Source organism: Gopherus evgoodei, chromosome 1 (genome assembly GCF_007399415.2).
Source record: "Gopherus evgoodei ecotype Sinaloan lineage chromosome 1, rGopEvg1_v1.p, whole genome shotgun sequence".
Classification (NCBI taxonomy): Eukaryota; Metazoa; Chordata; order Testudines; family Testudinidae; genus Gopherus; species Gopherus evgoodei.
Window position 1 is genome coordinate 179,705,518 of NC_044322.1, and position 144,179 is coordinate 179,849,696.

A 144,179-nucleotide genomic window follows, 5' to 3' on the forward strand; every position below is an offset into this window, starting at 1 on the left:
GTTGGGATGAATTTTTTTGTAACATGCTGGCTTCTCTGTTAACAAATGCGGCCCTCCAAAAGGGGTGCTCTTTAGCATCTACAGTCTGTCTGTACTTGTGAAACTTGATTTTTTTTCTCACACGCACTGAGGGCTAGCCCGGAACACCACACCTGCCTGCAAGGGGGAGCACTGGGTCAGCTTGGAATGACAATCCCCCCACACTGTGACAGGATTAATTATACAGGGGAGTCGCATTTCACGCAGGGTTAGGTTCTGAAGTCAACATGTAAGGCGAAAATTGCAGATAGTCAAAGCTCATGTTGTGGCATGATGAGCAGAATCGCCTGCAGTACAGGTACAGTATTTAAATTGCCATTTTTCTCTCTTTTGTTTTGTTTTGCCAAGCGCATATAGTTAAAATCACATAAATTAAATGCGACTCCACTGTACCCATTGCATCCCTGACAGGTGTTAGTCTAACCTGTTCATAAAGACCTCCAGTGGCAGGGATTCCCACAATCTCCCTCAATAATCTGTTTCAGTACTTAACTATACTTACAGTTAGAAACTTTCTCCTAATATCTAACGTAAATCTCCTTCACTGCAGATTAAGCTGATTTCCACTTGTTCTGGCTTCAGGGGACATGGAGAACAATTGATCACCAGACTCTTTAAATGACCCTTAACATATTTGAAGACTTTTATGGTCTCCTCCAGCCTCTGTCTTCTTTTCTCAAGACTAAACATATCCTGTCTTTTTAACCTCTCCTCTAGGTCTGGTTTAACCCGTTTGTCACTTCTGTTGCTCTTCTCTGAACTCTCTCCAATTTGTTCATATCTTTCTTAAAGTGTGGCACCCAAAACTGTTCACAGTACTCCAGCTGAGGTCTCACCAGTGCCAAATAGGGTATTACCTCCTCTGTCTTACATATGTGACTCATGTTAATACACCCCAGAACATTATCCTTTTTTGAAACTGTATTAAATTATTGATTCATATTCAATTTGTGATCCACTATACTCCTGGATCGTCTTCTGCAGTACGACTGCCTTGCCAGTTATTCCTCATTTTGCAGTTGTGCATTTGATTTTTCCTTCCTAAATGGTAGTACTTTGCACTTATCTTTATTGAATTTCATATTGTTGATTTCAGACAAATTCTTCAATTTATCAAGGTCATTTTAAATTCTAGTCCTGTCTTCCAAAGTGCTTGCAACTCCTACCAGCTTGGTGTCATCTACAGATTTTATAAACATACTCTCCATTCCATTATCCAAGTCATTAGTGGGAAATATTGAATAGTACCAGACCCAGGACTGACCCCTGTCAGACCCCACTAGATCCACCCTCCTAATATGACAGCAAACCATTGATAAGTGCTCTTTAAGGGCTGGTCTACACTACTACTTAAGTCAATGTAATTTCTGTCGCTCAAGGGTGTGAAAATACACCCTTCGAGTAACGTAAGTAACATTGACTTAAAGCGCTGTCCACCCCACACTGTCAGCAGGAGACGCTCTCCCGCCAATATAGCTTCCAGCTCTCATGGAAGTGGAGTAGTTATGCCGATGAGCATAACATATCACCCATTAGCATAACACATCTTCACCAGATGTGCTGCAGTGGCGCAGCTGTGCCAATGTAGCTCGGTAGTGTAGATATGCCCGAGTGTGTTTTTTCTATCAGCTGCTCATCCACCTGCTCAGCAGTTACAGCTAAACCATCCTTCCCTAGTTTGCTTTATGAGAATATCATGTGGGACTATGTCAAAAATCTTTCTAAAATTAAGATATGTTCCCTTTACTGCTTTCCCACATCCAGTAGGTTAATAACTATATGAAAGAAGGACATTAGGTTAGTCTGGTGTGAGTTATCCTTGACAAATCCATGTTGGCTTCTACTTATCACCCTCTTATCCTATAGGTGCTTACAAATTGATAGTTTAAAAATTTCTTTCAGTATCTTTCCAGATATTGAAATTAGGATGACTGGTCTATAATTTCTTGAGTCTCTTTGGTCCTCTTTTTAAAGATAGGAACTATTGTATGTTTGGCCTTCTCCAGTCTGCTGGGACCTCACTTATCCTCTACGAGTTCTCAAAGATAATCACTAATGGTTCAGAGATTGCTTCAGTTAGTTCTTTGTATATCAAGAATGAATTTCATCAGGTGCTACCATCCTGAATACATCTAACTTATCTAAATACTTTTTAACCTCCGTGTTCCTTCGCCTTTTTACTAATGTTAATTGAGTTAAGCATTTGGTTACAATTAACCTTTTTAGTGAAGACTGAAGCAAAATAGGCATTAAACATCTCAGCCTTCGTGGTGTCATCTGTTGTTATTAGATCTTTTTTCCCTGCTAAGTAATGGACCTACACTTTCCTTTGTCTTTCTCTTGTTAGAAATATATTTATAGAACCTCTTATTGCATTTTATATCCCATGCCAGGTGCAATTCGTTTTATGCTGTAGCCTTTCTGGTCTTTTCCTTACATGTTTGTGCTATTCTTTTATACTCATCCTTAGTAATTTTACCATATTTCCACCTTTTGTAGGATTCCTTTTGATTTTCATGTTTTTAAAGAGTTCCTAAGTTAGTTCTAATGATCCCTTCCTATTCTTCTTTTCTTTCCTTTGGATTGGGATAGGTTGCAGCTTACATCTACTCACAGAACCCCCTCAAAAATCCAAATTAATGCAGAAAACAAATGAAGATTTTAAAGAATCTTGCCTTTGGACAGAGTGAGACAGAGATGCAGAATGTTTAGTATTTGTTTTATCCTTTTAAATGAAGAATAGAAACCCCACTGATCTAGTCAAATTAATCTCCTCCCCTTTCTCTTTGTTAAAAATAAATAGTTTTTGCTTGGCTGCTGTGGGTCATGATTAAAGTTGCTACTGAAGGAATTTATTTTTTGCAAAATTTCCGGAGTTGTTACTTATTGTTCTTAAATGACATTATCTATCTGATCAGCTGTCTATTTTGTCAGCTAAACTTTTTAAACAATAATGTGATTATTTTCTAAAGGTATTCATTTTGTGAAGGTTACAATTGCTGATTTTCAGTGGGAAGTCTTTGAAAATTTGTAGTTATGTATTCAGGATTTTTTTTATATCCTGACTGAAATAGGGATGCACAATTGCTTAACAGTGTCATAAATAATCCCCATTTCAAAAAATTCTACAGACTCCCATACTTAATGTCCTTTTTAGGACATATATGCTCATAGTGGACTTGGTTCTGCAGCCTCACGTAAGGAAAGCTTTCCTAAAAGGCAACATTGTTTGGACTACAGGATTCAGCTCCAAATTTATAACAAATTCCTTTCATTTTTATGGAACCAATTAATACCTTCATAATGAAAGTTCTATGAAAATAGCAGAGTGAGGCCCAGTATATTGTAACAATTGTACTGTGGCCATCTAGGAGCATCATGCCTATCAATATTCTACACACCATGGCCACTTGGAAGCTTACCATGGGGAGAGAAGTGTGATCTTGTTTCAAAAGCATTGGTCCTTCCCATTTGAGCTAAAGTGGCATCTGTGTTAGGCGTATAGTGCCCAAGACACACATTTGGGCAGTTCCTGATGCCATCCAGAAGGGAATAATGGTGCTCATACACACTAACTAGTTCATTACATTATAAATCTAAATGATATTTATATAGATCCTAGACCAGAAAAAATATATCTGGAAAGCCACAGAATGCTAATGTCAAAGCCTTGAGATCGGAGGTTATAGTATTAAAACTAATTTAAATAATGTTTAAACAGTGTTAGATGAGGCTGCAGGCAATGTCAATAGAAGATGCAATTGTACTCTGCCACACTAAAATCCATCCATCAGATACCTACTTTGGCAAAGCCATTTATTCGTGTCCATGTTCTGAGCAGATGCTACAGTATACTGTTGGGCTTCTTTAATTTGCATTCTGATATTATTGTATAGACTTTCCTGTTATTTCACAGATATGGTATGAATGCAAGTGAATGTTTTCCATGCTTTTACTTTAGACAGGAAAAATGTGAATGGCGCACTTTGGCAGAATTCCAAGAAGCCTGAGAATGATTCGTACATCAAAAGGCACTGTCAGCTTGAAGGTAATTGCTAAACGTATTTCAGCTGATTTTGCATTTTCCACAAAGTATTTTAAAGGGCACCTAGAAAATTTTCTCATTTGTCACCAATAATCTGTCTAAATAATTTGTCAAGCTGTCTTGGAATTTACCTCCTCTGTGAGGGGGGGAAAATGTAGCTTAAATAAAACAAAGTACACACTCTAGGTGATATTCACCCTGTAGTCTAAGGGTCACAGCATGCCCCCTCCCCACCTCCCCCCGAATGCAGTGAATAGGGCCCAGTTATGCAAACAGCTGAGTATGTGAGTGTAACATCTTGCTCAGGCCATCTGGTTGCGTTACTCACTGCCACAGCAAGAGAGAGCTTTGCTACTGCTAAACTATGTTTCTCCTTCCTGAAACTCCAGCTTATCTGCCTGGCTAGCAAAATCTTCAGGAGTCTGCCAGTCCATAGCTTGTGTTGCAAATAACAATCAGTGAACCCCAATTCTCAAGTTTCTAGAGAAGTCTTTCCGCGGCATCCAGTCCTTCTCGCTGGACCTCACAGAGGTAAAGCTCACAGCCTACAAAGAGACAGAACATACGCCAGCCTGATAGGTTAACTGAAGACCCACATCTCCTACAGCATGGAGGTAGTTTTATAATAAAACAGGTTTTTTAACAAAGAACAGAGGATTAAGCAGGGCCACCCAGGGGGCGGCAAGTGGGTCAATTTGCCCCAGGCCCTTAGCCCCACAGAGGCCCGCACGAGAGTTTTTCGGGGCCCCTGGAGTGGGGTCCTTCCCTCGCTCTGGGGGCCCTGGAAAACTCTCACGAAGCCAGAGCCCCTGGAGCTTCTTCTGCTCCTGGTCTTATTACCGCCGAAGTGGGACCTGCCGCCAAAGTGCAGCCTTGTCTTTGGCGGTAATTCAGCAGCGGGGGGCGGGCCCTTCCTTTCTGGGACCCTCTCCCGAAGTGCTCCGAAGACTCGGCTGCACTTCAGTAGTGGGTCCCGCTTTGGCGGTAATTCGGCTGTGGGGGGGCCCCCACCGCGGGTCTTCGGGGCACTTCGGTGGCGCGTCCCGGCGTGGAAGGACCCTCTGCCGCCGAATTACCACCGAAGCGGGGGTCCCCCGCCGCTGAAGACCCCAGACCCCCGGAATTCTCTGGGCGGCCCTGGGATTAAGTTATTATAAGTAAGAATAGAAGACAGAGATATGGTTACAAGTAAAACAAAACACAACACACTTTCTCGTGCCTAAAACTTAATTTCAGCAGGTTACAATCTTTGTCTAAATAGATTTCTTCCCCATAGTCAGTGTGCAGAGACTTCAACCCCCCCTTGGCTGAAGGATCCACCTTTCTCAGATTACAAGAGCTCTGGACTCTTGTGTCCCCCAGATGTGGGAAGCCAAAATGGCTTTCTGCTTCCACTTAAATTTCCCAAAGTCTATTGTCTCTGTTTCAAGAGCCAGGAAGGCTTCCTCGGGGTACAGGCTACATCCGCTGTTCTGATTGTTAAGCCGTCTTCCCATCCCTCCTGTTTAGCTTGATGGTTTTGTTTACCTTGTAAGCAGATGTACTTTTCATGGTCTTCTGTGATATCACCTGGCTCAATGTACACTGAAGATACAGGGAAACAGGCAAAACAACATTCCTTTGTCTAAGACAGCCTGGGCTTATGCACAGCTTGCAAAACGCCTTTTAAGAACATATTTCCCGTGCATGTGTATAGTTCTTTATACATCACACAATAATATGAATAGCCAGTGTGTCACAGTTTGTGAATGGTACCTTGCATGACAGCTTGTAGATTATGATAACGGTGAGTTGGGGCAATGAGTATGTCAGGACTAATGTGAGATATGGTATGGTTTGCCTTCTTTCAGTTAGCGCTGGGGGCTCCCTGGGTCACAATGAGTAACTTTATTTATGTGAGTAGCGCCAGTGAAGTCAATGGGATACTTCAACCTATAAAGTCTATGGGCCACAGTTTTGTGGCATGGGGATAGACAGTTGTGAGGTGTGCATGCAGTGGGACTTCACATTCTCTATACCCAGCAGAACTGGGCTCTGTATAAGCCTGGAAAATCGTTACTGGTAGACCCAGTGTCAGCGAAACTCAGGGCTTGTCTACATCGCAAAGTTGCAGCGCTGGTGAGGGGGTTACAGCGGTGCAACTTAGGAGGTGTACACATCTGCAGGGCATCACCAGCGCTGAAACTCCCTGTTTGCAGCGCTGGCCGTACTCCCGTTTTGTCTCGGGTGTAGAGGATCCAGCGCTGGTGATCCAGCGCTGGTAATCAAATGTAGACACTTACCAGCGCTTTTCTTGACCTCTGTGGAATAAGCAGGTATCGCAGCATACCTGAGGAAGCCTCTCTGGTAATCAAGCAGGTCTCCTTCCCCGGTTTGCTCTCGCGTTCCCCGAACCCCCGAGCAAGCAGGTCTCCTTCCCTGCGGTTTGCAGAGGGGTTCGGGGAACGCGAGAGCAAACCGCGGGGAAGCAGGTCTCCTTCCCCGGTTTGCTCTCGCGTTCCCCGAACCCCCGTGCAAGCAGGTCTCCTTCCCCAGTTTGCTCTCGCATTCCCCGAACCCCCATGCAAGCAGGTCTCCTTCCCCGGTTTGCTCTCGCATTCCCCGAACCCCCGTGCAAGCAGGTCTCCTTCCCTGCGGTTTGCAGGGGGGTTCGGGGAACGCGAGAGCAAACTGCGGGGAAGCAGGTCTCCTTCCCTGCAGTTTGCTCTCGCGTTCCCCGAGCCCCCCTTGAAGCCGCCCAACAGCGCTGCAGTGTGGCCACATCTAACACCACTTGCAGCTCTGGTTGCTGTAAGTGTGGCCACTCTGCAGCGCTGGCCCTATACAGCTGTACTAATACAGCTGTAACAACCAGCGCTGCAAAATTGTAGATGTAGACATACCCTCACACACAGAGCGATGCACAAGGCTAGCAGCCCCTACTCTAGCGCCTATTCATGGATTCGAGCCAGTAGCTAAGGAACATCTGTGTGGCTGCTCCTTGCTCTGCTCATGGCCTGGAGGTTGAATTTTATTTCCCCTTTCCCAACCCCTGCATAGTTCCCTCTCACAAAACCTGTTTGGTCAGTATGGGATTTAGAGATGGTAAATTACCACTCCTTCCCCTTCCATCCTCTTTGCAAAAGGATGAGGTCTACAGATTAACTGATTGAGGTAGAATAACAAGGTTTAGGATTTTAAATGAAAACCTGTTTTACCCATTTCTGCATTTTTGCAGGCAGTTCTGAGCACTGTTAGAATATTACAAACGCATGCAGCTACAGAGTCCTCGTTCAGGAAAAATTCCCATTAACTTTGGCTGGATTATTGCTTGAGGAAGGGATTGCAGGACAATGATCTTGTCATATTTCCTAACTGCAAGAATCCAGAGAAGGGTGACAAAGGTGGCTAGAGATACAGTGGGACTTAAAGTGGTCATTGTACATTACTTAGCAAGCAGACTTCTGCAGCTCTACTCTGCTCTCTGTACTTTTGTTCCACAGAATATCCACTCAGCCATACCTGATATGCCCTGCTAGCTTCTTGATTCTCACTTATCTAGCTCCTTGGTGGAGGAGTTAGTGTAGAATAACTTGCCACTTAAAAAAGCTCTAATTCCGTCTGTCTGCCAGCTGGTTCTGCTCTAAGGACTTCTGCCTTGTATGCCATTAGAGAAGCACCCACAATCCCTATCTCCTTATCAAATGAAGTAGACACAGGGAAAGGAGGTGGAAAAAAAATCCAATTTCAAATTTAATAGGTAAACATATGTGTTTTTTTAAATCCCTGCTGGAGGTTTAATATAGGTTGGAAAATATACTGTGAAATGATTCACTGGGAATGAAAACAGCCCTTTACAAACATGATTAAATATTATAGCATAAAGCAACCAAGCTATTTAGGATAAGTTCTGGAGGCTTTTCTACTTGTTCATCTAAAGGGTACTTTCATTTTCCAGTATGAAATACCTGTATTTCAATTTAAGGCCCAGATCCTACAAACACTTAGACACCTGCTTAACTTTAAGCATGTGAGTAGCCCATTGACTTTAGAGAGATTACTCACATGTGTAAAGATAAGCATGTGTTTTTAGGACCAGGGCTATAAAGCCCAATTTAAAACCAAACAAAAACCTACATTTAGTCTGAGCAAAATCCCCATGCTTTTGATGGAATTTTGCATGGTAAGTAGTAAAATCAGTAGTGGAAAAGCTATAGGGCTCTCCCAAAGAAGCTTAGGAAGGAATCAGGGAGTATATGATACAAGCCACTGTGTAGGAAGCAATGAAACCTGATGGAGTTCTCTAAGAGAGAAAATTGTGCTGGGATTTTTAATTGATTTTTTTTAAAGTCTTTATTTTTTTTTAATTAAAGAAAAAGTAAACCAAAAATAGTACATGGAGCAAGACATTTACAGTTAATAATATGAATCATATTACCAGCATCAGAACAGAGGAATGCTCAGGTACACATCTGTTCCTTCATGGCTCAGGCTTTGTATTATGGTTCCATTTATAAATAGTTTCTTAATATATGGTTAATAGAAGTTTTACTAAATGGTTAGTCAGCTGTCATACTCCAAAAGATTGCTGATTACCATGGTTTATAATATCTATGATACCTTCTACTGATGTGCTTTTGGCAGTCTGTAACACACACTGTTCATGTCTGTAAATTATGACAGCTGATGATTTATTAACTCTTTAAAAGCCCTATATAAATGAAACCTTACTAGAAAGTGTGACTGTTTCATGTATTTAGCTTATTTCTTGTCTTTCTTCATTTCAGAAAAAATGACTGAGTGAGTGTAGATTCTTGGTTGGGGAACAAACCTAAAAAAGTTGGGAAAGAATTGTCAAAACCTTGTGTTCTGTGCTATGAGGCTGTGCCATTGTGCTCCCTTTGAAAATAGATGTCTTGCTGCTAGGTAGAAACCATGGTTATGAGTAGAGCTGGGGAAAAAAATGTCAGTACATAGATTAGCTGCAGAAGAATGTAGTTTTGGATCAGCCTAAAATGTTCTCCAATTCCATGAACAATTTTGGCAAAATTAAAAAGGGGGGGGGGATAGTCTGAAAAAGTCAAAACATTTTATTTCAACATTTTTAAAGTTTAAACTTTTCAACTGTTTGTTTTTAAATTAATCTAGATTTAACAAAAAGGGGGGGGAAGAAGGATGGTGCGGCTGGTAAAAAAAACAACAACAAAAAACTCCAAAAAAAAATATTTTGTTTCACTTGAAACTTTTTGTTTCTTGTTTGGCCACTGAACCAAAAAATCATTTGTTTGTCCAGATCTAGTTATGAGCAGTCTTTCTCCATCATTTGTCAGCTTGTTGGAGAGATTGGTTGGACTGCATAACAAAGGCCTCTTTAAGTGTGTGCATAATTGTTTGGGGGATCAGAGCCTAAAGCTATTAGTAATAAAGGTAAGGATTATTTCTAAAGAGGTGAGTTCTGCACTCAGAGTAAACCAAGCAAAGCAAAGACATTTAGAAGAGGAGAGACTGACATTGTCTCTACCTTTGTCAGAGGCTGTTGTCCAAGGGATGGCTGCACATATGGTATGAAGATCATCTACTGTTCTGAAATCCTCTTACCTAGACACAACAGGGTAAGGTGAGGACAGCGTGCCAGCTTTAGCTCTGAATTTCCTTGGTTTCACTGATTTAAGCTAAACTCTTAAGTACTTGGAAAATAGAGCTGTATGGGCCTGATCTAGAGAAATCAGAGGGAGTCTTTGTGTTGGCTTCAGTGGACTTTGGACCAGTCTCTATGTTCTCACACTTCCTGACCACTTTATGGGTGAAATACTTGCAATCTGCATGGAAAGTTTTTTAAAGCACCATAACAGAGACTCAACTTAAATGTAAACCCAAAATTTAAAAAAAAATAGTAAGAGGGAAAAAAATGCCACCATGGTTAAAAACAGAGTAAAAGAGGCAATTAGAAGCAAAAAGACTTCCTTTAAAAATTGTAAACCAAATCCTACTGGGAAAAATAGAAAGGAGTATAAACTCTGGCAAGTCAAGTGCAAAAGTTTAATTTGGCAGGCCAAAAAAGACTGAAGAACAGCTAGCGAAAGACACACAAACTAACAGCAACAATTTTTTTAAATGCATCAGAAATGGGAAACCTGCCAAATCATCAGTGAAGCCACTGGATGATTGAAGTGCTACAGGAGCACCCAAGGAAGACAAGGCCACTGCGGAGGAGCTAAATGAATTATTTGTATCAGTCTTCACTGCAGAGGATGGGAGATTCCCACACCTGATCCATTCTTTTTAGGTGACCAATCTGAGGATCTGTTCCAGATTGAGATGTTAGTAGAGGTGGTTTTGGAACAAATTGATAAATTAAACAGTAACAAGTCACCAAAACCAGATATTTACCCCAGAGTTCTGAAGGAACTCAAATATGAAATTGCAGAACTACTAACTATGGTATGTAAATATCCCTTAAATCAGCCTCGTTATTAGATGACTGAAGGATAGCTAATGTAACGCCAATTTTAGAAAAAGGTTCCAGAAGTTAACCTAGCAATTACAGGCCAGTAAGCCTAACTTCAGTACCATGCAAATTGGTTGAAGCTGTAGTAAAGAACAGAAATATCACACTCATAGATGAACACAATTTGTTGGGAAAGAGTCAACATGGCTTTTGTAAAGGGAAATCATGCCTCACCAATCTATTAGAATTCTCGAGGATGTCACCAAACATGTGGACAAGTGTGATCCAGTGGATATAGAGTACTTGAACTTGCAGAAAGCCTTTGACAAAGTCCCTCACCAAAGACTCTTAAGCAAAATAAGCAGTCTTGGGATAAGGGGGAAGGTCATCTCATAGATCAATAACTGGTTAGAAGATAAGAAACAAAAGACAGGGACAAATGGCCAGTTTTCACATTGGAGAGAAATAGCAGGGTCCCCCAGGGATTTGTACTGGGACCAGTGCTGTTCAACATATTCATAAATTATCTGCAAAAAGGGGGTAAACAGTGAGGTGGCAAAGTTTGCAAATGATACAAAATTCCTTAAGATAGTTAAGTTCAAAGATGACTGTGAAGGACTACCAAGGGATCTCTCAAAACTGGATGACTAGGCAACAAAATGGCCGATGCAAGTCAGTGTCATAAATGCAAAGTAATGCACGTAAGAAAACATGATCTCAACTACATATACAAAAACGTGGGTTCTAAATTAGTTGTTACCACTCAAGAAAGAGATCTTGGAGTCATTGGATAGTTCTCTAAAATCATCTGCTCATGGCTCAGCAGTAGTCAAAAAGCTAACAATGTTAGGAACCATTAGGGAAGGGATAGATGGTAAATATAATGCCACTATATAAATCCCTGGTATCCCTGGAATATGGCATGCAGTTCTGGTCACCTCAACTCAAAAAAGATATATTAGAAATAGAAAAATGTATAGAGAAAGGTAACAAAAATGATTAAGGGATATGGAACAGCTTCCACATGAGAGAGAAAAGACTGGGACTGTTCAGCTTGGAAAAGAGATGACTAAGGGGGTGGGTGATATAATAGAGGTCTATATAATCATGATTGGTGTGGATAAAGTGAATAAGGAAGTATTATTTACCCGTACACATAATACAAGAACCAGAGGTCAACCAAGGAAATTAATAGGCAGCATGTTTAAAACAAACAAAAGGAAGTACTTTGTCACACAATGCCAGAAATATAACTGCATTCAAAAAAGGATTAGATCAGGGTTTCTGAAACAGAGGTCGCTGCTTGTGTAGGGAAAGCTACTGGTGGGCCAGGCCGGCGTGTTTACCTGCCCCGTCCGCAGGTCCGGCCAATCACAGCTCCCACTGGCCGCGGATCACTGCTCTGGGCCAATGGGAGCTACTGGAACCCCATCCTCTGTCTCTAAGCCTTTGACTGCCAGATGCTGCCGCTGGAGAACAGGAAATGGATCACTCAATAATTGTCTTGTTCCGTTCATTCCCTCTGAAGTATCTGGCTTTGGCTGCTGTTGGAAGACAGGATACTGAGAAAGATGGACAACTGGTCTGATCCAGTATGGCCATTCTTATGTTCTTATGATATTGTTGCTCAATGCTTATGCAGTGTTTGTTTCTCCTTTCTACAAAATGGGCAGACAGGCTTTATAAGAATCCTAAATGAGAGTCTTTAAAGGAGGCTCTTGGCAAGAGATGCGACTTAAGCGAACTTTGCTTTTGTAATGGAAGGGAGAATGGGCCTATTGATGGATAGCCTAGCTAAGCTACTGATCTGTGGTATGGGAAGAGAACAGTGGCTGATACAGTAGGGAAAACAATAAGAAAAATATTTGTGGAGGAAATAATTAAATCATTTTGCTTCGGCCAGAGCTGGTTTTTAAACAAACCAAAAGAGTTTCAATATTTTTGTAATATTTCAGAAGGTGTTGGCCATCTGGGAAAAATAAGGCGATTAGAAATGCAGTGTTACATTGAAAGGTAGAGTTTTTCTGATCTTCTCCACTGTCTGATGTACTATAGATTTTTTTTAAGCCCTTGTTAAATTCCCAAAGCATGCAAAAGGAACAGTGCCCATTTTTGAAGTTGATAGGTATTACAATGGAAGGGCTGCGGCCCAGAGGGATCAGGAAGTAAGGCTGGCAAACAAACAAAAATCTCCCTTTCTGTCTCTGCAGTACAATTATTGCAAGGGAAGTCCCCTTCACCTGGTGGTGAAAATCATTACAAGAAGATTTACAGTGCATCACTATTGATCAAACTTTCTTACTAAGAGATGATTGTTCAAAGTCTGCAAGTCTACTGCATAGTAGGAACTTGTGCTAGATGTAACAAGTCATACATAATGCACAGCAGAGTCCTCCACCCGTTTTGTGATCCATGTTCAAGAACATGACTTCAGCGTACTCTGGATCAGGCCCTGAATGTGGCTGTTTGTTTAGTCTCCATAAAAATGAATTATATAGACTATTGATGCAACAAGTACATGAATATTAGAGGTCAGATAGCAGGATTATTCTCTACTCAGGCTGTTCACAATGCCAGGCTCACTGGCTGCTTCTCCTAAAACGATCATCATTGTAACAGTTAATAATGTTGCCATTCAAAATGTCATTGCTAGCATCAGAGAAAAAACACTGAGAAAATGGAAAAAGTCCCACCTCTCAGAGCTAATGGTCCTGATCCTCCTTTGTCCTGAGTCTAACATACTAACAAACCAGAGCAGTAGGTACATTGTGGCTAGCATTTACACAAATTGCTGTGAGGCGTATGTATGTTACTTGCCCAAACAAGTGTGCATTTGGTGTGTTCAGTGGACTGAACAGGTCCATCTGTGTGTACAGGTCAGATCTGGTGATGCTTTGATTACAGATTTTACAACAGTGAAACGGGGTACTGTCTGGGGACTATCTAACACTCGTTACTACTGATGGCTCTTTTTGTTGTTGATGATGTGAAGTGATGTTAAATTTTTTTTGGCTAAATTGAATTCACTGTACACACCCAATAGTTCTTTGTTTAATGTGTGATTCAACTTCCCAAAGAAACTATGTAAAATAGCAGTTTCTCACTTGGCAGATCTCCTTCCTCTGTGTATTTAACCTTTCTGCTTACTCATAATAATGATAGTAGTAATAACAAAGTAAGATTTTTCCCTTATTTATCATTGTGGCCTCCACAGAACACACACATCTTTTGAAGTGCAGCTGGATTTTTTTTTCTGGTTTGTGTAGCCACACATTGATTTACTTAGTTCCAGTTGCAGAGCCACCTGTTATCTTTATGTCTGTGCAGCCACATCAAAGTGACTTGGCCTGAGGAATCTTTATTAATGGGAGTGGTACCTGAGCTACAGAGAACCCAGCCTGATTTTCAGATCTTAGCCACAATTTGCAGGGCTACCAATTAGGAAAAAAAATATTCTAAATGAAGGAAAATCTGATGTGGAAATGATTGGGACAGAAGTATGGAACCCTAGAATGCCATTTTTATCAAGTCACTTCAGAGTAGAAGCAGCAAAGAGTCTTGTGGCACCTTATAGACTAACAGACATTTTGGAACATGAGCTTTCGTAGGTGAATACCCACTTCTTTGGATGCAGAGTAGAACTACACTTTAATTGGAGCTGGCAAAAGTATTGGCACTTGAATTGGCAATTTCTTTAACTTCTGGAGTTATATGGGTAAAAGAGTTCACAGCAGACATTGCAACATCGTATGAGCCATTTAAGTCCCTGATCCTGAAAACATTTAGATAGAGTTTATTATAAAAGATTACAGAAAAACACTCCCAGCTTGTATGAGTCTTGGGATCTCTCTTTCCAGTGATGAACAAATTCTTGGAAGAAAAGCTAGTTATGCTATTGACTATATATGTGTGACCATATATAGCCATACAGAGAGAGTAACCATTGCCCTGAAGCTTAATCTAAAAGTGAACTTTTAAAATGTCATGGCCTAAAAGGGAATGCTGAAAAATTCTACACTAAATCTTTAAGGAGAAAAAAAAATTGCTAGTGCAGTCAGAGTGGGTTTGTTTGAAGAAAGTGGGTCAGGTTTCAGGAAGGCTCTAGTTTGATGTGACACCTTGAGCTCAGGAATGCAAGCTGGTGGTCAAACTTCTACTGGACAAACACCGAACTCTGAAGCACTACAGCTGTGCCTGCCTGTTGCATCACTCATTGCTAACAAAGCAGCCACTTTTGCAGAGCTCTAGCAAGAAGTTATCCACTATATGCAACCAACACAGATGTTTAACGAGAGCCATCTTGATGTCCAGGGAGGGGCTGCTGACAGGATTTCTCTGTGTGAAATAGTTAATGTCATACCTGTCTATTTCCCCAAGGTCTTAGAGGACATGGAGGTGGGTATTTCCAAGAAGTACTGGTTATTTTTAAATTCTGATCTTTGGGTTGATTAATCTCGGCTTTATGTGCATGGACATACTGCTGGATGTGTAATTGGTTTGCATGAAACTTTTTATTGTTTATCAAAAGAACCTAGATCTTGAGCTAGATGCTTTTTATATGTAGGTGAGTTAAAATAAGTATGACAAAACATAACCCATTCTGTTAAACCTTTTGTTTTGGGGGGAAATCAGTTACATAGGCAATGATACATGGGGAAAAATACTTGACTCTTCTTAAGCGTAAAACAAAATATCAAGGGCCGTGATATAAAAAATGTATCCCTAAAGCAAGGCTCACAAAATCCACAGTAATATGCTTGAGTAAGTGGCTTGATTGTCAGAAGTGCAGTCCCTAAGGACTTCTCACTATAAAAAAAATCTCTACTCATGTGAGTGTTCACATTATTTTCTTAGGCTCTCATCTTGTCCTCACTTGCACATATGAGTAACTTAATACATAGAATTGACTCCATTCAGCTCAATCACAAACTTAAGTGTTTGCAGGATCTAGCTTTTATTTGGCTCACAGGAAAATGCAATTAGATTCTAAGCACACATGGCCAGATTCTGACGCCCTTACTCTGAGTTCTTCCATTGCAGTCAATGAGAGCACTTGTCTTGTAAGGTGCTACTCTGCAGGAATAAATGTGCCAAATTCTGGCCCACAATGAACAGAGTTTATCATAAGAAAAGACAAAAAAAAAATCATTCTCTCCAGCATTTACAAACTTTGGGGTCTTTCTTCCCCATGATAAAGAATTTTTTTAAAGCCTAGTCCCACTGTCGATGAAAATGGAATCAACCATCTATGCACTAGTAAAGTCAGTGGGAGCTTTTCCATTGACTTCAGTGAGAGTAGACTCAAGCCATAGTGGTTCAAACCAATCACCTGCTCACCTGTTGGCTATCACTAAACTCAAATAGCCTTCCCATGTAAATGTCACGGCTCCTTGAAAAGAACAAAGTAGAAAGTTCAGCCTTTTGAAAACGCTTCTTACAGTCCAAAGCGAAAAAAAAAGATCCTGGATTGCAAAAACCATTTTTGCTGAGGGCCATAATTTCAGTCTAAATATTTCATACTCTGAAGCTGCAAAATAGCAATGCACAAGATGCTGGTTGGTAGGGATTCTGAATTAGTAAACTGAGGAGTTAAGTACACATGAAACAACAGACATAAATGGATTTTATTTATGTAAGCTATTTTGCCAGTTTCCTCTTTAGTCTTACTTCAATTCATCTTTAAGATGAGATAAAGTGTGCGTCTAAGTGATGTGAAATTAACTTTGGAGGGTCAAAAAATAGCTAAATACATTTAGCGAGTTTCAAACCTTATATTGCCTGGAAACAAGGAACACTTTGGACTTTCTTATAATTATGTAAGTAAATGCCTAATCTTTTTCCAGAGCGCAATGAAGATTTTCCTATCGCTGATAGGATACACTTACTGCAAGGAAAAAAGATAGAAGAAACCACATGTCAGGTAAAAGAAATATGTTGTCTATTAAGCATCTAATGCTCTATCCATAGAAATAGCGTATTTCTTGTATCTGTTTGATTTTATAATTGATGTGCATCTGTATTTGGGAAGTGGAGTTTCAAGGAAGAATCAGATGATGATTTGTGTTACACATCACTTTCATTATGCAAACTATATGAGCTTTAATGCTTTGCAGACTTGCTTTTCAAAGTGACTAGGTATCTGTTAAATTAGTACACTGAAATTTTATCTGACAAGACCTGTGCTAAGTGCTTAGAACATTCTGGCACACTCCACATTGGTATATGTGTCCTAATGCTTTCTGAATTTCTGTAAACATGTACTGTCTCTCCTGACACTTCTCTTCATAAGACTACATTAATTAGCCCACTAGTATGAGCAATTAAGGAAGTCTGACCCTTGGGCCTGCATAATAATAACATAAAAGTAGTTAACAACCTGTCATCAGCTGGTGCAAGCTGAGAAGCAAAGTGGCACAGAAGGAATAGGTGTAGCTAGTGATGGCTCAGGAGTCACAAGAACTTTTTTTTCCCCACTTTTATTTCACTTCCAACCAAGAATTTTCCTTCCACTGTTTTCACTTAAAGGGCCAGATCCTTATTAGATATACATTGGCTTAGCTCCCTTGACTTCAGTGGAATTACACCAGCTTGCATAAGCTTGAGGATCTGGCCCAAAATATTCCAAAGCACATAAAGTATGCAGGAACTTAAAAACCTGTGATTTTGGTAGATTTTTTTTTCCATACTGTAGCGTATCTGGATGCCAACAATAAACACTATGGAAGGCTCCTACGTGCACTTTCTCCACTGGGAGTAAACCCTACAAGAAACAGTCCCGTTGGTTCTGGAATGCTACTCTTAAAAGGAAAGAGCATCCTAGTTGCAATCTCCTATCCTGAGGGCAGCGGAGATGGTACACAGAGCAGGTCAGATCCATCCTATAGCTGTGCTCTGCTCAGCTCCATGTAGAGCATGACACATTACAGTGAGTAGAAGTCAAGGTATCCCTGGAAAGAAGAGGGAGATTGGTGACTGGAAAACTGTTTTGGTCCTGCCTCCTTCTGCTTCTCCTCAGAGCCCCTTCTGTGGCAATATTGTTGGCAGAGGGAGTGGGTCTTATTCCAGTGTCTCCCACAAAAAGCAGGTATGCGGGGGGTTGGCACCCTTCCCCCCATTGTTTCTCTCTGGGCTTTCTGTTCTCTTCCTCCATCTCTTGCTGCTAAGTATTAGGAAGCTTCCCTGGTCCCTGCCATTCCTCATCAGTGCAACAGGATTTGGGGTGTGCTCCACAATTCTTCCTCTCCTCTCATTCCCATCAGTTTGGAGGATCTATGGTACTGTTCCCCTACCCAGAGGAGCAGCAACTGGGGTGTCTCTTGTTGCTTCCTGGATGGATTCCTAGGGGCTCCTTCTCAGGCATCAGAACAAGAGACAAGGTTTATTTTTGCTTTGAACCTAGGAGTCTCCTATAGGCCTTTGAAACATCACAAAAAATTCTAGCCTCTAATTTGGGCTGCCTCTATTTTTGTTTTGATCTCTCAAGGAAAGCTGGAGAGACTGAGCTCTAAGTTTTGATGCCAGTTTGAGACCTGCAAGATGTGATTTTTTTTCCTAGTGCCTCATTTTGAAAATATTGGCCTTTTTATGGATTTATTTTAGAATAACAACTTTACTGGATGGTTATTACCCCTGCCATCCGTGAGAGTGAGTGAGGCTCAGGGTAAAATTGATACAGTTGCTTTTTTAAAATCTTCGAAATGTTCTCATCATTTTTCACTTCCACTTTCCATCCAGGACCTGAACTGGAAGAGCCCAACATTGTGGGTATGGTGAATAGAATAAGCAAACCTTTTATTATCTCTCTCTCAACTTTAAAAATAATCTAGTAAACTTCACTGAATGCTTTTAAAACTTAACCCTCTCTTCAGCCTACAGCTTGATGCCTGATTTTATTCCAGGACTACATGAAAAGCCCTGAAAAAAAAGGGGCTTGCAAGGGAAATACAGTTTGAGGTTGAGCAGCACGAATGGCCCTCCAATAATTATAGCTTACGATAAAGAGTATCTCAGGGAAGCTTTACTCTCCCCTTTTATTTTCATATCCTTGTTCTTGGTTGTTCTTCTCTGGCAGCACTGACTTGATGGCTCAAACCTGTTGTAGCATATTGGGAAGAATATAAAATATGAAGTAATAGTCTTTGGGCTAATACATTTTCAAAAATGCTTCATGCCTCATCTCTCATGTAAATTCTTAGGTTGCATTCAGCATTGAAAATGTCATTCATATTCATGAAGGAAAGAGGGCTAACGTTCATTACTTTCACTGATAAGCTACAAGCACTGTCAGGCATGCCCACTAGGGACTGCATCAGTGTTTTCTCCATGATGTTCCTATCATGGGGACATTATGACCAGAGGAGTGGTTTATGGACACATGATAAAAGCATGTTGTCTGTTCTTTTCTTACTTCGTAGACCTCTGAGAATCCTTCCACTCCTTCTGCATTTTTAACCCTATTCAAACTCACACCCTCAAGGTTCTTCATTCTCACCCACTAGCCTTCCAGCTAAAGAGGTCTTACTTAGACAGTCTTTGGAAATCTATCAGTGCCATTCTTACATCAGCTGGAGGAGTCATTGTTGAGAATAATCTGGTATTCTGTAGCATTCCCAACCTCTAACAGTCTGGAGGGTGGAGAATCGAGACCCGAGCATCCCAGCTGGCAATGTACAGCTCTGTCACTAGGTCAGTGGGCTGACCCCTGATCTGCTCATATATGCAATGACGAACCCAATTTACGATCAGCGGAAAGGGAAAATAATCTTAGTTCTGAGACAATTGATGAAATAAACAGAACGCCAAACTGCCTTCTGACAGATCCAAAATGCTGAAGTGTCAGATACAGTTTTTATACACGAGCAGCACAACTCAGAGAGCTTGTATAGCTCTCACAGTGCTGTTTTATAACACTTGCTGTTACATTCATGTTTTTTTCATATACTAACTATTGGGGTTTTTTTCCTTATGGTCAAGGTGATGACTTATGAACAGTGGATCCCACCTCGAGTTCACAGTCTGACTGAGCCCAGTATCAGTGAAATGGTGAGTTGTGATGAGAACTTTTGTATTTTTCCTCAGATGAGAATGTTCTGCAAGTGTGGATAGTTTGACAATGATTTCATTCACTGGATTTCAGATCTCAAAATTTTGAAAGCCCTCTTTCCAGATCTACAGTATTAGTGACAGTCATTATATCCTTTATGGAAACAGAATTTCTAATTCCTGTTAGGTGTTCTTTCTTCGTGGAACCACACATCTGTTGCCCTCATCATCAGCCCTGCTTAGCTGGGCCAAATGGAAGGTTGAGGCCCAGGCTTAAAATAGCAAGGTTATTGAAAGGTCAGAGTTGAGTTTCATGAGCAGGGATATGTGAAAGAATTTTTCACAGTACTGCCTACATCATTCCTAACCATTGCTCTAGTAACTTCCCTGAGCACTACATTAACCCAATTTTCTTTATTTACAAAATCAGCATGTTTTGCAAATCAGTTTTGCCATGCAAATGTTTTATCATAGCATAGAATTCACATATTTATAGCCCATCTGGGAACAACATTGGAAACTACCAATACTTTCCAAAGAAATGTTATAAAAATATTTCTCATAGTTAGATCATAATAATACTACAGACAGGAAGACAGGTTTATTTACTCTTGTTGTGCTTAGTTTGCATTTTTGCAAGGCTAATAATTGCTATGTAGTTGCATAATTATTTGGGACTTGCAAACTGAGGGTATGTCTACATCTACAATTTTGCAGCGCTGGTTGTTACAGCTGTATTAGTACAGCTGTATAGGGCCAGCGCTGCAGAGTGGCCACACTTACAGCAACCAGCGCTGCAAGTGGTGTTAGATGTGGCCACACTGCAGCGCTGTTGGGCGGCTTCAAGGGGGGTTCGGGGAACGCGAGAGCAAACCGGGGAAGGAGACCAGCTTCGCCGCGGTTTGCTCTTGCGTTCCCCGAACCCCCCTGCAAACCGCAGGGAAGGAGACCTGCTTGCTCGGGGATTCGGGGAACGCGAGAGCAAACCGGGGAAGGAGACCAGCTTCGCCACGGTTTGCTCTCGCGTTCCCCGAACCCCCCTGCAAACCGCAGGGAAGGAGACCTGCTTGCACGGGGGTTTGGGGAACGCGAGAGCAAACCGCAGGGAAGGAGACCTGCTTGCTCGGGGATTCGGGGAACGCGAGAGCAAACCGCAGGGAAGGAGACCTGCTTGCACGGAGGTTCGGGGAACGCGAGAGCAAACCAGGGAAGGAGACCTGCTTCCCCGCGGTTTGCTCTCACGTTCCCCGAACCCCCCTGCAAACCGCAGGGAAGGAGACCTGCTTGCACGGGGGTTCGGGGAACGCGAGAGCAAACCGGGGAAGGAGACCAGCTTCGCCGCGGTTTGCTCTCGCGTTCCCCGAACCCCCCTGCAAACCGCAGGGAAGGAGACCTGCTTGCACGGGGGTTCGGGGAACGTGAGAGCAAACCGGGGAAGGAGATCAGCTTCGCCGCGGTTTGCTCTCGCGTTCCCCGAACCCCCCTGCAAACCGGGGAAGGAGACCTGCTTGCACGGGGGTTCGAGGAACGCGAGAGCAAACCAGGGAAGGAGACCTGCTTGATTACCAGACGCTTCCTCAGGTATGCTGGGATACCTGCTTATTCCACGGAGGTCAAGAAAAGCGCTGGTAAGTGTCTACACTTGATTACCAGCGCTGGATCACCAGCGCTGTATCCTCTACACCCGAGACAAAACGGGAATACGGCCAGCGCTGCAAACAGGGAGTTGCAGCGCTGGTGATGCCCTGTAGATGTGTACACCTCCTAAGTTGCAGCGCTGTAACCCCCTCACCAGCGCTGCAACTTTGTGATGTAGACAAGCCCTAAGTTAGAAAATAATCACAGAGGCCAGATTCTGTCATGCTTATTCATGCTGAGAAATACCATGCTTCATAAGTAATCTGACTGAAACCAATGTAGCTTCTCCCCAAAATAGGTATTATTAAAAGTGAGTAAGGGTGTTAGGATCTGGCTGATAGTGCTGTTCACTTTTATTTCAAAATGCTGTTTTATCACTCGATTAATCCACCCAACAGCTCTGGGAGTAGAGCTGTCCGATGTATTTGTTGGGAATAATTTATCAGGCCAAATGTAGCCCTTTTCTGTTCATACATTTTTCATGAATAGACTTTTTAATGTTTATAAATGTGTTATTCATTAGTGTTCAAACTGTGTATGCAAGTAAAATTCAGCTAATGGGTGGGTTGTTTACTTAGACTACTCATAACTAGTTATTTGTGGTATGTGATTGGTCACTGTAGCGGGGTGACCGCTCCAGCCCGGAAGGCATTGGAAAAGCCCTGCAGAGGGCTGGGGCTGGGCAAGGGAGTAACACCCCGGCTGATTGGGGGAAGTGGCTGAAGCTGGGGCCATGCCCCAAAATGAGCAACTAGACCTTATAAGAAGGCCAGGGAAGCCAGAAGCAGCAGTCTCTCTCTGACTTGAGAGGGAGACAGGCCTGGCTGCTGGGGAACTCACCCAGGGGACCTAGAGGGAGGCAGGGCTGGGGAAAGGCCTTAGGGGCTGGAAAGCCCTAGGCCAGCAAATCCCCAGGCTGTAGGGCCTAGCTCTAGGCCTCCTAGCTATTGGGCTTGCAGAGGGGCAGCTGGAGGGTAGGTAATGGCAGCCAGTCCAAACCCCTTGTTGCCTGTGATGATTGGCTGATAGACTGCAGTCTGCCCCTGGGCATGGGGGCTAAACAGAGATTGGCAGTAGTCATGACTGAGGCGATGCGGGGATAGGAGGTGGGGAAACCCAGTAAGACTGCTGGGTTCTGCAGGAGGCAGAACCCTGAGGTAAGAGTACTAGGGTCCTGGGAGGGACACAGGAGCCAACAGCAAGCGGATCACCGGCCTGTAGAGGGCACTCCTGGGTCAAAGAGCTAATTTCTGAGGATGACCAGCAGGAAGCACCTCAGGAAAAGCCATTCCCCAATGTTTGTGCAAACAAATACTCATCCAGAGTATGGGAACAGAGACTAAAAGGAGTCCCAAATGTGATTGAAGTGAACAGCTGTTTGAAATTCAAACATCTGATTATGAACACTGTTTTTCAGTATTCACCCAGTGCTCTCTGTTAACTATTATCCTAGTTTTAGGGAGAGGAAATGCAGAAAAGATTCTTCCTCAAGATCAGGTTGCATTATCATCAGAGCCAGTAGAACAGGTAGTTCTTGTTTCAGCAATCCCAAGACTACCTGGGATGCTGATTCTTACTTAAAATAAGTACCCAGTAGAATCTTTGCCTGATACTAGAATAAAAACTTTTAACATTTTTTTCACACCTTCACTTGGTGGTGGTGGCTGAGTGTTACAATGAAATTATAAAAAACAGCCATGAGATGGCTGTTCTTGTGACACTTGCCCACTCATCTGGAACAAGTAAGCATTAGAAATCTTACAGAATAGCCAACTCTCATGAGATTCAGGGCTTTGGCAGCATAGTTAACTCCCGGTATAATTTAAGTTACTCCTCACCCAACACCTGAGCATGCACAATAATCTCTAGCTTGATCAAGCTATCTGGGCCATCAGGGTGATGGGTTGGAGCTTGAATGCTACCAAGATTCAATCTAGTAGTAGGGTAGGGACTCCACTTCAGTGTAATTTCTAGACTGAAGCAATTCAGCTATGTTAGGATAAGCAGTCAAACATTTGGATTTGGATTTGGAGGCTTAGTCAAAGCAAAACTCCAGATCTTCTAAAAGCTCCCCTGCCACTAATAGATATTACAAGGTTATCTGTGTCCATACAAGATAGCTATTTTGTTTATTATTACATTTCACTAACATTAGACACTCCCCAATAAGTGCTTTTTAAAAACACAAAACAAAAGAGGATTGCACTTTATCCATTAGTAAAATTATCTGAGTAGATTATGTGCCATTTGATCTTGATGTTTCCTAAACATAAATCCCAGATCAGAACCCCAGATCAAAAATTCATGGGCCTGATTCTGCACTGCCCTTGTGTAGTCATTGACACCTGTGCAAAGTGGGTGCTTAACAGAGTTCTTCACTTGCACACCAGTGTTAACATTTTGCCGTCCCTTTGGCACATGCTTTGCAAAGTAGCTTCATGAGGTCCCAGACAGTGAGAGAATTAAATCCCATATTTCTGCTCTGTTGTGAACCAGAACCTGAATCTGAACATACTTGAGCTGTGGGGGCTTTGAAATCTGACTCAGAACCTGCCAGGTGCTTGGATTCAGCCAAAGACTTGCACTGAGAACTCAGGTCCAAAGTTTTGGACTTCTCGCTGTATTTCTCACAGGAGGCTCTAGGGCTGGGTTCTCAGCTGGAGTACGCCAACATAGTTCCACTGAAGTCAAGGGAGCTACTCTAGTGCTAGGGAGCTGTCTTCTAATGCCTAAATTATATAGAATGCGCAAATATTGAAACTTGTTTAATCTTTCAAGAGTGTTCTGATGAAATATTTATCTGAGTTATGCTTGGTTCACCACAATTCAACTATTCTATGACATCTCAAGAGCCTATTTATTTTATAATTTTTCTCCATTATTTTTTTCAGTCTTTTAGCCCTGTCCATTTCTTATAAATTCCATGCAACTTGTGCACTGCAAGGGCTATAGTTTAGGTTGGAAATCAACTTTGATGAGAACTTGCTTAGGATTTAGTACTTTGTGGGTTTGCAAATGGCCACTATTGTTCCAGCAAGACAGTGAAACAAAGTCACAATGCAGTGCCTTCCTTAAAAACAGCATTTGCCTTTCCGCTGCACATTTAGTGAGTGTTTATTTCTGCTTGCAGCAGTTTCAGGGCTCAATACACCAATATCTGAACTGCTGGCATCCGAAGTGTGGAAATCTCTATTGACAAGCATTGTGAGGTTGATCCATTGAGCAGTATTTTTGAAATCTGAAATGAGTGTATGTTGTGCCTACTTTATGATGGCTGTTGTTGGATGCTACTCTGTACTGTGTGAATGCTTGTGCTCCGGAAGTGCCTCATCCTACATTTCCTTCACCAAAGTGAGAGCTGAAGGCATGCCGAATCTCTCAAGCTTAATGCTTACGTAACCTACCAGTGTGCATTAATTAGACTGTGCTGGCAGAAATAATGCAGACCCGACCTCCTCTTCTGTCTTTGTCTTGGCGTCGAGGATTATGCATATGAGGAAGCAGGAAGGAACTTCGATGTGTGACTTAATTGGTGAGGAGAGTGCAACAAGGTCTGTGAATTATTTGCTGATAACATCAGCATTGGCAATTAATCATTTGTAATCAGGGCTGCCCAGAGGATTCAGGGGACCTGGGGCAAAGCAATTTCAGGGACCCCTTCCATAAAAAAAGTTGCAATACTATAGAATACTATATTCTCGTGGGGGGTCTTGTGGGGCCTGAGGCAAATTGCCCCACTTCCCCTTTGCCCTCTCACCCCCGCCCGGGCAGCCCTTGGAAAAATAGACATTTAAAAACTTCCGCATCTCAGCACAAACCCAGTTTTGAGAACTTCTTTTCAAGTCACTTTTACAAGGTATCACTGGTTCTCAGCATCGCCTAGTGCAAAAAGGCACTAAAGCTCATTAAAAGGTTTGGACAAATATATGCTGTCAAAACTTTTTTTGGGATCGAAAACTAGGGGTTTTTAAAAAGCAGAAAAAAATCACGGACAATGTCTACTTTCCTTCAAAATTTTTTGTAGTTTTTTTTAATTGAAAAGCTGAAATTAGTCTGCCAAAACTTGAACATGGTTTGGGGTTTCAGAAGCGTGTGGCCAAATATTTGCTGCTTGCTGTGTTTGTTTAAAGAACCAATAAAATTTCTGCTTAAAGATAATCCAAAACTTTTGAAACACCTCAGCTTGTGACCAAACGCCTGAGCCCATCCAGTCAGAGATTTTTCCAGGTTTCTGATACTCTGCTGGTTTCCTTGACTCATATCTGTCTCCATAACTTTGGGTTCATTTAGCTTAGAACATAAGAACATAAGAACGGCCATACTGGGTCAGACCAAAGGTCCATCCAGCCCATCTTATCTACCGACAATGGCCAATGCCAAGTGCCCCAGAGGGAGTGAACCTAACAGGTAATAATCAAGTGATCTCTCTTCTGCCATCCATCTCTGCCCTTTGACAAACAGAGGCTAGGGACACCATTCCTTACCTATCCTGGCTAATAGCCATTAATGGACTTAACCTCTATGAATATATCTGTTTCCTAGAGACTGGTTCCACAGTGTCCCTCACAAACTGGAGACAGTTACTGTGGGTTTGTCTTTAGTATAGCTTATGTACATACTCCACAAACTGAGCATTTGAGCTTGTTCCAGAATCTGGGATGAGCCTATGTTGTGAAAACCGAAATGCTCAAATTAGCACATGCATGTGAATGGACACAGGGTGCTAAAATTAAATTAATCCAGGGGTTCTCAAACTGCGGGTCGGGACCCCTCAGGGAGTCACAAGGTTATTACTGAGGGTCGTGAGCTGTCAACCTCCACCTCAAACCCCATTTTGCCTCCAGCATTTATAATAGTGTTAAATATATTTAAAAGTGTTTATAAGGGGGGGTCACACTCATAGGTTTGCTATGTGAAAGGGATCACCAGTATAAAAGTTTGAGAATGACTGAATTACCTGAAGAACCTCTGGAGCAGGGGAATGCAGGGGATGCGGGGGGTCTCCCTTGGTAGGGTTGGGAAGGAGGTAGATGGTGTAGGCTATTGGTCTTCTCATGTGATCCCTCCCCCATGGAAAAGATAACAGCTTGATTCTTTGTGTTAAATAGCTGTCTGAAAGCCTTAAACTGCTGAATGAGCTTTAGGGTAGGGAAGGCTGTGCCTCCCCAAACTGCCTGGTCCTGCCCCTTATCTGACCTCCATCCACTTCCTGCCCCTCGACTGCCCCCCTCAGAATCCCTGACCCATCCTGCTCCTTGTCTCCTCACCGACCACCCGAGACTCCTTCCCCAACCACCACCCCAGGACCCCACCCCCCATCAACCCCTCCTGTTCCCTGACTGCCCCGACCCCTATCCACCTCCACCCTCGCAGAGTCCTGACAGACCCCCGGAATGCCCACAATCCAACCCCCCGTTCCCTGCCCCCTGACCACTGCCATGCTGCTTACCCCTGCTTCCCCCCACTCCCAGGGGCTCAGCATGCCATGTCCAGGAGCGGCCTTGGACAGCACTGCAGCAGCATGGCTCTAGCAGGGCCTGAGCTCCTGCCTGTCAGCCACGAGCTCGCAGCCCTGCCCCCTTACCACGCGGCTCCAAGCAGGGAGGAGCTCAGGCCCCACAGGAGCCACGCTTCTTAACCTCTGTCCAGGACTGCTCCTGGGTTACCCCCAGCTCTCCCCCCCTCTCTGAGCCTCAGCACGCCGCCTTCAGGAGCTGCTCTGGCCCCTGGACAGTGCAGCAGCGGCCTGGCTTCAGCGGGACCGCAGCACGCAGCCCCACCCCTTTACCATGCGGCTCTGAGCGGGGAAGAGCTCATGCCCTGCCAGAGCCATGCTGCTTTAACTCTGTCCAGGGCCACTCCTGGACGCGGTGCACTGAGGCACTGGGGGATTGGGGAAGGCGGAGGTGGGTCCAGGGCCAGAGCATTCTCATGGGGTCCCCTGTGGGGCCTGGGGCAAATTGCCCCACTTGTCCCCCCTTCCCCCAGCGGCCCTGTTTGTAATATTACAGAAGAGATGTTGACATATTAGACTAAATTCTCAGCTGGTGTAAATGGGAGGCACTCCACTGAAGTCAATGGAGCTAGATCCATTTACATCAGCAGTGAATATGCATTTAATTAGAAGATCATAGTTAGCATTGTGCCAAAATCCACCATTGTAAAACACAACCTTTCAGTTTTATTCCTTTTATTTATTTATGTTTGCTGGTTTCCACTGAAAGGCAGTTACCACAGGTGACATTTGACCATGGGAAACAGCTTGCTTGCTACTGAAACAGAGAATTTCTGCATCCAACTCCAAGGAGAAAGTTGCAGCTGGGAATAGAACTCAAGAGTTCCTGGCTCTCGAAATGCACTACGTTCAAGCCACTCTATGGCTACATTATATAATAATATAGCCATTTATATTAATAAATACTGTTTAAATCCAAACTCTCTAATAGTTTTACACACATAGAGGTGTTACTTAATACTAGAAGCCTTTGGAACCTAAACTCCAAACTTCTGGAGGATTGTTTGTACCTAATAGAGTGTTGTGATAGTTTTGTGATGTTGGAAAATGCCCACTAAACATCTTATTGTCTGGATGATTTGAATTTAAGCTAGGAAGAGAAGAAAAGCCTCAGTTTAGGGAAACATCCCTATTCAGGACAGCACTTAAGCACAAGTCCAGTGGCTCAACAGAGTTGAGATATAAGCATATGTTAAAAGTTGAGCACATGCTTAAGTGCTGTCCTGAATAGGGAAAGATTTTAAGCTCATCCTTAAATTCTTACTTGAATTGTGGTTTCAAAAGCAAATGCTTTTGCCTGGTGATATTCATTAGTTTTGTGGACATTTCCACACCATTCAGAATCATCACATGTAATTTGAGGGCTGTGATATTTGGGAACCATGAAGGTGAGCAGCATGCACACAGATCTAGGACTGATGGGTCTCCTGATTTTCCTGTGAAGTTTTTTCTCAGGTTGCCCTCTTGTCATGATATACGTGACCTCAAACGTGCCGCTTGAGACTCGCCTTCCAAAGCCATTGCAGAGATGATTAATCCTCATCTTGTTCACTGATCCAAAGTCCTTGACTATGATGCTGAACTTCCTTGCATCTCAAAATAAACAATAGAACACCTGTGTAGTACATTATAATGTTTATTATTTATTCTCATTTTTATTTTGTTTTTCAATTAGGTTCCAGAATCAGACAATAATAAAGCTGAATCAATGGGAACATTAAAACGATTGCAGAAATTGGTCCGAACCAAGAAAACCAGTATACATAGTTTGGATGATGTCAAACATGTTTTGATACCTCTCAGTAAGTAAAGAGCCATTTTAGTGTACTCGCACACATTTGGAAAATGTCACTTTACTGAACAAAGGTATAAATGATCTTGCTTTGATCTAGGCTGGGCTTCATTCAAAGTCACTCTAGATGCCCCTTTCAACAACTTAGATGCCATACCAAATGTGACTGCACTGCCATGATAGCATAACAAAGGTGATATGTGGAAAATTATTTCCCATTACATCAGTTTATATTTAGTAATAAATACTGTTTCTTGCAACTGAGGGGGAGTTGTCCTAAATAGCGGAATAGAACACTCAGGCTTTCATCTTGGGGCCATTGTGTTTTTTGTCAAGTTTCTCAGCTTTATCTCTGTCATGGTATAATTCCCCACTTTGAACCTTAGCGTCCAAAAGATGGGGTACCAGCATGCATTCCTCTAAGCTCAATTACCAGCTTTGTACTTGTAGCGCTGCCACCAACCAGGAATTCCAGTGCCTGGTACACTCTGGTCCCCCCAGCACCTTGTACGGGGACCCCCAAGACCCAGACCCTCTGGATCTTAATACAAGGAAAGTAAACCCTCTTCCTCACCATTGCCTCTCCCAGGCTTCCCCTCCCTGGGTTATCCTGGAAGATTACTGTGATTCAAACTCCTTGAATCTTAAAACAGAGAGGAAAATTCACCTTCTCCCCTCCTTCTCTCTCTCCCTCCCAGACTCTCCCTGAGAGAGAAAGTAATCCTAACACAGAGAGAAAATAACCTTTCTCTCCCCCTTCCCTCCTTTCTCCCCATCAATTCCCTGGTAGATCCAGACCCAGTCCTCTGGGGTCTCACCAGAATAAAAAAAACAATCAGGTTCTTAAACAAGAAAAGCTTTTAATTAAAGAAAGAAAAAACAGTAAAAATTATCTTTGTAAATTTAAGATGGAATATGTTACAGGTCTTTCAGCTATAGACACTGGGAATACCCTCCCAGCCTAAGTATACTAGTACATATTAAAATCCTTTTAGCAAAATACAAATTTGAACTCCTTCCAGCCAAATACACATTTGCAAATAAAGAAAACAAACATAAGCCTAACTCGCTTTATCTACCTAGTACTCACTAGTCTGAACTTATAAGAGCCTGTATCGGAGAGACTGGAGAGAAACCTGGTTGCACGTCTGGTTCCTCTGAGCCCCCAGAGTGAACAACAACCAAAATCTAACAGCACACACAAAAACTTCCCTCCCTCGAGATTTGAAAGTACCCTGTCCCCTGATTGGTCCTCTGGTCAGGTGGCAGCCAGGCTAACTGATCTTCTTAACCCTTTCCAGGCAAAAGAGATATGAAGTACTTCTGTTCTATTAACTCTTACTATCTGTTCATGACAATCTCACACTTTACATGAAGAAGGCAAAATGCACAGAAGAAAAGATGATGTTTATCAGTCCTTGAGTCAATGACAGTAGGAGGCGCTAGAGAACACAACAATCTGTGGCACAAAAAGTAGGTTATTGTTGCAACACACCTGATTGCTTGGAGTATCCCAAAGTTGATGCCAAGCAGGTATTCTAAAGCTGATGCTGAACTCGGGTTATTTCCAAGTGCTTTCACCAGATCACCGATCAGATTGTGTAGCCGTTCTTTGTCTAAAGTGCAAGCATTAGCACAGACATATGGTGCATTTATGCATAGGGTTATTTTTAAACTAATCCCAGCAAAATAAGTTGAGACCATTTAATGAACTGCTGCCCCAGCCGGATCAGTGATGCAGTGAAACCACATGAGGAGATTCAGGGTTCAGCAGCTACTTTGAGATTTCCATGCATAGACTATGAGTAGGTGAATTATTCAGGAAAATATTCTGGGCTCTTGTCAATTAGTCCCCTAAACCAAACTCATGCATTGTGTGAGTATTGTATCATAATGATGTTTGTTTAATGAAGTCATCATATTAAATGCAGAAATTACCATTATAATGCCCTGGGGAACCAGTAAAATTCTCCAGGCTTCTGAGGGAGCAGCAAGACATTTTATCAAATGGAAAATAAATCCTGCTTTGGTTCTAGAGGATAGAGTCGTTGACCTATTAATTGGTCTTTTCCATCTCTCTAATTGCCATTATTCTTTGAGTTTATAGAGTTTTTGATTGCTTTCAGTATATACAACTCATTAGGCAAGATTTCAAATGGTAGCAAACATTCTGACTGCAAATGCAACATGTTGTAAAAAGAAAATCTTTTCAATTTTTAAAGATCCACCTCAAGACTCCTGTCTCTCTGAAGAGGAGGAGGAAGCACTGATTTCCTGCATGAAACTAACCAAGTCCCAGGAAAAAAAGGTCTGGAAAGACAATGCTAGGCGAAAGGAAGAAACTGAGACTAGAGCAGATTTTATTTCTGCTTCGTTGGGAAGATCTTATACTTCCAGACTGAGCAATATAGGAAATATTTCCATCCATTCGGAAACTGAATTTCAGCTATGGAGTGACTGGAAGCCTTTTCCCAATAATCAGCTCTGCCCATGTGATTTTGTGATCTCAAAAATAGAAAAATGGGAAAATTGTACTTGTTGTTCTCATCATCCGCATCTTACTTGCTCTGTCACTGATGTGGATCTTCCATATTCATGGGTAAGTGGTTTCCTTTGCCGTTAAATATGTCAGCAGTGGAAACTTATTGAACATCAGCGTAAGGGTCACTAGAATTTAGCACCTGATTATCAAAAGTGAAATAATGAGAGGGGAAATTCAAAAGCTCAGATCCAGATCTGGTGTGAACAGGTGAACTCCATTTGAGTTATGCCCACTTACACCAAGTTTGGATTTGGTCCAGGATATACAACTTGCAACTACATAAATACCAATGGTATAGCATTTTAATATTTTACACCACTGTGTGATCTACCAGGGTGTTTAAACTTAGGATCTTTTTATATGTCTGTACAACAGTATATTGGGTTCTTTAGACATTCTCGTAAGGCATAATCCAAAGCCCACTGAAGTCAATGGGTGCCTTTCTATTGACTTAATGGGCTTTGGGTCAGGCCCTTAGCAGTCACTGTGATACTGGTAATGAGCTCCAAAATTCTATCCAGAGGAATATCAGCAAGCGGTGCATTTACCAGTGATAATGATTGTGCCCTTTGTATCAGGAGGGACTTGATTTTGAGGAAATTTTGTGGCTCTCAGGGATTCATGCAGCCAGTGCTAGAGACACAGAGTTTGATCTCCATTTGGAATAAGCTTTTTAAAAATTGTTTTAAGGGTCGTTTAAGACTTCAAAGGCCCAGAATGTGCCTGGATTGCATGGGAATGGGATGGTGCAGGGAGCCTTCCCTTCCCTTCCCTTCACTGCTCAAATTTCAGCTCCTGCATTTTCCACAGAGTAGAGATTGTTCCCTGCTAGCATCTACTGAGCTACTATTTTCCAAAAGAGGTGCTGGGAAGAGCCAAACAGTGGCCTCTAACCCTCACTGTGCCATGCAAATTTACTTTTATTGTACTCGTGGTAGAGTCTGGTTCTCAGTGTGCAGTGAGTGCAACTCTGAGGGAGCAGAGGCTGCTGTTCCATCAGCTGGTGCAGTGGCCAGAGGGATACCCAGGTAACTGAAAAGTTAGAGCAAAGACTTCAGCCTTGTTTTGGATAATATTGAAGACAATGTGAGGTTTTCCCATTTTGCCTTCAATACATTTTTTTGTGGGGAATGCTGTGGACAAGCCTCACTTAATATGAACATACGGTGGAAACATCAATGTCCTTTCAAAAAATTCTCTTTAGCTTTTCACACAAACACTGTGGTGGTGTTATTCTTTACCCTGGTGAGATTTGTCCAGCCAGCGTCAAGATCAAGTGCCAACAAGAGTTGTTTTTTATTTCTTTTTTTTGTTGCGGGAGGTGGTTGTTGAGCCATCTGTTTTCTTAATTAATAGTTTTCTCCCTGATTTTAATTTATCTTTGTGGGTTTAGACTCTTTTGATTCAGATTATAGAACAGAGCAAGACATCTCATTCTATCCGTCTGCATTCTACCAACCGGCTCAGCAAAAGATTACAAGGATTAGATTTTCAGTTTTGCTTTTCAAGAATCAGTAGACGCCAGAAGTGGCTGTTTTGCATGTGAAGGGATCAGATTTAGGGGATGAAGTGGATGACAATTTTGATGATTCATCTATAACAGTAAAAATAGTCTATTTGAAAATATTGTCATCAACTCAATTTATAGTTAAGGAATTTTAGTTTTATTGGCTTGGCTTGGCTAATATTCTCCTGCCTTTGGTCAAGTGTGAGGTGGAACAGACAGACTGAAGTAACTGTAGTACTAAAATTGATGTGTTTGTGCCCTGCTTTAATGGGGCAAGAGGAGGGGAAGAGGAACACTCTACATGCAAGAATAAGTTTTCAGGAGTCATTTCAGATAGACATGCTGTCTCTGATCTAGTTTGGGGATGGGAGAGCACCTACATTTTAGATTGGATGCAGTGTCATCCGACCACGCCTTGGTTATGTACACAAACTTAGGGACTTCCGCTTTACTTAAATCATGAATGGTTGGTGCCTAATTAAACAGTGGTCTCATTAGTCAGCATGAAAGAAAGACATGAATCTCAATCTGATGCCTTCCTGAGAGATAAGGAACAAAAAAGCCTAATGGAACCAAGACTAACTCACTCCAGGTTTTCTCTTCTGACTACTTCTCCTGCATTGTCTCTTCCTACCCACTACCTCAAGTTTCAAAATCAAGTGCCTCTTTTCCCAATTCTTCTCATCTTCAATACATGGCAGCATTGTTATATCTTCTCAGCCATTTTAAGATGGCCTTCAAAGTGCTACGACTGGGTGCCAGAATAAGCAACTCTAGGACTGACAACAAAGGGTACTCATCTTCTGTCACGGCAAATCTGCACCTCACTGACTCATTCTATCCATCGAGATCTCTCACAACCACTAAATCATAGAGAAACCCCAACCACGTGGAACCCCTCAAACTCCTCTAGCTAAACTTTCCCACGTCCTTCCTAATTCAGTCCATAGTAGAAGCATGCCTTGCTCCGATTCTTTCCTCTGTGGGTGTCAGAGGGAGAGAGAGAGAGAACTGGGATCTCATGTAGAGTCTCCAACTTTATTATTATATGAAGGGTCATTATGTAGCATCAGAGCACTTTCAGATTTCAGTTCTGTAACAACGTAATATACAACCCCATGGATGAATAGCTTCATTATCAGTCTATAGCTAAAGCATCATCTGTGCCTCTTCCACATGAGTTAACGTAGACACAGAGTGTTTTTCTGCATTGTTTTTCCATTGAAACTATAATGGGAAATAGAGCTAAATTTTGCTGGGGACAACAGACCACTTTTGTAGCTTTTTGGAATCTCAAATGGTTTTTGTGTGCAATTATTGATATCAGCGTGCGTCCCAGAAAGATGTTATTCATAGGATCTATTATTCTTCCTCCTTAAGAGAAAGTTTAATATACTTAGAAGATGTACTGAATGATTCTGCAAAAATTAAAAGGTACCTATAGACACAGAAACTACTTTGCTGCACGCAACACTACTTCAAAGTGTGTCAAGTAGAGAAATGAGTGGTACAGCCCAGTGTAAAACATTGTAATGTTAAGTGTCAGCAGAAAAACAGGGGGAAATAATGATCAGATGCCAGCTTAATAATCACTTAACCTTTATGAGGGTGGTAGTTCCTTTTTTTTGATCTCTCACTCTTTCTCAAGCTATTTCACCAGTAAAAGACTACGTCAGTTGTTTGTGGCTTAGACTTTTCTTAACACTTTGTGGATTACTAGAAACTCTTCTTGTGCTATCTATAATTTAGAAATCTTGCTATCCAGACAGGGCAATAGTCTACTTAGAAGTGCCACATCCGGAAAGCAATGATCATAGCACTATGGCTAATCTCCAGTTTTTTAAAAAAAACAAAAGTTTTATTGTTTGGTATTTTTTTAACATAGTCCCATACACTGTATTCAATACAGGATAAAATAATTGCTTTACAAAATATGTTATACTATTTATTTATTTATAGAAGCATTTTGATCTTGGACTTGGACAAAACAATATCCCAGGTATTTCTTTGAAGTATATCCTTCTAATGTCACACTTGCGATACTAATATATTCTTAGTAACCTTTATAAGACATGGTAATGGATCATCATGTGGGGTGCTATCATGAGTATTATGGTAGACCAGAAGTTTTCAGACAGCTGTATGGCTGTGACCGGGTCCCCGGGGTTAAACCTGGACTGTGGGACTGCTGACTCTGCTTTCCCACCAACATGGACTGGCCCTCACACTGTGATGCTGATGTCAAGTTACAAGCCTCTGACAGGCACTACACTTAGGGTATGTCTACACTACGGGATTATTCCGATTTTACATAAACCGTTTTTTAAAAACAGATTGTATAAAGTTGAGTACACGCAGCCACACTAAGCACATTATTTCGGCAGTGTGCATCCATGTACCGAGGCTAGCGTCGATTTCTGGAGTGTTGCACTGTGGGTAGCCATCCCGTAGCTATCCCATAGTTCCCGCAGTCTCCCCCGCCCATTGGAATTCTGGGTTGAGATCCCCATGCAAAAACAGTGTTGCAGGTGATTCTGGGTAAATGTTGTCACTCAATCCTTCCTCCATGACAGCAACAGCAGACAATCTTTTCATGCCCTTTTGCCCTGGATTGCCCTGGCAGTTGCCATAGCATGGCAATCATGCAGCCCATTTAGCCTTTTGTCACTGTCACCTTATGTGTACTGGATGCTACTAACAGACACGGTACTGCAGTGCTAACAGCAGCATTCATTTGCCTTTGCAAGATAGCGGAGACAGTTAGCAGCTATAGCACCGTCTGCAATTGGAAATTGGTGATGATGGTTATCAGTCCTTTTGTACCATCTGCTGCTGTCATGGTTGCCCCTGGCTGGTCTCGCTGAGGTTGGCCGGGGGCACATGGACAAAAATGGGAATGACTCCCCAAGTCATTCCCTTCTTTATGTTTTGTCTAAAAATAGAGTCAGTCCTGCCTAGAATACGAGGCAAGTGTACTAGAGAACCAGAGAGCACAGCTGGTCCGGGTCAGAGCCCCAGAGATCCCCCAGAAATGATGATGCCATTCTAGAGGGCGCCCCTGCAACAACCCCACCGGTTGCTTCCCTCTTTCCCCAACCCTCCTGGGCTACCATGGCAGTGTCCCCCCCCCATTTGTGTGATGAAGTAATAAAGAATGCAGGAATAAGAAACAGTGACTTTTTAGTGAGATAAAATGAGGAGGCAGCAGCCTCCCGCTGCTATGATAGTCCAGGCAGAACAGGTTCTTCATTAGACATGAAAGGTGGGGGCTGATGGAGCTCAGCCCCCAGTTGCTATGATGAGGATGGTTTTCAATCCTTTTGCACCATCTTTTGGGAATGACCAGGAGTCATTCCCATTGTTGTCCAGGTGCCCCTGGCCAACCTCACCGAGGCCAGCCAGGAGCACTCAAGGGATGATGAGGACGGTTTTCCACCATTTTGTACTGTCTACCATCAGGAAAGTAAGGGGAAGGGATGCTGCTGTTCAGCGCCGCAGCACCGCGTCTACCAGCAGCATGCAGTAGACATAGAGTGACATTGAAAAAAGGTGAGAAAAGATTTATTTTTCCTTTTTCTTTCATGGGGGAGAGGGGAGTAAATTGACGAGATATACCCTGAACCAGCTGGGACAATGTTTTTGACCCTTCAGGCATTGGGAGCTCAGCCAAGAATGCAAATGCTTTTCGGAGACTACGGGGACTGTGGGATAGCTGGAGTCCTCAGTCCCCCCTCCCTCCCTCCATGAGTGTCCATTTGATTCTTTGGCTTTCCGTTACGCTTGTCACGCAGCACTGTGTTGAGTCCCTGCTGTGGCCTCTGTCTGGAGATTTTTTCAAATGCTTTGGCATTTCGTCTTCTGTAACGGAGCTCTGATAGAACAGATTTGTCTCCCCATAAAGCGATCAGATCCAGTATCTCCCGTACAGTTCGTGCTGATCAGCGCTCCACGCTGGGCAAACAGGAAATGAAATTCAAAAGTTTGCGGGGCTTTTCCTGTCTACCTGGCCAGTGCATCTGAGTTCAGATGGCTTTCCAGAGCAGTCACAATAGTGCACTGTGGGATACCACCCAGAGGCCAATACCGTCGAATTGTGGCCACACTAACCCTAACCCAACATGACAATACCGATTTCAGCGCTACTCCCCTCATCAGGGAGGAGTACAGAAATCGGTTTTAAGAGCCCTTTATATCGATAAAGGGCTTCATTGTGTGGACGGGTGCAGGGTTAAATCTGTTTAATGCTGCTAAATTTGGTATAAACATGTAGTTTAGACCAGGCTTTACACAGCCATCCAAAGGTAGGGACATACCCAACTATGTTACATGAATGACCTCCCAGCTACTCATGAACAAATAAAGAGACACCTGGCAATTCCCCCAACCCCCCAGCCTGGCACCCCAGAACTGTACCTTGCCCTGGTCAGAAGTCTGGCCAATATAAGTTCATTACCCAGGCTGCCTCTCCCTCGTGGAGAGGACATACGCCAGCCTTCGTAAACTGAGCTGAGATTTCTCAAGCACTTCAGCAAGAAGACACTGTTTTAGGTAAAATATAAAACAGATTTATTATCTACAGAAAGATAGATTTGAAGTGATTATAAATGATAGATTTAAAGGTCAAACTTTGTTACCTTAGGAAATAAAGATAGAAACATTCATTCTTAATCCTAAACTTTTAGTCTATGCAAGAGTTAAATTATACAGCTTTTCTCACCCTGACATTTGGTACAAGCAGGTTACAGTTTCTCAGTATACAGACTGGGACTCTTTTCCAGCCTGGGACCAAACTTCCCTAATTTAAACTCTTTGTCCTCCAGATGTGTTTCTGGGTGTTGAGATGAGGGGGCGAGGGAGGGGGAGGAGTGAGGCCAAGTGATGATATCACTTCTCTTTTATGCTTTCTTCAAGCTTGCTGGAAATATATTTGTTGCGAAGTGGGTTAGTCCGCCCCCACAATGTTCGTGCCTTCTCCGAGAAATTTCTAGGATAGTGGATTATGTATTGATGAGCTATTAATCACCTGTCTGGCTATTGATGGCTACTCCTTTGATGCAGCTGAATGGCTGGCTTGTGGGTGTTCCTGATCTCACAATATATTTCAGTAATATTTATATATATAAGGCATAGTTTGTATAAAATACAGCATAACTGTATGCCAGTAGTTACTATGGGGGTTCCGGGGTGCTACTTTGAAGTACAGAGTGTCACACATACCAAGTACATTGTTGTGAAAGATGGTGTTGTCCATTGTGTAAAACAGTTGCCTGGGATGCAGAAGATTTGAGTTCTGTTCCCCATTGAGCTGCTGTATAAGTCACATAATCTCTTTTAGAAAGTTTTTGTATTCCTTTTCCCACAACTTGGGTAAATTTATTAGATCTCTGTTATTACAACAGTGGCTTATTCTTCCCCATCTGCAAAATGAGAATAATTATGTTTATCCACCCTTTCCCAAGGTGCTTTGAGATCTACAGCTGGAAGGTGCTAAATAAGTGCTAAGTATTATTATCTCCTTTGTAATATACTTTGAGATATATAAATGAAAAGTGCTACATAAGAAATAGATTTTGTTATTATTTTATTATATGATTAACTTGAAAGGACACTTCATACATTTTCCCCTGATACTATAGACTGGATTTCCCAAATTTTGAGGCTGCTTTCCCTCCTTCACACCTCTGGCAACCTCTGGCCTTTCTTCTCCCAGGACCAGTTCTACAGGTCACTTTGGCCACTTCCCAGCATCTCTCCTGAGCCTGTAATTGCACAGCTGTTTCCCTACTGACCTGCTTTCCTTCTCAGCTCTGCTCATGGCCACTACCTTGGCCTGGCTCTCCCAGACTTCAGCTGCCATCGTGCTCTTCTTCCTGGCTCTGCCTGCCCACAGCAAGTTCTTGGCTGGTTCCTCCAGTTTTTTACTTGCACTCTGGCATTGTCTCCTGTCTGTCACTTTTGTCCATGATGCAAAACCGGTATACGTATCACTGCTGCTACAATGACCCACAACACACCTTTCAAGATCCATGAGTCCTACACAAACCTATCACAACATCCAATACACTATGTGCCCCAATAACAACTATGTGGGTGAAACCAGACAATCAATACACTCTCAAATGAACTCTCACAGAAAAATGATAAGACAAAGACACCACATCACCTGTGGCTGAACACTTCACAAAGCGATCACTCTATATCTGACTTTTCAGTCCTCATCCTCAAAGGAAAGCTGCATAACACTTTCAAAAGACAAACCTGAGAGCTTAAATTCATAACTCTGCTAGATGCTAAAAACCATGGACTGAACAGAAACATTGGATTTATGGCTGATTACAACAATTAGTAACACACTAAACACCAGAGCGCCCCTCCACCCCACCCTACAAGCTTTTTCTCCTTCCCCCTCCCCCACCCCCGTGACTGGAGAGGTGTTAATTGGCCACTTCACCTTGAATGGTCCCTTGCAATATGTGTTAAATATAAGATGGAACAAATTGTTATCTGTGGCACTCTCTCACTAACAACGTAAAGCAGTGCTCTAACGTGGCTGTGTAGTCATGGCATCAGTGCTGGGAGAGAGCTCTCAAGCATTGTAAAAAAAACCACCCCCATGAGGGGAGTAGCTACCAGCGCTGGTGCACTGTCTACACTGCCACTTTTCAGCGCTGAAACTTGAATTGCTTGGGGTGTGTTTTTTCACACCCCTGAAGAAGAAAGTTTCAGTGCTGTAAAGTGGCAGTGTAGACAAGGCCTAAGTACATGTCCCAGACCTGAAGAAGGGCTCTGTGTAAGTTGGAAAGCTTGTCAACACCAACAGAAGTTGTTCCAATAAAAGATATTACCTCACTCTTCTTGTCTCTGTAATATCCTGGGACTGACACTATAGGAGTGCATACTTACTGTTCCTGCTCATAATGGTTCTTCTAGGTGCTACCTATTGGTTAAGTTCTGATGTGGGCCCCTGGCTACCTTGTGGTGACCAGTGACTCAATCATTATCCTCCAGGTCATTGTAGTGGGTGCAGGGCATCCAGTAATGAACAAACAGAAAAAAACAGATGCAGTTGTGCTGCAAAATTTATTTTAGGAAGTCGAAAGCTTCCAGTTCTGCTTTTTGACTGTCTCAAACCCAGGGGACATTTAAGAGAAATATTTCTACATCATTGCAGACAAGTTAGTGTTTCCTGCTGAGCAGAACTATGGGCTTTTTATAGTTTTTTGGGTGTGCTATTTTCATAAGATATAGGGCCATCAAATTGGTTTGGATTTTTTTTTACACATCTTATCCCTTTTGATGACTACAGGCCTTTCTGTCACTTCAAAAAGAATTCCAGATTAAATTTAGAATTCTTAATTGGCATGCATGTAACTGGCATATTGGGAAATCTAAGAAGATCTTTTCTGAAATATACATTTTAAAATTGGATAACTAAAGAGCTGGGTATTATTATGATAACTGTAGTTATCCCAATTTCAGGAAGTAGCTAATATTTCTGAGCTGTGGCTATTACTTATTTTTATTACAATAGCACCCAAAATATGCTAAACTCTACACAGGAAAAAGGGCCAGATTTTAGTTGTTTGAGCATTGGCCTGCTAAACCCAGGGTTGTGAGTTCAATCCTTGAGGGGATCATGTAGAGATCTGGGGCCAAAATCTTTCTGGGTATTGGTCCTGCTTTGAGCAGGGGATTGGAATAGATGACCTCTTGAGATCCCGTCTAACTCTGGTATTCTATGAGTCTATGAGGAGTAAATCTGTGGTTTCATAGGAGCTATGCTGATTTATACCATCTGGGAATCTGGCCCACAGTCTCTGCCCAAATCAGTTTACAATCTAAAAGACACACAATCTAAAGTGTGGTTGCCAGGGCTACAACAGAGAAAACAGTCAGGATGATGTTAGGCATGTGTGTTGTATTTCTGTGCCATGCTTATTTGACTGGGTTGTTTGTGGGTGGAAACTATCCCACTGTCCCTCTAACTAGTTTTTGTTAATTCCCGACTAAAGGCTCTCTACAGGCTCATTATGATAATTGTTTTTTATTCAAACCCACTAAAATCCTACCTAAACTCTCCCATTCCTCATGATCACCCTCCTCATGCCTTCAACCCAGCCTTTCGCCCTGTGTCCTAGCTACAGAATTAAGTGACTAATGCCTTCATGATGTCCTGGACTGCAAAGTGTGATGGTGATCTGATGGGAGCAGGGGACATGTCTAGAATATCTGTTGCACAATCCAAAGGCACATACAATTTGCCTGTTTTTGGATTTTGTTCCAAACTCAAAACACATCCTGTCTTCAGACATCACCGGCATGGTGCTCTGTTCTATTCAATGATGATAACAGTCAGCTGCATGTATGTGTGTTCTTTCTGTGTGCTGTCCCAGCTCTGCGCAGATAGCTGGCACAGCAGATCTTGAGCAAACCGCCCAATGACCACAGACTCTAATGAGGTACGAAGGCACCTGGCCAGGTTTATTGTCAAACAACACGCAGTCTCTAGCTCCCTGGATCAGATGTCTACAGTTCTGCTAGCACGTATGTGCTCCCTGACAATGGACCGGCTCAGTCAGTGGTGGGATTTGCCACTGCCCCCTAAACCAGACAAAGACTTCCGCTCAGGGATGCATTCTTATACAGGTACTGAGACAGACCCAGGCCAGTGTGGTACAGGAGTCTGGTAGAGGGCAAATATACTGGTCACTGGATGAGTAGTTTTCTGTTCCCTGAGTGACCAGAGCAGGGGCTGCACACTAGAGTAATCAGGAACCTGCTAGAACCAATTAAGGCAGACAGGCTGATTAAAACACCTGCAGCCAATCAAGGCAGGCTAATCAGGGCACCTGGGTTTAAAAAGGAGCTCACACTCCAGTCAGGTGAGGGGGAGCTAGGGGAGAGGAAGTGCATGTGAGGAGCTGGGAGCAAGAGGCACAAGGAGCTGAGAGTAAGAGGCTGTGCTGCTGGAGGACTAAGGAATACAAGTGTTAGCAGACACCAGGAGGAAGGTCCTGTGGTGAGGATAAAGAAGGTGTTTGGAGGATGCCATGGGGAAGTAGCCCAGGGAGTTGTAACTGTCATGCAGCTGTTACAGAGGATACTATAGACAGCTGCAATCCACTGGACCCTGGGCTGGAACCCAGAGTAGAAGGCAGGCCCGGGTTCCCCCCAAACCTCCCAACTCCTGATCAGACACAGGAGGAGTTGATCCAGACTGGGGGGAAGATCACTGAAGTGAGCAAATCTGCCAATAAGCACAGGACCCACCAAGGTAGAGGAGGAACTTTGTCACAGTACAAACAGGTTACACATCACTGAACGCATTGAGGTACAGCCCCTCTACTCATTAGGGTGCTGCCTTTCTCCTGGTACAGGTTGGTTCGAACAAGCAAGTCTATCCATTATATTGTCTATCCATCATATTGTCCTTTTGACCCTGTCTTTAGGCTGGGTCTGCCTGTTCCTTGTTATCTCTGTGGGATGTATTCATACCAGGCTGTTCTGGTGCTGTCCTGGCACATGTTCTTTTAGCAGCCTTCCTCTTGCCAACTTCTGTGAGCAGGGCCTGCCTCTGGCTCACAGCTTAACTTTGATCTATGTTAGCAACGTCTTGACCATTACTTCAGCTCAGGCCTCATACTGGGTCTCTGTTACCAAGGGTTTATGTCTCAGGGCCTCATCTTACTACACATCCTAGGACTCTCAGAAATGTTGTTAAGGTGTTCTAATCTTGTGAGGGAATGGGGATGATTTATACATAAATGTGGTGTCAGTTCCCTGTGAAATGTGTGGGATTTGTGTTTGGATACTTAAAGGGATGAAAAATCAGGAGTTGTGACTGGTTCGGTTAGAGTTCGGGGTTCCTTTAAACTTGAATCAGAAAATAAGGTCTGAGGTGAACCCATAAGAGTTGAAACCAAAGATCTGCATGAACCCAGCAAACAGGAACTACTGAGTTTCACATAGCTTTAACATTTCCAAAGCTTTGATATCTGCAGCCCTTGATTTTGTTGCATATCTGTGTCTGTTTGTTTAAGAAGTTATAGTAGCTATAAGTTTATAAATGCATTTTGACTCGCTTCAACAGAATACAGAAATTGAGTGCAAATCACCGCTTAACACACACAGCCCAATGTACTTAGGCTCTGTGCCAGCAACTAAGTGGGTAATGGGGAGGGTGCAAATCACCCCACGATCCAGGGTGTGACACTGTAGCACATCTCTGCAGACACTATTAAGCCTCTGGGGCTTGAATGTCTGCTGAGTCCCCTCTACAGCACCAGTACAGTAATTTTTGGCCACTTTTCTGCATAGTCATTAAGGACCAGGCTGCAACATTTCCATTTGCATTGGCCCGTCTCCCTCTGTGGTTACGCTGCTCACACAAGCCCACTGTGGGACTTAGGGGATGTGGAAGAGATGGTGCCCATCCCTCATCACCAGGATGAATCTCATCTTATGGTTTTGAGTATTTTGAAATATCTTGCTGAGATTTTCAGAGCCACCTAGGGGAGTTAGACACATTATCCATTCATTTTAATGACAGATATGTGTGCAAATGACTGAGATTGGACCATTTCTTTTACAATCCAGGACCGTGTCTTGGGTAGTTTTGTATTGCTGGTGCTGGTAAAATAAAATTATAATTAAGAGATTGTATTTACAGTAAGTATTTTTTTTTAAATAAAACTGCTAATGTCAGTTGTACTGTTTCACTGACCGCTTGTTGTAAGGGAAACTTCCTGTTTGCCTCTGTTACCAGATCTACTGGCTTTGTTTCCGACATAGTTACTTGGTTCTCTTGAGCTACAGTCAGAAAGAAAGGGAAGTGATTCCTGAATTGCAGTCATGAAGCTATTTGAAGGGAAATATAATAGTTGGGAATGTAATGTGGAAATTCAGCATTTCATGTGGTTGGCCTTTGTGAATGTTATGAACATTTGCAATTAAAAAAAAAAGATGAAGGACTGATACCTGCTGCATGAAGCATGATTGAGTGTCAAATTTTAATTAAACTAAGTGCAGCTGCTGACAAAGTACTGCCAATGGAACGTACAACTTCCCCTTGGCATCTTCTAGAATTGTCAAAATGATGCAGTAATGAATACACAAAAGAAAATTAAATGTTGTCTGGCTAGTATTTTACATACATATGCTATTATAATGCTGCCTTTTCCTGGATCATTTTCTGTTGTCAATCTGGTATTTTATTACTGACTTTTGGGGGGATTTTTCAGAAGAACAATCTTTTTATGGTAGATCACCTCTCCTCTGATTTTGCAAAATGAAGCAGCTCTTCTGAAGAACTACACAGCTATCCTTGGATGTTATGCTTTGCTATCACATTAAATTCCTAGTTTTGACCAATGAGCCCACACCGTTTAAGGCGTATCTCTCTATGGAAGCCTTCTCTTTCGATACAGTTCACCTCTGTACAGAGGGCTTAACTGCTGCAACTTGTCCCTCTGCACAGGGGTAAATTTTACACTTATGGCTTGATGTTATGCGAGGCCTATTACAGTCAGTGTCAAGTGATGCAGGATCTTAAGGTTCAGGCCTATGAAGTGCTGATTCTGCCCCTGATTCAGGAAAGCATTTAAGTATGTGTTTAAGTCCATCTTTATTCAGGCATACATTGAAGCATATGTTTAACTGTAAGCATGTCTGTAAGTCCCATTGGATCCTAGTTATTCTCTTTATTAGACTGATTTATTTTTATGCTTTAAAATTTTGCCCTCAAACTTATGGTTTAGGATAGGTGCTTCATAAATTGTATTGTGAATACAGAACTAATTGTGAATACAGAACTGCAGAACTAATGTAGAAATGGAGGAGAAGTCACGTGATATCAATGCTGAGCAAGGGTGTGAGAGGCTCAGAGAGGACTTCCAATGCTAGGATAACGTGATAACATAGAAGGGCTGGAGGGATAGTTCAGTGGTTTGAGCATTGGCCTGCTAAACCCAGGGTTGTGAGCCCAATCCTTGAGGGGGCTACTTAGGGGCCTGGGGCAAAATCAATATGTCCTGCTACCGAAGGCAGGGGTGTGGACTCAATGACCTTTCAGGATCCCTTCCAGTTCTATAAGATAGGTATATCTCCATATACATTATATAACATCAGAAACATTGGTGTAAGGGCAACAGTTTAATGGATATTGTATAATTAATATGCATAAAGATCTTCTAGTGAAAGAAGGGTTGCTGTTCTGAGAACCTCCTAAGCCTAGACAAATTTAATTCCTAGTAGGGATGGGTGAACTCGTTTTGTTTAATTTCTTAATGTAACTTGAATGCTGTTGGCTTTGCATTTGGTTTACAAAGGGACAGAAAAATATCAACTGAAAAACAGTGCCAGGAAAGGGACTATCAAATTTGCTTTCTCTAATACATATGTAAAGCAAATTGCAGATTTGCATACACAAATATTCACATTGGAAGTTTAATTGCACTGTCATCCACTGTGAGAATAGAAGCAATAGTCTGTGATTAAGTTGATCAATCATAACTAATCAAGGTAGCTCAAACTGCTAAAATTCAGAGAACAGTTGATCAAATAAACGTGTGGAAAAAATTCACTGAATACTTTTGAGGTTGAGGAAATAATCTGATTGCATATATTTCACGAGAAGAAGAGAACCAAATTAATCAGAAAATGTTGCAACTTCTAGTTCAGCTCTACTTAAAATTAAGTTCAGTTTTACACAACAAGAAGTAATGACAGCCCACGAGTGCAGAAGGTTAAGATAATTTAAGATCATGTGCTATTGCTTTGTTTTAAAGCATTTATTGGTTCTTATATTTAGATTTTCAGGAGTGGTTTTTAATGCATTTTTTTTCATTTTATAAAATATCCTCAATAGAACATAAAATACTGAGAAAACCCTCTAGAAAAATGAATATTTCACATTTATATTGAAGTAATACCCATTAGTTCCAACTATGATGCTAGCTACTCTACAAACTCACAAGACAGTCCTTGCCTCAAAATGTTTGCAATTTAAGGCTCCAGTCTTGCAACTGGATCTGTGCAGGTGGAAAAGGTCAACAGTATCCACTAATTTTGGGTGACCAATTTGAGACACCTAGGGAGGATTTTTCTTCAGAGTACTTAGCATTACATAGCACTTTATGTTCAAAGCACAGCACCTATTGACTTCAGTTGCAGCTGGAAATGCTCAGCACTTTTGCAAATTAAACCCAGAAGTTAAGGAACAAACAATTAGTGACCGTCATTGAAGACTTTGGTTCAGGTGAGTTGTCCAGCGTCACATAGGAACTCTCGCAGAAACAGGATGAGAATCCAGTTCTTCATGGCAGTATTCAAATCTTTAACCATGAGACCAGTTTTCCAGTGGTTAGAGTACTAGCCTAGGACCCGCAAGGCCTGGGCTCAATTCTCAGCTATGCCACAAAATTCTTGTATGGATCAGGCAAGTCACTTCTTCTCTTCTCAAGTCACCTCCACTGTCCATCTGTAAAATTGGGATATAACAACACTTCCCTTCCTCACAGGGTATTGTGAGAATAAATACATTATACATTTTGAGACAGTCATATATTTCACTGATGTGGGGCCATATAAGTACTTTAAAGCTTCCTGCCTCATTGACTATACAGCTTCTACCATAATGAGGCAGGGGTCCTACAAACAACCATTTCCTTCACTGCACGACTCTGATTCATCCCCAGAGAAGGTCCACCCTGTGCCCTCAATGAGGCAGGGGTTCAGTGGGAAAAAATATGTGATCAGGTACTTCAAGACTGTATGAATACATATACACCAGGGAATCAAATCAAGGTTGCACAAGCTACTTTAATTCTGGCATTTCCCAACTTTTGAATACGTGACTTTGCAACCCTACTGTTCTTCTAAGGGGTGGGAGGGAGGGGTGTAAAAAACAAAAAACCATAAGGGTTTGCTACTTCATAAAAATGTGATTCTTTACATTTGCTATGTGATCACGGGCTTAAAGACATCCTGCTGCTTCCTGAGTGAAAGAACCTTGCTTTGCAGATGACTCTTCTTGACTATGTCTCTGAAGCACTTGTTTTCCACACTTAGCTGATTACCAGCCAGACAGGGCTGGAGGAAAGGAACAGCAGATCTGCCTCCTCCCTTCACACCAAGGCTGCAAAAGCTGCTCCAGCTGTGCCCCACTTAGTTCAGCCACTAAAGATGTGGAAAAGTCATTTCCAAACCTGTTTTCTGCCCTCTTCTTCCCTGGCATCAGCAAGATGAGGGACATAGGACAGCCTCTGAGAGATGGATAGGAGAGTGGAAAAGCAGGAAGGGGATACACAGGAGGGAGTGTGGGAACAGGTGTGCAGGGGCAGAGCCACAGAATGGGTGCAACAAGGGAAGGGTTTAGGGCTGGGGTGGGGTGAGTAAGCATTAAGCAACAGGAAGAGGAATCTGGACACATCAAGAGAAATTGGCACCAAAAATGAAATCCCCGGATTGATTGTTGGGGAGGCAGGAGAGAGGCAGTCTGTGTTACTAGCCTGCATCACTATCCCTTACTCAACAGAACACACACACATTTTGAGTTAAAAGAACAGGAGTACTTGTGGCATCTTAGAGACTAACATTTATTTCAGCATGAGCTTTCATGAGCTATAGCTCATTTCTTCGGATGCATAGAATGGAACACACAGACAGAAGATATTTATACATAGAGAGAACATTCTGAGTTAGTGTCCTAACTCATCTCTTTAAGGGATTTCACTCAAAAACAATAATAAACCATAAACCTCAGCCTAAATGTTTTCTTTGAGTTTGGCTATCCCTAAGGTTTCCCTTCAGGACCTCTATGTTTGCTCCCCAATTTCCCCTGGCCGAAAGAGACATTCTGCCCCCTATTATACTCTTGATGAAGCTAACTGGGTCCACATGTTAACATGATTCGAAAGTGACTGTCCAAATTTTGAATTTCACTGACCTGAAACTGCATGTGAGGGGAAAGAAAAAATACCATCTTCGATCTAGGCCAAATGCCATTAAAGCTCTGCAAGAGATTACGGAGTGTTTACTCCATTTATTTTTTTTCATGTTAGCATTTAAACAGCAGTTCTAATGATGTGACAGTCTGGCAACTTAACATTCTGACATGACTGCAGAAATTCAGCATGAGATGTTTACTGGTAAAAGATGGCTCAAACTACAAAGAGTTTCCTGACAGCAGGCTGTGCATTAGAGGTAATCAGAATTTACTTTTTGTTGATCTTGATTTTAATCAGAGATAGGCAGGCAGGCAACATGCTGTAGGTACCTTGAAAAATCCCCAACTGCACTGCTAGTGCTTGTGCATTAAGCTGCTTTTCAAGCTACAGAATGAAACCTGCTATCTCTTGTGTATTAGATTAGCAGCGAGTATCTGAATGTTTTTACTTCTATTTAAAATATTATCGTTGTTCTGTGGCTTTCCTACTGAGTATACTACTGAGCAGTGTATCAGTGCCTTGGGTCCTCATTCTTTCAATATATTTGTAAAGACATTTCTGACAACCTATGCAATAGCTTGTATAATTATAAACCAACTCTTGTATAATCATGCAATTTACCTATATGAAAAATTCCTGTAGTTGATTAATAATCCCAGAATTCACTAATGTAATCTACTGAGATGTCCTAGACATGAACATTTTCACTCTAGCTATTAAAAGTACATATATACTTAGCAGGTCTCTGCTGTACCTATGTTTACCTAAAGCCACACCAGAACCCCCCAAGCAGATTGATTTGTTATCTGTTGCACACCCACGAAGCAGTGATCTGATTACAAATAATCACACAGGAAAACCACCAGTGACGTACATTAATCTTTCAGAAATTGCAAGTGTGGAATCATTACTGGGAAGTTGGATCAGCCTGTGGCTATACACTTCAAAACACAAACCCACATCTCATTAACCTGGAGTTTTCCCAGCAGGAAGGCATAGATTCAAAGAAACAGGAAAAAAAGAGAGAAAAATCTGCTCTTTGCAGTTCAAAGCTGTAAATAAAGGTATCTGTGGAACATCCTGTATCTGTTCTCTTTGAGAATCATTCCCTCATCATAGTCTATAGAATATCTTTTATTTAACTGGTGTTGATTCTAAACTGATGTTGCATAAGAGTGGCTGACCTGGCCAGCTAGTGCATGGGGCTACCATGTGGGGTTGAAGTTTGACATAGAATCTTGATACTTCGCTCCCCACTTAGGCTAGCAGAGGTTGGGAGCATGCCAAGGCAGTGCTCCCTGGGTCAGGAATCAGTGTTCGTCCTGCTCTCCTGGGTAGCACCTACTATTTGCATTGGGCCCCTGACCTGAGATTCAGTAGAGGATTTGGGTGTTTTCTCTACCATGTTACATGCCAATGTCACTCCACTGACAAAGGATGAAATTAATGGCATTTCAGCCATCTCCACTGAGACCAGAAATCTCTTCATGGGGTTTTGCATAGTGTGAGTGCAACAGAGTGGCACTCTATTCTGACTGTGATTTAAGCAAGTGAAATAGCTGCTTTCTCACTGCTTCTTGTTGTTAAGACGAGGTAAGTCAGTCAATAGACTGCATAGAAACACCAACATTTTCAAATGTGTCCACTTATTTTGGATGCCTAATCTGAGATATTAAGGGCTTGATTTTTTAAAGAGGCTGAGTAGTCACAGCTCCTATTGAATTCACTATACTGCTTCACAAGTCATCTTATATTTTGTATGGGATAAGACATTTCTTAATGTATCATTGAGTAGACAGGATTTTCAACTCTTCTAATCATATCTATAACATAGGTTTGAGAATAATGTTTGGGACAGCCACCCTTCCTTTCAACACATGTTTGAAATTAAAAGGCTATAAATCAGGGGTTCTCAAACTGGGGGTGGGGACCCCTCAAGGGGTTGCAAGGTTATTACATGGGGGGTCATGAGCTGTCAGCCTCCACTCAAAACCCCACTTTGCTTCCAGCATTTACAATGGTGTTAAATATATAAAAAGTGTTTTTAATTTGTAAGGGGGGTCGCACACAGAGGCTTGTTGTGTGAAAGGGGACACCAATACAAAAGTTTGAGGACCACTGCTATAAATCATGAAGTATGCTATTATTTCCCCACCTGTTGTTTTTAATTTCAAACGGAACCTCTTTTAAATGTACTGGTTTACTAAATTAAGTGCATTTAATGTTACCTTTGCTTGATTTTCTTCCTCCTTTGGCAGTTTCTAAAACTAGCATGTGTATCAACCTTTCATGGTCAAGAAGATAATCAGGTCAGCCTTCACGCTGTTATCATTTTTCTGGTCTGTGAATGAGGAGAAGAAATAGATTTGAGTGGGTACTATATTTCGTGAAATGCCTTCTTTCTTCCGGTTTAACAAGCAATATGCTATAAAAAGGAAGCTCATATTATTGTTTAGACAAGTTCCCATTTATTCATCCTGAAGATTTTAACAATGGACAGAATTGCATTCTAATGATCAATGCAGTGTGATTTCCTCCTAAAGTTTGCATACAGTTTAAAAGATTAAAGAGAAATGCAATGCAATAATACATTTATAAAGAAAAATAGGTTTAATTACTACAAACATGTAATTATGTAATTACTGAATTACCAGGGTAAATTCAATACTTATGGTAATATGGTTAAATCTAAATGGACTTTTGGGGTGTTGTTATCAGATGTATGAGGATGGGAAATTTATCCCTTAGAATTTTTTATTGTTGACACAAAACAAACCAGCACTGAATTTATCCCCTATCTTTTAAGTGGGTGCAACTCTGAATTTAAAACTTGTAAACAAAAGTATTTTGTTAAGCTTGAACACATTTCATTGGAGTCCAGCTAACACCCAAGAGTGACATTGCATTGTCTTCAAAGAAATTCTATACCTTGTTAAGAAAACCTGCCTGGAAAGGAACACTTCAGCCACCCATTTAGTTTGCCCATTTCGCTAGAATCTTTCACCATATGTTATCAACCTATCCAACATACCAGCCACCCAAACTTAACATTGCCTCCTAAAATGTGCATATGTAGACACAGTAGTTGGTATAACAAAATTAAATGGTAACTCATCTGAAAATTGAAATCAGAGCTGTCTTACATTGATTGTAAAACAGTAAAAAAGAGGACATTTGAGCAAATATAATAACCACCCTTATTAATTCCTCTCCTCATTCATGCATCAGAAACATTAGAAGTGCTTTTACAGGAATAAGAGAAAGGCAGCCCTTTATATGAAAGCTGTGCATCTCTTGCTGGGTTTTAACAAACGTTCTCCTTGGTTTCAGTTTACATGGTTTCTTGCCTTTTAATTTGTTTTAAGTTTCAGGTTCATTCAAACCCATCTGTAAAAGGATAACAAATAAGAACAAAGCCATGTCTTTTTTTAAGCTCTCTGCATTGCTTACGGATTCGAAATATTTGTGAGGTTTTATTTGACCCAGAAGATGTCTGATATGACCAGCTATCTCCAGTGTTATTAAAATAAAACCCAACCAAGTAATTAGAAAGGGCTAGTTGAGAATGTTCAAAATTTGTAATTTTGACAAATTTCATTATCAACATTTTAACTAAATTTTAATAAAAATTCCATTGTTTTTTGACCAGCTCTACAATTAAGTTTCAAAAAATCCATGCGTATCCATATATACCAAAAAGCTTCATGTTGAGTTTTTGTTGAAGATATGGGTGGCCCAAACAAGGTTTTTGTTCAGAACTGCTGGATTCTTTTACAACTTTCAACGGGAAGTCAGCAGAGTTTTGCATGGGTTCAAGTTTTGTTGGGCAGCGATTCGCAGTCCAGTCAGCTATCCCCGAGATATTGCTGCCTTATTGTCTCCTTGGTAAATTATGTTAAAATGAAAACATAAAATAAGATGTTAGTTTGGATACCCTGTGGTTCTTTTCTTCTTTAAGCATCTTAGCTGACTTTAAAGGGCTTAAAAAGGGGCCACTGGTTCCCATCCCCCATGTCACTCTCTCCTGAATTTTTTATTTTCTTTCTTTTAGTCTGTTGTCAGATTTGCTTGTCCCATCTCTTCCTTTCCTCATAGTGTCTGTGATGGTGTTTCTGAACAAGAGACTTGAAAGTGCTGCCTTAGGAAGTCCAAATCCTGTGGAGAAAGGTTTGAGAGGTTTCCCCGCGCAAAAGGCAAAGGTAGCTGTGGGGATTTCTCCTCTTCCTTCCCTCCAAACCCCCATGTAGCTGCTTCTCTTCTCTCTGCAGCCGCTGACATGGCAACCAGTTCCACATGGCCAAGAGGGAATGGGGGAGCTAGGGGAACAGCTGGGCCACACATCATGTTGCTTTTCAAATCTGTTGGGGAAAAATGTCACCTCAGCTTCAGAGCAGCAGTGACTCCCACTCTACTCTGGGTCTGCTTGTATAGGAATGATACAAGCAGCAATGCCACAAGGATGGGTAGGAAGACTGGGAGAGGCAGGCTCTCCATTATTATTAAAATCTAATGGTGATAGTGGTTGGAAGAGAACTCAGGAGTTCTTGGTTCCCAGGCTTGTATTCATTCCTTTGGCTGGTGCTGCCTTGATGGTTGGTGTTTCTTTCCCCCTCCCCCATACTCCTCCCCACCCCACAAGTCTAAAAAGGAGTGAAGTCACATCCTGACTAGAATGAGGAAGTAACATTCATCTGATATGTATTCTGTATATCCTGCACTCTTGCATTTAGTTTGGGTAAAGTCAGACAACCGCTCCTAATCTGGATAAATCTAAATTTTAAAATGTTGAAGAGAAAAACTTCCAATGTGTCGGATAAGGAGAAATGTCAAAAACCAAAGGTAAGAGAATGTTATATAATAAAAGAGATACTTAGTTTGCAGAGCAGGTATTTTTTGGTGCTTGAAAGGGTTGAGCATCAGTCATTCACTTAAAAAAATCATGTCCAATGTGCACGCTTTGTAGCATCTATGAAAAGGTTGAACAGGAAAATCTGGTGTTAAATAACACTGATAGTGCCTCAGGAACTCCTAATACACTGATCTGTGCTTCATTACTATAATCTCCTGGCTCAGTTTGTATATATTAAGTTTAGTGTCTTCAGTTTACGGAATCTTCATTATGGAACTGTCATTCACAATGTAAAGGGACAAAGAAAAATTTGGAGGTGTCTGCTCAGAAGAGTCCTGCTAGTGTTTGCTTAGTGTTGTTTGCCTACTGATGTGTTGCTGCTGTTTTGACAATAGCTCCCACATGAGTCTCCTCTTCAGCCCATAATAAACGAGGGATGTAGCAGGAAAGTATGTGCCAACAGTGAGGAGGGGTGGAGGATTAGCAGATGTATTATTTTTTTCCCATTTAAACACAATTGCTGTTTCATAATACTAAAGAAGGAGACAGCATTTGGCAAACAATCTTTTAGTCGGCTGCACTTTGCTGGAAATGTTTATACTTTCAGCCTGAAAAAATATGCTAAATCAATGATAGTATATGACATTGTTCAACTTCTGCAATCTGAAGTTTGAGGAGGGAGATTAAAGGCACTTGTAGGGTGTATGGGAATGTCCTGAGCTAGGAACTGAGCTTCAATTCCTGTCATTGGGTGCACCCTGGCCCTTCCCAAAGTAAAAAATCAAATGTCTTCAGAAATAACTTACTCCAGGGTCTCAGGAAAGTACCACTAGCAGATGTGAAACATGAGACAAAATCTGAAATATCTACCTTTTACTTCAATTTGGTAGTGCCAGAATTTTAGCAAAGGGCTTCTGCGAGCCAGGGTGACCAGATAGCAAGTGTGAAAAATCAGGCCGGAGATGGTGGGTAATAGGCGCCTATATAAGACAGCCCAAAATATCAGGACTGTCCCTATAAAATTGGGACATCTCGTCACCCTACTACAAGCCCAGGCCAACATCTCACTGCTCTCAGTAGGGTGCCTGCTAGCATGTAGAACTAACTCCCCATGGCATGGGAATATGCCTCAGCTTGTAACACTCAGTCCTAAAAGATCATTGAAGACACTTGCACATCAGAAAAAAATTCTGTTTTATTCATTGTTGCCCTTCCTGTGAGACACCCCCCTTTCTACGGTCTGATTTATGGTCCATTTTGGTAAAGGAGAGTCTTTCCATGGATTTCAATGATCTCTGGATCAAGCCCTTCCTGATTCACATTTTGTTTTTATGGTTATATGTTTTATGCTGTTAAATTATTGTGATGCATTTTATAGGCAGTGAATTAAAGTAATGAACAGCTAGTTTTAAATAAATGGCACATGACTTAAAATAAGAAATGAGCATAAGAGAATCAGCTCCTTCTCATTTATGGATGGTTTTGGTTTTCTTCTCAGATATATTCATTAAGGGCCAAACACGACCCCCTTCACTTCTGTAGAATGGTAACTTTCTGAACAAATAGTCCCATTGATTTCATTGGAGTTACTCATGGATTCCACATGGCAAAGGATGGCAGAATCCAGTCCAAATTAAAATGTGGATAGGTGACCACTGAACAAAGGCTCTTAGTGATCAATATAAATATAATAATATATTAAATGGATACCCATGTTCTCTGTTTCAGTTGACCTGTTCTGCTAAAGAGTTCCATGAACATCTGTGTTGCTATACAAATAAATAAACAGTGAACAAGCAAACAAGGAGTTGTAGACTTACATCACTTTAATGAGAATGAAGAGTCCATACATTTATTTTCATTTTATTTGCCAAATCAAATGAATTTTACATTATCATTTATATCAGAAACTCAGTAACACCTTGTATAATCATACTGTTCACACATATCACCTCTTCTGTGATACTATGTAGTTCTAGAACTTCAGAAGAATTAGGCCCCATTGTGTGAATGTCTCTCAATGGAAGCATTTTGCTGAGCATCTGAGGATCATAGTATTAAGAATGGAAAAAGAACAAACTAACTCTAGACCATTGTTTGTCATACTGCATTTTGTAACTTGTTCTCTCTAAGCAAGATAGTTACCTAATTTATTCAGTGAGCGGTTGGGAAATGTACACGACACAAGTCAATGGCTTATGACAACATTTACAAAATTTCATAATGGATTTCCCTAGATATCTTCCTGGTTACCATGCTTTACCCAGTCAGCAGTCTATGTCCATTTATGCACATTACAGCCAGTCACATTTGTCATTGTTTTACTTTTGCACATTAATTTACAAAATTTCCATCACTATTCCCTTTTCAAATTTTTATTTCAATGTATCATGCATGTGTGGTCCATAAAGAATGTTTAATATATGGTATAGACTTAGATTGGTGAAGAGAAATCATGTGAGGATGGAGGTGGAAAGCCTTCTCTAAACAGTCAGCTGCCCCTATGCTTGGCTAATAGAGGTGGTTGGCCAAGCAAGTGCTCCATAGAGATTCTGGCAGCTGGCCCCCAACCTGTAGTGAGATGTACATCAGGTTGTGTGTGTGTGTGGATAAGTGTTCACTATGAAAAACTACTTTTAGGGTTGCTATTTTCTGGGTTATATAGAGGGGATGCCTGTAGTACTGAAGCAACATGAACTACTTTCCCTAAGTCAAATGCAAGCTGTGTGTGTGTGTGTGTGTGTGTGTGTGTGTGTGTGTGTGTGTTTACATAATACACCCAGTATATATATTCTATGTAACGTGAATGAACAGTCATGTCACGTCTCGTATCTGGTCTCATCCCAAAGCTGAATGTTTTCTTTGAAAGTTTAAGGAAAACCTCTTCTGCGTTCTGTGACAGTTTTCTGCAAGTCTATGTAGTAGTGTAATAGAATATCAGGTTACATTGTGATGGTGATCTCTAAAGAAGTAAGAGGAAAGGCCAGATCCTCAGCTAATGCATATCAGTATAGCTGCATTTACTTTCCTGGATCTACACCATTATACATTAGCTGAGGATCTGGCCCAGAAACTTGATATTTTCTGCTTTAAAAACTGAAAGCTTAGAAAATTTCAGAATATTGCAGAATACAGAACAGAATGTAGAAGGATCCTACAGTTGTGAGGTTCATTATATTTTTTTTCATGCCCATACATATCTAATTTCTTTCTGTCTAGGTTCTTACATGACTTCCTATCACTATGGTATCTGAGTCCATAATTATAAGTGCATCTACCAAGATACATTTCTCTCGCTACTCCCTCTCCCCGCCTCCCTCTAGTCAGTGGGGACTGGACTTTGTTTATTTTGTGTTGCTGCTGTTCTAAAATGTCACATTGTGGGCAGGTTACGGCAAAGAAAAATGGTGGTTTGCATTTAGCTTTGAAAGATCTGAGCTCTGTGGTCAAAGTGATCTCTCTGAGAGTGAGCTTCATGGGCTAGTTGTAGAGACAGCTCTGTCTCCTCTCCACACGAGTTTCAGCTACTGCCACCAAAGAAGTTATTTTTAGGGCAGCTAATGGGGAGGTGAGTGGATGCTCTTTACAGAGTGTGTTTTAGTGACACAGTTACAGGTTTATGTAAACTTTTCCACCAGCAACCCCTGTGCCTGTCCCCAGACAGGGAGAATGAGCGTGCTATCACAAAGGGCTTTATTTAGAGTCTGGACCCTGAAGTCAACAGGAGTCTTTCCACTGACCTCAGTGGGGTTTTGATCACTTCCTTCAAACTTTTTGCTATAATCTTAGTAGGCACCAACTGTATGTGCTCTGAAGTGATCTTTCAGTCATTTAGAATCATGATTTTGATTCCCACCCCTCCCCACGCACAGACCCACTCTCTGCCAAACCTAGCCAAGGGGCTATTCACGTGCAACTGGTCAGACGTCAGCTGTGTTTGCTATCCTGGTGCAGGGGAAGGAAGGATAATTTCATCAGAATGCTTCTACAGGACCTGACATTCCAATGCCATGCACCATGTGCAGTCTCACAAACGTATGCAACGTGAGTGTAAAATGCTAGCATTGTTATTAGGCAGTGTTTTACATCCACTCTGTACTTGCTTTGCCCAAGTGTGCATGACAGCACAAGGGGAAGATAGTGTGTGTATTCTGTACAGTAAAATAGCTTGTAAAGTGCACAGAACTGTGGACCATAACTGGTCCATCTCTGCCTCTGAAATGTATACAGCTAGGTAGAGAATGAAGGGATTCCTCTTTCTTCCTCTCCAGTCTGAAGTGAGCCTTACCTTATACCCTTTCCTTTGGACTTGGTTGAAGCAAGTTTTGTCTGATATATTTATTTAGGATTACAGCTGCTCTAGCTTTATGTTAAAGCTTGAAGACATTTTGTTGTTTCATTCTGTTTTCAAATATGCTTCACCTATGTGGTACTTGAACCTCCACCTACACAAGGTGTGAGACCACACAGAATCATGAAGAATATATTTTCCCTGTTTGTCTCAACATTTGTTCAAACTGCTTAATAAAGTCCCTGTGAGCTTGTTTGCAGGATACACTGATATTAATTTTCAGAGCTCGAAAGGTACATATGAAATAACATGGCCAATCTGATCTGAACTAAAATATTTTACTGTAAAGCTGTTGTACTCTAGCACTATATCACACCAATAGTTTCCCCCCTTATACATTTTTCTTGAAATCCCGGCTCTGGTGTAGTCGATGCCAGAGATTTCAGTAGGACCAGGATTTTACCCTTTATATGTGTTCTTGACGTAGAGAGTAATGCTGCAAACACTTACATAAATAAGTTTGCCCACAGGAGTGGACTCATTTCTCACATGACTAGTCCCTTAGAAGGTGAAATATTCATTTGCATAAGTGTTTGCTGGATCATGCCTGTAGTGTGGGCAGATGTTAAGCAAGCTTCCCAGTGCTGCTTTTTCTCCTATGGGGGTTTGAGCAGCATTCCGTAAGGGGAATACTGATGAGAGAAAAGAAAACACAAAATAAAGGTGCAATAAGCCTTAGCGCCCAGAATAATTCAAGTCATAACTAGAACTTCTGTAGACTAAGGTCTGCAGTGTAGAGATTGTTCAGAGTTAATGAATATTAACTAGGGTTTATCCTTGAGTAGTAGAAGTTCAGTTTTTTAATGTTGGTTCAAAGGTATAGCCTGATACGGTTGTGGAAATAGCAAGTTTTTATATTTTTTCAAAATTTCGAGTGCATAAATGAGCCCCTGCTCGTGTCACGGATGCTAATTTTCACAACCATGACTGAAGTGGTATTCATTTTCATTTGCATTACATCTAACAGTGATGAGGGGTGATGAACTGATGAGAAATACTAACTGCTATTCAAATTTATGCTCACAGGCAAAAGGGACACACAGTTCTGTCATTAAAGGTCTTTACTGTGTTGCCTGTTGTGGAAAGACTGTTTGTCAAAATACATTTGAACTCTGTAAAGTAACCAGAAAGAGAGGACATCTGGGATGTAATTTTAAGGATTTGGCTTACAGTGGGTCTTATCAAAAGAGGCTCATGTAAAAAGTATTCTACAAATAACCAAATACATAAACGTGTATACAGAAGATTGCAGGTGACATTTCAGAGGGGTATTTCCTGTTTCCCTCAGGCTTTATAAAACCTAGAACAAGGTTAGAGGGAACCATTGGTGATTTTTTTTTCTTGCTTGCATGGAAGGCTCCACAGCCAAAGCCTTTACTTCTTTTATCTCTAATTTTTGTCAGGCATTGGTATAAGTATCTTTTTTCACAGCCAACAGACTTTTTTCGTCTTTCATCACAGGCATATTTAGCAAGTTGTTTTCCCCGATGTTTGTCCAGGAGCAAGATGGGTTTAGGAACCCTGAGGTGTTGTTCTCTCCCCACAGGGTAAGACTCCAGGAGTTACTCTGATCCTATGATGAGAAAATAAGGCCCTGGTATGTCTAACATTCCCATGTGGATGCTCCAGTCAGAATGTCCATACCACATGCCTGGATGTTCTAAAGGGGCCATATTTGAAAACTGGGTTCTCCATCAAACATACACATGTGCACACCCTCATAAGCACAGGGAAGGCAGATATTCAGCTGATGTAAAAGAGCTAGCTTTACTGAAGTCAATGGATTTACACCAGCTAAAGATCTGCCCCAATATCCGTTTTTCTTTCATTAATTGTATAGAGTATTTGACTAATTGCAATATTGTATTTTCAGGTAACGCCAAATACCTCTGAACCAAATGTGAATAAGGTGTCTGATACCTGGAAAGTAATTGCTTGGAAAAGGATTGTCTGTTTTGGGGAAGCAGATGATGTGGTTTACAGTTTTTCGTATATGAAAGTGCTCTGCCAGTAATCTGTGTCAGAATATTCATAGTTCAGTTATCAGACCTGAAGTAATTGATGGCCAAGTTTAAGCAAGGATGGAATGGTATGAATGTATTAGCCAAAGACACCATCCGTTATTATACATATTGATTTGGCATCATGAGCTGATAAAAATGTTTCATGACTATGCTGTGCATTGTCTCTCTACATTGGATCTGCTCTCTTCAAGTCAAGAAGAGAAACTAGTGTGCGATAAGTAGTGTAACTGCATCAATCCATATTCAGCTGTGCAGAGCTTGCTACCACACAAGATGTTATTGTTTGCATTTCCTAGTTAGAAGTGAGCTCATTAAGGGACTTTATTTTGGGGTCTGAATCCCCGTGAACTAGGGGGACAGTCTCCATGTGAGTAATATTGCTAATCCTCCTACATAATTGACTCAAGTGGTATGAAACCCATTCCTGGGCCTATGACAGATTGTTTGGATTGGAATGACAGGAGATACAAGTGGTAGCAAGTCGAATGGTTCTGGTCACTCTGTCCTCACATCATCTCCTTAACTGTGGTTTTTGAAAGTGAAGTGAGAAAGAGGAAGAAGGGACAGGGCTGCTTTGGCTACTAATAGCAGTATTATTGTTTTTATCAAACTGGCAACATAAGCATTTTTGCTGTGGACCAAGACATAGATGAGCTGACGTGCATTCTCAAGGTTGTATCAACAACACAGCAAAAAGTCTTTGAACAATCAGTAGTACAAAAATGAATGAAGGCTATAGAAATATATGGGAAGGGAGTGTGTGTTATAAGAGGTAGAAGGTTTATCACTAGATGCCAAATTGTCTATCAGAGGGGCAACCTGGAATATTTCCCATTTCATTTACCTTTTCTCTTTCTTCATCTCTTCTTCCCTTCTAGAAGCATTATTATTATTCTTCCTCCTCCTGAGACTGATCGCTAAAGTTCAGACTCTAGCAAAAATGCTGGAGATTTAAAGCTTCTGCTGTCACCAGTTCTGCTGCTCTAGCTGCTTATATTATTATACATAATATACCCCATCCTGCCAATTCTGTAGCTTTTGTTACTCTGCATTTTTCCTTGGTTTGTTCCATGGATGGAGAGAAAGAGGAAAGAGTGGTTGAATACAATATATTTTGACTATAAGAAGGGCCGGCCCCTGGGCTTCACATATCATTCACATTTGAATTGAAACAAAATATTTTTTTTTAAAATATCAGTTGCCATATTCTGACTAAACACCATTCCTAAGAGGTGGAACAGCTCTTTAAGGTGGGTGTTGAGTCAGAGCCTGCTACTCTTCTCTAGCAGTGAATCTCCACTGCTGGGGGATGTGCCACACCCAGTATGATGCAGACAGGTCAGCCTTCGCTCTACACTGAAGAAGAAATATGGAGGGACCTCCTGATGCCATACAGCATCATGTCACCTTTATGAAGAAGCCAAGGGACCCACCGCCTTCTCTCTCCATTCATACCTGAGTCGCATTCTCATTTTCATGAGAACAACGAGGCAGTCCCACTCTCCCGTCCTGTGCCGGTCTCACTTACAGCTTCACGAGGTGACTGGATGGCCTGGTCATCTGGTGCTGAAGGAAGCGGAAATTCCCTCTCTTGGGTTTTGCTGATCTCATTTAAAAGATGTTCCAGGATTAATGCTTTGGAACACTCAATGGTAGGGTGAGATGATCCTGGAGCATGGAATACTATAGTGGATTTTTAAAAAATCTTTTAGGACTTCTTTTGCTTTCCTGAACCTGACAGATTATTGTAGGAGTGCCACCCAACAGAATGGTCATGGTTAAATGAAGGGAAAACTACAAACAAGAGACTGTTCCCTTCTCATTATGTTTGAGACAGAGATTTGTCACAGACCATTATCCTGGGTAGTGAGATGAAGAAATCAACTTCACTTAGCAACAGCACAACAAAAAAAGTAAATATGTGAAGCTGAGATGACAGGGTGGTTGAGAGAACTGAAGGAACTTGCTGGGTCAACTCCCTGCTGCGTTGCACCATATGTAGCCAGCTGCACCTGTGGGAAGTGGATGTTCAGCTTTATCACTCCTGAATTGCACCCAATCTGCACTGCTGAGCTGTTTCATTATGCAAAAGTGTTGCTGGCTGGCTCTGAGAGATGAAGTGTAAAGTAAAAAAGGGTGTAGCTGAGAGCCAAAAGGAGGCACAGTTAACAAAAATCTATACTGAACTGAGTGATTCAGAGCCTGGGTAAAGCTGGTGTAAGTGGCTAATCTAAATCAAAGCAATCGCGAGGGGGGCTCTAATCACAAGTGCAAAACTGGACTTTGCTGACATCCCCTAGTGAGACATGTTCTTCTTCAAGCTCTCATCTCTGTAATTACTTCTTTTGTACAAGATTATTGCCTGTCACACAGACCATGGCTTGTTTGCCTGTGTGCAGTATTGGAGGACCGTGGATGCAGCATATGAAAGTCACATAAGACTTGTGCAGACAGCGGATGTGAATGAAGAGAAAAAGAGGCAATGGGAGTGAGCAAATTATTGGTTAGTAAATCAGTGTCCCTCCGCACCCAGCCAGTGCATGGCAATAGTGTGCAAGGGTCTTGCCAGGTGAATACCTGAGTGCTGCACTAACACATGCTTTAGGGAACTTCACAGTGCTGTGCCATGTGAGAGCTTTCTCATAGGTGCACTGTTTCTCTGCAGATTGCCCAGCAAGTGCTTTTGTAGCTGCTCTGCTCATTTTCACATACAGACAAATAGGATTCTTTCTGTCTTCATGTTCTCACCAAATTCCCTGAGCAGCAGTAACAGGATCATCAGTTCAAGGCTTACAAGAGCCCTGTGAGTGGCTGCAGCAGAGATGAGAGACTGAACAGGGGTGTGTATGGTTACTAGACTCATAGATTCTAGGACTGGAAGGGACCTCGAGAGGTCATCGAGTCCAGTTCCCTGCCCTCATGGCAGGACCAAATACTGTCTAGACCATCCGTAATAGATATTTATCTAACCTACTCTTAAATGTCTCCAGAGATGAAGATTCCACAACTTCCCTAGGCAATCTATTCCAGAGTTTAACTACTCTGACAGTTAGGAACTTTTTCCTAATGTCCAACCTAAATCTCCCTTGCTGCAGTTTAAGCCCATTGCTTCATGTTCTATCATTGGAGGCTAAGGTGAACAAGTTTTATCCCTCCTCCTGATGACACCCTTTTAGATACCTGAAAACTGCTATCATGTCCCCTCTCAGTCTTCTCTTTTCCAAACTAAACAAACCCAATTCCTTCAGCCTTCCTTCGTAGGTCATGTTCTCAAGACCTTTAATCATTCTTGTTGCTCTTCTCTGGACCCTCTCCAATTTCTCCACATCTTTCTTGAAATGCGGTGCCCAGAACTGGACACAATACTCCAGTTGAGGCCTAACCAGCACAGAGTAAAGCGGAAGAATGACTTCTCGTGTCTTGTTTACAACACACCTGTTAATGCATCCCAGAATCACGTCTGCTTTTTTTGCAACAGTATCACACTGTTGACTCATATTAAGCTTGTGGTCCACTATGACCCCTAGATCTCTTTCTACCATACTCCTTCCTAGACAGTCTCTTCCCATTCTGTATGTGTGAAACTGATTGTTCCTTCCTAAGTGGAGCACTTTGCATTTATCTTTATTGAACTTCATCCTGTTTACCTCAGACCATTTCTCCAATTTGTCCAGATCATTTTGAATTTTGACCCTGTCCTCCAAAGCAGTTGCAATCCCTCCCAGTTTGGTATAGTCCGCAAACTTAATAAGCGTACTTTCTATGCCAACATCTAAATCATTGATGAAGATATTGAACAGAGCCGGTCCCAAAACAGACCCCTGCGGGACCCCACTTGTTATACCTTTCCAGCAGGATTGGGAGCCATTAATAACTACTCTCTGAGTATGGTTATCCAGCCAGTTATGCACCCACCTTATAGTAGCCCCATCTAAATTGTACTTTCCTAGTTTATCTATAAGAATATCATGCGAGACCCTATCAAATGCCTTACTAAAGTCTAGGTATATCACATCCACCGCTTCTGTCTTATCCACAAGGCTCGTTATCCTGTCAAAGAATGCTATCAGATTAGTTTGACACGATTTGTTCTTTACAAATCCATGCTGGCTATTCCCTATCACCTTACCACCTTCCAAGTGTTTGCAGATTATTTCTTTAATTACTTGCTCCATTATCTTCCCTGGCACAGAAGTTAAACTAACTGGTCTGTAGTTTCCTGGGTTGTTTTTATTTCCCTTTTTATAGATGGGCACTATGTTTGCCCTTTTCCAGTCTTCTGGAATCTCCCCCGTCTCCCATGATTTCCCAAAGATAATAGCTAGAGGCTCAGATATCTCCTCTATTAACTCCTTGAGTATTCTAGGATGCATTTCATCAGGCCCTGGTGACTTGCAGGCATCTAACTTTTCTAAGTGATTTTTTACTTGCTCTTTTTTTATTTTCTCTTCTAAACCTACCCTCTTCCTGTAAGCATTCACTATATTGGACATTCCTTCAGACTTCTCAGTGAAGACCGAAACAAAGAAGTCATTAAGCATCTCTGCCATTTCCAAGTCTCCCGTTACTGTTTCCCCCTCCTCATTGAGCAGTGGGCCTACCCTGTCCTTGGTCTTCCTCTTGCTTCTAATGTATTGATAAAAAGTCTTCTTGTTTCCCTTTATTCCCATAGCTAGTTTCAGCTCATTTTGTGCCTTTGCCTTTCTAATCTTGCCTCTGCATTCCTGTGTTATTTGCCTATATTCGTCCTTTGTAATCTGACCTAGTTTCCATTTTTTATATGATGCCTTTTTATTTTGTAGGTCACACAAGATCTCGTGGTTAAGCCATGGTGGTCTTTTGCCACATTTTCTATCTTTCCTAACCATCGGAATAGCTTGCTTTTGGGCCCTTAATAGTGTCCCTTTGAAAAACTGCCAACTTTCCTCAGTTGTTTTTCCCCTCAGTCTTGATTCCCATGGGACCTTACCTATCAGCTCCCTGAGCTTACCAAAATCCACCTTCCTGAAATCCATTGTCTCTATTTTGCTGTACTCCCTTCTACCCTTCCTTAGAATTGCAAACTCTATGATTTCATGATCACTTTCACCCAAGCTTCCTTCTACTTTCAAATTCTCAACGAGTTCCTCCCTATTTGTTAAAATCAAGTCTAGAACAGCTTCCCCCCCAGTAGCTTTTTCAACTTTCGGAAATAAAAAGTTGTCTGCAATGCAGTCCAGGAACTTATTGGATAGTCTGTGCCCCGCGGTGTTATTTTCCCAACATATATCTGGATAGTTGAAGTCCTCCATCACCACCAAATCTTGGGCTTTGGATGATTTTGTTAGTTGTTTGAAAAAAGCCTCATCCACCTCTTCCACCTGATTAGGTGGCCTGTAGTAGACTCCCAGCATGACATCACCCATGTTTTTTACCCCTTTTAGCCTAACCCAGAGACTCTCAACACTTCCATCACCTATGTCCATCTCCACTTCAGTCCAAGTGTGTACATTTTTAATATATAAGGCAACACCTCCTCCCTTTTTCCCCCGTCTATCCTTCCTGAGCAAACTATACCCATCCACACCAACATTCCAGTCATGTGTATTATTCCACCAAGTTTAAGTAATGCCAACAATGTCATAGTTGTATTTATTTATTAGCACTTCCAGTTCTTCCTGCTTATTACCCATACTTCTTGCATTTGTATATAGGCATCTAAGATACTGGTTTGATCCTGCCTCCCAGCTTTGCCCTGACCCTCCTTTCTCTCTGCCATTATAGCCCACGCTCCCTCCTGTTTCCAACCCATCTCCCAGGTCTTGTTCCCCACTTACCTGTGGGGTTTGCTCACCTGTCCCCATCGAACCTAGTTTAAAGCCCTCCTTACTAGGTTAGCCAGTCTGTGTGCAAATAAGGCCTTTCCCCTTCTCGAAAAGTGAACGCCATCTCCGCCTAGCAGTCCTTCCTCGAATAGCATCCCGTGGTCGAGGAAGCCAAAGCCCTCCTGGCAACACCATCTTCGCAGCCAGGCGTTCACCTCCACGATGCATCTGTCTCTGCCCAGGCCCCTACCTTCGACAGGAAGAATCGAAGAGAATACTACCTGCGCTCCAAACTCCTTAACCCGTACTCCCAGAGCCCCGTAGTCACGCTTGATCTGCTCAGTGTCACACCTCACAATATCATTTGTGCCCACATGGATGAGTAGCATGGGGTAGTAGTCAGAAGGCTGGATAATCCTTGACAATGCCTCTGTAACATTTCGGATACGGGCCCCTGGCAGGCAGCATACCTCCCGGGATGAACGGTCAGGGTGACAGATGGGTATCTCCGTCCTCTTCAGCAGAGAGTCTCCAACCACAGACAGATGGGTGTCTCTGTCCCCCTCAGCAGAGACCCGTACCTTTGGCTCCAACCATTACCCAAAAGAGCTCCTGTGTGTATCTGTGCAGTTCTGATGTAAAAACTACTGGAGAGAATCAGGATGGTGTAACTAATTCAATTAGACTAGACTTCCTCATGAAACTGCAGCTGTAGTAGTTAGTTTATTACAAGCTGCCCAGAATCAAACCTATTGCATCTTTCATGCCAAGAAATGCTCCTAAGCAGTGCTAAATTACTAGGATGCTATTAGCTGGATGTTCTTTCTGAGCCTGCTTAATGATCCAAAGCCTAACATGTAGTGTATGAACTCCAGTTCTCAATGATCAGTTTCAAAGTTCAAAGCATGTTATCACGTGCAAACATGTACCATATACAATTAGTGTATCAATGAATCTTATGCCATTACAATGAAACATAATCTGGCCTTCACTATACAATAATCAAATATTAGACTTCAGTAGCAAAATGTAGTCTTTTTTTTTTTTTTTGGTTTGTTTCGTCATTTTCTTAGGTAAAATAAAGAAAATTGATTGCCATATAGATTTGCGATAACTCTAACATTAACAGTGACTGATAATAAATATTGGTCCAAATTCTGCCCTCAAACCCATAAAAGTGGTTTCAGCTAATGTTGCTAAATATTTATTAATAAAATTGTACTCAGTAGGTTTGAGTGAATATAATCAAAGGACAAATTTGGCTTGTTGGTTGGATATATTTCAATATGTCTTATCCTTCAGTTGTTTTAGGTTCTGATCTTTAAAGGAGCTCCATCCAAGCCCTGGGGTCTGACCGTGTAACATTCTTTGCAGGATTGGGCCCTTTGTTAGCAGTGACTAAAGTCTTTTTTATTTGATTATGCTTTACAGTTATTTTTTGTGTGTCAATAAACTGGTTCTAAATAAAATTATTTGTCATAACAGACTACTAACAAGTCTCCATTAATGCCTAAGTTTCAAAACAATACTATCAACTAATCAGTTAATTTGGTATTTTTCTATATATTACGTACCTTTATAGACTTACAATCTGCTTTAACAGCCTGCAGTGAACTAGAAACAGAGATCCAATAATATCTGAAATAAATTTCCCCACCTTGTACCCAAAGGTTGAAAGATCCCTAGATTCTAATAGACAAAGCCCTTAATCCTACATTTTTCTTTCCAAGCACCAGTCTGAAAAATGCAAACTGCAACATTAGCACTATGCTAGTGGCTTCCAAAATTTCTCCTCCAAACATCCTAAGAAAAGATTTACTCATTCTTTACTCATTTAGGATCATATATTGAATATTTGCCCTATGTAAAACTTCACTCTCTTACTTTTTTTAAAAAAAGTTTAGGTTCAAAAATTCTGGTGGAGTTAGAGGCTGTCTGAGGTGAGAATGTTTATAAGCTCTGTGATATTAACTGCAGCACTCAACCTCAGGTGACATAAAGCATGCAAAAAAGAACTTTCTGTCAGTTTTATTATTTCTAAAAAGGTTCCCCTTGAAGGAGAAGAGTGACCTTGCTCTGCTGAGCTGACATATGCCACTGAATTAATAGCTAAGCTTTGCTGTAGGGAAGCTTGCAGAAACATTACAACTCCAGTGGATGAGTTTGCTCTGAACATTAATCAGGTGAACCAAAATGATGCTCGAAACACTCATTTAAAAGTAATAAAAACTCTTCTTTTTTTTTAAACTTTCTTAGAATTAGCTTATTGTTGGTCATTACCTGTGGTCAAGGATATCACTGCAGTAAAACCTAGCAGATTGGTTTTAAAAGTTTCTTCACTCTTCTAAAACTGAGCAAGGTTGGAGGACAGTCGCCTCTGACAGTGATGACTTAGGGTTACTATTTAATACCAATTCCCACTGAAAGCTTTAGCTGATGGAATATTTTTCTCACAGCTTCCTTCACCATTAAACTATGTTTTGATAACAAGGGATGTAAAGGCCTGATTGTGTTCTCAGTAAAGTCACTGGAATTTTACTAGTGGCTGCACTGGGAGAAGGATCAAACCAATTTGTCCCGTGTGTGAGAGATGTATAAAGTGTGCAAGGAAGTAATTAGGGATAGCCTGCAAAGTGGGGGGAATAAGTTGCTCTGGCCCTCCACCACTCTTAAAAGCATCAAGAAATGATTTCACATATGTAGTATCATTCTGAGGCACAATTTACTCACCTCTTCCTGTTGTGTAGAGTTATATAGGTATTTAATGCCTCTATTCTCTAGGGGCTCAGTTCTAAAAACACTTAAGCGTGTGTGTGATTTTACTAACATGAGAAGTTGCATTGCACTTTGTTGGACCGGAGCCTAGATATGTTTTACATAAAACATTTTTTAAAAAGGAATCCCACTAGATAAATAAGTTTAGGGAGGGTTTAAAAATCAAACAAGCTGGTTCTTTTAATATGTGAGAATATTTGAATTGCTCTGGTTCTGAAAAAAAACACACAGGAAAGTAGGGAAGTTCATATTTAAGGATTAGGGACCAAAACCCAGATCCTCAAAGGTATTTTGGTGCCTAACTCCCAGTGGCTTCTAATTCCCAATGAGAATTAGACACCTAAATACCCTTTGAGGATCTGGGAACTTAGGCACCAATACCATCAAGGATCTGAGCCCAAATCTGAAGTTCTTACCAAGTGTTTAACCAGTCTTTGCTCAAGCAACATGCTCCTTGACCTCAGGAGACAATTTTGCAGAGGAAGGAGTTCAGGACCTGTCCCTTGATGTTTTTTGCACATATCTAAATGAAGGGCAAAAAGGGTGATATTGAGGTAGATTTTCCCATCATGGCAAGTCCTGAACTGTCAGTTTCACAGCTCCTGTGAGTTTGTCACACATCCTTAACCTTCCTTTAATGTCATTTTTCTTTCTATGCTTTTGTGTGCTATTCAGAATAGGTTTTAATGACACAGCAGAGAAATAATTGACAGAATTCCATAATTATTACAAATACGTGTGGGTGCATCCGTTTTTCTGGGTGGGAGCTATGTGGTGCTAAACACTTTTCAAAATCTGTGTGTAGGTGCTATTTAAAATTCAGGATCTATGTGTGCCTTTTTTAGAAAAAGAAAAGGCAGCCTGCCCTCCACCCCCCATTTGTAAATCATAGTTGTAAAAAGCCATGCTACTTCTGAGGTAAATGTTGCTACAACAAGGAGTGTTATCTGGCCTCACAGATGTGTTATAACTTATTTAATAGTAAATTTCACCTTGCAAAAAAAGTTTTAGTTTAGTCTTTCACAGGTCCCTGGCATTAGCATGTAGGAAGATGAGCCCCAATCCTGAAAGCTCTTATGCCCCTGCTTAACTTTAGAAACATAAGAAGCCCTGTTGAGTGAATGGAGTTGTTCACATGCATGTAGTAGTTGCAGGACCAAAGTCATAGATTGAGGCTCGGGTGCAACAAGTGGCTCTTTTAATGTCTCTCCTGCTACTCTTTGGCGCAAATGATATTAAAACACTGTGTGGTTTCATTATTAACCAATCTAAGTTATTAATCAGGATGCGTTTATTATGTTATTAACCAATTGTAGAATACTCAGTCATTTTGTTGTGAGAATATATATAAATATATAGTAAATGAAACAATAAATGTACACTACTGTGGCACTTTCAGGTAATGTTGATCGCTAGTTTGGCTCCTGAGCCACTGAGGTCTGAGTATCACTGGCATAGACTCTAAACAACTGAAAAATAAAGTTCTGACAACACTGCTGCCAGGTGCTACATGTTTCACTGTACATTTTGGTGAAGGGTCTAGAGGTTTATGTTGGTGTTACATAGACATGGTAATATAACAGCTGTTCAACATTTGCCATGTTTGCTGAGCTGTAGAAGTGTTAAATATAATTGATACACTACTTTATACAGGTGTTTATTTTCTAGTGATTTTTCCATCTTTAAAGTTACTGTTTGCCCCGATGTTTCACAGTGACAGCTTTGATGAACAACCTCTTTGTCTTTCTTCCCCTCAGCCTACCACCTCCATGCGATCACTGAATACCAGAGCATACTGACAGAGTCTTACAGAGTAATTTTTAAACCAGTTAAAATGCCATTTTAGTAGCTTGCTCCATCTGAGTTAGTGAGAACAAGCTGTGCCATTTTTGTTGCTTTGCCTGGTAAGATATAAGATTTAACCATGTTTTGTTTTTTTCAAATGGACTAGAAAGTTATATTAATAGTCAGATATTCTATATATGTAACTAATGTGTAAATGGGCCAAATCCTGTGAAGTATGGTGGGCCTTACATCTCCTCTCTTAGCTCTTCATTATACTTCTGATTGTTTCTGAATCAGATGTTCAAATTCTTATACTTTATACAGAAGTGAGAAACTTCTTCATACAGAACATCCCTAAATTTAAAATATGATAGCTTGCTATCAGGCCAGTTAAAAGATCATTTCCTGTGATCTATTAAAGAATTAAGATGGGCTGGCTAATAGTTATCTCTAGCTCTGTTTCATCTCCATAGTGACTGACATTGGATCCCTTGTTCTGAGGGACTAGAAGTATCATGGAATGGATGTATTCAGCCCCACCCTATGTAGGTGAACTTTGCCCAGCTCTACTTATCTCCATTGATCAAGCAGACATATTCTATCATCTTCCTGTGGCTTCTTTCCCTGCAGTGAGGAAAGAGCAGAGACAGTCTAGAAACACATTACAAAGGAATAATCCTTAGTGGGGGGATGAAGAGAAAAAGAACGGAAAGAAAATATTGGGCCAGATCCTCAACTGATGTAAATCAGTGTAGTTTCCTTGAAATCACAAATCATGCTGATTTCTACAAGCTGAGGATCTGGTCCCATTATCAGAAGTACGAACAGCCTGTTAAAGACCTGCAACAGTTACCTTAAGCAATTTATAGCTATACAGTATAAATTGTAGACAGGGGACAAGTGAAAACTGGAGCTGAAATGAGTGGAGGATTTTCAAACAAGGCAACATTTACCCCGTGCAGACAGCCAGCATGAAGCCTCTGTACCACTTACCTTCCACTTAAACACTATATTGAATGGGACTTTGGTGATGCACAGCTTTGTGTTGGCATTCTTTACTAGAGGCCACTACTCAGCAGGTAGAAATTGTGAATGTCTGTTGGAGATATGATCAGGCTAAATGTCATCCATAACTAATATTTACTAAGGCAACCACCGTCACTTGTGGCACATAGGCTAACTTTTCAGATACAGAAGCCTCTGACTAATTTGTCAATAAGAAGTACCTGTCTTGTACTCTAATTAGGAAATACATAGTTTATAGTAGGAAGACAAAGTATCCCATAGATTTTAGTGTCTGTTGTTTTCCATTTATACACCAAACATTTTGGTTTGTTTTCTATTCTTTGCCCTTCTTTTAAACTTCATTGAAGATTTTAAGAATAACTTGCAGACAAGTAAAAATGTGATCAAAATAAAAATAAATGTGTCTTTTCACCTCTTTAAAAGGGTTATTTAAAGAATCCCAAATTTCTGGGAATGAAAGAAGCAGCAGAATATAGAAGAGTCATTAAAAACAATTTGATAAGTTTGCCTTTTTGCTTTGTATTTATTGGATACTAGAGCACAAATGGAATGCAAGCCAGCAATGTTCCTTTACTGAATCTAAATAAATGATACAGTCCTTCTGCGGGAAAAATAAGGGTGTTGTTTTTCACATGCCTGAATTAGATTTCATTGTGCAAATTCACATTTGCTTAATGCACCCATCAGTAACTCTTGTGTGAATCCAGCCAGCAAAATCACTTAGTTTATAAGATACTGGTATCAAAAATCAATGACATATTTTCATCTAGTAGATTTGCATTTGCTTTAAGATCTTCCCTTAACCTGGAAATGAGGCCTACAGATTATGACTCTGCCTTCACAAAATGAGTGTTCCCTGAAACTAATGCGGTGACTGACAATACCAAAAGTAATAGCCTTGTTCCCCTCTAAGCCCAGGGCTCCTAAATCTGCTTTTCTTTATCGGTATAATGGAGTTGAATACATTTTTAAAGGTGGTAGCTATTGATTACTTAATGGAAAAAGTTAGTATGGGAGAATTGCTGAAGCAGCCTTATTTAGAGCTCTTCTGTGCAACAAGACCATTATCTGGAATGGTGGAAATATTTAATAGCTTCGAAACAACACTGAAGTATACTACAAAATAGCCCAAGGCATCTGTCCAGATAGGATATAAGGTTGTTTCAAGGCTTTAAAAAGAATAACTGATTTCCCTGTGCTCAAGTTCTTTATGAATAAGAGCAACAATAAACCCTTTCCCTCTGTTCTTTTTTAGACTATCTGAAGCATATCAGCACTTTAATATACTATTATTCCTAGTAGGCAGCTTGAAATGATGGAATGCTACAGAAAGGTCACTGTATGTTTAGAGATCACTGCATGAGAATGTTTTATATTTTCCCAATATTGTTATGATTCCCAGCCTCCCTCTTTCCATCCCTCCCACTCTGCTGAGGGGCATATTTGGCAAAGCTGACAAGTCAGTGAAAGGTGTTAATCCTGTCTAATAGACCCATAATCCTTGGGGCTATGTTTTATATCATACTATTGAGCTAACTCCTTGTCATATGCCAAGATATTGTTGATCTAGTAAATATAGAAGTTATTTCTGGGAGCTTTAAATAAAATTAAACTGCACAGACTAAATTGTCCTTTAACCAATTCTTAGTCATTTTCTCCAACAGATTTTCTGATGGATTACAACCAATTAAGATACACCATAAATAAAAAATAAATACTTTTTAAAAATGACTAAGTCAGCATTTGAGTTAATGAATACATACAAATATATTTCATGTAATAATTTTGTAAACCAAGCTAATGCCAAAACAATCAAAAAGAAAGAAACAAAAATAACATAAACAAGATATCAGGCTAGAAGATTCAACAAATATATGCCACAGAATGCCTTCTCGAGACTAGAACCCTATTAAAAACCAAAGATCAGTGAGAGACCAATCTCACATTACTGAGAGAAGTCACTCTGGCTGTAAACTTGTCACTAAAACAATATTTTGGTGAAAAAAAAACTTTTCTGAAAATTTTCCCCAAAACATAGATTGTTTTCTGACCAGCTCCAATAAGAAGTAGTTTGTATGTGTTTGGGGAAGAGAGGATTGGGCTATTAGGGAATTTTTAAGCTGAATTGTGTAAAAGGTGATCCTGAATATTCTTTTTCTTTAGAAGAAAATGGAGATTTTAAGACCTGCTATTTTTCTGTGGTTTTCCACTGTCACCTCTCTCCCCTCTCCTCGTCAACTATTTTTAGTTTAAAAGTGACTGTGTGAGAGAGAGAGAGATAAGGGAACTAAAATGGATAGTGACCCTGTGATTTATGAGCAGGGACAGAATAAGATGGGGTCTTTCCTAGATGGAAATACCCAGGGGAGATATATGTGTACACAGGATAGTTGGTATCATTTTGATGAGCACCATCCTTAAGATCACAGTTGCTGACGCTGAATGTCAACTTGTCACCCTGTACAACAGTCAGAAGTATGACAGTTTTACTGATGAGGCTCTTAGAGGACTAACTATACCCAGAAAAGGACAATATACAAATACATAGCAGTAAACTGCAGCTTATTAATTATGGGTAGAAAAAGATACAGATCTGTATCATCACTCAGAAAATTACCATAAGGTTAAATTGTTACTCAGATCTCAACTCTATCAGAATTGAATGCCATAAGAGCTTCAGATCCCCTGCTTTTAAGAATACTTCATGAAAGGACATGAGTGGTGTTCAGATAACACATAAATGGGATGATATAAGAACATACGCAGCGAGGGTTAGTTCATAAGTCTAGTTCTCGGAAAGCACCCACCACTGTAGTACATGATACCTCACAAACACCTGAATTTATCCTTATGGTAGCATTATTCACATTTTATAAATCAAGCACTGTGGCATGACAAGAATAAGGATGGTATTTTCAAAAGCCCTTTTCAAAGGGATGGTATTTTCAAATTCTTCTCCTACTGAAGTAAATGAGAGTTTTCCCTTTAAACTTCATGTAAACTGAGTTATACCATTGTGGAACATTTTTGGAAAAAACACCTGAAGGAGCTTACCCAAGGTGACAAAAGGAGTTTGTGCCAGACCTAAATATTGAACACTGGGTTTCTGAATCCCAGTCCAGTGCCTTAATCACTCTTCCTTTTGCTTACACGCCACTCAAGGGAAACCTCAATCACTACTGAAGCGTCCTCCTCAAAACTGCAATATATTCAGATATATATTTGATGGAGAAGCCTTGGAAGCTCATGAGACTTCAGTAGGCTGGTGGACAAGAGAGAGGGCTGGAGAGACCTGTTATGGTTGATGGGAGGGAAGTATGACAGGCATTTTAAATACCTGAGGCACAAGGAAGAAGAGAAGGACTGTTAGAATCACCAGATGGAAAGAAAAAGAGAGAATAAGAAATCTATTAGGCAGGCTGAAGCAGTGGCGGCTCCAGGCACCAGTGCACCAAGTGCGTGCCTGGGGCAGCAAGCCACAGGGGACGGCGTGCCAGTCACCGTGAGGGCGGCAGTCAGACTGCCTTCGGTAGCATGCCTGCAGGAGTTCCACTGCTCCCACAGTTTCGGCGGCAATTCGGAGGCAGGTGCGCCAAAGGCGCAGGACCGGCGGTCCTCCTGCAGGCATGCCACCGAAAGCCACCTAACTGCCATGCTTGGGGTGGCAAAATACATAGAGCCGCCTCTGGGCTGAAGTCACAGTGAGGGAGGAATGGACAAATGAATATGAGCAGTTCTTTAACCTAGAAGTTTTAAGACGTAGTTTCTGGAGCAGAATTCCAAAATATACAGTTTATGCAGTTTGATATTTACTATTAAGTTTAGTGTATTTCCCTTCCAAATTATGCAAGTGGAAGGGTTTGGATACCCAGATACCTAATGAGAATGGCACACAAAGTATAAAAATAAAATAAAACAAACAATAAACTTGTGAGTATATTACAGGTCATTTTCTTTATCTTATATGTAAGAGTAGAAATTAGAAGGGAGCAGCTCTTGGCCTAGTTTTGAAGAACTGTGAAAAACCTAAACTGATCCCTTAAAAGATACTGTTATAAGTGTAGAAACTCTGGCAGTTGATTTATTAGGTTCAGATTGTCAAAAGGAGCTTCTAACTTGGGTGTTTCAATTTTTGGATGATAAACATTAGATTGCAACCGGACCAGATTATCCTGTGTGCTCAGTACACTTTGGCCGATCAGGCAATGCAAAGTGAAAGGATTCTGCCTAGAAATGGACAAAAGATCATTCTCTTGTGGAGGGGAACTCCCCTCTGCTGTAAAGCTGACATAGTCTTCAATACTAACTCCTATGTCGGCCTTATCCTCAGCGTTGAATGTGTGTGGCAGCGATAAGGGGGCATGGTAGAGGCAAAGCAGAGCTTTGATATGCCAGTTTTCCACACTTGTGCCGGTGGTACAAATAAGTGCAGCCCCCTTGGCTGCTGCAATGCCATGGCTAGGCAATACAGGCTTAGGGAGCTGCAACCAGCTCCCTGATATCAACTCGTCCCTGCACCGAACAGAGCTCAAAGCTCTGGCACAGGAGGGAAGTGAGTCTGTGTGTGTTTAAAAATTGGGCACCTAAATTAGAGACAGTTTTTAAAAAATGTGGCACTTACTGATTACTCTGTTTGTTTCACTTGGTTTCATAATGTTCCCACACAGAAATGAGCTTAAAGTTCTTTATTCAGAACTCTCTCTTAAGGACCAATTCAATTCCCAGTGAGAGGTTTTCCACTGCCTCCAGTGGGAACTGAATCTAGCCCAAACTAAAGCACCTTAAACAGTCTTCAGCTGCAGTTCACAGTAGGAAGGATAAACTGTATAAAGTTAATTGAACAGCTACAGTAATAGAACTGGTGTCCTCCAAAGCACCTACATTGTTTAATACTAAATGTAAATGGCCTGATTGTGAACTCCCTTACCACCAGTGCAAACGATAACTCACTGAAGTCAATGTAAACTATGGATAGGAAACTAGTGTACATGAGCTCCTATAATCATATGCATAATCTAATTCCATGCATTGTTAAAAATGTCTTTGATTCAGATTGCTTTGTCTCCAGATACACACTCATACTTTGTCCCTATAAGCACCTCTAAGGTTGTGTCTGTCTCTACTTGAAAATAGCATGTTATGTTCCATTCATAGGCAAAGAAGTTTTAACATAAGAGATACAATTTGTATTTGTCTCAATAATGAAAAAGAATATTGGCAATGAGCTCAATTTTGTTTGTTTATTTTGTCTTACAGCGCACAAGTAGTTTTGGAAATTTTGACCGTTTTAGGCACCATTCAGTATCAAAGCCAGATGATTCAGCTGAGGTTTGTATGTTGCAATAATCTACTTCTGTGACTGTTGGGGAAATGGTAGGGTTCAGTGGTGTAAAACAGGATTGGTGCGCACTTGCTCACGTGCGTGCTCCTGTTGAAATCAATGGGAACTCCTTGCGTGACCAAGTGCTTAGCAACCAGAGTAAGGTTTGCACAATCAAGCCCTTAATATTGGCGTAGTGCAAAGGACAGGGTCATTTCTGTTTTAAAAAAAGAAAGGGCAGCAAGAACTCAAGAAAACCTACACTTCAGAGGGCTGCTTCCACAATAGTGACCTTATGATAGCCTCCTGGAGATGTAGCTTTCTGTCTTCAAGTGTGTTAAGTAAATTCCCACCACTCTCACTTGGATCAGGGACCATAAATAAGGTGAGCATCCATTTGTACCACATTTTCTATATCCCATTTGTGAGTACTTAAGCAAAGTGCAAGCCTGTTGTGTACATATAATTCCCCAGACAGTTCTAAAGCTAGAAGACCTGCTAATAATAACTTGCATGCATCTTACCTGAATGCAAAATATCTCTCTTTAGTCTCTCATTCCATTACATCTGATTTTATTTTGATGAGTAATAATAGTTTGGGGGTTTTTTTAATTTCAAATTAGGTATGTGAAGTGGAGACTGTAAGTGACATTGGAGATCCAGGACAAAATAAAATGGCAGGTAATGGAGGAAGCCTGGGAAAGAAGATGCGGGCCATTTCCCTAACCATGAAGAAAAAGATGGGTAAAAAGTACATCAAGGCACTCTCTGAGGACATGGTAAATATGGTTAAAAAAATCTTTGGATTTGTATGATCAATTACATTAGAAATTTTGTGTGTGTTTGTCTCATTGTTTTTCGGTAGCACATTACAGACTAGCATTGATGTACCAGAGTTCAGGTGTATATAACTTAGTGACACATATTGAATTAAAACAGGAGTTACCTCAATTATATATCAGTTCTTTCCCTCCCCGTCTTTCCTCCCCTGTGTACGCATATTGTGTCTCTCTCACACACGCACGTGCACAATTTCACCCTCCTGGGGTCCAGGATAGAGAAGAGTTTTATACCATTGGGAAAGGGGAAATTTTGCTTTGCCAACAGTGAAAAGATTGTATGTGCATCCATCCATGAATACAGCCATGCAAGTGAGGGAAAAGCTCCTTAAACACTCCTCACTAACTGTCCATCTGTGTAAGGACCAGGAAAAATCTGATCCAAAATGAAATACATTGGAATTACCATACTGAATCAGATCAGTGGTCCATTTAGTCTCATATCCTGTCCCTCACCAAGGCCAATACTAGATGTTTCAGAAGAATTTTCATGGTGGACATTTATGGAATCACCTGCATGCAGGAATTCTTTCTAACCCTTTAGGCTTAAGTCCTGAAGCATGAGGGTTTATATCCCTCATACATGTTTATCTTATCTTATGTAACTGCAGATATTATTATTATATAAAAATAAATGTAAAATCATTTTTGAATCTAACTGAACCTTTTTCCTCAATATCTTCTGGCAGCAAGTTCCACATTTTAATCACATACTGTGCATTAAAAATGTATTTCCTTTTATTAGTTTTATATTTGAGTTTCATTTTCATTATTCAGTTGTTTTTGTATTATAAGAAAGAATAAACAGGAGTGCCACATTTATTTCTGTGTAGTTAAATTAATTCTTCATACAAAAGAAACAGATGATACATACAATCTTATTTTCCCTTGTAACTAATACATTCAGTGCTTGTCCACTGATTAAATAGTGCAGGGTGCAATAGAATGGCGTAACTAGCATGCTTCCTGCTGGAAACCAGTCGTCCTTGATTTCTGTGATTTGCGTTACGTGCATCTGCATGGGAAGAGGAAGTGAGTTTCTAGAGATTAGTCCCACTTCAGGGGCCCTGGGCCCACTCCACAAATATGCTGTAACCTTTGATCCACTCTATGAGCCAAATAACGGATGTTTAACATTTTCCTTAGTTTGATGCAATATCCTAGGGGGCATTTAACATCCAGGTTACATCAGCATGTCACGCTACGTTGACATTGTAATGCAATGCTGTAAAGAACCAGCTTCCTTTGGAAATCATCGTTGTTCCATTTAGCTATTACATCTGCTTTAAATGAAGTGGTGACTGAAGCATGGGTCATACTTTCTAATCTTTGCAAACTCTATATGCTATGCTTTGAGTGGTAGCATTTAATAATATAACCTCTAAGATCCAGTACTCAGGCTTTAGATGAATTTGTGAGGGAAATGGGCCTATGTTAATTTTGTAATGAGACGTAAGCAGCCAACTCAGGGAATGTGATAGCTGGTCATCCACACTCCCATCTGGAAGGTTGGCTCTGGAAAGTCCTGACCTTGGTTCTAGCTGCAGAAGGCCAGTAGAGTGCAGGGTCTGGGAAAGCTCTTTGCAGGACATAGCAGTTGCAGTTAACGTTTCCCTTCCTGCTTCTATGGGCTTCCCGAGTATGTAGAAGAGACAGCCTTTTTGAATTAGGCCTCAGATGATTTTGTATTTTCCTACTGAACTTCTAAAATTAACAAAGATAACTTAAAAAACATGAAAGGTGAAAAACTTTGGGATAGATTCTGGCCCCAGCTCTGGTGAGGCAAAGCAGCCAGAAAGTCTCTTATCTGGCTATCTAGGATTTCCCCTTGATAAGTCTCAGAGGGATGTTGTGCCAGATTCACTACTGTTGTAATTCTGCAGAGATCAGGGATGAATTTAGCCAGTGTCCTTTTCTGGAGGGCCAACATTGGGGAAATTGAGGCATAGAAAGGGTAAGTGACATGTTGATGGTCACAGGGTGAGTAAGTTGTGGAGCTGAGAATTGAATCCTGAATTCCTGATTCCCAGCCCCTTGGTATAACCATGAAAAGTGCTTCCTCCCTTGTAGTGGTTGGTAGTGAAAGAAGCTTTCTTAAACTGCAAGTAAACTGTAATAATTTTTTTAGAATCATTGTGGACAGGCAAAGTAAATGTGCACAAGATATTGCATGTCAGCTATGCATATAAAATCTCTTTCACTGCATCTAACCACTGATCTTTATTGCTGAAGAATGAAGAAGGAAAAGAAGTCTGCTACTCGCATAGTGACCCTGGGGATGAAACACACACAGAGAAGGTCTGCTTAAAAGCCAGTGACTCCATGGACAGTCTCTATAGTTTGAATAGTGGCCAGAGCTCTTCTAGTAAGTACAAAAAATCATAGTCCTGTTCAGTCTCTTTCTTTATTATTTATTATTGAATATGCCTTGAGTTGTTGGCACTGGGGAACAGAAATTTGATAACACAAGGGTTTTTATTCTAGCAGACAAAGCTATAACAAGATCCAATGGCTGGATGTTAAAGCTAGAGAAATTCAGATTGGAAGTAATGTGCAGTTTTTTTAACCTTGAGGTTAATTAGCCATTGGAACAATTTGCCAAGGATTTTTCTGGATTCTTCACGGGCAATTTTTAAATCAGGATATTTTTCTGAAAGATCTGTTCTAGCTCAAACAGGAGTTAATTCAGGGAAGTCATACAGCCTGTGTTATTCAGGAGGTCAGAGGTATGTTAGTACAGTAGTTCCTTTTGGCTTTACCATCTGTGTCAGACTTTGCCCATTTTAATAATTAGAAGAACCAAAATTTAACCCCACAATAATTAAACTTGAGCTTTTCAACAAGCCTGACATCCTGCCTATTGATACAACAACCTTAAATGTCAGAGCTGGCCCTAAGCCTGTCGCTGCCATGGCCCTATCACCTGTGGAGTGGTGATTGCAGGGTCACCCGCATACAAGCCTTCTCTTAGGGTGGCTGGGAACCCACTTCCCCCAGTTTGCAGATGGGTTGGCCAAAAGGGGGTACCCAGCCTGACTCTGCTGCTCCGGAGGAGGTGGGAGAACCCAGGCAACATAAAAGCAGCAGAGGACCAAAGTCTGCCTCCTTCCCAAACCACCAAAAATCTGCTATTCCTCCCACCAGGTAGCATATGCTGGAGGTTTGTGGAGGCATGTGACTCTCCAAGGGGCAGTAGAGTTCCTGTCTGGCAGCCTCTTGCAGGAGGCTATCTGCTGCCATGCTATAGGCAAACTGCTCCTCAAAAGCTCCGGACTGTACATGATGATGTTGCATTGGTGTCACCGTATATATAATATGATCTGCATGGGTTCTGTCAGCACAGGCCATTTGTACTTAGTGGTTAGTCTGGCCCTGAGTTGTAGCTGTGCACTTGAACAACCACATCAAGTCAAATGATTTTTATGGTCATTATCTCTGATGTGATTTGTACAAACTATATGGGAGTTTACTTCCAACACACTGCTGCTCTTATCTAAAAATATACTTGGATGGGATTTTGCAGAGCTTGCTTCAATTTGCCTTACTTACTCTACTGATGTTTTATTATGCAACTTGGATAAAATGACAGGTAGAAATGTAGATAAGATTAAAATTTCCCTCTGTAATGTAGGTGTGTTGAGGTCCTAGTTTATAATATAATGAAATAAAGTAGTTTCTGCAGTATTTGTTTCAGTTTCTCTGAATAAACAGGACAAGTTCAGCAGCTATAATTCCCTACACTGCAGTTTTAAAATACACATTATTAATCTGCAAAGGTAATATTCCAACAAGCTCATAAGTAAAATGAGCAGTCCATTAGCACCAGCCTCATAAAGGATTATTGAACAGAATAAATTAAAGGTCTCTAATGTATTTTGTTTAGCCTTTCATAGTATGTTTGATTATTGAATATATTTTTCTTCGAATGTGTGAAAACTGTCTGAGTACAGTCTTTTTTAATTCTGTGCTTTGCATATTAGCCTCTTCATTTCTATTGAATATCTAGTAGTTCAAGGAAGGGTATTTAAATCTTCATTCTCATCTCCATTAGGTGGAGTGACTAGCTGTTCCGATGGAACCAGCAACAGGGACAGCTTTAGACTTGATGATGAAGTCCCTTACACTGGACCATTCTGTGGACGAGCGAAAGTACACACCGACTTCACACCGAGTCCTTATGATACCGACTCTCTCAAAATTAAGGTGAGACCATCATCAAAATTGCTTTGTGCAGTAGAGATATCTGAGACATTTGTTAGATAAGGAGTCTATTCATTTATTTCTGACTTTTAAGGATATATGTCACTTTAAAACAGACATGGTCATTCTAGCAATACCTTTGTACAGAGCTAGTTCATACAGAGTTGTCAGACTTACTATTGCAGGGACTCTGAGTCATGGGACTCCACCCTATCACAGTGTTTTTGAGTTTGCCCTCTCATCCAGGGTTTGTTTTTTTTTGTTTCAAATCAGCTATTTGGTGATCAAATGGCATAACGATGAGGTCATGTACATTTTTCAATATTAAAGCAGCTTGCTTTAAAGTTGTGAGCTGCCTGCTGCTTGGGGCTCAAAACTTGTGAGTACAGTCCATAAAATATCAGCACCGTTCAATCAAAACACAAACCTTAGCTCTGAGTTGGCTTTGAACCCCAGGCTGAACGTAATCTGGATTCAGATCCATATCCCTCTCCCAATATATAGAAATTAGACCTCTCCAAAAGCATAGCGTTTTCACTTCATGGGGCTGGGGGCAAATATTTCCTTAGCTTTCATTTCATGTAGTTTCCTACCTCTGAGTTTAGTGATCAAACAAACTCGAAACTTGGTGAAACCCTGAACTTTGCATGATTGCAAAGCAAAACTATAATTTGGCTGAAATTTACTCAGAATGTTTGCAGAATTTATAACACACATTGTAATAAACTGGGTCTCAATTTCAAGTTTGGAACAAAATCTCCAAACCCAAAATGGGTTTGAAGATTTGCTGCATATGCTTTGCACACCACTATTTGAAATACTGTGGTAAATTCTTATTTTAAGGCAGAAATCTAGATTGTGATTAACAAACTGCCCAGAATAAAGGAGTTTGCTGCTGGGACAGTGCATAGTTGAGCTGTCCCAGGAACAAACTGGGAAGGGAATTGTCTTCACTGAAGAGTTAGCTTGGGTGATCAGCACCTGAGTAAGCCTTGCTCAGGTGTGAGAGCCCTGACTGCAAAGGTCTATTTTTGTTACCATGCCCTCACTGTTTCTCACTTGCTTGTTGTCATCTGGAGCATATCCCATGGATTTTTTGTGCCAAGATGTTCTACGATTCTTTTTTATCAGTTGTTGGGGAACTTGTCTACCCTTTGGGGGAACTATGGGAAAGGCATTGGAGGCCTATCAGCACTTGAGTGGTTTAGCCTGAATCCTCACCGCAAAGTGGGTGGGTTCCAGCTCAAGTTAAAGCAGAGCCTGGGTTCTAACCTCCACATCAAGCTATGTAAGTTAGTCTGGCTTAAAGCATCTCCAAATCAAGTCAGAGTTTTTTCTGTGTGTATGGTTTGGGGGCAGGGTAGGAAGCTGGGCTAAACCTTGGATAAGAGTCCAAGTTAACTATGTCGTGGAGATATACCCTATGAATGCCACCTTGCTCCTTGCCAAGACTCCACCTATTCCCTGTCCCTTCCTGCCCACTGCTGGCCAATCTGCACGGGAAGGAAAATAGTAGCTGCACAGAGGCTTCTTTCCATCTCACATGTAAATTGTATTGCCCGCACAAACAAGAAAGGGGTCTACTTTCTGTCCCTTACTCCTCTGCAGGGGGTTGTGGGGCCAGGGTCAATCTTGCCACTCATTACTCTGCAATTGTTTTCTGGAATTTTGTAAATCAAAAAGTATTCCCTAGTTGCGGAAGGAGAGTTTCTTCACTTTAGTTAATACTGCTGAGCACTAACGTTGCTTCTGCTCGATGTCATCTGTGTAGTGCATCTGTTCTTGCTCCACTGAGGTAACAGGGTACATATCACAAATCATCTGCCTCAGATTTGGTGTGCTTTTTTTCTCTCTCTAGAAAGGAGACATTATAGACATCATCTGCAAAACCCCCATGGGTATGTGGACAGGCATGCTGAATAACAAGGTGGGGAACTTCAAATTCATTTACGTCGATATTATTTTGGAAGCGGAAGCTACACCTAGGAAGATAAAGATGCACAGAGGGAGCAAAAGGGCTAAACCTAAAACTCTGCAGGAACTTTTGGAACGGGTCCATCTTCAGGTCAGCAAACACATTTCCAGTTTTGTTTCTGTGCATTTGCTCTTATTTTTACATCAAAGCCAGGGCCAAAATAGCAGGCTCCAGCAGCTCAGGAAATATCTTATCAGTAGCCCAGAAGATGCTACTTCCTTCCATTACCTAACCAGTGGGTATACGGGTGTGAGGGTGATTGTTGGCAAAACGAGGCATGAGAGTGCATTAATCCTTCATTTAATATGCCTTTTTCTTAGTTTGTAAGGTCCTTGGGGAAGAGGTAGTCTTTTTTTAGTATAGGTGTGTAGTGTGCCTAGCTCTAAGGGCCCCAATTTCTGATTGGGTCTCTAGGTATTGCTGCAATACAAATGATAAGTAAAAATAAAAACAACAATGTTATGGCACTGGTATTTGTGTTGGAATGAATCATTTCTCTCTACAGGAATACGCACATGCACACGCACACACACACGGTTCTACATGGTTCTCTGCATGCTCCGTCTGGCTAGCACCAATGTAAACAAAAGACCCAGCCTGCTTATGGAGCTGGACTCAAATTGTTTTCTGGATACAGAAGATTTGAATGCTTCTTCTTAGGCTGTTTTATCAATGGAATAATTATTGTGACACAGACATAAAATAATAATAATTACAGTATTATGACATTGGAATTTCAAAGCAGTTTGCAAACCCTAATTAATCTTCAAAACTTCCTACTGCATGTTAGTGTTGTAAATATTATTGGGTCAAATGTATCCCTCATGTGACTCGAATTTGGCCACTGATCTTCGTTTTACAGATCAGGAACTTGAGATGCAGAGAGGTTGTGAATGGCCCAATGTCACAGCCTGAGATAGCAGTGAGTCGAGACTAGAACACAGAAGCTCCTGGTTCCAGCTCTAGACTTAGTTTACTCTTCTAAAAGGAGAGGAAAAATATGTTCAGAAAGTATGTTATGTTAAAATTAGAAAGGGGACCCAAGCTACAAAGGTCAGATCCAGATCCAAACATTTACAAAGTTTAGGGTGAATGAATCTGGAATTTTGGTTTGTCCTGGTTTGGTTCAGTACTCTGCACTGAAATTTGGGAGTATTGGGATGAAGGGGCTTGGTTCAAGTCCATCTAAATGGAAACTCTCTCTTAGTGTCTTGAAAGATTATTTTTTCCCCTGACCTGTTAATGAATCATATTCTTGGTTCTGTGTCAGTGTTATCCCTCCATGCAATCCAACTTTAATTTAACAATAACTAATTGCGGGGGCGAATACAATAATGCACTTAATTTCATTCTGTGACCTTCGGAATGGCTTATCTTATGCAGTAGACACTAAGCAATGCTTGTTATGGGTATGTGCTGCAGTTTCCAGTGCTCCACTGACGAAAATAGAAAACCTGACTTTCCAACAGAAACACCACACAAAGTCTTCTATGAAACAATTCTCATGTTCCTCAAATTGATATGGGAGTGTTACAGACACTGGGCCAGATCCTCAGGTGCTATAAATCAGATTCAGTGGAAATATTCTGATTTACACCAGCTGAAGGTCTGGCCCTCTGGATAGCAATAGATTAAACAATGTTCCAGTTCAGCTAAATAAACCCAATCTGAATATAAAGTGTATCTGAGGTACACTGAGACACACTGCAGGATGTCTTATGTTATGGGCAGGACAAGGGAGGGAACAGTAACTTGACAGCTCTCTTTAAAACTAGCCCAGAGGCAATGTTGCTGATTGAGAGACTCGGTGCTCCAGGAGTCATGATGACTTTTCTCCCCAATTCCACCAGAAAAATGAAAGCGAAATTGTGGTTATGTCTCTAACTGAACCTGCTGATTGTTTCCTAAAGGAATTGTTTGCTTTTCCTTTTGTAGGAATACTCATCAACCCTCTTGCTAAATGGCTATGAGACTTTGGAGGATTTAAAGGAGCTACAGGACAGCCATTTGATTGAACTAAATATTACAAACCCAGAAGACAGGGCAAGGTTACTCTCTGCAGTTGAGAATCTACAGGACTATGAAAGTAAGTGTATAAACTTACATTCAAGGTTATGTTCTAATTTTAATTGGAGACATAAACACATTTAAAATAATGGTAACTTCTGCCAAAGTCGACAGATTAGGCCTTTTCCTCAAATAGGAAAAATTCCTGAAAAATTATCTCAGATACTATTATTGCCCCTCTCCCAGAAATATATGAATGCCTGGCAATCTTTATCCTCAACAGCTCTGTGAGGTAGGGCATGGTTATCATGTCCATTTTACAGATGGGAACTGAGGCACAGAGAGGCTAAGTGATGCCTGTGATAGATCAGGAAATTGAAATTAGATCTCCCATATCCCAGGCTTACTTCCTAGAAGTACATTAAAACATTTTTTTCTTTGGAAATGATTTCCTGCAGAGGAAGATCTTCAACATTCTCTCTTCCTATTCACTGTTCCTTCCCTTTAGCCCCTGGTGAGAGCCATGAAATTTACTGGTGTTTATAGTACAGATCAGCAAACAGTGTGGTTTGGATAAAACAGTAGCTAATCTGTAGTCTCAGCTCTAAATGAACCTGAACTGGATCTTGTTTGAGGTTCAAGAAGTTATTAGCTTTGTGTTTTTTGTTTTCCCTTTTATGCTTATTTGCACTTGCTGCTTTCACTGAACTTGGAAGTTCCAAGACTCTGAGACATGCTATTGTGATATTTTCAGCCTGATTTCTAACCCAAAATAGTTCAGATAAGTTCCTACAAATTTCAGCTAAACAGCTACATATTTGAATACTCATCCAGACCAAACCTTAGAAGTTTGCTCCGCATTAATGTAGAGTCATGCCCTTCCTGAGCAACCACTTTGCCAGATATCCACTCTAAATTGAGGATCCTGTGATAGAAATAAAAATTGGACTGGGGAATGCAGTGCCTCCTAGAAATATTTTAAAGATTTCTTAAGGGCTTAGGTCTACAGCTCATCAAGAGTAATAGCTCATCTGCAACCCCCCCAGTCTGGCTGTTAACTGAGGTGGGGTGGATTTCTCTCTATCACTCAGTCACTCTTACACATCTGGCCACTTCCAACACATAAAACTCAATTATTCAGAACTTCACTCCAAGTGGGATCCTCCATCTCATATGCACACTCTGCCTCTCTGAGTTTCTAAGAACCCCCATGGCTGTCTCAGCCCCCCTCAGCTTTCTGTCTGGGTCTCTCAGGGCCCCTCACTCCCAGACCATCTCTGGATCTCTCTGAATCCCTCTTTGTCCCTTACTGTCTCTCCTCCTCCAAGATGGAAAGAAAAGAGACTTCATGAGAACTGTCAGGAGAGGTAGATCAAATGGCCTCCTCTGCCCTCACTATTCCCTGTGAACTGGGTGACGGATGCACATCAGGAACAGTCCTTCTTTCTATCCTGTAGCCTTTGTCAGCTGATGGAGGGGAGAGTGGGAAAGGAGTATAACCGATACGATTGAAGTGAGGATGAGGAGGGGTGAGCTTGGAAGGAAAGGAGAAAGAACTACTTCTATTGTTTACCCTGCAGTTTGGGTGGAGGTAGCCTCCTGTCCCCTCCCCCTTGACCTGCCCTTGGATTATGCATATCAGTACATATCTAGGTTGCTAACTGATCATGCTGCACATTCTGTATATTTTATCCTACACATTTTACATCAACAATTAACAAACAGAACAGGAATAGAAAATGCTAAGGTTATATTTTTACAAAGGTTTTTTATTGGTGCAAAGTTTGAGTAATTTTAACAGGTTTCTGTAGTCATGAAATACTGTTCCGTATGGTGTAGTTATGGTTTACTGTTTTTAATACTCAAATGATAGCAAGCATTGCAGGCAGCATTAAGCATCTAAACTCTGTAATTGGCAGACATCAGTTAGTGTCTTTCTCAAGCTACTTTTAATCACTTGATGTTCTTCATGTTCCCATGCCAGCAAAAGTGCAAGGATCAGGGAAGAGTGTCCTTAAGCTGATGCAGCCTTTTCATATTCTTTACGTTAAACCTTGACTAATTAATCCTTACCATCCATGAGTAGTCCCTTACCTTTGCCAGCATGGGTTTATGCCATTGTTCTTCAGGCAGAATAGTATACTCAAGGATATTTGTGCTGTAGTTTGACAACTGAAATACTTTTAATTGTTCTGTAAATAATATGTCTTGTAATGTGCTCCTTGTTTCAAGGCTACTGATAATGTGTTGGAGTCTTAGATCCATGAATGAGATGAATAATTGCTTCACATCAGCTGTGAATACATGAGTATTTCAGTTGAGTCAAACGCAGTATAGTGAATGGGCCTCAATTTAACATTTAAGCATGTGCTTAATTATAAGCTTTTATAAAGTCCCGAGATGTCAATAGGACTTATGTATGCTTAACTTTAAGCACACATTCAAGGAAAATGTTCTCCTGAATCAGGAGCACAGTAATGAAACTCACCTTAACTGATTGCCATAGCACAGTAGTATGTGTCAGCGGACTAATGAGGAGAGAAGTAATGTGCAAGGTTTGACATGACAGTCTAAAGTACAAAGATGTTAAAAACTAAAATTGATATAGCTGCATCGAGGAATATAAATAAGTCATTTGGTCAAGTAGTTACAACAAAAAGAGGGAAGCCAAGATGATCTTGGGGTTAAGTCCAACCTGAGCATCTGTCTCAATGTGTGACCTTGGCCACCTCATTTGACGTCCAACTAGAAAATAGGGTTGCAAAAGCTGGACACCATTGTTATAACTGAACTATATATATATCGGTATATGTGGTCATGAGCTGAAATCCTAGCCCCATTGATAGTCAATAGGAATTTTTCTAACACATACATGTAATTGTTTTCCTGAATCAGGGTTTTAGATTATAAACTCTTTTCTGAAGGGATGTATCCTTTCACTAGTTCTGTAAAGTTCCATGCACATCTACAGACCCCCCAAAATAGTGGTAGTAATAATAATTTCCAAAAGCTAACAAGTAGAAAAACTACATATGCATCACACATTCATTGTCAAAGCCCTAAAGCCTAATATTTCTTCAATACTCTTAGTCTAATCTTATAGTTTAAAATAGTATTAAAACATTGATTTTCGAACTATGTGGTGCAATGAGGTTATTGGGAGGCACAAGGTGGGGTGCAGGGCTGGGGCCAGCTGGGTGTCCGAACCAGGGCAGGGCAGCAGTGTATAGGATGCACAGGGAGTTCCCACTGGTCAGGGAGAGGAGTAAGGGAAAGAGCAGCACCATCCTGTTCTGGTAGGATCCTACTGTTCTCCCCCTTCTCCACTTCCCGACTGCTGAGAACTCCTGTGAGCTCTCTCTGCTGCCGCAGCCCAGATAACTGACTAGCCGCAGCCCTGTATATTTTAAACCCTCCAGGACCTGCAGGAGTGAGAGGCTCTGGACGGGGGGCAGAGAGGGTAAGGATCCTGGTTTGCTCCCTGTGGAGCTGCCATGGGCTCATGTGGGAAGAGAGCCAGCTGGATCTTGCCACCAACCCAATGTCTGTCCCAGAGGGATGAGAGATGGGGCAGGGTGGGTGTAGCACTTATCTGATTTCCATAGAGAAGGAGGGTACAGCAAAAAGAAAAAGTTGGGAAAGTCTGTTTTGGAACACGTGTCAAAATTCTGCATACTTGGACTCTTCTAACCTTATCTTAGACAACTCTGAATGAAAGCTATGTATCTGAAATAAAACTGATTTACTGTAGGAAAAATAACAAGCCTTCCATTTGTTGATCACATAGTGAGGTCTGATGAATCTGCAACACTTAACAATAGTTGATCTTTATCTATTCCTTTTCCTGTGCAGTGTATCTTTCACTCACATCCAGGTTAACCCTACAAACTTACCTTTAATGATAAAGAGCTTGACAGTATCCAGGAAGTTAAGAACAAGTAGGTGTAAAAGTCAAAAGTTAAAAATAAGTATAGCTTTTATTTGTGAAGCAGGAGAACTTGATATTTACATTGAATCCATATATATTAGAATGCTCAATACTCTGCTCAGGCAGCTTTTGTATTTACTGCATGATAGTCAGAGCAGGCTAAACATTTTCTGTCAATTTTTTTCAGACAAATTGGCCTGCTTTCCCTGAAGAAAATATTTGTTTTGTTTGAAATTTTCTGTTTTTTCCAAAGAAAAACAGATTTTTTTTTCAGACAACAAACACTGGAACATTTTCTAAATGTTTCCCCAGAAAATACCATCTTTTGACCAGCAATAATATAGTTGTGACACTGTGAAGTTCAGTGCTGCAGCACTTCAGAGTCCCATTCTGTCTCTGTAGTAATTTAGTTTAGCTTATTTGTCTCTGATTGATTTTGCATAAAAAAGTGTGTGCAAATACTCTGCTTTCTAGAAAGCTGCAGAGTTTACCCAAGACTACCATATATTCACAGCACACGATAATTCAAAAGCCAGAGGGAAAATGCATACATAGTCCTCTTACAGAAGTTTCAGCTCCTGCCATTTTTGGTCCAAATGTGATCTGTCATTGTGACAACATGATGGGAAGACGCAAATGCAAAAAAACTCCACGACAGATCCAGTTGTGCGCAAGAAGTTATACTATTCAGATGAATATAGTTAAAAAGTCACCTTTTAATGAAAAGGAAACAAATAGGATGACCAAAAAAAATGGAATTAAAAAAAATTCCAGCAATAACTGTCTCTTCCTGCTCACTTTAAAGAAAGGAAAAAAAGAAAAAGACAAAGCTTCTTCCTTGACCCTAATGATGTAAACAGGATTAACACTTTTTTAGGTCACTGCTTGACGGGACAGAGAGATGATTCTACAGAAGCTGATAAAAGCATTTGCAAGTGGTATTGTAACTGATCATGGGATTACATCTGAGGAATAGGAAGACCTGAGTTCAGCATCTAAGGAAGGGTTCATACAATAACTTGCTGAATTCTGTAAGCACACAGTGACCAAGCACACTTGTTTTTTTGCTGGCATTGGCTGAAATGTAGCATGAGCTAATAGAAAAGCTATGTATCCTCTATTATTGTGATTAACTAATAATAATAATTAATAATCCAGGGATAACTCCATTTAAGTTACTGGAGTTACTCCAGAAATTAACTTGGCCCGATATGTCACCAAAAATTTTCCCTACAAAAAGAGGTGAAATTTCATATGACAAACCATTCTCTGTAAGGTGGGGAGACGATAAAAATAGTTACAGACAATGCCAAATCTGACCAAAGTGTACCTTTTTAACAGTGAGAGTAGTTAACCATTAACTTACATAGGGAAATGGTGGATTCTCCATCACTTGAAGTCTTTATCTTTTTAGAAAGCTATCCATTCTTAATTTAATCTGTACCTCAAAAGAGGTTATGGTCTTGATGCAGATGTGTTATACAGGAGTTTCAAGGTAGATGATTACAATTCGAGCTGGTTGGAAATACTTTGATGGTATCATATTGTGATAGACTACACAATTCTTTGGAAACTGAAATGCTTTGTGAAATCAGGTTGATTTTGCCAGAATTTTGGTTAGGAGGAAAAAGAAAAAAGTCCGAACAATGCCAAAATGTCCAGTTTTTACAGTTTTTTTTAATGAAATATTGTGATTGTTTGAAATGACTATCTATGAATCTTCCTTGCATGCCTGCTTTTTCCAGCAATGCACCCTGTAAATACAATCTTGGACCCACCCTCCTGGTAGATATATGCTATATAAGACCATTCTGTAAATGCACATAATCTACTCTACCTCCAATACACAGGATTCATGTTCACTATAAAGCTGTCATCATTAACAAATATAGTATTAACTGAGAACAAAACTGATCATTACAGATACAAATTTCACAATAACTCTCTCATGACTATTCCTCTTTCCCCTTTTACTCTCCTGATGGCTTTGTTTGCCTGGTATGTAAATATGCTTTTCTTTGTCTTTGGTCACATCTTACCTAATTTACATCGAAGACACAGTCAAGTAGGTAGAACCACATTCCTTGCGTATCACAGTTCTGCCTGACACGCATGTTTAGAACACAATTCTAGCACATATTGATAACCTTTTGTACACACCCCATACATATGCCATGCAATGATTTTCAAGACCAGCATGTTACCAGGTCATATATGATACCTTATGTGTCAGCTTTTAGATACAAAGTGCCAACAGTGTGTTAGGTGTAGTATGTCAGGCCTGATATGTGTTGCTGATAGAGTAGTGAACCACTGGTGACCCTCTGTGTCAAATATATACCAAATTCATGATATTTTGGTATGTTCTGTGAGATGCCAGGTTGTAGTTGGTTGAGAGATCAGTTTATGTTCTTCCTGTTGAGGCAGTATGTCTTTTTTTTACATTCACTGGTGGATTATTCATTATAGTGCAAGTGCTAAATAAGGACAAATGTTTTGAAAGAAAAATTTGCTTCTATTTAATTTGGGGAGATTTTCAATGGCATGGATGGGAGTTGGATGAGTAACTGCCCTTTGTGCCTTTGAAAATCTCATCCTTTATTTAGGTATGGCCAGATTTTCAGAAATGCTCAACACCAGCAGCTCTCACTGAAAAGCTAAGATCTAGATTTTTAAAGGTATTTAGTCCTTGCTGCACTCAGCATTGCAAAGCCTAAGTCTCATTTTCAAAAGGGATTTTGAATTTCAATGAGTTAGACTCAGTGCCTAATTCTCATTAAAATCCAAAGTGCCTAAATCCCTTTTGAAAATGAGACTTAAGTGCCTAACCCAGTTAGGCTTAGCAATGCTGAGCACAGCAACACCTTAACACCTTTAAAAATCTGATCCTTATTGCTTTTGAAAAGCTGGCCACTTTGTTTTGGTACTGAAATGAGAACTGAGCTCTTTGGCAAATCTGATAAGGTTATAACATGGCCCTCTTTGTGGATGCTTTTGAAAATCTTGCAATTGTATGGCATGGTTAATGTACCCAGTACTGTAAATAAATACACTAAGGCTTTGTCTACATTGGTAAGTGAACAACAAAACTTTTGTCATTCAGAGGTGTTAAAAAAACACACACACCCCAAAAGACAAAAGTTCTGTCTAGGAAAAGCACTGGTGTGGACAGTACATTGTCAGCAGGAGTGCTCTCCTGCCAGCAAAGCTACCACTTCTCTGAGTGTGGAAATTTTGTTGGCAGGAGACCTCTCTCCTGCTGACAAACAGCAGCTGCACTATGCACCTCTTAGCCACACGGCTGTAGTGGCACAGCTGTGTGCTAAAAGCTGTGTAGTGTAGACATAGCCTAAATCCCTGCCCTGTGGGGTTTATAGCCTAAAGGTACAGCAGCTACAATGCATTACATGTAAATCACAGAAGGTTGAGGGCACATTGAAACTGGAATGTTATATGATACTGAATTGGTCTTCAAAAGGGTTTTGAAAGTGAGGGAAGGGGAAGAGTCAGGCATATAGACACAGTGTTACAATGCATTTTGCACAAGCAGACCCTTGAACCAATACGCAGTCCTTTTGTCTTCTTTGGGGTTCAGGAATCCACCTGTGAGCAATGTATTGCAGGGTCATGTTCCTGTTGAGTGGGCTACAGTGGCTCTTGGCACCATGTAGTGAAAATTATCAGTCCTTTGATTTCTAAGGTTTCAATTTCTAACAGATATAAGGTACAGCTCTAATAGAGCTGCAGTTTGCTAATTCAGTTTGTGCACTGCTCCAAGAACAATCTTTTAATCATCTAAGTGTTGCTCGGGGGCAGTTCATAACACTTTCCTTTTCATTTTTTACAGTTGAACAAGAACATGAAAATGAGCAACAGCCCCTGACCTTAAGCCCCGATCCCAGCTTTAACAAGTCAGGGTTAAATGACTGTCCAAGAGACTCTGGCTGTTACATCTTATCGGAAAATTCAGATAATGGCAAAGAAGAGCTAGATCCAGAAAACCTATCTGACATGCTACAGACGATCACTATCACTGAGACCAACTGATATACGTGCTTTTCTGCAGCTTTGCAGACAGGACTATCAGACAGATTAAGCTAACTTGCTAGTATGGCAGCCCAGTAATGGATTGCAAATATTCTCAACATTGACAGCACTCTTAGCGTTTCCAGCTGAAGGACAATATTTTTGATTTATTCAATATATGGACGTTGCGTACCCGAATCTTGGTTTGACAAAAATAATGTCCCATGCTTTCCTTGTTTGTTAATTCTTGAACAGTTGACTGAAGGGAAAATAAATAACTGCAGTATACAGGGTGACCAGAAGTCCCATTTTTAAAGGACATTTTGGGGGACTTTTTCTTATATAGGCGCCTATTACCCCCCACCCCCTGTCCCGTTTTTTCAGTTTCTATCTGGTCACCCTAGCAAAAAATATCTATATCTATATCTATATATTTGTATATTAAATCATTTTCTATTAAAAGAATAGGGAGTTATTTTTAGGCATTGGCACATCGTTCTGGATATGTTATCTTTTGAAATATTGTAAATAGTGTACATATTTATTTTAAAAGCTACATAGTAATTACTGTCCTTTTTTATCTTCTGATGAATGTTTCTCTGATCTTTGTACAAAACATCCTTTTCACCAGTACACCAGCATAATAAAAAGGTGATTCGGTTGATATTCTACAGTACTATGAAAAATACTTGGTCTGACTCACATTTACATTAAAGCTGCTTTACACCACTCTGCTGTATAAATTGGCCTTAAAATGGGCATAAATATAATTTACAGTCACTTGAAGGTCTCTTTACATTACCATGTGGTGAAGTGGGGCCTTAGTGTAAATGAGAATCAGGCCCTCTGTCTTCAGTAGCCTTTAGGAGCAACCTGCAGTTTGAATTTCGTACACATTTATCTTTTCATTGCTATTTACAGTCTTTCTAAACATTGTGAAATGAAAGAGAGAACTATTAGCAACAAACTGATATCTGCAACTGAGCTTTCATTATCATTTTTGGTGAAACTCCTTCCTTGTGCACTTAGCGTGAAATTTGTCAATAGAAATACTTGTTTGTACGCAAAAGCCAATAGCTATTATCAGTGTCCTCCATACAATAACTAATCATCATTTCCCCATGTATTTTACACTGAAATATACCTTTTATTTGCTTTTCTCCTCTTCTTGAAGTACTTACTTTGACAATAAACAGAACTATGTGACTGAGACTCTTAAAAACTTTTTAATGTGGACACTAACATTTCAAAGACAGTACTTTTCTAATGGTAACATAATATACAAGACATCTACTGAGCATTTTTATCATGCATAATCTGTATCAAATTAATGTAGTGACTTCCCCTCTCACCTGTTAGTCACACATTTTCATAAATTATGTCTATGTTGAATAGTTTCCACTAGATTGCTGACATTTTTTTAAAATCACCCTTCAGAAGAGACCAAGCATGGAAAGTTTCTCAGAAAGAGAATTTCCATGAAAGTTATGAACAAGTGAAAATGAGGATTTATAATGAAAACTGTTTTGGCAGCCTTCTCTCTACCTGTCACTAAAAGCTATACTGCAAGGGGTGTGTTCATGTTGGCCTCAGAACCTTAAGGTGTGGTTCTACTCTGAAAAGTTACTTTGTGAACACAGCATTGTGGGATTCCATATTCTCCGTATGTTAATGACTTCCATATCAAACATGCTGTAGTTAGAAGAAGCAAGATGGGCTTAGGATGTGTTTGCTTGTTAACTTCCAGCCCTGCAGACTTGAGCTGGCATTTGTATGTCAAGCTAAGTAGATTCTCATATAGCTACTGAAAAAGGCTCTGCAATTAGAACTCACTTAACAAACCTTTGCTGATGCATGAGCCAAAACAGAATTTCTTTTAGGGCATCTCTACACATAAACTTGCACCAACTTCACTAAATCAGTTTCCTAATGCATTTCTAATGAGTTATTTCAATGAACATCTGTATGTGGACACATATGGTACCAACATGAGCTAAATCAATGGTAGCTACTTTTGTTCCAGAGAAGCATGTTCAGGTGACAGCCAGGTAAGACCTCTAGGATAGCCTATGCGTGAGTGATTAGAGTTCACAAAGGCAGGCATATAGAATGACACAAATGTACTGTGGGATATCTAACTGTATGGATTTATAGGAGAAGAAAGGACTTGTTTAATTAGTTACAGTGATAGAGTTACGTGTGGCTGTGTATTTAGCAAAATATTCACATGACCATTGTTTTACAGGAACCAATCCAGCACCAGATTCAGTTGACAGCAAGGGTAGTGGACAGTTATAATTGACAGACTGACTATTAATCACTTATTAAAAGCGTGGATTTGAACTGTGTGTTTAACTGTTTCCCAAACCAGTTAGAAACATGGTCAACTTCTGCTCAAATCGTTGTGTGTGCTGGAAAATGTGTCAAAGTAACTAAATTTATTTAAGCCATTTGCAACTTCCTGCGAAGGCTAAATGATTACATCTCACATTGAGAAATTTCCGCTCGCTCAAGCAATTCTGAGAAAAATGATGAGGAAATTGTACACCACAAAGCATAAAAAAATCAGCTTACAGGCAAGAGGCATGTACAGCCTTCTTTTTCCTCACAGCAGTTTTGTTAATTGCCCTGAGCATGGATTAAACCATTAGTCTCTACTCAAACAATGCACCCATTGGCTTCAATGTTATCTTGTATAAATAAGACCTAGGTAAAAAATGAGCTGCCCCAGTGGTAGCAATGATAAGAAATTTTAAGAAAAGACTCATGTCAACTTGAGGAGGTTCCAAAGGCTGCCAGGAATGTCGGGGAGGGGAGCATGATGTGGAGGCCCTCCCTTTCACTCCTTTGGGGGCAGTTTTATGCCCTATTTCATTTATGTACGCCCTGTAATTGAGGGAGTGTAGGATCCTTGGCCCTAGTCAGACAAAATGGGGAGCCCTACATTTCCCTTCATTGCAGGGTGTGTGGGAAGGAGCAAAACAAAGTAGAAAGAGTTGAAGAGGCCCTGGATTTCACAGCACAGAGGTCTGTGTTACTTTTAGCAGCATTGCCTTCTGCTCATCACTTTCCCCTGATCAAACGGGGAGAGAAATTTTTCACAGTCAGAACGGGGCTTCTACAGGAGCTGTGCTTCTTAGGTGAAAGTTCACCAGTGATCACCATAGAAGGAACCAATGTGTCACATAGAGGCCCTAAAAACCCACAGGGATTGGCCTGTGCGACCTTGGAATCTGCTCCCTGACTTTGTCTTTTGCCATAAATCTCTTGAAACTCATTGGACCTCTGCCAATGCCCGGTACCTTGCACAGTCAATTAGCCCTGTACAAAATGGGTGTTAAGCAGTGTAGGTGACAGCAGAATTCTGATCTAGGAGCATTTTATGCTGACTTTGCCCAGGTGCCTACAAAAGGTACAAGATAGAGAAGAATCAGACCTATGAAGTTTCTAAAGGGGTTTTCCCCTCTCAGTTTTTGTAATGTGGAAGAGACTAAAACACTGAGTATAGATGTGTAGCAATAAGCCACTATATGTGGAAGCAAATAAGCTATTAAAAAGAAAAAAATGTGAGGCTATTTTCATACCTACATGCAGGCTAAGTTATATGTGGCTTAAATCAGATTGTTTTTATGGGACCCGAAAGCCAAGTGTGTTCCAATGCAATGCCCAATTCTCATATGGGATATGTAGAGGAGCCCATTCATCTATATAAAAGTGTGCGCCTTCCCCTCTGTTGTCAGGCACAGAATCAAGGAAATGGGCAGAAATCACTCCATTTTCAGTTTTTAAAACAGGGTGGACATGCATTTTTGGCACATTGTGACCATGTGAATTATACTTGTTTTCAATTCATCTATTCCCTCTCTTTTTTTTTATGAGATGTAATATAAATGATTGGCTTTCAGTGATGTTCCAGCATGGGGCAAATAATCATAATCAGCCAGAAAAAGCAAGCTGAGGTTTGCTTTAGTAATGTGTATTCATTTTTTTTAAAAGTGTGTGTGTGTGTGTGTGTGTGTGTGTGTGTGTGTGTGTGTGTGTGTGTGTCCCAAACAGCTTGCTGTGGTTTTGTAGTCAGACTTGTGGACTGAAATATAAACAATATTTGTGTATTGTGCAGCTATAATTATTGACTTAATTGGACTTTGGAGCATGCCTTATGCCCATGGCTCACATAAGCACATTCTTTGGGTGCTGGGAAAACTCAGAAAGAGAGAGGGGTAGTCACTACACAGAGAAGATTCCAGGGCGTAGTGCTAGGACACCAGACTGAGAGCCAGAAGCTGGATTCTATTCACAACTCTGTCCTTGACTTGATTTGTGACTTTCAACAAACCAGTTAGGAACTAATTTTCAAAAACTCTCTCTACTCTTCTTGCTTTTGAGTGATCATTTTTAGATGCTGCTGGCCTGGTTTTCAAAAGTGCTGAGTATGTGCAGCTCCCACAGACTTCAGCTGCATTTGTGGGTTCTCAGCATAATCTCTGAAGATCAGGCACCCAAGCTTTTGAAAACATAAACACGGTACTCTTTAAGTACTATGTTCAACAGACCACTCTACTTCAACCATCTCTGCATTGTCTGCCATATCATCTGAGATCAGTCCCTTACTGGCTCCAAGCACCATCTTAAATGCAGAGAGCTTTTTAAATATCTTCTCCACTAACATTGTTCTTCACAGAATACATATGTAAATGGGAGGGCAACTCAAAGATACTCAAGAAGGGATGGGAAAATCGACTTTCTAGCAAAATGAAAAAAAGTCAAACCAAAGGACTCGCGTCCCTTCATGCAACTTTCTCCGACACACCACCTTACGATATCCTGAGTTGTCTTCCATCTCCAATGCTTCCCCTGCTTTGGAGGTTAATCACTATCATGTTTCCCAAAGCAGATAAATTTAGTAAAATGAACAATACCCTGCTACAGTAAATAACCACGTGGCTTGTTGTATTAATGAAAATTGAGTTTATTTTTTATTATTTTAGTATTAAATGTCAACAAGCTTTCTGAAGAAGCTAGACTATTAGTGTGACTGATGAAAGTGTTATCGTGCTTTAGCACTGCAAACATAGCTACAAGACATTTCACCAACTCCTTAGTATTATCTTTTGCCAAAATGGAACTCTACTGACTTTGCTCAATTGTAATTAACTAAAACATCTGATCTGTAATTTAAAAAAAGGTTTCTAGATTTTCTATTTCATGGCTTATACATGGAAAGCCATTGTGATTAGATCTGTGAATTAGCAAATGTCTTTCTCTTTGTTGCCTCCTTTCAGCTGATACCAAACTAGAGAGACTACTTTTTAATTCTCTAATGCAGCCCAGTTCTCTGGATTTTTTATTTCTGTGTTTGGTTCCATCTGTGTTTTCACAGACAAGCCCCATGCTATGTAATATTATTGAGAGTCACAAGATGGAATTATTACATTGTAGTCTTACAATTACACATAACTAGATATACAGGCAGTTAGATGTTAGGAGAATTGCTAAGGTTAGATGTGGTACATTTCTTTCCAGAAACTAATCATATCATCAGTAAAGTTGATCCTCTCTGTCTGAGTCTCTGACAGATATTATATTTTGGATGTAGAACTGCTGCCTACAGGATATAATCATGCAAGGAGACAAAAACCATTACATGGTGTCAAAAAACATTAGAAGGAGAATCTGCATTGGTGGTGGTAGTAGGGTGGTTACTGAGGAAGTAGGCTGAATGTCTATCAGTGGAAGGAACCTGTGCTTTTTGCATCCTGCCTTGTGAGTCAACCAGCTCACCTATGGGTTCGGTGTAGACTCAAGCCTAGATCCTCCAAGTTAGGTTGGTCTCTGCAGCACCATTATTTAATACCTTACACTGGAGAATTAATCTATTGATGAGGAATTGGCACAGAATTTAGATGATATTTGCCAAAAAAGCAAACAAATTTACAAGAGTTATGATTCAACAGTATAAAATTCTAGATATAACAGACTTACTGTACCTCACAATTTCAAAAGCAAGTACAGGGGGTTCATCTAATTAAAACCTGTTCAACTGAAAATCCTATTTATATGAAACCAATGTTTGCTCTACCTATAATATCAACAAACTTCACATCAGCAACTAGCAATAAACAGAAAGATGCACAATGAATATCAATCAATACAATTTGATTTCAAATAACTCGCATTGTATCTATATAGCTTTACTTCCATCCTGAGTATCCACTATAAAGATCAGTTAACCCCAATTTCTGCTAGCCAGCTTGTACTAAAACAAAAACAGCATAGAATCCTTTCCCCACCCCCCACCAGCATGTCAGCAATTCAGTCATTTGGTGACGAAGAAATCTTCAGTTATGGATCTTACCTAAAAGTTTTAGACTGAGGAGAGTCTAGAGAAAGAAGGTACTGGCTGAAATTGCTTAGGAATCTCTTGAAATACCACTGCATAAATCTTTTGAAAATGTTTCATTATTCAGCCTAGAATAATATGGATTCAGAACAAGAAAGGATAAAAGTCATCCTAGCAAAGCTTAAGCTACACACATTAGTCCAAGGCTATATTAGCATGTCTTTTGTAGTAGAAATCCTTATTGAAAATGGCCTAAATGTTTTAAACACTACAACAGGGTTTTGTCCATCCTACCCCTTTTTGGCTGCAAAATGTCAATATTTTAAAGTCTGTCAGGTGTTTACGTACCTGTTTAATTAGGAAGAAATTTTACCAGTGGTCTGGTGGCTATTGGAAGCACTCACATGGAATTATGCAACATCACTAAGTGAAAGTCTCATCAATGTTTTGGAAAGAATAGAAGCAAAGGCAGTTGGTTGACATTTAAAGTATTGGTCTTTGGGAGAACACGGTATGCCAAGAACTTTAAATGAAGATATTCGTAATTACAATAATCAAAGATGCATAAGAATCCAGGTCCCTTGTGCATAGGTGGAGAGTAGACCTATCTATTTCTACTGGTCATTTTAAAGAGTTCTATTAGTACCTGTCATAAACAGATAGTTAAGGGTTAATAGAACAGGAGTACTTCATGTCTCTTTTGCCTGTAAAGGGTTAACAAGTTCAGTGAGCCTGGCTGTCACCTGACCAGAGGACCAATCAGGGGACAGGATACTTTCAGATCTTGAGGGAGGGAAGTTTCGTGTGTGCTGTTAGAATTTGGTTGTTGTTCTCTCTGGGTTCTGAGAGTGACCAGATGTGCAACCAGGTTTCTCTCCAATCTCTTTGATACAGTCTCTTATATGTCCAGAATAGTGAGTACTAGGTAGATAAGGCGAGTTAGGCTTATGTTTGTTTTCTTTATTTACAAATGTGTGTTTGGCTGGAAGGAGTTCAAATTTGTATTTTGCTGAAAGGATTTTAATTTGTACTTGTATACTTAGGCTGGGAGGGTTTTCCCAGTGTCTATAGCTGAAAGACCCTGTAACATGTTCCATCTTAAATTTACAAAGATAATTTTTACTGTTTTTTTCTTTCTTTAATTAAAAGCTTTTCTTGTTTAAGAACCTGATTGTTTTTTTATTCTGGTGAGACCCCAGGGGATTGGGTCTGGATCAACCAGGGAATTGGTGAGGAGAAAGGAGGGAAGGGGGAGAGAGAGGTTAATTTATCTCTGTGTTAGGATTACTTTCTCTCTCAGGGAGAGTCTGGGAGGGGGAGAGAGAAGGAGGGGGGAAGGTGAATTTTCTTCTCTGTTTTAAGTTCAAGGCATTTGAATCACAGTGATCTTCCAGGGTAACCCAGGGAGGGGAAGCCTGGGAGAGGCAACGGTGAGGGAAAGGGTTTACTTTCCTTGTGTTAAGATCCAGAGGGTCTGGGTCTTGGGGTTCCCCGGGCAAGGTTTTTGGGGGACCAGTGTGTACCAGGCACTGGAATTCCTGGTCGGTGGCAGCGCTACAAGTACTAAGGTGGTAATTGAGCTTAGAGGAATTCATGCTGGTACCCCATCTTTTGGACGCTAAGGTTCAGAGTGGGGATTATACCATGACAGTACCCCTTACCTTGAACCTGATCTAATGTCCATTAAAATCAATAGAAAAACTCCTGTTTATTTAAATAGACATTGGATCAGGCCCGTAACCAACTATTGGTATGTGACAAACTGTTGTTCCAGAATTCTGAAAATAATGTGGAAAGTGAAGCTAGCAATATGAACCACTTTAATTAGCACAGCTTTCTTCTACTAATATGTTTCTTGTTCCCAAGTGTTTATGATCATGACACTACTCGGGCAATCCACATTGTTTTTCCCCTTCTCCAGACAGAACAGCTACTCAAAATGGGGTAACAGGGAACTCCCTACCTTCTCCATCTTCAGTGTTCTTCAGGAACTATGAGCCTCATGTAGTCAGTCAGCACTTTCCAGATTTTTAAAGGTATTTAGGTGTCCTAAATCCCTGGTGAGGCTTTCAAAAGTCTATTGATATCAATCCCACTAGATAATGATCTACATTTCTCAGTGCCTAAATACCTTTCAAAATCTGGCCCATGGTGCAATTTTCCTGATGCTGATATTATTTACCCCCACAGAAATATAATACTCAACCCTGAAAAAACCTAGGACAGACACTAAAAGTAGCCAAAAATATGTATTTATTTGGGGTGAAATTCACCCCTGTGCAGAGGCTCATCATGAGGCTTGTGCAACACTTGGGTTCTACTTCAAGCATGGGCACTGTGTGGTGCATTAGCCTCTGTGTTAGGCCTCACTGTTGCAGTAATTTTCATCCACTGGCAAATGGACCAGTAGCCAAGTACTAAATGATAATGCATGGCTATCATTGCTCCTTGAGGCTTCTTGATTCTTTGTTTAACCCTTCCAAAGCTTTAATTATCATTGCCCTGCTACTGAAAATCTGAAAATCCAATACTTCTTTCAATTTGTTAGGGGAGATAAAGCAACAAAATAAAGAGCAGTTATGTTCACACTTCTGAGAAATAATCATTAGCTGACCAAGTGGCATACACAGTTGAAAACCAGCTATACAGGATGAGTTGATGTAATTTTCTCTCTTATCGTAGTGTTTTTGTTTGTAGTTTTTCTGAGAAGCAAAACAGTTTAAAATTGTTTCAGTTGCTAAAAGACTTCTTAAACCATGAAATCATGTTCCTGAACCTTGGAGTTATAGTTTCTGCATTATATAGTTGGAAATTAGATGCTTGGCTCCTACTAGCTGGAGATGAATGACTATTCTGTACACACTGTGCCGGAAATGTGCTGCTGCTAATCCATTTGTTTAATTTACAAAGGGGAAATCCAGCCTAAAAACTATTTATCTGAGATTTGCTGAGATGCTGTATTTCCTGAAACAGAAATATATTTAGTATGACTTCTTGCCCGCTGAAAAACTTCTCAATGAGACAGGTCTGTCAGCCCACAACAGATATTAGGGGGAGGAAGGTATGCCTAATAAATCATGCCTTTTAGTCTGATAAGGCTACAAGAAATATGCCATCTGAGTAAGCCAACTTGGTTTAAGGTAATACCTCCTACAAGGCAACTTGAACATCATCAGGGTCTTGTGAAACAACATTTTGATTAGCTAAGTGAAAATGAATCACGAGTGTTGCCATAGAGTTATGCTATGATTTTATTCAAAAAATGATCGATTAGTTGCAGAGTGATGAAGCATTAAACAGAAAAATCAATTCAAGACATTCTATTCTTACAAGATTCCTAGATCCTCCACTCAAGGTCTTACAGTTTCCACAAGACTCGTTAGACATAGATGTTAAATACAAGAATATGTTAATTGAGGGCTTTAAGTCAAGGGTGCAAGCTAGATCTGCTGTCACAGCAGGAACTTCTTCTCTGAGAACTGGCAGAGAAAGATCTTCTGCTCCCTCGAATGGCACAGCAGTATCATCATCCACCACTGGCACAGTAACCAGTTCAATTTTAAATCTGTCCTATCTACATCCGGTTGAAGTAATTCGGTTAATTGCAAACATCAGTCTTTGGAGAAATCTTTCATAGTGCTAGTTACATCCTTGGATGACTATCATAGCATTCAAGCAGTGCCGTGACACACTGGTGCCTGCTAGAACGGGATTAGGTGTTATGTGGCAAATAGACCACTTAAGAACTGAGGATCTATGAAGCCCACATCATGGGGCTTTTTAAATGTCATAAATCACCTACAAAAGATGTATTCTGTGCATGAATGGTTGCCAGAGCAGGAAGTGTTGCTATTGGGAGTAACTATCCAGATTATAAACAGACAATACAGAGAATATGACATGGATTTTTATTTTTTTTCCAAAATATTTTTCCATCTAAAAAATATTCCCTTAACTAGTAAAGGGCAAGGAGGAGTCAGACAAAATGTTAACTATGTCAACTGAGATTCAATTCCTCTAGCCCTCATGCTGTACAGAGTCCCACATAAATTCCTAAATTTTTACAGAAAAGGTTAACCTCCCACAATTTACTTACTCATGAAATATAAGGTGAACAAAGACACTGATGCAAATGATCTAGTATATTAAAAAATGTATTGAGCCAGGAAACATTCAAAGTTCTGTTATAAATTATTTTTTAAGGGTTGGGATGGTAGGTGTAATCCGTGTGCCAAATGACTATTAACAGGATTTTGGAGAAACTCTGTAGCTGTCAGGCTTGATCTCCAGAAGACAGAGGTGCTGTCCCTCCCGCTCAGTCTTTCTTTCTTTCTTTCTTAAGGATTTATAAAGTAACCTACCTAAGAGCTAGGGATCAGCTGAGTAGCAAGCTTGACATGACCTGCTACAAAGGTAATAATAATGCAATGGATCAAAATATATCTGGAAGGAGAATGGCAGGGCAAAAATTGTTCGACTTTATAATATATAAAGATGGTTTCTATGATTTTAATTGTTTTTTTCTCTGCTTGTTTTGAAAAGATATTTTTAATATAAATATGAAATATTAAGCCCTGGATCCTCTCCTTTTCCTGGAGGACTAAGGCACTCATCGGAGGCTTGGAACTATGATATTACTGGAGTGTAAAACATAAGCCATGCCTCTGGTTTTGTGAGGAGCAGTGGGAACTTGCTGAGTGTTAGGCCCCAAGAGCTGGCATGGACTTCCAAAGCATATGCCTAACTTTACTCACGTGAGTAGAAGTAAACTTAGGTATGTGCATAAGTCTTTGTAGGATCTGAACCTCAGTCTCTCTAACTCAGCATTGTTTGTATTTGCCCAGTTTCTATGGTAGTGAAAGACAACATGGCTTTCTTGCTCACTTCCTTGGTTTTACGCCAGTAGTAAAGAGGTTAGTCAGCAGATGGTTGCACAGCTCTGAGGAATGTCTTAGTTAATATGCCTGTATGAGGAGCTCATTAATTGCTTCTGGTAGAATCCACAAAATAATGAACTTTGTCTTGTTTGTTTTGTTCTTCTAAGTTTATTAATGACAAATATAGTAGATTTTTTTCTTCAACTGAAAGCTACTTAGGGCCATATTCTCAGCTGGTATAGGCCTATTGTCTCCAGTAGAGTTACATCAACAGAGAATCTAGCCCTTAATCTGCAGGATGTTTCTTCCCAGAGGAATGGTTGCTAGCCCACTGAAGTCAGTTTAAATACTTCAATTGAATTCAATGGGTTTTGCAGCAAGCCCCATATTATTGGGATTTTAACATTAGTTAGTCTTAAACCAATTTATTTTCTCCTCTTCCATAATTTCCACTGCAAAGTGGTGACGGGTTCTTGAAATTTATTTATTGTAGGATTATGGACAGAACTTGCTCTAGCAAAGCATATTGTACATTTTTATAAGGCTTCATGAAGCTTCATAATGAGGGAAAAGGGAATCCCTAGACAGTACAGAATCACAGCAGTTAGAGATGGCAATGACTTAGTAGATCATTGAGTCCGTCCCCCTGTACGAGCAGGGTACAGTCCCTAGACAGTTTAAGTTCCATTTCATCAAAGTACTACGAGGCTTAATCCAACACTTACTGAAGTGAATGGAAAAATCTCAATCATAGAGTGGGATGGTCCTTTAAAGAAAATGGGCTTTTCCCCAACCTATGACTAATCAGCTGCCTTCCAGGTGGTAAAATAAGAGGCCTAGAAACAACTCACTTAAAGGGGAGAATGGCGGGGGCTCTAAGATCAGGAAAATGACATGGGGGAAGGAGGTTGCCACTGTACTTAGATCGATCACATAGCAAGTGTGAAAAATCGGGACACTTTTTATTCAGGGTATAAAGACAAAACCCCTACTATTGGGATGGTCCAAATAATATCAGGATGTCTGGTCACCCCAACTGTACTTGCTAGGTGTGGCTGGGGATACCTGCTGTGTAGCTGACAGCAACCAAGGCCCAAGCCTTCTGAGGCACAGACCTTAGGGGGCAGTAGGTACCAGGGCCTGGGTTACCTGTCTTGACTGATGCTGAGCTGTGTTTGAATGATAAATGCACTCCTTGGAAAAGGAAATGAAATACTGCTACTGGTGGGAACTTTACTGATGAACTGGCTAGCAAGCTGGCTCTCCAATTTATATGAGTGGAGAAACGGAGGCAGAGTCTGGTGATGAGTTTGGGAGACCATGCTACAGTCTTCCATTGATTTTAGTGGAGCTGGATCAGATTCTATTACTTTAGTTCCTATTCCCCTACTTTGGACAGGATAACAAAGCTAAAAGAGAAATGAAACTATTGAATCTTCGGGTGTGGGATCATTTACAGTAGATGCCCCCCTACCTCCTCCCAAAAAGAAGGCTAAATCTTCTGTGTGTTTTGATGCTCTCTGCTCAGAGTATACGGAGTTTTTTGCCAAACTGAGGAAATGTCGTAGGATCCTAATCTGTCAAGCACAGAGTGATCCAGTTAGGGTGTCCCCAGGTCAAAGTCAGGAGGCCCTGAGCTGCTTGTCAGACACAATTCCTTGTATATTGTGACATCCAAAACCGAAACTGGAGCTTAATCTTCTGTTTCTGGCAGCAGAGAGACTGGCTCTGGGATTGGTGTAATATCTCTTTCCTTTGCTAAGGCATGTTGAAGTCTGTGGAAGTTTTACCTTTAGTAGTTCTACATGGGCAGCCCTCAAGCAATAAAAGCTCTTGGCAGTATCTGCTGTATGTGATACATCAACGTGGTACATAATCACTATGTTTAACTTAGTTGGTAATTTTCCCTGGGCCTGGCCCCTTCAGGCAATGACTCTTATTTGCTGTGTTACCTTTTCACTTTGAGCAGTATGAATAAAGAGAGCCGAGTCATAGCCCTCTCTGTTTTAGTTGTAAGGTCTAGAGCTCTGTATGCTTGTCCATTATGTTAAAGGTCCATTAAGTAGCATACTGATGCACTGAACTGGAGAAATATAACAGTACGCAATGTTGCCTGCATTCAGCATGAGGTGTGTAAATAATGGGGGTAGGGAGATTCTTCACATAGCTCGGGAGGTCTGAGGGGAAAAAAGACTAGCCACGTCCCTGTAGCTGGGGATTCCCCAACATGAGGGAGCATCACAGAGTGTAGAACTGGCATTGCTAGCCCCTCTGCAGATGGCATGTCAGGAGTGGGGAGGAATGAGACAGAGTAGGGAAGGGCCCGTGAGGAGGAATGCACAGAGTTCAACACTTTTTGGCTATGTTCAGCTGGCAGATGGCTCCTTGGGGGCTGTTGCAGGTGCCACATGTTAGCACAGCTCTAACCTGCACCAGGGCTGGGAGCCAGACAGAGAATTAAGAAGCCATAACCAGCACCCAAATAGCATCCTGAGTCTGCTTCAACAAGCAGAAACTCAGCAAAGCAGAAATTTGGACACGGTGATAACAGCCACCTTTACTGAGTTTGAAGGCTTGGGTATGGGTGTGGTTTTTTACTGTCTGAGTTCTCCCTAGAAGTCTGCAACTGGGACTTTATGCAGAATTATTTCACTGAGCTGTCAATCCTGTTCAAGCTAAGAGATGTGTCAGAATGAATTGTCTTGGTGTTCTCACATAGAAGAGCACTTCTTCAGTGCTTTCTTGAGAATCTCAGCATCTAATCCTGATCCCATTAAGATCAAAAGGAGCTTTTCAAAGGGCGAGCTTTGGATCAGACCCCTCAAGTGCTTTAGAAACATGAAGAGTTCCACATAACACTCCTGTAAAATAAAGTATTATTATCCCCATCTTACAAATGCAAACAGAGGCACATAGAGGCTACGTGACTTGCGTAAAGCCACAAAGGAAGACAATGTCAAGGCTGAGATTAGAACCTGACTCTCAGTTCCCTATTCTAAACTTTGGACCTGTGCTTTCATCCACATTTGGAGCCATCTTTCAATGGTTTTTGTACTGTGTGCTCTGTCTTCCCTTTCGGTCTGCAGGAATGGATCCAGAACTTGTGAGGAATATGCTGATGGGTCTTGCCAGCACATCACAAATTGCAGTTGAGTTACTCCTCAAGCTACAAAGTGACAGTGAGGAGTCCAATGATGATGTCAACACACATAACTCATACAACACAAGATTGCTTGTGGCATTCACGGACATGCTCACCACAGTGGAATGCTGCTTTTGGGCTTGGGAAACAAGCACTGAATGGTGGGATCACATCATCACGCAAGTCTGGGATGATGAGCAGTGGCTGCAGAACTTTCGGATGGGGAAAGCCACTTTCATGGAACTGTGAGCTAAGCTCACCCCCACCCTGCGGCGCAAGGACACGAGATTGAAAGCTGCCCTGCAGGGCCAGCTCCAGGGATTTTGCTGCCCCAAGCAGCCAAAAAAACATAAAAAAGCCACGATGGTGATCTTCGGCAATTCAGCAGGAGGTCCTTCGCTCTGAGCGGGAGTGAGGGACCCTCCGCCGAATTGCCGCCGAATACTTGAAAGTGCCGCCCCGCTCCAGAGTGGCCGCCCCAAGCACCTGCTTGATAAGCTGGTTCCTGGAGCTGGCCCTGCTGCCCTGCTAGCGAAGAAGCATGTGGCTATTGCAATCTGGAAGCTGGCAACTCCAGACAGTGACCGATCAGTCGCTGTCTGGAGTGGGAAAGTCGACCATTGGAATCATGTTGATGCAAGTTTGCATAGCCATTAATCGCATCCTGCTCAGAAGAACCGTGACTCTAGGCAATGTGCGTGATGGGTTTCCCTAACTGTGGAGGGGCGATAGATGCGATGCATATTCCAATTCAAGCACCAGACCACCTAGTCTCTGAGTACATAAATCAGAAGGGGTATTTCTCGATGGTTCTCCACGCACTTGTGGATCACCGTGGGCGTTTCATGGATATTAACACATGACAGCTGCATGATGCATGCATCTTTTGGAACACAAGCCTGTTCAGGAAGCTGCAAGCAGGGACTTCCCAGTCCAGAAGATCACCGTAGGAGAAGTCGAAATGCCCATTGTGATCCTTGGACACCCCACTTACCCTTTAATGCCATGGGTCATGAAACCATACACAGGGAGCCTTGACAGCAGCAAGGAGCAGTTCAACAATAGGCTGACTCATGGCAGAATGACTGTGGAGTGTGCTTTTGGCCATTTAAAGGGTTGCTGGAGCTGTCTGTATGGGAAGCTGGACCTGGCCAATGACAACATCCCCACAGTTATAGCCACGTTCTGTACGCCTCATAACATTTTTGAAGGGAAGAGTGAAAGCTTCACTCAAGCATGGGCCATGGAGGTACAACACCTGGAGGTTGAATTTGAACAGCCAGAGACCAGGACTATTAGACAGGCCCAGCGGGGGCTGTAAGGATTAGGAATACCTTGAGGTAGCAATTCGATGCTGAAAGCCACCAGTAATATTTGGTGCCCTGGACAGGAGTGAAGTGCAGGGGTTCCAGTGATAGTAGGCATCTGTGTTTGCTATGTATGATGCATTGACTGCAGTGCCTGTTGCTTTCCTGGGCTATGCTATCTTTTACTTAATGCAATAAAGAACGTTTACAAAACCAAAAAAGATCATTTATTGAAAAGAAACACAACTGCTGGAGAAACACACATGGCATGACACATCTGTGCTATGTGGGAGGAGGGAAGGGGGCAGGGTGGGAAATGGGACAATCACAGATTTGCGTATGTCCTGTTATACTCAGCCTTCTTGTCTGGAGTGCCATGCAATGAGTGCTGCACTTCAAGCTGGCTAAAATGCATGGTGATGGGGGCTGACAGACTGGTAATTCTGGAACCTTAAGGGAGCATAAGAAATGACCCCATAGCAAGTCATTTATATCACAGGCTCAAAATAATAACTGTCTTAAAAATGGGTTTCTGAATTAAAACAAATAAATCCCACACTGGCTGGGGGGGGAATAGATCAGAAGAAATTAACGTGAGGGTTTTTTCCCCCTCTCTAATTTCTATGATTCTATTCATTTCTTTCAGTAACATCATGGTTGCAGATATCCAACTTCTTGCAAACCTTTTCCTCTCATCTGTTTTACTCTCCCTCCACATATCTCGAAGAGCTGTAGCAGACTCAGGAAAATAGATGGCCCAATCACAACTGCTCACATCTCATTGGAGCTTGACTTTAGGTTGGCCTTGAGACTCGCAAGCCAAAAGGAACACTTGCACAGCTTTGCACTGCTAAACCTGAACTCAGTTTAAAAAACAAACAGGCACAGGCTGGCAAGGGCACAAAGGTATTCACGGTAGATATCCAGTCCAAAAGATGGCACTAGATAGAGAACAACAGCTTAATTATACTATGCATTTGGAAACATGAATAGCTTCAGAAAAGTATCTTGGAATATACATCAGTAAATTTTAACTTTTTAATCAGAAATGAGACAAACTACTGTGGTTTACTGAGGCTATTTTCTTTTACATTTGATGTGCTTTTCATTTTAAATATATAGGAACTGATTCATTGAGGTGCACTGGCCAGCTAAACTGGATTTATGGCTGTTTTGCATCCCTGGAGTGGCACAAAGCAGCCAGTGTGTACTGGAACATCTGCCCTTAAAGTTCTGTGGGTGAATGACTGTAGTTTGAAAGTAGAGGACTAGGAACACTGGCCTGAGCCAGGAATCATATGGTTAATACAAACTTTCCTATACATAAGTAGCTCTACTGTTGTATCATTGAGTTGTCACTCATCTTGTGTAAATCCTGCGCTTCACTTGGGTGAAGCTGGCAGCATGGCACTTTTGTTACATGGACAAATAGGGATTAAACTGCCAAGCTCAGTGTCCTGTGTGAATGAAATTCCAGTTGAAATCACACTAAACATTCAAGGGAGGTTTCCAGCCCTTGTTAGGTCACCCAGAGTTCGTACAGTCCTGTCCAGTGTTGTATATCAAATGAGTCTGATCTCTATTAACTCCTTACAGAGAAGCTGTCCATTGCACAAATTCTGCCCATCAGGGTCATCCTGGTTGGCAGAGAGAAACCAAAGGCTGAATATGCAAGGACACTGAAGGTCCCTCCATAGGTACATGGGACAGGGAACTAGGATTGTTTTCTTTTCTTTTCCTAAAAGCTTTACATTAAAAATGTCCTGCACATCATGGGGTTATAATGGATAATAAGTTGCATATGAGTCAACAGCACCGTGCTCGTGCAGAAAAGGCAATTGCCACATTCAGTTGTGTTAATGGGAATATCATGTGCTAAACAAGCAAGATAATTATTCCACTCTATTTAGCTCTGGTTAGGCCTCATTTGGGAAACTGCATTCATTTTTGGGCCCCACATTTTAAAACAGACAGAGAAATTGGCAAGTGTTCAGAGGAGAGCAACAAAAATGATTAAAGAGTTAGTAAATAAGACCTCTGAGGAAAGGTTAAGAGAACTGAGCCTGTATAGTCTAGAGGAAAAAGGACTGAGGGGAGAAATTACTGTCTACAAATATGTAAAAGGTTTTTATGCAAAGGACATGGGCCAATTATTCTCATTAGCGAACAAGGACAGAACATGCAGTGATGGGTTTAAGATGCAGCAAGGGGAAATTTAGGTTTAGTATTAGGAAAATGTTATAACTATCTGAAAAGTTAGGCAATGGAACAAGTTAACAGAGAAGGTAGTGGAACTGCCATCACTGGAAATATACAAGGCTGAAATTAGATACTCAGCTGGCAGGTTTAGTTTAGGAACAATTACATTCAAAATTCTGCTCCAGAGCTGGGGCTGGATCAGATTACATCATCACCAAATGTAAAGGGATATATAATGAATAGACTGCTGCTATTTAATGTAAAATGAGGCTTTATGTGTTTGTGTGTGTGTAAAGAACATTACTTCTGTTCATACTCTATTCTGAAAGAAGCACTCTGTGTAGACACAGTCCCCATTCTTGTCCTAGGTTCACCAAAGCAGCTCCCCATATAAATGACCACCATCATAAAAGAGCAGTTTGGAAACTATCACAGGGAAGCTCCCCAAAATCATATAAACAATGTTATGCTCCAGTCCTCCACCAAGCTCCATGCAGACAGACATCTGCATCGACCCCAGTGACTTCAGAGTGACTTCCAGTGACTCCAGATTTGCAAACATGTGAGCTTGGGGGTCTGCCTGAAAGGAGCTTACTCCAGAATGGGGGTCTTGGTTTGAAAACAAAAGAATGCATGGTGAAAGGTACTGGGCTCACACTACTGTGGCTCAAACATCCACCCCTGCAGGATCACCACTCTCTCATATTACCAAGAGTACATCCCCTCCACACACTGACTGGCTCCGCTGAGATTCAGAAACTTCAACTGCACAACTGTGGAACTTGAACTGGTGCTAATGGAAGCCCAGGGTCACCACAACTAGTGCCTGTAGCATTTGTGATTACAGTAATGTATTTTTTTTCCTGTCTGGGATATTATTTCTTTGCAGAAGTGTTAGGAAAGGGAGAAAATGCTAACTTGGAATTCCCTGGCACTTGTGTATTAAGTCACTACCATACCAGCACTGCCCTAGCTTTATTTAACAAAACCATCTATATAGTTTGAGTGGTTTTACAAGCAACATAAAAAGAGATTGCTGTACATTAGAAGCTAATCAGCTACCAATTTTTGTAGGTGATTTTTAAAAATGGAAGTGGTTTCTCTTATTAATGCACATCCAAACAAGAAAGAATAACAACCCTGGCCCTCTAAAACTCTTGAGAGCTAGACCAATGATTTTGAAATTTGGTTCAAATAACAATTAGCTTCAGGCAGAGAGTTTATACTATTTAGCCTGAAGCAAATTTTTATGACCAAATTATAAACTCATTTTGGGAAAAATAAACAGAGAGGAGAAGGTTGTTTATAAAGAAAGTGCTAATCCCGCCATATAGCACTGGAAATGATGATAACGTGGTAAAGGGCATCCACAACCTGCTTATTTATTAATATACTGTAGTCACTTGGAAACATTCCTCTTCTTGCAGTAGGTCAGTGTTCTGCAAAGATTATCATCACTGAGCCAGCTCTTAGCAATATTTTTTTGAGGCTATCATAAAAGCAAGCAAGAGGCATGTGCTAATAAAAGAACTGATTTAAAATGTCAGCCTCATAGAACAAGGTGCCAGCAGAGCTGGCTTTCTCAAGGCAAGAGAGATTTTCCTACCTCCCAACCCCCTAAATCCAAAAGGATTAAAACTTGCTTGGCCAAGAAGCAAACCCTAAGGAAAAGAATGCCAAACGTCTGACAGAGCTGAGAAGCTTGTAGCCATAGCAATAATTTTGCAAATGACTAACAATAAGAATTCGATAATCCAAAGGCTGATCTCTGAAGTGAAGAGCATCAAACTACTTCTGGGAGGAAATCATTTATCTCCAACCCATGCATTAGCAGCTCCACAGCCCAATATGCAAATATACAGTAGCTGCCATAGTCACAGATACCTGCATTTCAAACAAATAAATCAAAGAAATTTTCCAAGAGTCCACCCAATGAGTAGCCTACTCACTGAACACATATATCACCTTTGTTGACACACATACAATGCAACTCTAAATTTCTTCATCACAATGGTTGAATGCTGCCCACAGCTGGCAGAACCTGAAATGAAAAAAGTCCTGAACATGTGGGAATGCAGAAGAAAGTGCTGGCTCTGGGAGGTGGCACTGAAAGCTTCAGTATGTCCCTGCCTTCAGGTATATGGGATCTTGGGGAGCAATTACCACACAGCTGGGGTTCCAATTAATTTCTTTATTAAAGGAAAAAAAGGAAGTGGTGGGAATTTAATAATGAAATATGATGGGATGGGGTGTATAGGGTGTTTACAATAGACAACAATGGGGGGGTTCTTATTGAACATTGTAGGGAGTTCTAATAGTGGGCTACAGCAAGTGGGGTTCAGCACAATGGGATACAGTACAGTCAATAAGCAACTCTAGATACAGTGTGGAAATGCAAAGCGTACCCAAAAGAAATGCAAAATAAAATGGTAGCGTCTATATGAGTTAATAGCTAGATACACAGTGGCATCAATGTAAATACAAAGTATATCAGAAAAGTGGAGGCAACCAATGGGGTGTTATAATTACAAGTAAAATGTGAGTTACAGTACAACAATATAATATCAATATAAAGGCTGGGTCAAGAAACAGGAGGGGGGGGAGTGAGTGATTAGTGGTATGCGGACAAGCGGCTGGAAGCAGCGAGAGACTCTGAAGCCCTGCAGGGTGAGGACAACGCAGCAGTGTGATGGTGATCTTCGGTAGGGGAGGGGCAGCGGAGAAGTGTAAAGAAGGGCTAGAGAGAGGTTTAAGCAACAAGCGGACACCAAAAACAAAGGTAAAAAAAAAAACAGCAAAGGGTTTGGGAAGTTTCACAGGGGGAGAAGCAGCAAGGGGTTTGGGAAGTTCGGAGGGAGTGCAGACGCAGGGGGGGAAGCAGAAAGGAGTTGGGAAGTTCGGAGAGAGTGCAGATGCGGGGGAAAAGCAGCAAAGGGTTATAACAGGGAGACCCGGAGAAGCACACAGAGGGGGAGATTGGAGCGGGGGAAAAACAGACACGGGAAAGTTCAGGGAGAGATCGGGACAGCAGGAAGGCGAATTTAAGCAGCAAAAAACCTTATCTATCTTAACCAACGACTAGGCAAAACAACAAATATCACAATTCTAAGCAAAGCTATAACAAGCAACTATAGGGAGCAACAAAACAGTAAACTATAACAAGGCAGGTGAAACTTACAAGCTCTACAGTCTTAACAAACTATGACTTATTAAACTAAAAAAAAAAGACCTTATGCTATGGGGAGGTTACAGAGGGCAGAGTGGTATGTGTCCAGGACCCAGCTCCCAAGGAAGCCAAAGGATGGTGGCTACAGCGGTGGATACAGCTGAAAGCAGGGAGCCCCGAGGCAAGGCCCACAGGAGCAGAGCTTAGCAGCGGCACAAACTTATTTTTAGCAGCAAAGAGCCCTGGAGTTTAAGAGAGGTGTTAAGACACAGACCAAGGTTTAGCTTGAGTCTGTGTGCTGGGGAAACAGAGCCAGCAGCTAAAATAATAAAATAAAAGTATAGAAAGTTTTACAGAGGGATTTTTACCAGTCCCCAAGGCAGAAGCAGCAACAACATCAGAAGAGGCAAGAAGGGCTCGGTACAGTCTCAGTAATCAGGAGATCTCTCAGGTAGCAATTCGTTCTTCGTGGGGGGGGGCGTTCAAAAAACGGGGGTACGCTCAAAAATAAAATGAGAGCGGAGAAAGGACCCCCCAGAACCCCTGGCTGATCAGACCAGGCAGCAATGCAGGAACCTTTCTGAGGTGTGTTTCAAAAATGTCTGGTTTTAAAGGCAAACTTGGGCAGTTTCCCGCCAGTAATCCTGATAGGCTCCCTCTGTCACAGGGGAGGGGGCACAGGGAAAAAAACTGAAGGTGAGCACAGAGACATGCCTGGACATAGTCCTGTGCAATAGGTGACTCAAGAGCACATGAGGCCTATGACTCATGCCCAGGATCTTAAAAACACATTAGGTCTTGCAGCTCTGGACATTGCCTGCCCTACACCAAGCCCAGGCTCAACCAGGTGATAACAGGACTAACCCTTTGAACAGGGCAGTGGTCCCACTGAGCACGCAGCACAAGTGGCCATCCCTTTGAGAAGGGCAATGGCCCTGGTAAACAACTTAACAGCCAGGGAAGGGCGGCCACAGGAGAACAGAAAACAAAATGGAGTCTGGGGACAGCTGTAAGAAACAAAATGGAATAGGGGATAGCTGTAACAGACACAGTACTCTTGTGAAGCTGACAGGGCAGCAGGTCAGAGCCATAGACCAATTCATTTGTTTCAGAGCAGCAGCTGTGTTAGTCTATATCCGCAAAAAGAACAGGAGTACTCGTGGCACCTTAGAGACTAACAAATGTATTCATTTGAGCATAAGCTTTTGTGAGCTACAGCCCATTTCATTGGGTGCTCGCTGTAGCCCTTGAAAGCTTATGCTCAAATAAATTTGTTAGTCTCTAAGGTGCCACAAGTACTCCAATTCATTTGTGCGTGAATATCAAAGAAATGTTAAGTTCATTAGTATGCATAGACCAATTCACTTATGTGTTAATAGGCATTTGTTTTCACCTAGCAATGCTCCTGTTGATTGCTATCATGTTGCATTATGTATATCCCTGTACTTAATTAATCCTAGATTGTAAGGTGTGTTAATATTAATATGAGAATTTACATTATGTGTAAACTTCATGAAAACTAATGAAGAATTGTTGAGCGCTATTACATTACAATTTACATAGCGTAAATCCCGGTAATTACTTTTACCCATCAAATGTGATTGGAGCCTTGGAAATGTAGATGAAGAAGGTTGCTAACTTCAAAGCAAGGACCCCTGAGTTCACAATGGGAATCCACAAACTCAATCTGCATTCCTCATGCATAGCCAACAAAGGAAGGCCCACTTGGGTACAGGACTTGTTAGCTAGCTTTTTGTGTGAAGACGATATACGAGATGGATTCATGGAAAGATCCTTCATCTCTGAACTTTTTGGATACTCACAGGAAAGCATTCAAGGTGCAAGACAGAGATCCCCAATGTTATTTTGGATAACCCTGAGAGACTTATGGAAAACTAGCAGATTACTACATTTTTGCTATCATTTTGGATTTACAATCTTAGACTCACCTGTTAATGTATTTTACTTGCTTTAACCTCTCAGTAATTCTCATTTCTTTTTCTTAGCTAATAAACCCTTAGTTAGTTTACTAGAGAAATTGGCTGGCAGCATTGTCTGGTGTGACATCGAGAGTAATCTGGGATAAGTGACTGACCCTTTGGAATTGGGAGTAATTTACTGTGTTGTGGTATTTGGTATAGTGACCAATATCACAAAGTCCAGTTTGTCTGGGCAGCAAGGTAGGCCGGAGAGCCTAAGGGGACTGTTTGTGACTCCATGGTAAGACTAATACAGTGATCCAGGAGTTCACATTGGTTACTGGCTTGATGAAGTCTAATTATAGAACACACTACCAGTTTGGGGTGTCTGCCCTGTTTTCTGACAGTCTGACCTGAGATTGGCACTCACAGTTGTGAGCCACTCCAGACAGCATGGTAGCTTGCTTCAAATTCAGTGGGAAGATCTGGCGCCTTTACACACGCTGAGTAGGACCCTGTTCCATAATTAGTCCTACGGAAATCAATGGAACTACTTGAAATGTAAGGTCCTATTCAATAAGAATAAGACTATCAGAATCTGGTATCTATTCTTGAATGTCAGGACACATTTTAATATTTCCACTAACAGCTTTGAGTTTCGGGGGGGGCCCATGATGAAGGAAAATCCTTACCCATAACCCTCTGTACTACACTACCCAGAAACACACTGCAAGTGAAATATACAATCCAGAAATGCAATTTGTTCCACACTAGAAAATTGAACTCCTTCAGGTGAGATGTGTGAGGACCTGGTCACTTGCCACAGAAGATCCCATTTACTTTTCATAAATATAAGCATGTTAGCCCTTGTCAAATTCCATTTGGGGTAATTAGGACCTGGTCCAACTCCCATTGAAATCAGTGAAAAGGCTTCCATTGACATCAGTGATGTATATTCCTCTGTCCAAAATTCTCCTTGCATTTAAACTGGATATCATAGTAGAGCTAGATCAAGCTCTGCCTTACACTGAAGCTGCGTCAGAATAACCCTGGGCCCAAACCCTTTGGTGTGTGTGGGCAGGGTGGCACTGCAGTCCCAATGGGGCATGTCCAAGACAGCTGGAGAAGGAACAGGGCATGGCTAGTACCTTAATGGCAGACTCTGGCACTTTAGCACTGAGTTACACAGAATGAATTTCTTTTTTATTGAATCATAGAATATCAGGATTGGAAGGAACCTCAGGAGGTCATCTAGTCCAACCCCCTACTCAAAGCAGGACCAATCTCCCCAAAAAACAACAACAGCCACCTTCACAAAACTGTTTAGAGAACTGAATTTGATGGTCTCTTCCTTTCTTTGGGCTTATGGAATATATTGGGTCACACACCGAACCATTTAATCCAGTGTCCCTTCTCATGACCAACAGCAGCCACTTCAGAGGAAGGTGGTAGTAAGTAGTTGTGATGGGATATTCACCCCCACACCATTCCTGAAGGGGGGGAAAGTAGCTCAGAAAGCCTAGTAGGTTGCACCTGTGGGGCAATTTAGGTTTGATTGACAAGCATTAATTGAAGATGCAGCCAATCTGGACAAGAGTAGGCAAGGCTTATATAAAGCCAGGAAGTGTGAGCCCAAGGGATGCTAGAGTGTGGAAGTTTGTAATTGCTCTTGGGGCCTAGGGCAGTGAGACGGAAGAAACCCAGGTGAAGTGGAAGCCTTGAGATTGTGACCCCTAAGGGAAGCAGTTTACCAAGAGGGGTGGTGGAGAGGAAAGCTGCAGGAAAAGGAACAGGAAGAAGCCCAAGAAAACCACTGCAAGGGTTGAGATGGTACAGACCTTGGCTGCTGATTTGTAGTGTCCCTGGGCTGGAATCTGGAGTAGCAGGGAGGCCTGGATTCCCCTTCCAGCCACTGGCAGAGTGGCACAGTTTTGAATTGGCAAGATTGCCTGAATGGCACCTGAACTGTGGGTCCAGTGAGACTTTGTTACCCCAAAAGGGGAAAACTGTATAGTGACCTGACCAGAAGGATAAGCTAGTGAAGAAGTGCTGTGACTCCTAGAGAGCAGGAGGGGCCTTGGCTTGAGTAAGTGACAGAAAGGGATTTCAGATTGGACAGAGCTAATCCCCAGATGCAGCCACAAGTGTGTGTGTGTGTGTGGCGGGGCGGGGCGGGGCGGGGTGGGGGAGGAGGGGAGGCAGTGGTGGGTAGAACTCCTGTGACTATAGGCATGGAATAAGCTGCCCTTAGGGAAAGTTTCTTTCTAACTCCCATTTGTTAGAAGTTGACTTATGCCCTGAATCAAGAAAGTTTATACTCTTTCCAAAACTCTTGTTTCTATTCTTAATTTTCACTATAATAATGCTGAGTGTTCTTGTTATCAATATAAATGTCCAATCTGTGACACCAATAAAAGTTAGTGTATTGCAATGGAACAGATGTAGACAAATCTTCAGCTTACCAAATTTTGACAGACACCTTTGAGTGGTATCGCTGAAGCCCTTTATTTTAGGGGCTAGACATTGAAATGTAAAAAGAGAGAATGGCAGATGGACATAGGTTGCCTTCATAATAATAGACATTCCAGCCGTCCTTTCTAATGTTCAGTCAGCACCAGAAATGGACAATGTATTAAGAACAAATTTAGTATCTTTATTAGTTAAACCTCCATCTACACTAATCATCAGCACTTTGTAGACTAGACTCAGTTTCTGAAACATGCCACACATTGGTGGTGGCGAATGGACCGCGCAGAAGTGAAATGGATGCACTCAATGAAATGTATTTTTCTTTGTTTCTACAATTGTTTTTTTTAAAAATGCTTGTAAATATTTAGAGCAATATGCTAAATATATCACTCATCTTGTAACACATTCAGTAATAAATTATTGTAGCATAAACTAAAAGTACTTATATGCTGATGCAAAAGTCTACATAAAATAGTTATATCTTACTTTTCTATAGCACCATTTTTCCAGAGGGTCTTCTTGGACTGGACACATTTAACAAGCAGGAATTGTTTCACTCACTATTAGGATGAAAGGCAACAGATATTTTAGGCCCCTTTCAAAGCCCATTGAGCGCAATAAGAAGCAAAGCACTACACGATAGCTCAGGATATGGCTTATTCACTGGAAACTGCAGGAGCAATTTGAACAAAGCAACATGTATCCATCCAATTCTGAATTTGATCAGGATGCCATGGGACTTTTCATTGATAACAAGTAGTCAGCAGCTTGGCTTTAAATCTCAAGCAAAATACACCCCCACCCCCCCAGCTGCACAGTGCCACCGCTATCATTTTGCAGGAGCAGATTCCGCATTGACTATGAGGAAAAAGTGGCACCAACAGCACCTCCTAGGTATTCCTTGAAAGCATACCACTGAAGTGCTTGAAACAATGCACATGAAAGTCAATGGAAAAACTCCCATTGACTTCAGCGGAATTTGGATCAGGCCCTAAGTACTGAATCAGCCAGTCCCTGCTTGCCTGGTGAGATCTAACAGGACCACAGCACAAAATGGTTCAGCCGCATGTAAGACGGTGAACTTACAATTCAAACCATGCAATGCTTTATTAGAGAAGACTTAATTGCATAAATTTTATCTGATAGTCTCTTTTCTCTAATAGTCTGTTAGGCAATCCTGGGAACAAGAGGCAATGTCCACCTATTGCACCAATGAAAAATTCATTCCAGGGCTGTTCTTTTTCTTTATAATTGTGGTTAATGTATAGTACTTAGGTACTATATCAATTTAATATCTGATATGGCCTCTGTCAAGGTATAATATCCTAATCTTACAGGATGATGGACTCTAATCTAATAGGGCTTTTCCATATCTAACTACTATGTTCTTCTGTCCATTTTGCCATTCAGATGGAACAGTGTCTGCTCAGATGGGAAAGCAGAATGCAATATTCAGATAGAATAACTTAAATAGCAGATTGAGAACATTTATTTTAGATTACAAAATAACAGACGGCCAGCACATATGGAAAAGCAGAATGGTGGCAAGAACTGGCTGAATCATTTGTGGAGAATAAATTATCCAACAAATGTAGCCCTTTTCACGAACAGTCTGTGAATCAATCCTGATTTCTGTGAATGTATTTGCTATTTGTAAATATTTGTTTGTAAGCAGAGTCAGGATAAGCTCTACCCTGACATCTGGTGGAAAGAATTTCAGAGAGTGTATTTGCATAGGCACGCCTACCCTATCCCAGACTGCTGAGCTGTGGGACTGCTTGGTGACAAATGACTCACCCTCAGTTGGGTGGTACTTGCTAGACAAGGGACATGGGTTCCAAACCCAGTGAATTGAGAGAGGCTGGGGACAGGTATCTGTGCCTGGTGGCGCAGTCGCCTTGTGGAGCCAGAAGCACCAGTTCCACCCCCTCCTCTCTCCACTGTGGAATGTCAGAGTTGATTTTTTTATTCCCTCAAGAATCTAGATACAGGTTGCTGAGCTGAACTCACTTTGGGCTAATGGTGCACTAGCACTGGGGCTCCCCCACTAAGAGCTGAGATCACTAAGAGTTGAAATCACTAAAGAGCTGAAATAACTGAGCTGAGAGCACTGAGTACTGTGCTAACTAGTGGGGGAGCCTGAAGATATACTGTGGAACAGAGCAGCTGGTGGAGTGGAGCAGTTGCGGGGACGGCTGGAGCGGATCACAGGACAGCTGGTGGCAGCAAAGCGGCTGGCAGAGCGGAGTAGCTGTGGGACGGGTGGAGCGGCCCACAGAGCAAGCAGAGCAGAGCCGAGCAGTTTGCAGAGCAGCTCATGGAGCAGAGCAGCTGGTGGAGCGGAGCAGTTCCTGAGGACGACTGGAGGAGCAGAGTGGAGCAGCTGGTAAAGCAGAGCAGTTCGCGGAGAAGGCAGAAGCAGAACCCACGGAGAGGCAGGGCAGTTGGCCCCGGACCACGTAAGGTGCCCCTTTCTATCCGGGCTGGGGGAAGGGACCTCTACAGATAAACTCTCGAACTCTGGGGTGGCATTGACCAGAGACTTTTGGGTTGTTGGACTTTGGGGTGATTGGACTTAAAACCCTAAGGGGAAAAAGGACAGTGCCAAACGTACTTGGAGGTGGGTTTTTGTTTATGGTTTGTGTTATAACCCGGTTTGTGGTGTTCCTCCAATGGGATGCCGCATTGATTCCTCCCTTTATTAAAAAGATTTTGCTACACTCAGACTCCGTGCTTGCGAGAGGGGAAGTATTGCCTCCTAGAGGCGCCCAGGGGAGTGTGGTATGTGAGTGTCCCAGGTCACTGGGTGGGGGCTCGAGCCGGTTATGCATTGTGTTACTGAAACGGAACCCCTGGGTACTGAACCCGGCCCTTGTTGCTGCCAACTCAGAGGGGCAGAAGGGTTACATGTTGAATAGCTGAGACTGGAAAGCACCTGCTGGCTCATTACTGGGTTCACTCTCTCCTCCAGAATGAGCTGGGAGGAAGAAAGGCTTATTGGCTCATATGTCATTCTAGGAGGGGTGGAAATGCAGTTCAGCATTTAGCTTGTAGAAGGCTCTGTGATACTTATTGAACTGAAAAAAGTATTGACCACCACAGAAAATCAGTCTAGAGAGAGAAAATTGTGTGTGAGGGCAATCCACAGGCTAAATGGAGGCAACTGCATGGGTGCTACCTCTGGAAGGATGGCAGACTAGGAGCTAGGCTGCTGAGTGAGAAGCTTAGAGCTGAGCAGGGAAAGGGGCTGTGGCTGGCAGCAGCAGGAAAAAGAAAAAGGTGGATCAGCCTACAGGCAGGAGACACTCCCTTGGGGATGTTTTAAATAGAAAGGATAAAGGTAGTATACACTGGTGGCCCTTGTCCAGCTTGGGATAGAGAGACAGCCATGCCCAAGTTAGATTTCTGTCCTTTTCTTCGGGGCTCTGTTTGTTGTTTTCCCAGACAAAGCAAAAAAAGCATATAAAAACACTGCCACCAACAGGCTGGTGACGGATTCAGACTGGGGTCATCTGGCTCTGGTAGCTACTGAGTAGGATACTTTCTGACCCTTGCGGGCCTATCTGTTAGCTGAGAGTGTGGGCCAATCATGTGCTAGTCACCTGATTTCCAGCACCTGTCTGCTGGGCTTCTCTCTGGGTTAAGGTTGGCTTCTCCTGCCTCCTCCCTGTGGGGCTATTAAAGGTGAAGATCTCCCTGTTACTGATGGCTTCACATGTTTGTGTTGAAAGAGAATGAGGCAGGGGTAAGTAATATGCTTTGTTTATTTAAAAGTGGGGATAGGTAGGTGTATCCTGTGTATGATTTTCAAGCTTCAAAATATCAGGAATGTCAAATCTTGACTACTCTGTTTTTTCCTGATAGATGCTCTCAAGGGCCAGAGAACTAGGGTGGGATAGTGATATCACCACAGGCTGTATCCTGACCTGCAGCATTCTTGGTTTCTGACTCTTTCACAGAAAGAGGCTTTCTCCCAACTGTTTGTCACACATTTGAGTTCAAATGCATCAACATAAATAAAGACTTTTAAACAAACAGTCCTCCTGCTGAGGGGAAAATTAATTTAGATTTCAGCCTACCATAATGTTTTTATCCTAATAATTCTCCATGTACAACAAAGATATCTGGATTGTCCTTCTCTGACTTTTAGGGACTGACAATTCAAAAAATAAATAAATATAAATAAGCAACAAACTTGCCTCATAGTCTCCTTGCCCATGCAAAGAAAGATAAAACTAACAGATGGAAGGGCATTAAACTACTTAGCTTCAATGGCTGCCTGTAAGAATCAACTCAATGTTATTTATGGATGATCTACCCTTGGAGAGAAAATTAGAGACAACATTTGACTATTTGAATCCCTTTCACATAGCATTTGGAATGATCAGGACATGCTAACCTCTTCCTAAATTCAAACTCTTTGTGTAATCAAGCACAACTATAATGACACAATAAGACATCGAAAACTACTAACTCTGTCTATGCCTTGCATAGTCTAAAACTGTTGTATTTCTTCACGTTTTTTCAGATTATAATGGGGATTTAGATACACATCTTTCAATTCAAATAACCTAGCACCGCATAACAAGTCTTCATTCACTACTAATTGCTTTATTTTGTTTTATTTATACATAAGAGAGACTTGCCGCTATGGAAACAATATTCCATTTCACTATCTCTATATTATGGTATGCCTATACTGCAAGTGATGGTGTGATTGTAGTATGAGTGGTCATACCTATGCTAGCTTTAATTTATCTAGCAGGAGTATAGTAGCATAGATGCATTAGCAGGAACTAGCTGCCCCAGGAACTAGCCCTATAGGAGTTCATAGTATCTAAATGTTGCCCAGGTTGGTGCTCTTGTGTAAACTGATTACTGTAGCACACACACATACATATAATTTTAAATCTCTAAAGGAAGCAAAATAGTTTTTCCAACCCTGTTGTGTCATAAGAGAAATAAGAGCTCAGTCCATATTCCCAGATCAGCAGGGACATAGAGTGTCCTGAAGGCAGCATGCACAGCACATGGAGGACAGGCAGCACCTTGTATTGTTGTCTGGTTCCCCTTTCAACAGACTGAAGGAGCAGTATTGATGGGCTTTGAAGGGAGTTTTGTCCAGCCTTCCTTATGGAGGCTGGAAGGGAGGGTTGCTGCAATGTGGGTGAGGGAGGTACAGACAAAAATGTGGAGGAGAATCATTAGGCCTACAACTGGGGCTGTGAGGATCCTTGAGTGAGGAGAACAGAATAATTGATGTACTTCAGTTCTATTCACTTCTTGGGCCTGATCCAAAACCCATTGAACATAAAGGGTGTTTTTCTACTGGTAACGAATGCATAGACACAACACACCTAAAATAAATGCCCAGTGAGTTTATTATTATTTATTGCAATCATATGCAAAATATGCTGGGTATCTTGCAAACACACAGGAAGGTGCAATCTATGCCCTGAAGAACTAATACGTGTTTGATTTATGTTAGTTCTCCTTAAAATTTGTATTAAACAATGTCCATTTTTATCCCCATCATTATTATGTATTAATGGTATTGTGGTAGGCCTAAGAGCCCTAATCATGGACCAGGGCCCCATTGTGCTAGGCTCTATATAACCACAGAACAAACAATTAGTCTCTGCCCCAAAGAGATTATTTGGAAAAATATTTCTTATAGCAAAGACACGTGCATACGGTTATATTTTCAACAGTATATTCCCTTTTGTGAAAACATTTCAAAGCTTAAAATGTGCATTGCTGCATATCTTGTAAAATCCACTCCTGTGCTCGTGCAGGCATATGCAGTAGCTGATTTTTCAAATAGGCAAGGGTATGCACTTGGATATCAGAAGAGCAGGACTGAGCCAAAAGGACAGGCTGCAAAGAGGTAAAGGTGCAATTCAGCTGGCCTATAAACAGCATAATCAATCAGGACAAAGGTAGGAAGTATGGGTGTAACTTTTATTATTGCTCTAAGGTCTGTATTGAGTTGTTTCTATTTCTGTGGTTAGCTTATTTTCAGGAGAGGGGCATAGCCTTTCTAAAAAGGCTCAAACTTTGCACTATCTTCTTTCAACAAACTCTTCTCTAGGCTAAACAAACACTTTCTACTCACATGCCAGTGTATGTGGGAGTGATGCTGAGAAAAAGAGACATGCAGTAGCTAATATTTTTGCTTGTCTTGTAAGAATAATCTGACTAACGTCGGAATGATTCCATCAGTATTGTCAGAAAGAGTTTTAAGAACCCTCTAGGCTGTGCAAGCCTAAGCATGGGCAATGGCTAATGCAAACTGGATGCCAACTGACTAGAGGTTTCTGGGATGGTAAGAAGCAACACTAAAGACCTTGACTTATGCTGATGAGTTTAAGTTTTCATTTTGCTGATTGGAATGCAGTTCATACTATTGCGATTTTTCTGCACCAACCCAGATGTTTGGTAAATATGGCAGACATTGTGAGGGATGCTGTCATACAATCAGTTTCAAATAATCATACCCAGAGAGAGAGAAAAAAGAACTGGGTTTATAAAAAACAGCAGGGGACTTTAATTTCTTATTAAGTTTTGAATTAGGCATTGATTAACTCAATCCTGCCCCTGAATTATGCTAGATATTCAAATGATAGGAATGCCTCTGACCAGCAGAGAGACATGGAGATTAAAGATCAACAGTAAATACCACTATGCTGTTTCCCAGATTGTGTCTAAGGCATAAGTGAAGACACAAATGCCACAGTATAGCTTAGAACAGTGGTTCTCATCCAGGTGGATGCATACGTCTGGGGGTACGCAGAGGTTACCAGGGGGTACATCAACTCGTCTAGATATTTGCCTAGTTTTATAACTAGCAAAGTCAGTACAAATTACAATTTCATACGGACAATGACTTGTTAATTCTGCGCTATATACTATACACTGAAATTTAAGTACAATATTTATATTCCAATCAATTTTATTTTACAATTATATGGTAAAAATAAGAAAGTAAGCAATTTTATTAGTAATAGTCAGCTTTGACATGTTTGAAGTTTTATGTCTGATTTTGTAAGCAAGTAGCTTTTAAATGAGGTGAAACTTTGGGGTATGCAAAACAAATCAGACTCCTGAAAGGGATACAGTACTCTGGAAAGGTTGAGTGCCACAGAAGACTAGTATTAGTATTGATTCTAATCTTTAAGAGTGGCAGAAGGTTGGTGGTGGTTGAGATGCGGGTGTGGGGTTCAGCATACCCAGGCTTCCTGTATGCTCCTGGATGAGTCACCTAATGTCTCTATGACTCAGTTTCCCATCTTTATAAAGAGGGATAATATTTTCTCTCAACCTTTGTCTTTCTGGTCTATTTGGGTTATAAACAATTTGGGGTAGGGACAATCTGTTACTATGCATTTGTGCATAGCTTGTAACAGGAGTGGCCAACCTGAGTCTGAGAAGAAGCTAGAATTTACCAATGTACATTGCCAAAGAGCCACAGTAACACGTCAGCAGCCCTCACCAGCTTCTCCCCAGCTCCCAGCACCTCCCACCCACCAGCAGCCCCACCAATCAGCACCTTCCCCTCCCTCCCCGCACCTCCTGATCAGCTGTTTCATGGTGTGCAGGAGGCTTTGGGGGGAGAAGGGGTGGAGTGAGGGCATCAGAGGCTCAAGGGAGGACGCAGGAAGGCGTGGAGTGGGGGAAGGGCCTGTGGCAGAGGCCGAGGTTGAGCAGTGAGCACCCCCTGGCATATTGGAAAGTTGGCGCCTGTAGCTCCAGCCCCGGAGTTGGTGCCTGTACAACAAGCTGCATATTAACTTCTGAAAAGCCGCATGTGGCTCCGAAGACACAGGTTGGCCACCCCTGGCTTATAACAAAGGGATCTCTAAGCACAACTGTAATTCTAATAAGTGGTTAAAATAATTAATTAAAATACCTTCTCTGTGCTAATGGAAAGACCAAGATCCCTCCCTCTTAAAGGCCCGAACCCATTCAGTGCACCACTCATGGATTGTGCTGCACATACCTCCTGGAAAGAGGTTGAGGGAACAGCTGCAAAATGACTCCTACCCCATCCCATGCTGGGAGACACATAGGAAAAAATAACCACAACTGATTTTGCTCCTTGCCAGAGCCAGCATTTCTTAACCTCGTGAGTGCTGCAAAGCCCATTCCCCACCTAATTTGTTAAGGCTTGCTAAGAGGAGCATGGATTGAGGTGAATATATTTATGGACACTCTTTTGTCTGTTTGTTCTTTTTTAATTGATAGGATAGATGCCCAGAGCACTGCATAAGTGCCTAGAAATGTGTTCTTAAAAAACTGAAGAAACAAATACGATAAAATAAATAAAGGGATATGTTTTGATTTCACCACTGCAATGTGTGTGGGTCTGACATCTGTATGGATTTCACAGGCACAATTAACAGTATGAATGAGAAATTGCCCTCCTGGGAGACTCCAGTGTTGTTTGTTCATTAGACTTCAGATACTGCAGATCATGAAACCGCCAGTCAGATTTTTTCCCTCTCTTGTGCTCTAGATTGTCTTCTAGTTGACATCCAGACACTAATAATAAGCAACACTTATCTAGCATTTCACGTTTTTCAAAGTGCTGTACAAACAATACCTAATCCTCACATCTCTATGAGGTAGGGAGGTATTATTATCCCTATTTCTAGAGATGGGGAACTGAATCAAAGAGAACCTAAGTGACCACAGTGGGAGTCAGAACCAAGATGAAAATTCTGAACCACTAGTCCACATTGCCTCTCACTAAAGTGGGTTTAACCATTTAGTTGAGCTCCTCCATGTGGTGGCTATCTGTGCATTCTGCACCGTAGCACAGCAAGACTTAGATCAGAACCCCAGTAGACAGTTCATAGGCACTAGCTCTATTATTCCTGGGGGGGGGAGTGGGGGGGGGGAAATTCTGCGCTACTGCAAACACACGGAATTCATGTCCCCCGCAGATTTTTTTTCTGCAGAAAATACATTCTGCTGCAAAGGTGCTGCAGTTATGATTTTTGCTCACCAGGGGCTGCTGTGGCACCAGAATACAGGGCAGCTGCTCACCAGCCATAACAGCCAATAGGGAGAGAGCAGAAGCTGCATTCCTCATAGTGCCTTGCCCGTGGGGCCAGATGAGCAGACATATATGAGGAGAAAAGACAAAGTGGGACATACAGGGCTGCTGGGGGATCACAGACTAGGGTTAAGAAGGGCTAATGGGAGGGACAGACTGGGGCAGGGGCTGAATGGGAGTCAGGGTACAGGGCCACATGGGGATGGGGGAATGGTGGGTGCAGGGACATATTGGGACAGGGGCAGATGTGCCTGACTGAATAGGAGTGGCGAGGGGTCAGCCACAGTCTGCATGGGGGAGGCTCACCAGATCCCTAACAATCCCTCCTCCCTCCCCCCAAAAATACCCCACAACCGTTCCATATTTCTCCCAACAACCCTCCAGGTTCAGTCCCAGGCTTCTTCCTAGCAATTACTTTCCTCACCCTCACCTCTTTTGTTAACTGTGACTCCCCCAAGCCTTTGCACTGCTTCTGAGAGGGGTGGGAAATTCAGTTCTGTATTGTAGTTTAAATAAATTATTACTCTGAGTTTTGTATTAATATGCCTAGTAAGGAATCAATTTATCAAAACAAAAATTTCCTGAATCCTTTTTGTTGCCTGTATTGATACAGATATGTTTGTTGACAGATTTTGAAATCAGTTACCAAAATAACTGAAGCTGGAATTATTACATGGTCTTATTTTGACACATAAAATAGGCAGTATTTACAGAATTTTAAAATATTGTGCACAAATTTGTTTTGGAGCAGAATTTTTAATTTTTTGGCGCAGAATTGCTTCAGGAGTAGCTCTATAAAGTAAATCAAAATGGAGCCTCCGACTGGCAAAGCCAGCAGGAGCTGTAATAGGCCCATCTATCCAAATAAAGGCTCTTGGCCTCTTCCTTACATAGTAAGGTGACAAGGTGCATGTTTAAAGCTTGTCACAGAAGATACACACAGAGATTCAATTAGAGAATTATGGGATGCACCTATGTGAATCAATCGCCTCTGTGGAATGTTTGCCTTTTGTATTTTTATTGGATTATATGATTGTTATTTCTACAGTTTTTTTTGTGAAAGGGAAATCATGGATTTCATTGCAAACTTTGCAGGGGTTCAGTGAAGTGGCTATAAGTTGAGAGAATTAAATATAATGAACTGAAAAATAATAAGACTCCCTTTTTCATGATTTATGCCTTTACACAAATTTTGATAAAGACTGCAAAAGGTTAATATGCAGGTAAATTGCTATTCAGAAACGTCCCCCTTTAAGAAGCTCTAACAATACTGCATTATAGAGACACCTCCTGGACAATGATTGCAATAGCTTCAAACAATCTGAATGCAAATCCTCCCAGATACAGAGATCATTTCCAAAGATATCTCTTCTCTGTGGATAGTTGCTTTTTGATCAACTAAGCATTCATGGCATGCCTGATTGGGGACAGCCAGCCAAAAGGGAAAAAAATCAGTAAACCATATTTTGGAATTTAGGGTGACCAGACAGCAAGTGTGAAAGATCAAGACAGAGGATGGGGGTAATAGGTCCCTATATAAGAAAAAGCCCTGACTATCAGGACTGTCCCTATAAAATTGTGACATCTGACCACCCTATTGAGGATACAGCTGTGCAAATAACTGATTTTTCCTGGTTGCTGGCTGTACTAACAAATTGGGGGTGGGGAGAAAGGGACCAAATAATTAGTTTTATTTTGGGTTTTTTTAATGTTTTTAACTTTTTAAAAATACAATTGAAACATTTTAAAATAAACAGTCATTTTGAATTGGAAAATCAAAACATCGTTTTGACATTTTATAAACAAAAGTTTTCAATTTTTCTGGATTTTTTTTTTACCAGTACAATTTCTTCTATTTGACACAAATTTTAAAAATATTTTGGTTGACCCAAATCTGCATTTTTGGTCAAAAAAAGCTTTGAACAAAAAATTTCACCAAGAACTTCCCATGGCTATAGTCCAACTGAATGAATAAGGCTACTTTTGTAAATAAGGATTACTCATGTGCTAAGGTTTTGCAGGATTTGGCTCATGTAGTGAGTTTAATACAATCTCAATGTATTTTCACTTATAATTTTTGCATCTAAATTGAAGGCCACACATTTATCGAGATAGCTTGAAGCCAAACAGTTTTAACATGAAAACTCAAAAAATTGCTCTTTCCCAATCACATAAAAGAGGATAATTCTCAATGTCTTAACTTGATCAAGGCACTATCTGTGAAGTTCCGGTGTTTCTATTATTTTTAACATGGAACTTACTGAGAGGTGAGAACTTGTTTTTGTCTAGGTTAAAAACAGAGAGATTCCAGGTTTAGGCACCTCCAGTAAATGGCCTGATTTGAGGCATTTATCTCAACATTTCTTGGTTGGGTTGTCCAGCAGAGATGGGGCCAAACTGTGTCTTGACTATTCTCCCCAACCATATGCTACAGCTCTGGAGACTATATAGAAATAGCTGGTTAAAGCAGACTGAAACAGGAGGGAGGAGCTCACACAGCACAAGCCAAGGAGGGAGAGCTGTGGAAAAGCACTGCTCCTCCAAGCCAGGGAGAGGAGGAGGAGCAGCTCTTCCTTTGTATGGTAACAGAAGAGAGGGTTCTGTGTTCCCCCGAGTTTCTTCTTCCTTTAACACACAGATATAGCATACTTCAGGACCACAATTAAAATATTCCTGAGTCCCACTGACAATGGCAGACTGAACTGTGTGTTAAACATGTCAGGAGTCTGCAGTACTGTAACTTGGTTCCCCCCACATGACAGGTTTTACTACAGAGTCCTGCTCCTCTTTGATGGGAAATTGCTTTAAAGCCAGCCAGTCAGATTTTACATTAATTCTTTTCTCCTTCAACCCACTTAAAGACCAAAACATTTTTTCTGCCATCTATCAAAACACAAGGGAAAAAACACATTCTCCTCCAAGGAGATTAATCATTGCATACTTCTTGCAAAGGCTTTATACAGATTCTCGCCTGCATGAGTTGTAGCACTAATAAGCATAAATAAGCACTTGGTCATGAATAGGTAAACTATAGACATAGTATTTCACTCCCCACTGACATGTTGTCACAGGCCGCCTGGCCACTTAAGGGGCCTTGGTTTCACTCCACTTGTGACTAATCAGCTGCCTCCAAGGAGAGATTGTGAGCCCAAATATGAGCTGATAGCATGAGGATCACCTAGTCCTCATAAAAGCCAGCAAGAGCTGCAAGACATAAGAAAGCTCTTGTAGCAGTGTTTGTGGGGGAGTGTGAGAGAGAACCTAAATCACATATGAACCTTTGGAGTGTAGTCCTGCATTCAGGCTTGCTTTGACTTGACTCGACTCAGGCCTGTGTGGTGTAATCCTGTAGAAAGTAAATAGGCCACTATAGGAGACCCTTGGTCAGAGGAGAAGGGGCATGACTGACACATTAAGCTTGTGTTATATAGCTTTATTTTGGAGGGTGGGAAATGAAGCTCTGAAGAAAAGGGGATTGGAATGCTATGGCTGGAGAGTGATCTTCGGTGTGAAGGCTGAGTTAGCTTGCTGATTTACACTACACAGTTTTAATCCCAAGAATAAAACCAGCAAACACTTAGGACTGCAAAGAAATGTCTTGTACACAATTCCCTTTCTCCTCTTCCCCCTCCCCCCACTGTACAATGCTTTCTTATAGCAGTTTAGAAGATGAATAAACACCCTGGCACTAGAATTTTTATAGGAGTGTTGGATTTCAGATAGGTCCACCTTATTATAACATTTGCTTGGCAGCAATGCTATAATTAATAATGCAATACATTTTTTATTGCATTGCCTCTTTCATTTTCACTAAAACTCTTTTCCAAAACTCTTATTCTCTGCAGAAAGGTGAATGAATAGATAAAATTGTTCCATCTGCTTTTTGAGTTTTGTTAGGGTGGAAAAATGCTATAAAACCTATCAGACCCTTTCTTCTCTGCCTAATAAGTTAACAATGGCTGAGCTTTAAAACTTGGCATTTGAAGAGTCCATGGTAAGGTATATGAAAAAGAATGTGTGATATATGAAAAAAAAATTGGTTGAATAAGTAATTGAAAAATCATGTTTGCTCACATCCAGTGGGTGGCTGCTAGGATTTTTATTTTAAATGGAGACTAATGAGGTATTACACCTTCTCTGACATGACATGGCACTTTCTCTCTGATCCTTCTGACAGGCAAAGGACCAGCTGCTTGAGCAGTTTGCATGAGGGAGTTTGTAAATGGCTTACTGAAAAACCCATGTTCTGTTATATCAGGAACAGAATAAAATCAGCCATTATCATGGGCGTGATGACCCATGTTTACACATAAGTCACAAGTAAAATGCTTTATTTGTTGCACATGAGTAGTTAGTCCCATGAGCTACAAAACTATACGTAGATTATATCTGAAATTAGGAAACCTAACCCTAGGGCAGAGTGCCCTACCCTTAGGAACCCTAACCCTAGCTCCAAGTGCCCTACCATTAGGAATCCTAACCCTAGGGCGGGAAGCCCTACCCATAGGAACCATAACCCAAAATCCAAGTGCCCTACCCATAGGAACCCTAACACTAGCTCCAAGTACGCTATCCTTAGAAACCAGAACCCTAGGGAGGGAAGCCCTACCCATAGGAACCCAAACCCTAGATCCAAGTGACCAACCCGTAGGAACCCTTATCCTAGGGCGGGAACACCTACCCATAGGAAACCTAACCTTAGCTCCAAGTCAAAAACCCATAGGAACCCTAACCCAGGAGAGGGAAACCCTACCTATAGGAACCCTACCCCTAGCTGCAAGTGCCCTACCCTTAGGAACCCTAACCCTAGGGCGGGAAGCCCTACCCATAGGAAGTCTAACCCTAGCCCCAGAAGCATTTCCCTTAGGAACCCTAACCCTAGCTTCATGTGCCCTAACCATGGATACCCTGACCCTAGGAGGCGGTGCCCTACCCATACGAATCCTAACCATAGCTGTAAGTTCCCTACCCTTAGGAACCCTAACCCTATCTCCAAGTGCCCTACCCTGAGAAGCCCTAACCCTAGGGCTGGAAGCCCTAAACATATGGACCATAAGCCTATCTCCAAGTACCCTACCCTTAGGAACCCTACCCCTAGGGTGAGGTGTACTATTCATAGGAACCCTAACCCTAGCTCCAAGTGCCTTACCCTTAGGAACCCTAATCCAAGGGCGGGAAGCCATACCCATTGGAACCCTAAGCCTAACTCTAAGTGCCCTACCCATAAGAACCCTAACCCTAGCTCAAAGTGCCCAACCCATAGGAACCCTAAACATCCGGCGAGGCGACCTAATAATAGGAACCCTAACCCTAGTTCCAAGTTGTCATAAACAACTTGGATAGCTAAGGGTTAACGTCTCTTTCACCTGGAAAGAAGTAATCTGAACACCTGACCAGAGGACCAATCAGGAAACAAGACTTTTTCAAATCTGAGTGGAGGGGTTTTTGTGTGTGAGTCTTTTGTTCTTGGGTCTTCTGTCTGCCAGTATGCTCTCTCGGCTATGAGGAGTGATTTCTATTTCCTCCTTTCTAATCTTCTGTTTCCAAGTTGTGAGTACAAAGATCAGACAGTGCTTTCTATATTTTCTTTTGTATTTACATAGGTATAGTTGCTGGAGTGCTTTGAATTGTATTCTTTTTGAATAAGGCTGTTTATTCAATATTCTTTTAAGCAAATGACCCTGTATGTGTCACCTTAATACAGAGAGACCATTTTAATGTATTTTTCTTTCTTTTTATATAAAGCTTTCTTTTTAAGACCTGTTGGAGTTTTCCTTTAGTGGGGAATTCCAGGGAATTGAGTCTGTACTCACCAGGGAATTGGTGCGAGGAAGAAGTCAGGGGGAAATCTGTGTGTGTGAGATTTACTAGCCTGACTTTGCATTCCCTCTGGGTGAGGGGGGAAGAGAGATTAACTCTCGATACTTCTGTTTTCCAAGGCTGGGAACGGGGAGGCTGGAGTCCCTCTGTTTAGATTCACGGAGTTTGCTTCTGTGTATCTCTCCAGGAACACCTGGAGGGGGGAAGGGAAAAGGTTTATTTCCCTTTGTTGTGAGACTCAAGGGATTTGGGTCTTGGGGTCCCCAGGGAAGGTTTGGGGGGACCAGAGTGCCCCAAAACACTCTAATTTATTGGGTGGTGGCAGCTTTACCAGGTCCAAGCTGGTAACTAAACTTGGAGGTTTTCATGCTAACCCCCATATTTTGGACGCTAAGGTCTAAATCTGGGACTAAGTTATTGACACAAGTGCCCTAACTTTAGGAATAATAATCCTAGAGAAGGAAGCCCTACCCATAGGAACCCTAACCATAGGGCGGAGCGCCCTACCCATAGAAACGCTAAACCTAGCTCCAAGTGCCCTATCCCTTGGAACCCAAATCCTAGGGTGGGAAGCCCTACCCATAGGAACCATAACCCTAGCTCAAAGTGCCCTACTCTTAGGAACCTTAAACCTAATTCCAAGTACCCTACTCATGGGAACCCTAACTCTAGTTCCAAGTTCCCTACCCCTTGGAACACTAAACCTAGGGCTGAAATTCGCACCCATGGAAACCTTAACACTACCTCCAAGTGCCCTACCCATGGCAACCCCAGCTCTAGCTCCAAGTGTCCTAACCTTAGGAAACCTAAACCTAGGGCGGGAAGCCATACTTATAGGAATCCTGACCCTAGCTCCAAGTGTTCCACTCTCAGGAACCCTAACTCTAGGGGAGGAAGCCCTACCCATAGGAACTGTAACCCTAGCTCCCTGTGACCTATCCTTAGGAACCCTAACCCTAGGGAGGCAATCCCTAGCCCTAGGAACAGTAATCCTTGCTCCAACTACCTTAACCTTAGGAACCATAACCCTAGGGCAGGAATCGCTACCTAGAGAAATGATAACCCTAGCTCCAAGTACCTTACCCATGGGAACCATTACTCTAGGGCGGAGCGCCCTGCCCATAGGAACCCTAACCCTTGCTCCCAGAACCCTACCCTTAGGAACTCTAACCCTAGGGCGGAAAGCCCTACCTACAGGAACCCTAACCCTAGCTTCAAGTACCCTAGCCATAGGAACCCTAACCGTATGGCAGATAGCCCTACACATAGGATCCCTCATTCTAGCTCCAAGAGCCCTACCCTTAGGAACCCAAACGCTAATTCCAAGTGCTCTTCACTTAGGAACGTTAACCCTAAGACGGGATGCCCTAACAAAAGTAACCTTAACCCTTGCTCCAAGTACTCTACCCTTAGGAACCCGAAACTTAGGGTGGGAACCCCTACCCATAGGAACCCAAACCCTATCTCCAAGTACCCTAACCATAGGAACCTTAACCGCAAGGTGAAATGCCCAACCAATAGGAACCCTAACCCCAGCTTCAAGTGTCCTACTGATAGGAAACCCAACCCTAGCTCCAAGTTCCGTACCCTTAGGAACCCTAACCCTAGTTCCAAGTGACCTACCCATAGGAACCCTAACACTGTCTCCAAGTGCGCTACCCTTAGGAACCCTAAACCTAGAGCGGGAAGCCCGACTCATAGCAACCCTAACCGTAGCTCCAAGTTCCCTACTCTTAGGTACCCTAACCTCTAAGGCCAGAAGGCATACTCATATGATCCCTAACCCTGGCATCAAGCCCCCTTCTCTTAGGAACCATAAATCTAGCTCCAAATGCCCTACCCTTAGGAACCCTATCCCTAGAGTGGAAATCCCTACCTATAGCAACCCTAACCATACCTCCAAATATCCTACCCATAGCAAACCTAAATCTAGGGCGGGGCACCCTACCCATAGGAACCCTAACGCTACCTCCAAGTGCCCTACCCTTGGGAACCCTAAACTAAGATCCAAGTGCACAACCCCTAGGAACCCTAACCCTACGGTGGGGTGCCTTACCCATAGAAACCCTAACCCTAGCTCCAAGTGCCCTATCCTTAGGAATCCTAACCCTAGCGTGGGAAGACCTACCCATGGGAATCCTAACCCTAGTTCCAAGTGCCCTACGCTGAGGAACCCTAACCCTCGCTCCAAGTGCCCTCCTTTTAGAAACCCTAAACCTAAGGCGGGAAGTCCTACCCATAGCAATGATAATCTTTTCAGAAACAGCCCTATCTAGAGGAACCCTAACCCTAGGATGGGGCGATATACCCATAGAAACCCTAACCCTGACACCAAGTGCCCAACTTAAAGGAACCCTAACCCAAGGGCTGGGCACCCTATGTCATAAACAGATAGCTAAGGGTTAATGTCTCTTTCACCTGGAGCACCTGACCAGAGGACCAATCAGGAAACCGGATTTTTTCAACTTTGGGTGGAGGGAATTGTGTGTCTGGGGTCTTTGTTTTCTGGCTGCCTGCTGTCTCTGAGCTTTGGAGAAGTAGTTCTGTTTTCTAATCTTCTGTTTCTAAGTGTAAGGATAAAGAGATCAGATAGTAAGTTATATGGTTTCTTTTCTTTGGTATTTGCATGAATATAAGTGCTGGAGTGCTTTGATTTGTCTTCTTTTTGAATAAGGCTGTTTATTCAATATTCTTTTAAGCAATTGACCCTGTGTTGTATCATCTTAATACAGAGAGCACATTTGTATGTATTTTTCTTTCTTTTTATATAAAGCTTTCTTTTAAGACCTGTTGAAGTTTTCTTTACTTCAGGGAAATTGAGTCTATACTCACCAGGGAATTGGTGGGAGGAAGAAATCGGGGAGATCTGTGTGTTGGATTGCTAGCCTGATTTTGCATTCCCTCTGGGGGGAATAGGAAAGTACTTTTTGTTTCCAGGATTGGGAACAGAGAGGGGGAGTCTCTCTGTGTAGTTTCACAGAGCTTGTGTCTGTGTATCTCTCCAGGAGCACCTGGAGGGGGGAAGGGAAAAAGGATTATTTCCCTTTGTTGTGAGACTCAAGGGATTTGGGTCTTGGGGTCCCCAGGGAAGGTTTTTCAGAGGGACCAGAGTGCCCCAAAACACTCTAATTTTTTGGGTGGTGGCAGCAGGTATCAGGTCCAAGCTGGTAACTAAGCTTGGAGGTTTTCATGCTAACCCCCATATTTTGGACGCTAAGGTCCAAATCTGGGACTAAGGTTATGATATGAGTGGCAGCCGGTGGGATATAGACAGAATCCAGAAGCCAGTAGGAATATTATATTTTTCTTTTCTCTGCTAAGGGCTTTTTAGCAGAGAGAGAAACAGTTGGTTTTAAAAAAGAACCAGAGAGAATTTTTTTTCTGCTCTCTCTGGCAGTTTGTGGCAATAAGCAAGAAGCAAGAAGCCATTACCAAACTGTTAAGGGTCTTTTGTCATGCAATAGCCCTCCCATTAGGAGGCAAGTACCAGCACTTATATGCATGCAAATAAAGTGGTTTTTCTGGTTTCCCTTCATTGAACATTAGCTAGAGAGAGAAAAGGAAAAAAGCACTGTTGCTAGGCAGACTTCAGGAGGCAACAGAGCCTGCAGTGCAGAAGATAAACACCGGAGGGCACCCCAACACAAGAAAACAGGAACCATGACTTCTAAGGCAAAAATTGGCGCTGAAGAACAAGTCAGAGAAGCTGAACACAGGCGACAGATGGAGATGAAAGAAAAGGAAGAAAGCATCAAACTGGCAGCCTTCCAAAGAGAACAGGCAGCCCAAGAGGCAGCACACAAAAGAAAACTAGAAGAAGAAGAGGTGGCCTACCGAAGGAAACAAGCAGAAGAAGAGTTGGCCCACCGCCGAGAAATGGAAAAACAACAAAAAGAAATGGAAAAACAACAAAAAGAGAATGAAGAGAAGGAAAAACAGAGAAAACATGAACTGGAGATGGCAAAAGCTGGGCTGCATGTGCCAGCCAACCCTAACAACCCGGCGCCAATTATTGCTCCACAGCACAGGAAATTTCCCACCTACAAGGCAGGTGATGACACCGAGGCCTTCTTGGAAAATTTTGAAAGAGCCTGTCTTGGGTACAACATCCCCGAAGACCAGTACATGGTAGAATTGAGGTCACAGCTCAGTGGACCTTTAGCAGAGGTGGCAGCTGAAATGCCTAAGCTGCAAATGAATGACTATAAACTTTTTCAAACCAAGGCCAGATACCGAATGGGGATAACCCCAGATCATGCCCGTCGGTGCTTCAGAACCCAAAAGTGGAAACCAGAGGTGTCATTTCCCAAACACGCCTACTACATTGCAAAAAACTATGAGGCCTGGATAACAGGAAACAACATTCAAACCTTGGAAGAACTGAACCTCCTCATACAAATGGAGCAGTTCTTGGATGGTGTTCCTGAAGACATCACACGGTACATACAAGATGGAAATCCCAAAGATATCGCTGAGGCGGGGGAGATTGGAGCCAAATGGATGGAACTGGCAGAAAGCAAGAAAGCTACTGTCAAGGGGAACGATTACCCCAGGGGGCACACAGACCATAAACCCTACAACCGAGGACAGCCAAAGACCCCACATACCACCCAAGTAAAGCCACAGATACCCTACCCTTCAACCTCACCAGTCTCCAGTAACTCACCTCGGCCCAGTGACCCATCAGATGGAAGATGCTTTAAGTGTAATGAACTGGGACATATCAAGGCCAACTGTCCCAAGAACACCATGCGAGTGCAATTCATTACACCACCATCACACCAAAGATCCCCAGGCCCGGATGCCTCTCAAATACCCTTGGAGCGAAGGGAAAATTTGAGAGTGGGCGGAAAGAAGGTTACTGCGTGGAGAGACACGGGGGCACAAGTGTCAGCTATCCACCAATCCTTCGTTGACCCCAAATTCATCAACCCAAAGGCCAAAGTTACAATTTACCCCTTCATGTCACAAGCTGTAGACTTGCCTACAGCTCAACTGCCTGTCCAGTACAAAGGCTGGTCAGGAATGTGGACTTTTGCAGTCTATGACAATTATCCTATCCCCATGCTACTGGGGGAAGACTTGGCCAACCAGGTGAGGCGGGCCAAGAGAGTGGGAATGGTTACACGTAGCCAAACCAGGCAAGCTTCCAGACCCATTCCTGTTCCTGAGCCGTCCATAGACGCCCCGTCTGTGTTACCAGAGACCCAGACAGAGGTAGTGGATCCAGATTCCATGCCAACCACTGAAACAGCCACAGCATCTCCAGTCCCAGGCCCGGAACTGGAACAGCAACCAGCAAGTGCAACCACATCTTCAAACTCAACACCAGAGGGCGCCAGCGAGCCAGAACTGGCAGAAGCAAAAGACAGCCATACCCAAAAGGCTCAGCCAGAGCCTGAAATACCCTCAGGTGCACCAGCGGAGAGCGGTTCACCAGCAACGGAAACAACCCCATCACCTACATCGCTTCCAGAGGGACCAAGCCCAAGTCCACAGTCTGAGGAAGAACTGGTGACCCCAGCCTCAAGGGAACAGTTCCAGACTGAGCAGGAAGCAGATGACAGCCTTCAGAAAGCGTGGGCGGCGGCACGGAGCACCCCACCGCCTCTCAGCTCTTCTAATCGATCCTGGTTTGTTATAGACCAAGGACTTGTATACAAGGAAATTCTTTCTGGTGGACACCGGGAAGAATGGCAGCCGCAAAAACAGTTGGTGGTTCCAACTAAGTACCAGGGGAAGCTCTTAAGCTTAGCCCATGATCATCCCAGTGGGCATGCTGGGGTGAACAGAACCAAGGACCGGTTGGGGAAGTCCTTCCACTGGGAGGGGATGGGCAAGGACGTTGCCAAGTATGTCCGGTCTTGTGAGGTATGCCAAAGAGTGGGAAAGCCTCAAGACCAGGTCAAGGCCCCTCTCCAGCCACTCCCCATAATTGAGGTCCCATTTCAGCGAGTAGCTGTGGATATTCTGGGCCCTTTCCCAAAAAAGACGCCCAGAGGAAAGCAGTACGTACTGACTTTAGTGGACTTTGCTACCCGATGGCCAGAAGCAGTAGCTCTAGGCAACACCAGGGCTAACACTGTGTGCCTGGCCCTAACAGACATCTTTGCCAGGGTAGGTTGGCCCTCCGACATCCTTACAGATTCAGGGTCTAATTTCCTGGCAGGGACCATGGAAAAACTGTGGGAAACTCATGGGGTGAATCACTTGGTTGCCACCCCATACCACCATCAAACCAATGGCCTGGTGGAAAGGTTCAATGGAACTTTGGGGGCCATGATACGAAAATTCATCAACGAATTCTCCAATAATTGGGACCTAGTGTTGCAGCAGTTGCTGTTTGCCTACAGGGCTGTACCACATCCCAGTTTAGGGTTTTCACCATTTGAACTTGTGTATGGTCACGAGGTTAAGGGGCCATTACAGTTGGTAAAGCAGCAATGGGAGGGGTTTACGCCTTCTCCAGGAACTAACATTCTGGACTTTGTAAGCAACCTACAAAGCACCCTCCAACACTCTTTAGCCCTTGCTAGAGAGAACCTAAAGGATGCTCAAGAAGAGCAAAAGGCCTGGTATGACAGACATGCCAGAGAACGTTCCTTCAGGGTAGGAGACCAGGTTATGGTCTTGAAGGCGCAACAGGCCCATAAGATGGAAGCATCATGGGAAGGGCCATTCACGGTCCAAGAGCGCCTGGGAACTGTAAACTACCTCATAGCATTTCCCAATTCCTCACTAAAGCCTAAAGTGTACCATGTTAATTCTCTCAAGCCTTTCTATTCCAGAGATTTACAGGTTTGTCAGTTTACAGTCCAGGGAGATGATGCTGAGTGGCCTGACGGTGTCTACTACGATGGGAAAAAAGACGGTGGCGTGGAAGAGGTGAACCTCTCAACCACCCTGGAACGTCTGCAGCGGCAACAAATCAAGGAGCTGTGCACTAGCTTCGCCCCATTGTTCTCAGCCACCCCAGGACGGACTGAACGGGCATACCACTCCATTGATACAGGTAATGCTCACCCAGTCAGAACCCCACCCTACCGGGTGTCTCCTCATGCCCAAGCTGCTATAGAACGGGAGATCCAGAACATGATACAAATGGGTATAATCCGCTCATCTACCAGTGCATGGGCATCTCCAGTGGTTCTGGTACCCAAACCAGATGGGCAAATACGCTTTTGCGTGGACTACCGTAAGCTAAATGTGGTAACTCGTCCGGACAACTATCCAATGCCACGCACTGATGAGCTATTGGAGAAGTTGGGACGTGCCCAGTTCATCTCTACAATAGACTTAACCAAGGGGTACTGGCAAGTACCGCTAGATGAACCTGCCAAGGAGAGGTCAGCATTCGTCACCCATGCGGGGGTGTATGAATTCAATGTCCTTCCTTTCGGCCTTCGAAATGCACCCGCCACCTTCCAGAGGCTGGTAGATGGTCTACTAGCTGGACTGGGAGAATTTGCAGTTGCCTACCTCGATGATGTGGCCATTTTTTCAGACTCCTGGCCCGAACACCTACTCCACCTGGAAAAGGTCTTTGAGCGCATCAGGCAGGCCGGACTAACTGTTAAGGCCAAAAAGTGTCAAATAGGCCAAAACAGAGTGACTTACCTGGGGCACCAGGTGGGTCGAGGAACCATAAACCCCCTACAGGCCAAGGTGGATGCTATCCATAAGTGGCCTGTCCCAAGGTCAAAGAAACAGGTCCAATCCTTCTTAGGCTTGGCCGGATACTACAGGCGATTTGTACCACACTACAGCCAAATTGCTGCCCCACTGACCGACCTAACCAAAAAGACCCAGCCAAATGCCGTTAAGTGGACTGATGAGTGTCAAAAAGCCTTTACCCAGCTTAAGGCAACGCTCATGTCTGACCCTGTGCTCAGGGCCCCGGACTTTGACAAGCCATTCCTAGTAACCATGGATGCATCTGAGCGTGGTATAGGAGCAGTGCTCATGCAGGAAGCAACAGATCACTACTTCCATCCTGTCGTGTTCCTCAGCAAGAAACTGTCTGAGAGGGAAAGTCACTGGTCAGTCAGTGAAAAGGAATGCTATGCCATTGTGTACGCCCTGGAAAAGCTACGCCCCTATGTTTGGGGACGGCGGTTCCAACTACAAACTGACCATGCTGCACTAAAGTGGCTTCATACTGTCAAGGGGAACAACAAGAAACTTCGTTGGAGTTTAGCTCTCCAAGATTTTGATTTTGAAATTCAACACATCACAGGAGCTTCTAATAAAGTTGCTGATGCACTCTCCCGTGAGAGTTTCCCAGAATCCAGTAGTTAAAAAGTGTTCTTAAAATGTAAAAGTCTGTTGGTTATATACTTAGTAGTATATGTAAAGGTGCATGTGTTGTATTAATCTGTTTATTTTCAAGTTCTAGAAGGAAATTGCCGCCAGTGAGCTTCCCCACTGTCTGCAGTTTGGGGGGCGTGTCATAAACAGATAGCTAAGGGTTAATGTCTCTTTCACCTGGAGCACCTGACCAGAGGACCAATCAGGAAACCGGATTTTTTCAACTTTGGGTGGAGGGAATTGTGTGTCTGGGGTCTTTGTTTTCTGGCTGCCTGCTGTCTCTGAGCTTTGGAGAAGTAGTTCTGTTTTCTAATCTTCTGTTTCTAAGTGTAAGGACAAAGATCAGATAGTAAGTTATATGGTTTCTTTTCTTTGGTATTTGCATGAATATAAGTGCTGGAGTGCTTTGATTTGTCTTCTTTTTGAATAAGGCTGTTTATTCAATATTCTTTTAAGCAATTGACCCTGTGTTGTATCATCTTAATACAGAGAGCACATTTGTATGTATTTTTCTTTCTTTTTATATAAAGCTTTCTTTTAAGACCTGTTGAAGTTTTCTTTACTTCAGGGAAATTGAGTCTATACTCACCAGGGAATTGGTGGGAGGAAGAAATCGGGGAGATCTGTGTGTTGGATTGCTAGCCTGATTTTGCATTCCCTCTGGGGGGAATAGGAAAGTACTTTTTGTTTCCAGGATTGGGAACAGAGAGGGGGAGTCTCTCTGTGTAGTTTCACAGAGCTTGTGTCTGTGTATCTCTCCAGGAGCACCTGGAGGGGGGAAGGGAAAAAGGATTATTTCCCTTTGTTGTGAGACTCAAGGGATTTGGGTCTTGGGGTCCCCAGGGAAGGTTTTTCAGAGGGACCAGAGTGCCCCAAAACACTCTAATTTTTTGGGTGGTGGCAGCAGGTATCAGGTCCAAGCTGGTAACTAAGCTTGGAGGTTTTCATGCTAACCCCCATATTTTGGACGCTAAGGTCCAAATCTGGGACTAAGGTTATGATACCCTACCCTTAGGAACCCAAACCCTAGCTCCAAGTGACCTGCCGATAGGAACCCTAACCCTAGCTACAAGTGCCCAATCCTCAAGAACCCAAACCCTGGGGGGATGAGGGTGCACTACCCTTAGGAACCCTAGTCCTATCTCCAAGTGCCCTACCCTGAGAAGCCCTAACCCTAGGGCGGAAAGACCTAAACATATGGACCCTAACCCTATCTTCAAGTTCCCTACCCTTAGGAATCCAAACCCAAGCTTCAAGTGCACTACTCTTAGGAACCATCACCCTAGGGTGGGAAGCCCTACCCATAGGAAACCTAATCATAGCTCCAAGTGCCCTACAAATAGAAATCCTAACCCTAGTTCACAGAGACCTACATTTAGGAACCCTAACTTTAGAGCGGGAAGTCCTACTCATAGGAACCCTAACCTTAGCTCCAAGTACCCAACCCACAGTAATCCTAACCCTAGGGCTGGAAACCCTACCCTTAGGAAACCTATAATTACCCAGAAGGTCCCACCCATAGGAAAGTAACCCTAGCTCCAAGTACCCTGGCCATAGGAACTATAACTCCAGGGTGGGAAGCTGAACCCATAGGAACCCTAACCCTATCTCCAAGTACCCTACCCTTAGGAACCTTAGCCAAAGGGCTGGAAGCCCTAATCATAGGAACCCTAACCCTATCTCCAAGAGCCCTACCTTTGGGAATCCTAACGCTAGGAGAGGAAGCCTTACTCATAGGAACCCTAACTCTAGCTCCAAGTGACAAACCCTTACGAACCCTAACACTAGGGCGAGAAGCCCTACCTATAGGAACTCTAACTCTAACTCCAACTGCCCTACCCATAGGAACCCTAAACCTAGGGTGGGGCACCCTAACCATACGAATCCTAAACCTAGCTCCAAGTGCCCTTCTCTTAAGAACCCTCATCCTAGGGCAGATAACCCTACCCATAAGAATCCTAACCGTAACTCGAAGTGCCCTACCCTTAGGAACCCTAAACTTAGGGCGGGAAGGCCTATGCATAGGAACACTAACCCTACCTCCAAAAACCCTACCCATAGTAAACCTAACCCTAGGGTGGAGCGCCCTACCCATAGGAACTGTAACCCTAGCTCCAAGTGCCCTACCCGTAGGAACCCTACCCCCAGGGCAGGAAGCCGTACTAACAGGAACCTTAACGCTACCTCCAAGTGCCCTACCCTTAGGAACCATAAACTAAGCCCAAAGTGCAGATCCCTTAGGAATCCTAATCCTAGGGTGGGGTGCCCTACCCATAGAAACCCTAACCCTAGCTCCAAGCACCCTACCCTGAGGAATCCTAACCCTCGCTCCAACTGCCGTACTTTTAGGAACCCTAACCCTAAGCCCTATCCATAGCAACGCTAGCCCTATCTGAAAGTGCCCTAGCTAGAGGAACCCTAAACCTAGGGCAGGGTGATATACCCATAGAAACACTAACCCTAAGTCCAAGTGCCCAACCCATAGGAAACCTAACCCTAGGGCGGGGCTCCCTACCCTTAGGAACCCTAAGCCTAGCTCCAAGGGCGGGAAGCCCTACCCACTGAAACCCTAGGCCTAACTCTAAGTGCCTTACCCATAGGAACCCTAACACTAGCTCAAAGTGCCCAACCCATAGGAACCCTAAACATCCAGCAGGGCGACCTACTAAAATGAACTCTAACCCTAGCTCCAAGTCCCCTACCCATTGGAAACCTAAACCTAGCTCCAGGAGCCCTACCCTTAGGAAACCTAACCCTAGGGTGGGAATCCCTATCCACAGGAACCTTAACCCTAGCTCCAAGTGCCGTACCTCTAGAAAGCCTAACATTAGGGTGGGAAGCACTACCCATAGGAATCCCAACACTAGCTAAAAGTTTCCTACCCTGAGGAACCCTATCCCTCACACTAAGTGCACTACCCTTAGGAACCCTAACCCTAGGGCGGGAAGCCCTATCCATAGGAAAGCTAACCCTAGCTCATAGTGCCATACTCATAGGAGCCCTAACCCTAGCTCATAGTGCCATACCCATAGGAACCCTAACCCTAGATCCAAGTGCCCAACAAATTGGAACCCTAACCCTAGGGTGGGGTGCCCTATCCTTAGAAACCCTAACCCTTCCTCCAAGTGCCATAACCTGAGGAATCCTATTCTTAGGGTGAAAAACCCTAGCCAT

The 144,179-nt window shown here is 41.9% G+C and overlaps 1 protein-coding gene across 2 annotated transcripts; it reads left to right on the forward strand.

Annotated features, from left to right (window-relative positions):
- The first annotated feature begins 4,012 nt into the window (after window positions 1-4,012).
- On the forward strand, window positions 4,013-92,760 carry SAMSN1 (SAM domain, SH3 domain and nuclear localization signals 1). 2 transcript variants are annotated; one of them, XM_030579976.1, is made up of 12 exons: window positions 4,013-4,087; window positions 16,355-16,431; window positions 19,485-19,553; window positions 28,382-28,508; window positions 30,721-31,097; window positions 75,363-75,434; window positions 76,050-76,205; window positions 78,498-78,630; window positions 80,317-80,468; window positions 82,324-82,530; window positions 84,376-84,526; window positions 92,223-92,760. In XM_030579976.1, the coding sequence occupies exons 3-12, from the start codon at window positions 19,488-19,490 to the stop codon at window positions 92,420-92,422; spliced, it is 1,641 nt and encodes a 546-aa protein (XP_030435836.1). In that variant the 5' UTR covers window positions 4,013-4,087; window positions 16,355-16,431; window positions 19,485-19,487; the 3' UTR covers window positions 92,423-92,760. The 2 variants fall into 2 exon arrangements, with proteins under 2 accessions (XP_030435836.1, XP_030435842.1); XM_030579982.1 differs by lacking the exons at window positions 4,013-4,087; window positions 16,355-16,431; window positions 19,485-19,553; window positions 28,382-28,508; window positions 30,721-31,097 and adding an exon at window positions 52,224-52,331.
- The last annotated feature ends 51,419 nt before the right edge of the window (window positions 92,761-144,179 follow it).

Bases quoted from the DNA above. Each gene is read 5' to 3' on its own strand.
- SAMSN1 (XM_030579976.1), top strand. From the start codon at position 19,488: ATGACTTATGAACAGTGGATCCCACCTCGAGTTCACAGTCTGACTGAG. The intron at 28,509-30,720 runs GTAAGTAAAGAG...CAATTTTTAAAG, and splicing joins ACATGTTTTGATACCTCTCA to ATCCACCTCAAGACTCCTGT. The intron at 75,435-76,049 runs GTTTGTATGTTG...ATTTCAAATTAG, and splicing joins AGCCAGATGATTCAGCTGAG to GTATGTGAAGTGGAGACTGT.